Source organism: Sturnira hondurensis, unplaced genomic scaffold, assembly GCF_014824575.4.
Source record: "Sturnira hondurensis isolate 20B ecotype Veracruz unplaced genomic scaffold, ASM1482457v3 Scaffold0021354, whole genome shotgun sequence".
NCBI classification, from domain to species: Eukaryota; Metazoa; Chordata; class Mammalia; order Chiroptera; family Phyllostomidae; genus Sturnira; species Sturnira hondurensis.
The window spans coordinates 19,653,518-19,797,696 of record NW_028093985.1 but is presented as its reverse complement, the minus strand read 5'-3'; the positions used below and the strand labels follow the sequence as shown (position 1 = coordinate 19,797,696).

The 144,179-nt window shown below is 37.8% G+C and overlaps 1 protein-coding gene across 1 annotated transcript; it reads left to right on the top strand.

The window, feature by feature from the left end:
- The first annotated feature begins 64,049 nt into the window (after window positions 1–64,049).
- ELL2 (elongation factor for RNA polymerase II 2) lies at window positions 64,050–140,570 on the top strand. Its single transcript, XM_037032307.1, has 12 exons — window positions 64,050–64,340; window positions 81,776–81,823; window positions 113,778–113,899; window positions 118,765–118,928; window positions 125,620–125,879; window positions 127,835–127,959; window positions 128,123–128,210; window positions 130,688–131,258; window positions 134,266–134,332; window positions 137,773–137,944; window positions 139,930–139,974; window positions 140,087–140,570. Exons 1-12 carry the CDS (start codon window positions 64,194–64,196, stop codon window positions 140,201–140,203), a joined length of 1,926 nt encoding a protein of 641 aa, XP_036888202.1. The 5' UTR covers window positions 64,050–64,193; the 3' UTR covers window positions 140,204–140,570.
- Window positions 140,571–144,179: the final 3,609 nt, after the last annotated feature.

The window sequence follows — 144,179 nt, the reverse complement described above, 5'->3', positions numbered from 1 at the left end:
AGCACCTTGTTCCAGTGAATTATCTTCGAAGTTGTGGGAAACACTCTGCAGGAAAGACTGGTTTCATAGTGAGCATGTGCATTACATCAATCTTAGGAATATTTCCACTGGCTTAGCAAAAATCTTAAGTGTGGTCACAGAGCATGGTCAAGTTTAGCAATAGGTGCATTTTCCCCCAAATATTTTTGAATACTGACTGACATGGGAAATAGCAAGTACATTTTCTAATAAGATCACATTTTTTGAAGTAGTTCAGAATTTTTCCTCAGCATTTAGTTTTACCCAGACACTAAGCAGCCAGGGAAACACGAACAAATATTTCCAGAAAGTTTCTTGATTTCTTTTCCTTGCAAGTTTTAACTCCCTTACCATGAAATAATTGTTTATTTTAGAATGACTTTCTTCGTGGTTCTGCTGAGAACTTGAAAAACTAGAAGGACCAACAAATGATGATAAAATGTCTCTACATTTTCCCAGTACTCCCAACATTTGGTGGACACAGACCAAACTTTAATTGGATTTCCCTCCTTCAGCTTTCCTATACACATTTCTAGCACATTTGATCCCTGCCCCTTTTCACAATTTTCCTTGTACTTTCAAGAAAAAGACAGCAACGTTGGCTGTAGTAATTGGACGTTGATATCACAGCCCACAAAAATAACTGTTGTTAAGTTGAATCAGCAGTGAAAGTTGTTCAGGAGATTTTTTTTTCTTATTTGAGTCTTCATCTATTTTAAGCAATGGCATAATTTAAATGGAAATGGCACCTCAAGTTGGAGACAAACAGGATACTTCCTTCTCCTGAGTTACTGAGTCTCCATGTGGCCTGGGGACATTGGCTAGCTTTGTCTCAAACAACTGAAGTTCTACCTAGTTTCCCCTTGGTAGAAAAGTATCTTATTAAACTCAGTCAGTTAGGGAAAATGTGGGAAAGCACCAGACTATTTACACCCAAATCCAAGCACCAGTTTATTGGCTCAATCAGAAGCTTTACTAAGTGAGACTCAGGAGCAGAAAATACTGTTAATGTGTTAAAACAGACATTTGCAAAAACATGGCCTAGAATATGACATTTAACCATGCCAGAAAGCCTGACCTTTATTTGAAATCAATGAGATTATCCTGGCAAAAAAAGTGTACCATCAAGTTCTAAGAAAGTAAGCACTGGGTACTGATTCTGTAGCCTTAGAAAAACAAAGGAGAAACATGTACCTTTTTCCCTACTCATAAGAAAACAAGGCCAAAATTGCTTGGAGGTCTTTACATCACACAAAATAGCATTAACTTGCTTTTATCAAGGTAATGTGTTACAGGTAGAGAGCCTAATTATTGTTTCTATCAGATAATACAATGAATGTAGAGGTCCTAATAACTGTCTTGTTAGCTTGCTTCTAGCTGTAAAAGACACACCTCAGTAGTTTTATTTGCTGTGAAACAGCAGATACTTCTGCTGAGATTCCGTGTAAATTCTCTTGCGAGCAAACAAAGCCCTTTTCTTTGTGATTGAGAGGAGCCCTTATCCCTAGGAACTCCAAATAGCACTGCTCCATTGCTTCCCACTTGGTTTCAATGGGAAGTGAAAGATTATTTAAATGTTTCAACCATTTGTAAATGCAGAAACGTGTTAACATTTTGCCTTTTCTAAAGCATCGAGTAAGTATGCTGCCCTGCCCCCCTTGGGTTATTTGTGTCTCTGTGGTTTTCATTTGTTTATTTGTTTTTAACCACAAGTAAATTAAAAAAACAACTGAAATGGCACAATATGAGTAAATTAAAATCCTTTCCTTTAACATAATTAACTTCGATGGCATTCTAGTGGTAGAGACTACTAAAAATTAACTTGGAGCAAAGACTGGACAATTTTTCTGCAGTATTTTCAGGTAGTGCCAATTTTGGGGATTATGGTTTTAGTTAATGCTTTGCCTACATTTGGATGATAATAACTCTTGCTTTTGTTAGCTATTTAATTTCTTGGCTAAACTTAGTAAGAAATAAAGGAAAGTCTGGGTTTATTTTGTAACTGTTTCATTAGTGGAGTATATGTTGCATTTTCTTAGTGGTTAAGTTTTATTAGGGGGAGACAGGAAAGTAATCTGTACAGGATCTTAATAACTACCCAATTTTCTAAAGGTAGTTGGACACAAAATTTCATCTCCTTATTAGGTTGCATAAGTCTTATATTTTAATTCCTACCCTTCATTATTTAATTGGCCTGCTACACAAAATAGGACTATAAGATTGTCTCAGAACATTGTTATGTCCTTAAAATTTTCCATGACCCATATTTTGGATTATATCTTCAAGACTTTTAAATAGTGAATAACTTTATACTCATCTGGGGCCCAATCTTTCCGTTACTGCTCCTGTTCTCTGTGTCCCAGTTCACAGGCTTTTAGCATAAACCAGCCATAGGAAGAAAATGCATTTCAGAGGTTCTGAAAGCAAGAGAGGTTTGGAAACCTCTGATCCCCCAGTAGTCTTGAGCCTAGCTTATTGTTAAGTATTGTAAGTTTGTGCCAGTGAGGGAAGGCACAAACGGCTTCCTTAAGAGGTATTCCAAAGTAAAACCTCATCATCAAAACTCACATCAGCGAAGTGAAACCAAGAGCATCACTTTCACTTAAAAAAAGTAAGTGAAAATGATGCTCTTCACCCTGACCCCCACAAGAGCTACTTGTTGAGAGCCATCCTAAAATCAGGATGTCCAACCTGTGGCTCATGGGCTGAAGATGACTATAAATACAGCCCAATGCAAAATGGTAAATTTACTTAAAACATTATGGGATTTTCTTTGTGATTACATGTCGCCATGTATTTAATACGTGGCCCAAGACAACTCTTCTTTCAGTGTGGCCCAGAGATGCCAAAAGATTACACTGATAGATCTTGACTTATTACATCCAAGTTTCCCAGGGATGATTAAACTGTCGTTTCCTAGTTTATCCAGAGCACAGCTTCCCCTCAGCCCAGTCACTGAGGAAGTAGTATGGAGGATATTGGAGGGGAAAAACAAGGCAAGAAGTGACACCTATTCTGTCTCCTTTCCCCAGCTTCTCTTAAGTAGTTGCGCTATGTCTGAAAAACTTGCAGAGACTTCTGTCCACCAGCACGGTTGCCGCCTAGAGACTTGGTGATATTGAGTTACTGCGTCAACGTGGTCGTGCTACAGTACCCAGCTACCAAATCAAACCCTCATCTCAGTGTTGCTGTGAAAGTATTTTTGTAGATGTGGTCAATATCCACAATCACTTGACTTTGAGTAGAGGAGACTACCCTCAATAATGTGAGTGGACTTCACCAACCAGTTGAAGGTCTTAAGAGCAAAAACTGAGGTTTCCTAAAGAAAGAATTCTGCATTATGGCTGAAACATCAACTTCGGCCTGTGCTGCCAGCCTATCTGCCTGGCTGCCCTCACATCTGGCACTCCCTACAATCTCACAAGCGAATTCTTTAAAACAAATTTCTTCACATGTGTATGAAGAGATTCATGTATAAAGTTAATTATAAGGCAAAGCATTAACTAAAGCCATATACATATATTATATATATGAAATTAGTTTTCTTTCTTTGCAGAACCCTGACTGATAGAGAGCCTTATTATTCCAATCCTGCTCCTTTCTCATGCATTTGTATATTGTGAATTAAGAGGAGCCAAGAACAGACAAACCTGTTCATGTTGGAGAGTGACAGTTCTAAGGACTGTGTTTAATACTTGGGAGGGTTTCTGGAGAACATCAGAACACAGCTTTCTTCTATGTTTGAGCTATGCATACATGGGGTACCATTGCCCTAGATGCCTTTTCTACACCTTTTCTTTTGCTTCATTTCAAATACGTAATTGTATATATGTTATTACAGAACAACAATTGGGATCCTGCTGCCCACCACCACCCTGTAGGCAAAATTCCAGAGGCCAGAGTTTGGTGATAAAGGAAAGGGGTCTTTATTCAAAAGCTTCACAGTTTTGGAATTACAGCCGTCCACGTGCATTAGTCACTTAAGCCTATCAATTAAGGCTAAACTCTTTAACTCTCTAGTTACAGCTTTAATCACTGAAACCCATCAATTAAGGCAGAACTTTTTAATACCTGAGTTCTTTTAGCATTCCTCTTGTTAGTTTTTAATTACCTTATTTCTATAGGGTTAGTTCACAAATTAAAACAACGTAAGATACAAAAGCTACACAATTTTGGAAGAATGGCAGGCTTCTGCCTCAGAGCTCATGCCCTCTAGAACACCCAAAGAAGAATAACCCTGTCACCGTCTGCCAGGTCCGACTGATCCTCAGCTGTGCCCAGAGTTCCTTGCAATTGAAAATGCCCTCCAGTGAGAAATACCTCCGCAGGCAGCTACAGCAAGATCACCCAAGCATCTTCAAGGAAGAAAGCCAAAGAACCAGCCAGTCTGAGAGCCCAAGAGCCTTCTTTTATTTCAAATCTTCTTGCCCATAATTCCATTCACTCTGGAGGCATTCAGCTTCTCAGCCAATCCCATTGGAGGCTGTTTTCCATTGCCTTGAGCAACCTCCTTCTACAGCTGCTTTCCTACTCCTCCCCAGTGATTGCACCAGGTCTTTCTGTATCATTACTACAGACAAGGTTTCACAATTCTGCATCAATTTTTTGCAAATATTTGTTGGAAATTATTTGTTATATAAAATCATAATCTTTATGACATGCATTTTGGTATTTATACTAGCTAGGTATAAATGTATTTTATATAACTATAATTAGATCATTCAAGTTGAAAACAGTAATTCTTTAAGATGAGGAAACCACTTTCTAGAAAAAAATTTATTTATTTATTTATTTATTTTCAGAGAGGGGGAAGGAAGGGAGAAGGAGAGGGAGAGAAATATCAGTGTGCAAGAGATATATCAATTGTTTGCCATATTCCTCCAACTGGGGATGGGGTCAGCAACGCAGGCATGTGCCCTGACAGGGAATTGAACCAGTGCCCTTGCAGTTCACAGGCTAGTGCTCAGTCTACTGAGCCACACCAGCCAGGGCCTAGAAGTGTTGCATAAACTTTAAAACCTAACTGAATTGTAAATATGGAAACTGCTGATCAATAAGGATCTTGTAAATAATAATAGCTCAGCCCTGGTTGGTGTAGCTCAGTGGATTGAACACAGGCTTGCGAACCAAAGGATCCTGGTTCGATTCCCAGTCAGGGCTCATGCCTGAATTGCAGGCCAGTTTCCAGCAGGGGACGCACAAGAAACAACCATACACTGATATTTCTCTCCTTCTCTCCTCCCCTTCCCTTCTAAAGATAAATAAAAAAAAATTTTTTTAAATAGCTCAAAACAATTGAACAATGGGGCTCTCTGGGCACAAAGCTGATTTCTTGTGGTATGCTTTTAGAACTGTAAGTACCGGAAGGCATCTATAATTTTTTTAAATTATTCTTTTGTGTGAAAAAGTTCCATCATGTCAGCTAATTTTCCACCATAAAATGTTTAGGAATTTCAGAAAAGCACAGTTATACTGTATATCAGTGTACTGTGTAACTCTATAACTGTGAAGTTATAACTGTGAAGTTATACAGGTATACTGATAATGCTGTCTCCATTTATTCCATGATACTGGAATTACTGAATCTTAGTTGAACAATCTCACTGGCTTCCCTGCTCTGTATTTGGCTAGGTACATTCTAGACTTACCATAATTTATGTAAAGAAACAGGAAAGAAACTATCAGATCTTAACAAAATAGAAGATTATATTCTAATTCAATTAAATTTTAATGACAGATTTTTTAATATTAACTTCTGACTAAACTTAGAATTATCTAGGGTAACTGAATTAAATCTTTGTTTTGAAAACAGAATGTGAAACAAATGTTGTAATGGTACAGGACTAAAGGACAGATATTGACCAGCATTTAACTTTAGAGATGTGTTATAAATCTGCTGCTTATTTTTATTAGCAGTTAATCTACTTTGCAATCAGAGCCCTAGTAAAAAGAATATACCTACTTTTCAAGCAGGTGTTGGCTTATAATTGAGTGAAAAAAAGTAACATTTTCTGATATGGGAGTGTGGACAAAAAAAAAGGATTTTATGGTAAGTAACCTCACAGGGTAATCTGATCATAAATTCTTAACTGGACTGGTCATGGTGAGTAGTCACGCTCCAGGTACATAGCTTTTTGGAAGAGGTTTATCTTTGCGTTAAGCAAGCCCTGTCTATTGTTTCTGTGTACCCGGGTTAACACAGTTTTGAAACACCTCTTTTAGACCCCTCCTTCTAAGACTTAATCCTTTAAAAGAGCAAATTATTTTAGCTATGCCATATTCCAGTCCAGTTTTGCTTTCTCTCACTCTCATGTAATTTTCCTTATGTTCCCTCTTAATTTCAAATGCATTAACAGAAACTGCAAAACTTACTCTCTAGAGCCTTTGAGATATTGCATCCCAGCACATGTCATCAGTTTTGGCTCAAGTAATTGCTTATTAAAATTCTTTACAGATTTTGACGTTTCTTATGTTGATAGGAGGCAACATATTATGGTGGTTCCGTCCAACAGTCTGGGTAGGAATCCTAGCACCTCCACTTCCCAGCTCTGTGACTTTGCCAAATTGACCACCCTACAATTCAGTTTCTTCATATGCAAAATGAGATAGTGGTCTTACTTGATGAGACAATGTAATGACAAATATATATATATTTACTACAGGTTACTGTACACACACATACCCACCTACACGCATATACATTTAGCATGATAGTTGGTAAGTAGCACATGTTCAACAAACGGTAGTTAACCTCCTGTTTTAGAAATTGTCTTTACTCAAAATCATTAAATCTTTGTTCTAAGACAATGTATCTTTTTGTTCAATACATTTTAAAACATGTAAAATGTCTATGTTAATTCTCACTGTGAAAAACAAAAAACAAAAATTTATTGTGTAAGAATTGTTTATAAGCGATAGAAATGGACTAAAATAGAAAATGAATTTCTGGAAGGGTGTGAGATAACCCCAGAAGCCACAGAGATAATCAGTAATCAGGCAGTTCCAGGGGTCTCGATAGCAAAAGCTAATGACGTTTATTCTCCCTTTGGGGTTTTGTTGCTGCAATTATCTATTCTAAATCTGTAAGTCATTTTTGTCACTCAAGATTCCCAAACACTTCTTTTTTATTGATTTTATTATTTTTCCACAATCATTTAGTCCCCTTATACTCCCCTCCCCCTACAATCACCACACTGTTTTCCATGCCCACGAGTCCTTTCTCCTTTTTGCTCAATCTCTCCACCCACTAACCTCCTCTCCACTAGCCATCATCCTGCTCTCCATCTATGAGTCTGTCCCTATTTTTCTTATTCAGTTTGTTCTTTAGATTCCACATATGAGTGAAATCATATGGTATTTGTCTTTCTCTGACTGGCTTATTTCACTTAGCATAATGTTCTCCAGGTCCATCCATACTGTCACAGAGGGTAAAATTTTCTTCTGTTTTATGGCCGAGTAGTATTCCATTGCATAAATGTCCCATAGTTGTTTTATCCACTCACCTACTGGTGGACACCTGGACTGCTTCCATATCTTGGTGATTGTAAATAACACTGCAATGAACATAGGGGTGCTTATGTTCTTTTGAATTAGTGTTTTGAGTTCCTTCGGATATATTGCCAGAAGTGGGACAGATGGGTCAAAAGGCAGATCCATGTTTAATTTTTTCAGGTATTTCCATACTGCTTTCCACAGTGGCTGCACCAATCTGCATTCCCACCAACAGTGCATGAGGGATCGATCCCCTTTCTCCACACTGTTGCCAGCACTTGTCAATTTATTGATGATGGCTATTCTGACAGATGTAAGATGATATCTTGTTGTGGTTTGAATTTGAATTTCTTTGATGATTAGTGACATTGAGCATCTTTTCATATGTCTGTTGACCAACTGTATGTCCTCTTTGGAGAAATGTCTACTCCGATCCTTTGCCCATTTTTAAATTGGGTTGTTTGTGTTTTTGGTGTTTAGTTTTGTAAGTTCTTTATAAATTTTTTATATTATCCCCTTGTCAGATAAGTTGGTGAATATGTTTTCCGATTCTGTGGGTTGTCTTTTTATCTTGTTGGGGATTCAAATTCTGAGAGATAATATCCAAGTAGTCTAGATTGGTTGAGGGAAATAGATCTCTTTCCAAAATCTCACCTTTGCTTTGTACCTTGAAAGCAAAGTCCAAGGGCTGTATAGAGAAAGAAGAAATAAATGTCAATGAGAAAATAAATGCCCTATATGTGCAGAAGTATTGCTCTTATTGTTTTCAGAATTCATATGATAATTCACAATCACACGTATAAGACAAATAAGGTCAAAAACTATATTATTTCATTTACTGTCTAGTACTCCTGAAGAAGCTGATATCACCTGAAAGTGGTAATGACTTATTTCCACTTTCACTTGTATATTAGGAGGGCATTGGGAAAAATTTGCTCTCTTTCCCACTCTCTTTTCCCACCTCTACTGGTCCTGGCCTCCATGGTTTCTCAAAGTGACAGGAATAGTGGCAATATTTTCCAGTCCCAAATTTCAGTTTGGATGAGCTTGTGAGGCAGGAAATAATAGCAGGCCCTTGAACCTCCACAAGCATCCACGCTCATTTACTTATACTGGAAGTGATGCTAATCTACTTATACATGTGATGGATGGCAAAGTGATGGAACACAAACATTATCCAATTTAGACTCTATTTAGCCTCTCAATTACAGTGAAGTGAAAATTTTTCAATAGTAACAGAGGATTAGATGAAATTCTTTATAGTGATGTATGCTTACCAGGTGGTCACTTAATTCAGGCTAATTTCTTTTAAGTTACATATAATTCTAAAAATAGCACTGGTTAACATCTTCCAAAATTTGTAGCAGACTGGAACCAGTACAACATGAGGCAATGAAATTTGAAAGAAAATGTTGTCAAAGGCACACTGAGAACACTGACAAAAAAACAACTGTTATAAAAATATACAAAACCCCAAATATCACAGCAGATGCCCTAAACACCTCAATGTGTCCTGAACTATATTACATTACAGTATAATAACTGACATATACAATGATGGCCTTAAGTCCTCAAGAATTCTATTTAAAGTGGAAAGGATGTGATATATTTTAGAAAAATGTGCAAAGAAAAATAATTCTTTAAAAAGGCTCCATATAAAGGGGGTAAAAATTGGGGACTTTAAAATATTTTAGCCCCCTAGACTCTGGATAATGATAAAGATAGTAACAGTAGCAGCCAACACTGACTGAGGATGTCTCCTGTGCCAGACATCAGACAAGGCCAAGTGCTTTAACTGGATAATCTTATTTAGTACTCACACCAACCCCAACTGTGGTGATACTATTATCCCTATATTACAGATAAGAAGTAGCAAAGGTGAAGAAGCACTTATTCAAGGACATTATGTTAGTAAGGGTAGGTGAGATTACAATAACAAATAACCCCCAAATCTCGGTGATTTAAAACAACAGCTTTATTTTTATTTTTCATTCATGCTACTTGTCCACTGTGGTTTGACTAGGGCTCTGCCCTTGGTCGAATGATGGAACATACGCTGTCTGAAATGAAGCTAGTTGCCACTAGGAGAAAAAACGACAGTTACTTTGCTCCCTCAAAGTCATGTGCCCACAACCTCTTTCAGGAAGGAGGAGAAATGCAAACCTATGCTGAACCCAAAGGAGTAGACCAGAATATTGGTGAACAGCCCTAATGACATGATCAGCCCCATTAGGCATGATCACAAAACTAGAGGGCGTAGAGCAGGATTCAAACTCAGGCACCCTAAAATCAATGGTTTTAGAGTAAGGACTAGAGAGATTTCTAAGGTTTGTGTAGCGACCAAGGAGAGTGACTACAGGAAGACAGGAGTGGGCCACATCCTTTAGAGAGTTCCATTCCCTCCTGGCAAAAGTGTTCTTTAATGGATCTTGCTTAAATGCTGTCACTTTGGGGAAATTATAAAGTTACAAGTCAAGCTTGTCTTTTGTACGAGTCACAGGGTTAGCAGATATGTTTAATGCTGATAAGAACAATGTAGGGTAATTATTCTTATTTACTTTCTAGGGGTCAAATGTCCCATTTGCATTACCTGGGGATAACACAAATACAAACCTTTTAAGAATAGAATTTATCCCTGTATGGTGTGGTTCAGTGGATTGAGCGCTGGCCCGCCAATTTTAAGGTCAGTGGTTCGATTCCCAGTCAGGGCATGTGCCTGGGTTTTGGGCCAGTTCCCAGGTTGGGGGTATGCAAGAGGTAACTGATTAATATTTCTCTTCTGCTTTTTTCTCCCTCCCTTCCTCGCTCTCTAAAAATAAATAAATAAAACCTTTAAATTTTTTTTATTTATCTATAGATACGAAGGGAAGGAGAGAGGGAGAGAAATGTCAGCCTATGGTTGGTTGCCTCTTGTGCATCCCCTGCTGGGAACTGGCCTGTAACCCAGACATGTGTCCTGACTGGGAATCGAACCAGAGTCCTTTGGTTCGCAGGCCCGCACTCAATCCACTGAGCTATGCCAGCCAGGGCTAAATAAAATCTTTAAAAAAAAAGAATAAAATTTGCCGTTAGTATTAATAAAGTGTTTTATAATCTTGATGCTTAACAGTAGTATTCATGGACATTCTTGACACCATATCTATGCTCACTTAATTAAACAAGGCTCCTTATCAAGTAAATTGTGCTTGCAAGTAAATGAATGAAGTTTGATTCTTTTTTTCTTTCTTTTGATAGCTTGCAGAGGGCCTTAACAGGTTTAGATTTCAAAAAAGCTATTTGCACCTTTTCTTTGGTAGCCAATATTGAGAAAAGTTGAATTTGCTCAACTTTTTACTTTACAGATTTGTAAAAGTATGTTAGATGTTTACATATCTTCTGCATTACTCCAATGTAGGGAAATATTCCTTGCAAAATTCTTGCAGAGAAAAAGGATTGACAAGGGGATTATGTACATAAATACCTACATTTTCCACAGGGCAGAGTAAGCAGTGCAACACAGTATCAGCAGTTAAATTACCCAGAGTAAATTTAAATAACCATCTCAGTTTTCATGTTGGTTGCAAAATTTTTCCAAACAAGATGTATATGATTTTACCTTCTATATAAAATAAATGTATTCTATATAAACTTTAATGTAAATTTTATAACCTTAGGAAAGTGAGACAGATCCCATATTTTGTGGCCCAGTTCATGTAATCTATGATCCATCTAAACAAATAAAATTAATTTCTCAATTTTTAAATAGAGTCAAAAAATCTAAGCTCTAGTCTTAATTTTGATTATAATTGAAGTGAAGGCTAACAGAGGACCTACTATTCTTTACATTGTGTTTTCTTACACTTTACAATAGCAACAGACATACAGATCTTTTTCTGGTGCCTCAACCCAAAGATTTACTGATTCATGACAGTAATACCAATTGTTATATAAATGCTAATTGTTACTATTTTTCATATGAGCCATATCTCCAAGTACTTTGAAAGAAATGTGACCATAGAATGTAAAAGTTAAACTGAAATTTATTACTATTGAAAATGGGCCTGCTAGGTTATAAAAAGGTCTGAGGGAAGACATCTTATTCTCTTAGGAAAGGATTTACTTTGAGCCTAATTGATAGGAGATAGAACATGTTTAAAAAATCTTACTTAAATATAATACAAATAGAGAGGCAGAAAGCCAAAAAAGTGTCTTTTTGGACCTATCTCTTAATCAAGTCTTAGGATTTGCTCTTTGATAACATTTTGACCTTGGAATCAGGGCTAACATATAGCAGGAAACATTTTTCTCCCTGTACTCATTAGAGAATTTACATTTTGAACTTTACTTATTAATATTTGTCAGAAGTGCAGCCTTGGAAGGACTGTAGCACATATTAAAATAGCTGAACTAAATCACTACCCAACATCTGAAAGAATATCACCTTTCTTCCATTAAGGTTTTACATTATCCAGGGCAATTCCTAATAATTAGTGAGGTGGGACATAACATTGACTGAAGTTCTCAGCTTCTACAAACTTGCAAGTTAAGAACTAAAACAAAATAGAGAACAGGCTGACAGGGACCACAGGGGAGAGGGGAGAGAATTTCAGGGGAAAAGGGGAAGAATTCACAGGAACAAGTATAAAGGACACAGGAATAAGTATAAAGGTCACAGGAACAACTAAGGGGGGAAATGGAGGGAGGTGGGGAGCACTGGGGGAGGTGGACTGGGATGGGAGTAAAAGACAGAAAACTGTACTTGAACAATAATTAAATAAAAAAAGAATTAAAACAGAAAAGTGAAAGAAAAGTTGGAAAAGGAAAAATAATGATGGTTTCAAAATTTGAGAGAGTACAGAAGCAAGAAGGCAAATGACCTAGAGCTCTGTGCAAGTGTGACCGAAGTCATTCTGACAAGAGCTGTGGGTCCTGTGTGCATCACCTACCTCATAGGGGAAAAGGAGATAAGCAAAATCTGGTGTCTGTCTTCAAAATGCTTATCAAAGTACAGAATACAAAATATAAAAGCTAACTGTATGGTCGCTTTTGATAAGTGTGATGTGAGGTTCAGATGCATGTGCAGGACAGAGGGCTAGACTTGGATTTGAATTCCTAATTTGCCACATACAGTTGCTCCTCGACTTATCATGAGGGCTATGTTCTGATACACCTATCAAAAATTGAAAATATCATGAGTGGAAAATGCATTTAATATGCCTACCTACCAAACCTCATAGCTCACTTAGTCTAGCCTGTCTTAAACACACTCAGAACACCTGCACCAGCCTGCAGTTAGGCAGAATCATCTAACACAATGATTATACTTTAAAGTATCTGTTTACCCTCTGGCCGTGTGGCTGACTCAGGGCTGCTGCTCCCCCCTGCCCCAGCATCACAGTGGAGTATCATGCTTCATATTGTTCACCCCAGAAAATACCAAAATTCAAAATTTGAGGTACAATTTCTACTGATTGCATATTGCTTTCACACCATTATAAAGTCAAAAAAAACCTGTAAGCTGAACTGCCCTAAGTCAAGGACCATTTACATATGAGAATGAGTATAGCATTCAGATTAGTGCTTGAGCTTTGAGTTTAGACAAATGTATCAGTCAGAGTTCAACCAAAGAAAGATAACCAGAAGGAGATTTATATTAAGAGCCTGTGTCATTGTAGAGAATTGGCGTACATGATCTCGAAGGCTGGCTAGGCAAGTCTGAAATTCACGGGGTAGGCCATCAGGAAGGGCAGGCTGTGAGGGGCTGATGCTGTAGTCTGCAGGCAGAATTTCTTCTTTAGGGAAGCTTCAGCTCTGCTCTTATGACCTTTTAACTCTTCAAATCAGGCCCATGCAGATTATCTAGGATAATATCCATTACTGAAAGTCATCTGATTATGAACTTTAAAATACCTTCACAGCAATACCTGGACTAGTGTTTGACGAACATTGCAGTGGGGACCATAGCAGCAGTTGACCCATTAAACAGACCATCATTAAAAAAACAGGATTAAATGCCCCAAACTGCTACCTCCTTACTATGTGGCGTTCTAAAAGTTTCTCAATTTGACTCTTATTTTATCACCTGTAAAATAAGGACAGTATGAATATAGATAAGATGAACCTCCCTTTAAAACCACATAGACTGAGGAGTGATAATGGGAAAAGGTGATTTTCCAAGGAAAACAAGGCATTGCAACCAGGTTATTGGGGAATGGATACCAGAGAAAGGAGAAATAAGACATTTACACTACAGCGCTCCTCTAGGTTGTTGACAAAAAGTGCTGGGCATGCCCAAAAGAAAGGATAAATAAGACTCTTAAAAACATAAAGAAGTCATCTCCAAAAATAATATATATTTATATTTGGTTTTAGAGTGTGGTACCAGGAAAAAATGAATGGGTGTTAGGTCCAAAGGATGTAGAAGAGTATCACCTTCATGTGCTCAATATGGATTAAGGTTTAATTGCCCGGTTCTATTCTTACTGGACATAAGTAGAAGTTAGAAAAGGCTCTTATTTCAGATAACCAGGCTGCCTTAAAAAAATCATAAACTAATTTGTGGCTTAAACAACAGACATTCATTTCTAACAGTTCTGTAGGCAGGGAGGGCCAAGACCGACGTGACAACAGATTGGGTGCTTGGGGAGGGCCCTCTTCCTGGCCTGTAGATAGCTGCCCTCTCATCGTACACCCACGAGGCCTTTCCTCAGTGGGCGCTTATAGACAGAGAGAATTCTCACTCTTTTCCTCTTCTTATAAGGGCATTAATTCCCTCATGGGGGCACCGCCCTTATGACCTCATCTAAGCCTATCTGTTTCCCAATGCGCATCTTCAGATACTATCACATTGGGGGAAGGTCTTCACCATAGGAATTTTGAAAGGACACGAACACTCAGTTTATAAGTCTTTGGAAGAACTGTAACCAGCTTCAAAAGTCCAGGGAATGGTCAAAGTAAGAATGCAGTTTAGTTAGCCATCATTCACACAATGAAAATCAACAGACCCAAAGATGATCAATCCAACCTTGAACCCAGGAAAAGCATTACTCTATGGGCAGTTTTTCTACATGTACAATGAGGAGAAAGAACATCATCTGTACCATCTCCAAGATTACTTGCTTGAGCCAGGAACCAGTGTTAAAGTGAACAAATCAGGAAAAAAGCCTCAAAGGGCACTATTGAACTAAACTATGACCCTTAGTCAGGAAGTGCAAGCACAAGAGATTATACTTAATGGAAGCAAACCGGTCAATTAATTGAAGAACATGTCTTCAAAACCACTTTTAAAATCCACAAGAATATCTCATAATTATGTGATTGAGGGAAACTGGAAGTACAAGATATAAAATGAGAGATGCCAAAAAGGATAAGAAAATTACAGGTTATTATGCCAATTATGGCTTGTAAAATATGTTGTGAGAGCTTAAATATTTAGCTGTTGCAGAACCATCATTTTCATGTGCTAAAACCTGCAGACAGAAAACGAGGCATGAGAGGAGGTTCCTACAATGTCTAGTTCTTAAGATATAGAAAGGGATTTTAAAAGTGTAGAACATAATAAGGAAATAAGTAAACCTGCCTTAAAACTTGCTTGACAGCTCAATCCAAGCACTGTGTGCTCATCATAGTTTCACTTGAAGGTCAGCCTCACTGTCCTGGAGTTTATGCTTTCAAGTTCAGTGCCTATTACAATGACATCAATAGCAGACACTACATAGCTTTGGTGTACCTGGACAAATTTACACTTTTACCCTTGGTACCAGAGGGTTTGGTTTCTAAGCCCCTTTCTATCACTAGAACAGCAGATCAATCACTAACTTCTATAGACTTGGACTTGCATTTAGCCAAACTGAGAGGAACAAAGAAGCAATAATGCCCAACAACAGACAGTGCAACATTTTGAAGATATGGCCTAGCTGGATGGGCTCATGGACCACCTCACCCCCAGCTCGTCCTGCACAACTTCTAGTGTGGTCTGTTCTAAGTGATTTTGGATGCTTAAATGGCAGTGAAGAGGAGATTTGAGTAATCATAGTCCAAAACTATATTAATCCACTGATGGAAAAGTACATGTCAACCACTTAAACAAGAGTATTCATCATTATTTTAAAATAATGCTTTTCTATGATGAAGAATAAATTGGTAATATTGAATAATTCAAAATATAAGACAGGTATAGATAATATTTATTAACAATAGTGCAATAGTTTATTTTTATAATTTATTTTATTTTAAAAATCAATAATGAAATTGATTTAATTTTCTGTATATTTTGATATCCATTAATTTTATTGTGTTATGTTTAATATGTGAGATGTATGCATTATGTTGTGCCCTACTGTTTTCTTGTTTCATCTTTCCTGTTTCTTCAAATTAAGTTTTAAGAGACTCTACTTCTCAGAACAGTTTTAGATTAATAGAAAAACTGTGAAGAGTTCTTATACACCCTGCACACAGTTTCCCCTATTATTAACATCTTTGAAAGGTTTATTTTAGTTTGAACTGCTTTTATTTTCTTTTGATTTTTAGATTATGTCATATAACTGGTATGATTGATAATATAATCAAATAGTACTAAAAAGATGCTAAAACAAATTCATTGGACTCTGCTGCCTTCTTCCCCAGGAGTAATCACTTTTTTAAAATTGTCGTTCAATTACAATTGTCTCCATTTTCCTGCCACCACTTACCCCCACCCCACCCTCACTCCTCTCCCCCATTGGCTTTGTCCATGGGTCCTTGATACATGTTCATTGATGATTTTTCCCCGTCTTTCCCCCATTATCCTCCTCCCCTCTTCCCTCTGGTCACTGTCAGTTTGTTCTTTAAGTGTCTCTAGTTATATTTTGCTTGCTTGTTTGTTTTGTTCATTAGGTTCCACTTTCATCTGTATAGGTGTTTCTTCTAGTTATTTAACTTCTGTGATTCTAAATAACATATTTATATTGAAATTCCTTAATTTGTCAATATTAGAGGTTTGACCTCAGGGAGGTGTTGGGGCATCCCCACCCCTCAAAGGGCCCTGGGGGCCAAGCCCAAGGGCCAGCAAGAAGAGGAGCTTCCCTATCCCTGGTCTGTCCCCACCGCTTTCCCATCCACTCCTCGGTATAAATCACGTTTGTAAGTTATGAAAGAACTGGGATATTTTACAGAAAACACCACCACCATCAACAACAAATATACATGAAAAAACACTAGAGGTTTGATCATCTTTCCCTATGCTCCATCGGATTTATCACAGACTTATCAATTTTAATTTCTGAGCAGTCTAGTGTTATCAGATAATCCAACCATTGCATTCCTTCCCTCTATTTCCATTATGGAACTCTCATCGCCTTGCCCCAGTCTGCAACTGGCGGCTCTCTAGGCTTGCTGCAAAGCTGAGATTTCCTTCACCAGGCTTCTGTGCTAGATTCCTTGTTTCCTGGGCCCCAGGATTTTGTCTATCTTGGGTTGCACCCTCTTTTTGCTGGGAGAGATCTTCTGGTTGTTTCCTACAAAAAGACTCAGAGGAGGGGATTTTTTAAAACTTTGCTTATCTAAAACTGTCCACACTCAAAACTGATTATTTGGCTGAGTATAGAATTCTCAGTTGAAAATCATTTATTCTCAGAATCTAGCGGCATTGTTTCATTGTCTCTCTTCCAATATTTCTACTGAGATGTACTATGCTATTTTATTACCTATTGTACATGAGCTGGTCTTCCAGCATCTTATCTTTAATCCTAGGGTGATGACATTTCATAAAAACTTGTTTTAGAAGGGTCTCTTCTTATCCATTGTGCTAAGCACACAGTGGACCCTTTTAAACTGGAGACTCGTGTTCTAGCATCTTGTTTTGTGTTTTCTATCTTCTAAAATAGTGTTGAAATCTCTCATCTATTAATGACTCTACTCCCTCATTTTACCAGAAGTCCTTTGAGGTAATATTTAAAGTGTACAGTCAACTCAATTATTAACTCTAATGGCATGTATATCGACTTTGGAACATGGTCCAAAATTGTGTATTGTATAGCATTCCAAGCCAACTAATAAAGCTACTTAAGAAAAACTGAATCACCTGAGTTGAAGTTATACAGTTTTCTCATCTGCCTCCACATATAATTACCCACATAGGACTGACTGAATAAATTATGAAACATTTATATAAAAGAGTATCATGTTATTATTGCTGTTGTTCTAAATGATTTGAGAATAAGTCGGAGACATCATGCCCTTTACCACTAAATATTTCAGTGTGTATTTCCTAGGAACAAGTCATTCTTCCACATAATGCTTCTCATTTTCTGATCATTAGATTGAAGGAACAAGATATGCTCTTGCTAAAATTAACTGTATACATAGAAACTTTGTATAAAATATATCTACACTGACATAGTCCAAAGAGATTTAATGATAACAATTCAACAGGACCTGTTAGTAATGATTTTGCCTCTTCTTTCAATGACGGAAGGCTCCTAAAGCTAGAGCACAGTAACAGAGCATGATGAGCCATAATCAACCTACATTTTATGACTCATCTTTGATATGCAAAGAATTCTAATGTGCTATATTTAAGTGTTGGTGTATTCTATATGCATGACACCTCTTCTTACCCTATTTTAAAAGCTGAACCTGTCCTAATTTATGAGTACTTTAAAAATATATTATATCTGGACTTGCTATTTAATATGCCTGAATATGCCCTGGCTGGTGTGGCTCAGTGGACTGAGTGCCAGCCTGTGAACCAAAAGGTCACTGGTCTGATTCCCAGTCAGGGCACATGCCTGGGTTGTGGGGTCAGAACCCCAGTGAGGGAATGTGAAAGGCAACTGATTGATATATCTGTTGCACATTGATCTTTCTCTCCCTCTGACTCTCCCTCCCTTCCCCTCTCTGTAAAAAGGTAAATAAATAAAATCTTTTTAAAAACCTAGCTTTAAAAAACAAATAAATATGCCCTGGCTGGTGTAGCTCAGCGAATTGAGCGTGGGCCTGTGAACCAGGGGGTCACTGGTTCGGTTCCCAGTCAGGGTACATGCCAGGATTGCAGGCCAGGTCCCCAGTGTGGGGTGTGCAAGAGGCAACCACACACTGATGTTTCTCTCCTTCTCTCCCTCCTTTCCCCTCTCTCTAAAAATAAATAAATAAACTGCCTGAATATAATTCTCTTCTTCATATGTATTTTTGGAATATTCCTCTATCAGAAGGCTTATCAGGGGCAACATGTGAGAACTGAAAATGTTCTATATGAGGCAGATGTGGTTTACCTGAAGCTTATGACTATGGTCACTTAAAAACTCTTTCCTAGTCTTTTGAAAGCTTTAAGACAAATTCCACTAAATTATTTTTTTAAATTCTAGATAACCAAACACTGTCAACACTTCTAACTTATCAAAGAAGAACTACTTTTTAAAATTATATCTCTCAACTAGGATACCTGTGATGTTTATTGTGAAATAAACATAGTTCAAGCAAGAAATCATTATGGTAATATTTACAAAAACTCATTAATGTTAAGAATTGACACAATGTCAATATTACACAAGATCAAAAGAGAATGAGTTTAAAAATCCCTAGAGTATTCGAGATCATTTCAAAGACAAATGAATGTTATAATATTATTAATAGTAGGTTTGCATTTTTGTGGCAAATGAGAGTTATGCTCCTTTCACTTTAAAGAGTTTAACACTTTAGCAAATGTAGCTGCTCTGTTGTTCTTTGTGTTTGCCCAGCATCCACTAGGGACCAGCTTCTCTTTCACCCATGTCAGTCCGAGGTATTTGTCAATCAAAGTGCCTTACTCTGCCCTGGCTTCATGAACTGGGACAATTCTTTGGCAAGTCAATCTTTATACCTTCTTCTGCTATTCACAAAGATTGGTGCAAGGAGTGAGCATATGACCCAAGAAGAACCAATCAGAATTTCCCAATGAGATCTAGTATATGGACCCTACAGAGTCTCCCTTTCTCTGATCTTGACTAAAGACTGGGTAAGTCTGGAGGTACCAAGAGTCACCTTTGACTACCACAGCACATAGAATCTGCCTGAGAATGATGCCATTACCCACAGGTATGCTGAACTGAGTGGAAGAGAGTGAGAAAGCCAAGAATCCTGTTGAACCCTAGGATTCAGCTGTGCTAAAGCCAGATCCACACTTGGACTTTCTAGTTAAAAGAGCAAACAAGTTTCTTTTTGCTTGAGTTAATTTAAGCTAGATTTCTGTCACTGGCAACCATGCATCCTGATTAAGAGACCAAGGCAAGGCCTTTTCAAAACCTAATGTGTAATTAAGGCCTAACTAAGTACACTTGAACAATGGTTCTTCCGAAATGGTACAACTGCCAAGTAAAGATCATAAAGTTATATAACTGTAATGTAATGTTAGGTGAATTACTTATAACTTTACAAACAGTTCTACTAGTGACATGCAAGCAGTCCTAGATTGTCTACTGCCAAGAAGAGCAAATGTACATGTGTACATGGCGATCAACAAAGAAGAGTTGGAGGGAAAACTCAAGTCAGAGGAGCACAGACACCCCTGGTCTCAAAAGCTTTCAAGAGTCAGTTGCTCAGTATCTATACTTGAAAGACTACTAGTTTATTTAGGTTCAAGTCTGAGATGAGGTAGTTTTAGAAGGAAATTCAGAAAATGCACGGAAAAGAATGTGACTCAAATCTAAAATACAAATCTTGGGAATGGGGGCACAAAGTCAATTTATATCGGATTCATGTTCTTGTAATACATAAAAAACATACTTCTTAACAAACTGTCTTATACTGAAGGTTTGCTCTTTGGGAAAATCTAAAACAAAATATCTATTCTAATTTTCAATACAATAAAGAGAGCTGGATACCCAATATCTGCTAAGTTCTTTATACAGTCCCTTTTACTTCTCTTAGGGAAATAAATAAACTTTTTTACTGCAATGTGAGGAAATTTCGTTGTCCCACGGTTGGCTGCAGCCTGGAGCTCCTCTGTCACATGTCTGCCACGTGGACTCCCTCCTGCCGTGTCCGTTCTGTGAGCTAATCCTGGGGGTCACTTTCCTTCTTGCTGCATCCTTCTTAGTTAAGTCCTCAGTCAGAGAAAAATATATAATTCTAGACCAAAGGAGTCACAGAACTAGCCTAAAATGCACAACATTTCCTTTTAATGATTTGTTTTCACATAAAATCATCTGTCTCTATATAATCATCTGGCATCTTTGTCTTACCTTTGCTTAATAGTACCTCACACAGCTTGGCACAAAATGAGTATGCAAATGTTGACCAAATGAACATTGGCAACTAACTGCCACTTTATACTGGGAGCAAACTGAGAGTCTCCAAAGTTGTGTGATGTTTCCGGAACACAAAGTCATTAGTGGTAGTCCAAGGGCTAAGTCTCTTGATTACTAATCTAATGTTCATCCACTAAACCAGATTTTTTAGCATGTTTTAATAATGCCAACCTGAGAGACATGTTTTCAGGGTGTAACCTGGTATCTGATCAATTCTAAATCATCACTATAGCCCCTATCCTAAGCATATCAAATGTTTTTTTCTTAAAAATATAATCATTAGCAAATATCTCTATTTGAACTGTTTATTGATTATACATTTTTGAGCTATATCTTAGAACAGATGGTAACACACTAGTATGTTAAGAGATCAAAGAAGCTGAAACCATTATACTGCAATAGGCAAATATGTACAGATATTTTGTCTGAGGACACCAAAGCCATTCTCTTCAATTTATCTTAGAGTCATCGTTCTTGAAGTCACCAGACCTTGAGCTGGTGTGTCCCTCTATTCTATGTTCACTGGTTATGAACATATACTTCCCAACAACTATCCGTGAAGTTGAAAATGCTATAGCTCACCTTCATATCACCAGTGCCTACCTACCTCAAGCTGACACTCAATAGATGTCAGTTTATATAGAACAAGTGAGGACAACTGGCTATCCATATGCAAAATGATTGGCTTAGATCCTCACTTCATGCTGTATAAAAAATAATCAAGTGTATCACAGGCTTAAATGAAAGAGTTAAATAGAAAAAAATATAGGAGAAAAATTTTGAGAACTTACAAAAGGCAAAGATTTTTTGAAATAAAATACTAAAAACACATTCCATAAAAGAAAAATTGATAAGCTGGACCTCATCAAACTTTAAAACTCTTGTACTACAAAAGACACTGCTAAGAAAATAAAAAGACAGACAACATATTGTGAGAACATATTTGGAAAGCACGCATCTGGTAGAGAATTTATATCCAGAATATTTGAAGAACTCCTACAGCTCAATAATAAAAAGGCAAATGATCCAATAAAAGAATGGGCAAAATATATGCTCTGATATTTCACTAAAGAAGATATGCAAATGACTAATGGCTAATTAGGATGTGAAAAGATGCAAATTAAAACAAGAATGAGATACTATTTCATATCCACTAGAATAATTATAATAAATAAGGCAGACAATAGCAAATATTGGTGAGGATATAAAGAAATGGGATCCCCTCATATGTTGCTAGTGGGAATATAAAATGATATGGCCACTTTGAAAAAGTTTGGTTGTTTGTTGAAAGGCTAAATGTATAACTACCAAATGATGAAGCAATTCCATGCCTAGAGATCTACACAAGAAAAATTTTAAAAACATATGTCTACACAAAGACTGGCAATGTTTATAGCAGAACTATTCATAATAGTCCCAAATTATAAAACAACCTAAATGCCAATCTTCTGGTGAATGAATACTAAATGTGATTTATTCATATAATGGAAGACTACTTGGTAAGAAAAAGAAACCACCAATATGCTACATCACAGATGAATCTCAAAAACACAATGTAAAGTGAAAGTAGATAGACATAAGAGACCACATATTGTATGGTTCCATTCACACAGTGTGTCCAGAAAAGGCAAATTTATAGACACAAAGTAGATTCCCAGTTGCCTGGGCCTGGGCTTGGGCCTGGGAGTGGGAATGGGGGTAACTGTAAATGGGCATAGGGATCTTGTTGGGAGGGTGACAATGTTCTAAAACTGATTTAGGATGATGGTTGAACCACTCAGTAAAGTTACCAATAATCATTGAATTGTACACTTGAAATGAGTGAATTTTTTGATACATAAAATATACCTCACTAAGTTGTTTTTTAATTTTCTTTTTTACTTATTGATTTGAGAGAGGGAGATATCAATTTGTTGTTCCACTTATTGATGCATTCATTGGTTGATTCTTTTATGTGCCCTGACCAGAGATTGAACCCACAACTTTGATGTATTAGGATGATGCCCTAACCAACTGAGCTACCCAGCCAGGGCTAAGTTGTTTTTTAAAAAGACAAGTGAATGAATCATTGTCCCACTTACAAACACTAAAAACATCCTTCTCCTCATTGTCATTTAGTGTTCAATTATACGGATATACTGCCGATTTCTAGAAACTCTCTACTCTTTGTTTCTTTAAGATTCTTACCCTTGCCCTGGTTGGGTGGCTCAGTTGATTGCAGTGTCATCCCATACACCAAAATGTTGGGAGTTCAATTCCCAGTCAGGGCACATACCTGGGTTGTGAGTTTAATCCCTGACCAGGGCACATATGGGAGGCAACCAATAGATGTTTCTCTCTCACATTGACGTTGTGCCCTCTCTCTCTCTCTCTCTCTCTCTCCCTCTCTCTGAAATCAACAAACATATCCTCAGATTAAGATTAAAAATAATAATAATAATAATAATAAAATTCTTACCCTTTTCCCCACCTTACACAAAAATTCTATCAAAAGTCCTTAAGTACAGCCCTGGATGGTGTAGCTCAGTGGATTGAGTGCAGGCCTGTGAAGCAAAGGATCGTGGTTCGATTCCCAGTCAGGGCACATGCCTAGGTTGCAGGACATATGAGAGGCAACCACACATTAATATTTCTCTCCCTCGCTCCTTCCCTCCCCCTCTTTCTGAAAATAAATAAATAAAATATTTTTTAAAAGTCCTTAAGTACAGTTTAGCATGTTTGTCCCAGTACTTTCATTCACAGCAGAGAAGCATGAGCCCTTGGACAATGGCTCATTCACATTTATGAAATCATTATCCAAGCAGGTACCTTAGCCTGAGAATGCTAGCAGTTTGACAAAAAGATAGAGACTTCATATAAATAACTATGAAATAGAGATTCTGAGGATGGCAAGATCCAAATGGATGGAGGAAAGAAACAAGAAAGTCTTTCTGTAAGAAGGTTATCTGAACAAGACACTGAATAACAATCAGAATTCCCACAGGTGGAAATGAGTTGTATAAGACATCCTTGATCAGGGCCAGTGGGTGAGTCCATCTATTCCTAGTGCTTCGAGCTACAGTCCTGTTCCTGGTCTTTCTATTTTCTTGCCAAACCATGTTCACCTGCTGTTGGCTCTGTTATCATGCCTAACTGCTCTAACAAACCATGGCAGATCAAAAGAGGAGAAGTTGGAGAAATAATTGAGCTTTTATCTGAGCCCTGTAATTATCTTCCCATCTTCAGTACATACTCATATCTTAAAAGGTACCCTTTCAAATTTAAGCTCTTGACAGCCAGACACGGTGTCACAGAGTGGATTCTAGAAGAGCAGTAGGAGGGGACGTCCTGCCAGAATACAAGTCAGAAAGCTCTGGGAAAACATACCTTACCAAGTGATACACATGTTAGACATACGGGTACAATTTTCCCTAATAAATATGTGAATCAAAAATCACTATGTAGTATCTTACGTTTGACTATGTGTGGAAAATTAATTAATCTTGGCTTTAGTTGGAAACTCACCAAACTGAAGTTTGGCCCTCAGAGAAACTTTTAAATTGCCATATGAAAAATATTACTCAACTTGCTTCTTTGGTTTCAAAGCATTTTAGATTTTGAGGAACATGGATACATAAAGTATTCCTACTTCCAATATTTCTTTTTTTAAAAAATATTTATTTATTTATTTATTTTTAGAGGGGAAGGGAAGGAGAGAGGAAGAGAAACATCAATGTATGGTTGCTTCTCGTGCATCCCCTGCTGGGAAATGGCCCCTGCCGGGAACTGGCCTACAACCCAGGAATGTGCCCTGACTGGGAATCAAACCATGATCGTCTGGTTCGCAGGCCCGTGCTCAATCCACTGAGCTATACCAGCCAGAGCTCCTACTTTCAATATTTCTGTTATTTATCATTTGCCATTCGATGAACAGACTCAGCCATTAAGCAAATACTTACAGAGTACCTACCATATGCCAGGCACTGGGCTAACATTGATGAATGAGAATAAGTAAGGATGAAAGATTTGTAAGGAGTTCAAGTATAGTCCAATGTTTAAAGTATGGTCAGTGGACCATCTTAACCCCTCTGCTTATACTGTTTCTAACTGTGGCCAGGGATAAGTGGTATTCTCATGGCCCAGATCTGGGTCATACATAGAATGTACAGGAGGTTCTCCCCATCTCTTTGGGCTGCTATAACAAAAACACCACAAACTGGGTGGTTTATATAACAACAAAAATTTTATTTCTCATAGTTCTGAAAGCTGAGAATTTTAAGATCAAGGCATCAGCAGATTCAGTGTCTAGGAAGAACCTGCTTCCTGGTTCATAGACTGTCTTTTTGCTGTGTCTTCACATTGCTACAGGATCTCTCTGTGGTCTTTTAGAGAGCACTAACCTCATTTATGAGGACTCTTGCCTCACGATCCAATCAACCTCCAAAAGGCCCCACTTCCTCACACTATTGCCTTGGGGTTATGTCTCCCCCAAATTCCCATGTTAAATTTGGGGGCAACATAAACATTCAGTCCATCGCAGGGGTGTCTGGAGTAGGAAGGGATGAGTGCTTTACGGAATGTATTCTAACCCCAAATGGATTGAATACAATTGTTTCCGATACCTAAACAGCCTGAACTAGATCCTAGCACAATAGATGAAAATGCAAAAATATTTCCCTCTGTTAGTGAACTGAGACCACAAGAAGTAATTGAATCCATTGATCAATTGTTTCAGAAATTAAGAATCTAATATCAGCCCTGGCTGGTACAGTTCAGTGGATTGAGCATGGACCTGTGAAGCAAAGCGTTGCCTGTTTCATTCCCAGTCAGGGCACATGCCTGGGTTGCAGGCTAGATCCCCAGTAGGGGACACATGAGAGGCAACCACACATTGATGTTTCTCTCCCACTCTTTCTCCTTCCCATCCACTCTCTCTAAAAAAAAAATAATAATAATGAATATTTTTTATATTTTTATTTATTTATCTTTAGAGGGGAAGGGAAGGAGAGAAGGAGAGAAATATCAATGTATGGTTGCCTCTGGTGTGTCCCCTGCCGGGAACTGGCCTGCAACCCAGGCATGTGCCCTGACTGGGAATCGAACCGCGATCCTCTGGTTCTCAGGCCCATGCTCAATCCACTGAGCTACACCAGCCAGGGCAATAATGAATATTTTTTTTAAAAAGAATTCAATATCAAGTATATCAAGGTCCAAATCTTCATTTTCCACATACAAATTTCAGTAGCACTTAGATAGAAATACTAAATAACTCAATAGGTCAATAGGTCAATCTGAGGTTATATCTTTTTTTTTGCTCCTTATAAAAGTAGTACATACCATAACAACTGGAAAATATGGGAAAGTAGAATTTACTTTAATCACTCCAAATCCTACCACCTCAAATACAGTACATCAATTTTTTCCTTCAATTTTTTATTTGTACTATTTAAAATTTTATTACAATAGCTTTATTGAGCTATAATTCACATACCATACAATTCACCCATTTAAGGTGTACAGTTCAATGGTTTTAGTATATTTGCAGAATTGCAAACATCACAATTAATTTTACAACATTTTCATCAGCTCTCAAAGAAACCCTATATCCATTAGTACTCATTCCCTATTTTGCCCTAAACCAACAGCCCCCGGTAACCACTAATACATTTTTTGTTTCTATAGACTTGCCTGTTCTGGACATTTCAAGTAAATGTTATCATACAATATGTGTCATTTGTGGCTGGCTTCTTCCTTTCTGTTTTTTTAAATTTAAATACTTTTTATTTTTCAATTATAGTTGACATACAAAATTATACTAGTTTTAGGTGTACATCACAGTGTTATAACTTGGGATCATCTCAACAAACTTCATACCCCTCTGACATCATACAGTTATCAGAATATTATTAACCATATCCTCTATGCTGTCTTGTATATCCCCATGACTATTCTGTAACAATCAATGTGTGCTACTTAATCCTTTCATCTTTTTCATTCACCACCCAATCCCTCTCCCTTCTGGCAATTGTCTAAACATTCTCTGTATCTGAGTTGGTTTCTGTTCTGCTTGTTTATTTATTTTGTTATTTAGATTCAATTCTTTATATGTATGTATTTATTGTCATTTGTTCATATTTTTGCCTCTTTTATTCTTCTTAAAGATCTTATAACATTTCAAGTAACACTGATTTGATGGTGATGAACTACTTCAGCTTTTTCTTGTCTGGGAAGCTCTTTCTTTCTCCTTCAATTCTAAATGATGGCTTTGCTGGGTAGAGCAACCTTGGCTTTTCATCACTCTGAATACTTCTTGCCAATCCCTTCTAGCCTGTAAAGTTTCTGTTGAGAAGTCAGCTGAAAGTCTTATGGGAACTCCCTTGTAGCTAATTGCTTATCTCCTGCTGCTTGTAATAGTCTCTCTTTGTCTTTAACTTTCACTATTTTAATTATGATGTATCTTGGTGTGAGCCCCTTTGGGTTCATCTTTTTGGGGACACTTTGAACTTCCTGGACTTGTATGTCTATTTTCTTCATCAGGTTATGAAAGTTTTCTGTTATTATTTTTTCAAATAGGTTTTTAATTTCTTACTTTCTCTCTTCTCCTGACACCCCCATGATGTGAATGTTGGTACCCCTGAAGTTATCTCAGAGACTCCTTATCCCATCCTGATTTTTTAAAGTTCTTTTTCTTTTTGGTTTTGCTGATTGAGTGTTTTTTGCTTCCCCATCATCCCAATCTCTGATTTATCTACTCCACTGTTGATTCCATGTAATGTATTCTTCATTTCAGTTCATGTATTCTTCATTACTGACTGGTTTCTTTCTATGTTTTCTAGTTCTGCTTTTATGTTTCCTCTTTGTTGAAGTTATCATTAAGCCATCTACGCTTCTCTTAAGTTCACCGAGCATCCTAATAACCATTGTTTTAAAGTCTGCATCTAGTAGATTGCTTATCTCCACCTAGTTTAATTTTGGGGGGGTTGGGGGAGTTTTGTTCTCTTCTTTCATTTGGGACATGTTTCTTTTTCTCTTCATTTTGACAGCTTCCCTGTGTTTGTTTCTATGTATTAGGTAGACCTGTTACATCTTACTGACTTGATAGTGTGGCCTTATGTAGTGGGTGCTCTGTGGAGTCCAGTGGTACAGCCTTCCTGATTGCCTAAGCTGAGCTCTCAAGGTACTCCTTCCCTCTAGTATTGGTTGTGTACACCCTCCTCTTGTGGTTGAGTCTTGGTTGCTCTTGGCATGTAAATGGAAGGGATTTTCCCCCAGGCTCATCAGCTGCAAGAACTGGCTGTGACCACTGAATCACCAACCTCCAACCATTGTGGAGGATCAGCTGTGCAGGAGCCCACCTCACAGAGCAGGACTTACTTCAGTGGGGCTCTGGTGCCCACTGAGTCCACCCCTCAAGTGCGTTGCTTGTGGAGGTTGTAGGGTGGTGCTGCTTTGATGTGGTCTGAAGCCGTCCACTGGGTGCACTAGCTCTGGGGCCTTTAAGAAGGTATAGGCCAAGGCCAACTGCTGCCTTTGTTCTTCCTGAGGCCACCTGGCATGAGCAACAAAGTGGTCTGCAAATGGCTGCTACTTTTTCTGTCCTTGGAGGCCAAGCTGCAATCCCAGGCTGGCTGCTGCCGGTGCCAGGCCTAGATTCATTTAGAGAGAGGTATGGGGCATGTTGAGGCTAGATGCTATTTATTTTAGAGATTTTAGGAATGTCTGAAACAAGCCAAGACAGGTCATTTCTATGGAAAAGCCACTAGAAACAGGTTAGATGGGCTCACAAGTTGTGTGGGGTGGGAGCTCATGGAATCACTATAGTGGGGTAAGCATGTGTGAGCCAGGTTACATGCTGGTGCCAACCTGCTGGCTGAGGGGGTGTTCTAAGAAAAGGAACAATGCCTTCTGTCAGAACCTTAGTGTGGCAGAAAGCTGCCACTCCAGCTCTTGCCCTGAAGCCAGACAGTTCAGTTCTTCCCCGTATGTCCCTAGTACCCTTGCAGCTACTGCCCCAGAACTGGGGTTCAGAGCCAGTGAGCCTAAGTAAGTTGGTGCATGGATCCTTTAACAGAAACTGCCTGGGATTCCAGGAGCCCTCCGTTTTAGATACCAGTAATCTCATCTGTGCTGGTTTTTGCAGCCAGAGATTATGGGAACCTCTTCTCCTGACACTGGAACCCTGGGCTGGGGGACCCTGTTGTGGTACTGTGACCCCCCAACTCCTCAGGGACTTCTTCAGCTGAGATATCCTTTCCAATTTTTTAATATTTTATTATTGATTTGAGAGGGGAGAGAGAGAGAGAGAGAGAGAGNGTGCATGGATCCTTTAACAGAAACTGCCTGGGATTCCAGGAGCCCTCCGTTTTAGATACCAGTAATCTCATCTGTGCTGGTTTTTGCAGCCAGAGATTATGGGAACCTCTTCTCCTGACACTGGAACTCTGGGCTGGGGGACCCTGTTGTGGTACTGTGACCCCCCGACTCCTCAGGGACTTCTTCAGCTGAGATATCCTTTCCAATTTTTTAATATTTTATTATTGATTTGAGAGGGGAGAGAGAGAGAGAGAGAGAGAGACCTATTTGTTGTTCCACTTATTTATACATTCATTGGTTGATTTTTGTATGTGCCCTGACTAGAGATCAAACCTCGGCGTATGGAGATGATGCTCTCATCAACTAAGATACCCAGCCAGGGCCACTCCCAATTTTTATCTGTAACACATGGGTGTGGGACCAGGCCATTCTGCATCTCCACCTCTCCTACCAGTCTTTGATGCGACTTCTAAATTCCCTAGTTGTAAGACTTTCATCCAGCTAAATTTCAGGCCATTCTGAATAATGGTTGTTCTGTCATTTAGTTGAAATTTTAATGTGGTTGTGGGAGGATGCAAGTACAGCATTTAATATGCTTCCATCTTCACTGGAAGTCTCAGTTATATCTTGAAAATAACTTGGTAGGCTTATCAGGTTGCAAACCAACTAACATCAGAATATTGTACATTCATATTAAAGTTCTATGGAAGAAGCAGGTACTTTTTGATTCTTGCCAATGGAATTTGTCTTCTCTGCTGGTGATATAAAATTCAGGAATCCAACACATTTATCTAAACATTTAAGCAAATAAAAATCCATACAGGGTGGGATGAGTTCTATTGATGTCAAGGTTATTTGATTCTCATAAATATATCAACATCTACAAACTTCATTTTTAGATCATGTCTTAGAACAAGTCCTCTCCATGGACTTCAAACACATCTCCTTTGTTCTTGAGCTCACATCAATTGTCTTGGTCAGGTTACTGACATCTAAAAAGCTTCTCCAAGGGTAAGATAATAGGTAGCTATGTACTTTACTTTTGCCCCTAAAAAAATGGTTTATTTGTGGTCAGTATAAGAGTCAACCACACGAAAAATATTCCCAACTTTTTAAAGTCTTTTAGAAAATATTGCCCAGTTTGGTATTTAATGTTCTTATGTAAAGATGCTTATGGAAAAGTATTTTTCTCTGATTGCAAAAATGTGTAGTCTTCTGTCAGGCAAATACTCTTCCATTTATGATGTAATGAAAAGTACATAGCACATTCAGTTTTTACATTACCTACCAGGAACCATGAAGCTAAACTTAGTGTTCAATTGCAATAATTACCTTCAGTTATTTTTTAAGTATAATGAACTTTTTTCCTTTATTATTTGGTTCATTATCTTTTAATAGTGTGCTATCAATTTCAAAATTTCAAATTCATTTTTCAACTATATTTCAATTGGTTAAATTTAATATAAAATTCATTCACTTTAAATGTACAGTTTGATGAGTTTTTACAATTACATGTAATCAATTTTGGACCATCACCATAATCAAGTTATAAATTTCCCTTATGGAGTTGATCCCCTCCCTGGACAAACCACTGCCCCCATCACCACCTTGGCCCTAGGCAACCACTGATCTACTTTCTGTTACTCTAGTTTTACCTTTTCTAGAATTTCATATGAGTAGAATCATGCAGAACATAATTTTGTGACTTTTCACTTGATATAATGTTTTGAAACTTATCCAAGTTGTTGTGTATCAATATTTTATCCCAATTTTATTAATAAATAGAATTCCATAGTATGGTTATACCAAACCTTGTTTATTCATTAACTGGTTGATGGATAATTGGTTGTTTCATTTGAAGCTATTATGAATAACATGGCTACAAACATTCACATACAAGTTTTTGTTATAAACACGTTTCCATTTCTTTTGGATAATACTTCATTCAGGAGAAATGTTGGGTTCTGTGGCAAGTATATGCCTACTATATAAAACAATACCAAGTTATTTTCCAAAGTATCTGAAACATTTTGCAATACCACCAGCAATGCACAAAAGGTCTAGGTGCTCCACATCTTTGTCAACATCCGATGTTGCCAGACTTTTAATTTAGCCATTCCACTGAGTGTGTAGTGGTATCTCATTATGACTTTAATTTGCATTCCCCTGATGACTAGTGATGTTGAACATTTTTTCATGTCCTTATTGACCATATTTGCATGGTTTTTTTGAGGTGTCTGTTCAAATACTTTGCCAATTTTTAGTTAGTTTGCTTGTTTTCTTATTATTGGTCATAAAAGTTTTTTTGTATTCTGAATCCAATATATATGTTTTCAGACATATGTTTTAAAAATACTTCCTCCCATTCTCTGATGCCTTTTCATTTTAATTGTGTCTTTCACAAAGAAAAAGTTTTAAATTTTTATGAAATTCATCATGTCAATTTCTTTTATGATTCATGATTTTTGTGATCTATTTAAGAAATCTTGGATAACCTCTCTATTATTGAGGTTTTGGACAGGAAAGTTCTTTGTTATAGGGAACTATCCTATGCATTGTAGGATGTTTTTCAGCATATTGGGACTCTACTCATTAGATACAAATATAAATGCTCCCCACCCCAGTTATCACAATCACAGAAATGTCTCCAGACATTGCCAACTGACTCCTGAAGGACAAAATTGCCCCTGGACCATTGGCCTTCCCCAGTGCCACAAGAATTTTCTCCTATTTTTTAGAAGTTTTATAGCTCTAGCTCTTACAGTTAGGCCTAAATTCATGTCAAGTTAATTTCGTGTAAGGCTGAGGTAAGGCTCAAGGTTCATTTTTTTCCATACAGATATCCAACTATTATAACACCATTTGTTGTAAAGATTATCCTTTTCCCCATTAGATTACCTTGACACTTTATTCCAAAATAATTTGATCATATAAATGGAAACCTATTATGGAACTCTCTATTATATTCAATTTCTATATGTCTATCCTTATGCTAATACCACAGTCTTGATCATTGTAGCTTTAATAAGTCATGAAATTAGGTAATCTAAAAACCGCATTCTTGTTTTTCAAAATTGTTTTGGCTATTCTAGGTTCTTTGCCTTTCCATACATTTTGGAAGAAGCATGTCAATTTCTTTTTTCCTTAATAAACTTTTTATTTTGGAATAATTTTAAATTTGCAGAAAAGTAGCAAAGTTAGTATGATAGTTTCCATATACGTCTCACATAGTTTCTGTTCTTCCTAATACTTTTCTCTTATATTACTGTAGTATATCTGTCAAAACTAGGAAACTAACATTGTTACACTTCTGTTAACTAAACTTAAGACTTTATTTGGATTTTGCCAGTTTCTCCACGGATGTCCCCTTTCTGTTCCAGGATCCAATCTAGAATACTACATTTTATTTAGTCATTAGTCTATTCCTCTCTCCTCTGGTCTGTGACAGTTCTCAGACTTCCCTTGTTTTTCATGCATAACCTTAATGTTCTTGAAGAGTGCTGGTCAGGTATTCTGTAAAATGTGCCCCAATTTCTTTTATATGCTATTCGTCTCATGATTAGGCTGGGGTCATGGGTTTTCAGAAAGAATTACTCCAAGGTTCAGTGTCCTTCTCATCACGCCATACCAGGGACACCTGCTAGCCACATGCATCCCTAAGGATGTTAGCCTTGAAGCCAGTTTCCTTTTTAAAAGCCTGCTAGGTTATTGATTGAGACTGCAATGACTCTATATATCAATTTGGGGAGAATTGTCATCTTAACCACCTGGAGTTTTCCAACCTGTAAACATGGTTTATCTCTCCACTTATTTAGGTCTTCTTTAATTTCCCTCACCTCCTCTAAGCGTAGATTTCTCACCAGGATCTGCTTGTTTCTGTTCACGCTTCTGTACCTTCAAGTAGCTGATATTATTTTATTATTAATTAATTATTACTATGCACAAGTTCCAGAGTCTATAATTATTATCTAAAGAAGGTAAATTCAGTAAGATCTAACTTAGCTATTCCTGTAAAAAGAACCCAACATTGCCTCAAATACTTTTTGAAGGAGAACAGGGGAAAATAGGTAGACAACCTCATATTACTATCCTCAAAATATCCTTAGATTCACAATTACAATCAGTACTAAGGATACCGGCAATCTTAAAGTTCATCAACAATTAATAGACATACAGTCTGTGATCATGAAACAGAGCGCTTCTCTATGTCAAATGAATTTGACCATATGAAATTGATGGCATCATACTTGGTTAAAATTTAAAATCCTAAAAGATCAAATGTGGAAGAGTCATATTAAAATCTTGGTCAAATTATTCAATGCTACCCATGTTGTGGTAAAATTGGCATAATTCTATAAAGTTAATATATATGTTTAATTGTAATGCAATTTGGCTAACTCTTTTGGAAAGCAAATCCATAAGAGTTCTAAAATTATTCTTATCATTGACCTTGTAATTCCATTTACAAGACTACCCATTGAAATAATGCTAGAGTAAGAGGAAGAATAACACTTATGCACAAATATTTTCACTAAAACATTGTTTATATATAAAAAATTGATACTACTTGAAATCTAATAGAAAAAGAAGTGTTTATATTCACACACCCATTTAAAAATGGTATTTATGCAAAGCTTTTAATGTTACAATATTAAGCACATATATATACACATATATATGCTATATAAACTCCACTCTATTTTTTTTAATGTAGAAAAAAACTAGAAGTAAATATACCGAAAACTTAGTGGTGGCTAGTGGGATTATAGATTATTTTTCTTCTTCTGACTTGCTATTTTTCAATAGTGAGCCAAGAAATCAGTAAGATTGTTTTCCATTTTGTAAAATTGTACCTGATCATTGAATTTCTGAGCAGGAAAAAACTTGAGAAAGCTAGTTTGTCCCTGTATTTCATTGATAAGAAAATCTTCTTACCAATAGGAGGCACAGAGAGCTGAAAAAATTTTTGTAAGTCCACAGTGTGAGGTACTAATACTCTGAAACTGGTATCTTTGGACACAATACCACATTTCAGTTATTTTTGCTGCATTCCAGCCTCTATTTCAAGGGTTAAGGGAATGAGCATGGTTCACATGAATACTTAATTAAAACAATTAAAATTTTTAAATAATATATCTCAAACAAACTTAATTTTAATATAAATGCTCTACAGCCTGGACTACAGAAAAATTTTAGTTATGTTTCCAATGAATATTTTAAATGCTGAATAGAAGTGAATTTTTATTCTAGAAAGCTTTCTGGTTTTGAGATAATAAAGAGTCATGGTATATTTTACTTATTAAAAGCTCATTGTCCACTTGTTTGAGTTACTACTGTTTGTTTAAAGCAGCCCAAACAGAAATGACAGTATACAATGTGATCTTATAAATCAAGACTTTCTGACCCCAATAAATAAATTTTTTAAAAAAGACTTTTTGTTACGAACTTTACTGTTCAGCTCTCATGAGCTAATGATATAGTAGCAGCATTACTGATAATTAACTACTAAGTCATACATTGGATATAATGACCTTTAACTTGGTTTCAAATATCCCAACATTTTTTTCTAAAGTCTAAATAGAAAATTTTTTTTAGTTTAACATTTCATACCACCAGAGAATAACCCAAAGGGAATGTTTAAGGTTAGTAGAGTGTTTATCTTATCAAAAGTGGCTTGGTCTCTTTGGGTTACTATTTGGATTCTAGCTAATCATACCTATTTACTAGTTTAAAAACTTTCAGCAATTAACAGTGTTCAAACAGCACCAATCTGTTATGTTATTTCAGCTGGGAAACCAGCTATATGAATCAATACAGCCTGCTACTAAAAATAAATGAGAGCAGTTTCCACTCACTGGGGAGCTAGCTTTTAGGTATGTCACACTGAATAACAAAACAAAAGAGCGTGAAACGTCTAAATAATAAAAAACCCAAAAGACACACCATGTTTTGGATTAAAAAAAATAATAAAGCAATGTTGCCACTAAAAACACCATTGCAGAAAGACAAAACAAATATAAAGTGAATTTTAGAGGTAGGTTATGGTCCCTTTTCCATTAAGAACCTTCCTTGTTTTTAAGAGTGTTCGGTTATATTGCAATTTTTAACACATGGTAGCTCAAATCAACAATACATTTGCTCTTCAGACTTTGACACATGCCCAGCTGCTAGGCCTGTGCTTAACTAAACAGTACAGTAGTGCAAGTGGAACATTTATGTAACACAGAAACTATAAATCTTTTCTGAGAAACAAGGAGGCCTACTTATTCTAGTGCATATGACAAAGGGATGAGCATCACATTTTAAAACAGATTTAAAACTCCAGTAGGGGATGTGTTTACTAACAAAATGTCCTTCTTTTTCCTCTAAGTAATTTTAAAAAATGATCTGAGTGATTTTTAAAATGAGCATCGATCTGGTGTTAGACACTGCATGAAAGACTTTACATGTAGTCTTTCATTTAATCTGTGCAACAATCCTATGAGGTGTAAATACTAACATTTATCTTCATTTTGTAGGCAGAGGAACTGAGACTTAAAAAGGTCAATAACCTGCCCAGTGTTATGCAGCTAGTCAATACTGAAGCATGGTTTAAACTCGGAAGGCCTGACTTGAGAGCCTGTGCTCTTACCTACTGTTGGACACTGAATCAAAAAGACACTGAAAACTTTTTAGAATAGAAGAGATATCAAAAGGCCTAAAATAAACATTACTGATCATAAAATCATCAGACACATCTTATCTATGGCCTTTTTTTCCCATGGACAAATATTTAGTGACTTCCCTTACCAACGCTAGCTCTTTCTTCCCCTTTCTGCTCCTTCCTCTTGCACTTTCCAGCAAACACACACTCACATGCATGTACACACATACACATGAGCAGCTTCACTGATAATGCCTGTGGTACTAAAAACTAGGACAGAAGAAAGTTAATGTTCGACTTCAAAAAATGGACTAAATGGTAAGCATGACCTCAAAACCTGTGGGGTGAGAAGGGGGGGAGCGATCATTATTTGAACAATCGATTGGATGTTCCCACTTGTTTGTTTATTACGAAGTAAAGTCATTTATATAAGCCAGGTATATAAGAACAACAAAAAGTCTCCATAGAAGAGCCGGTTACTGAATTTCCCTCACTTCTCTGCTCAAGTCAAGAGGCCTGCTGTTTACCTGACAAATTGTAGTAAGTTTTTCAGAACAGAGGGAAAAATGAGTTTTCCCTTAATAAACTTAACTCTTAGTGAAGCAGATGCTATAGACTAGTGTTTTCCAATCTATGGAACTTTCTGTGATAAAAGAAATGTTTCATATCTCTACTATCCGATATGGTAGCCACTAGCCACCTGTGGTTACTGAGCACTTGAAATGTGGCTAGAGAGACTTGAAAAGAAACTTTTTTAATTTTATCTCCTTTTAATTTAAACAGTCACACATAGCTAATGGCTGTCATCTGGACAGAACAGCCATAGTCTCATTTCAGTAACTACTATTCACTTTGTATGCATTATGTGCTACATAACTATAGCTACCTTTGTGAAAGATACAATTTTCCCCCATTTTACAGATAAGGAACTGAAGCCCAGAGGGAGTTCTTTCTCTGCTCTTGACTTGCTCGTGGGTTTACATCTAATAAGTGGCAAATTCTGGATTTTATATCCACATCTATCTCTCTTAAGGCCTAATGTCTTCACTACAAGAGTTTCTCAACACTGGCTGCATATTAGGTGTTGTGTTTTAAAAAAACACTTGTGCCCCGGTCCCAGTCCTCAGAAATTTCTATTTAATTGGTCTGGGGCAGAGGGTCCAGGCACATACACATATCTCTGAAACCTCCACTGTGCAAAACCACCACTGTGACCCAGGCACCCTAGTAGTGGATGACCATTTCCAAAAGGCAGCTCTGATGAAGTTCTACCTCTGCTTATTTTTTAGGCATGGTTGACAGTTTAATGCTAAAAAGAGTCCCACTCCTTCCTTTTGCAGATCAGAGCAAATGACCGAACAGCAGCTACTTCAGTCTAGAGTGAGGTCACATAGCTGGCGTCTTGATAGAGTTAAGACCAGAGTTATATGTAAATGCTTCATTTTCTGGAGTTATGGGGACAGCAAAAGAGCAAAGAGCAGGAAAGCTCAGGGATTTAAACCATATGCAACAACTCAGAAGCCTGAGGGTAGAAAAAGGATGGGAATGTGTAGTATTTGACTATTTCTAGAGATGGGAATGCTGAGCTCTCTCAGGCTATGTTAGGTGCATACTCTCCATCCCTTCTTTCTCTCCCTCCACAGGTCCTTAGGAATGGTCCAAGGGCTTCTCTGCAGCATTTTCCACTCTGCCAAGGTCACTTCTTTTTTTAAATTGAGTTATAACTGTCATTTAACATTATATTAGTTTAACATTATATTAGCTTCAGGTATACAATCTGATTCAATATTTGCAAAATGATCACCAAAATAAGCATAGTTAACATCCATCACCATACATGCTTAAATTTTTTTTTCTTGTGATGAGCTGTCAATGTTACAGATGAAACCCTACCCTGGCACATAGTAGGTGCTTAATATTATGACTGTGAAATGAATGGAAGCAGATTTTGGATTTCAAGAGACTGAGCTTCTAGATAGGTTCAGAAATCTGAATATGTATTTGGTAAATAACATTTTTAAAAATATTTTATTTACTTATTTTCAGAGAGAGGGGAAGGGAAGAGGAGGGGAAAACATCAATGTCTGGTTGCCTCTCACATGCCCCCTACTAGGGACCTGGTCTGCAACCCAGGCATGTGCCCTGACTGGGAATCGAACCAGTGATCCTTTGGTTCACAGGCCAGCACTTGACCTACTGAGCCACACTAAACAGAACATGGTAAGTAACTTTTTAAAAAAATCAAATTAAAATTCCATTTAGAACCTTTGTTTGCACTTGGCTCACAAAAATAGAGAAGATGTTATTAGTCTCTCAGGATTATTTTTTGTTTCAGGGATTGAAAGGGCTTGAAAGTAATGAAATAAAAAGAGAAAATGAGAATACTGACAAAATTTAAACAGAAGAAATTATAACATACCCATACATACTCCAAGTGTCCTATTAAGCACAGGCCACCTGCATTTATTGTTGCCTTGGGTCTGGGGACCACTCAATCAATCGTGTTCTGGGGTTGAGAAAGAAAGTCAACAAGGCAAGGGCTTTAAAGAAACTGCCACAAAAATAGAAAATGCTACTGTAAACATTACCCATCTGACCAGCCAAGTATGTTTTTCTCTTCTACAATAAAGGAGTGAAAATAAAAATAAATTGTTTCGGATTATCCTCAGGAATGGTGTGTGGCTACAAAATGTACTGTGGAAGTCATCTCTCCATTCAGGAACTCAGCACAGCTGCTCCAATAAAGGAGGCTGTGTACATTCGGAAGCTAAATGAATTTGTGTTCTAAGAGTCTGTCTTCAGAAGTAACAGCTCTGAAAGTCATGAGCAAAATATTTCAAAGATGATTGTAGCAAACAGCTTCAAATAGAAACATCTAGTCTGTTTGCAAGTGCCCTTTAGAAGGCAGGATTGAATTCTCTTGAAACAAAATCACTGATCATTTTTATAGCCTGCTGCTTACAAAAGTAGGAAAAACATACAGGTTTTTCGAGCCACAGCTACAGATGCAAAAATTAGTTTGTACCAGATTTTGCATTAGTAATGTAAAAAGTGAAGCACCCCCAAAAGAGCAGAAAGAATTAACTAATAGAAATGTTAGAAATGTGTTTAGAAATGTGAAAGAAGATAATTAACGTTAGGAAAAGCTACTTCAAATATCTCCAGACTTGAATTTCAAGCCATGATTTCTTGTGAACCTTATCTGACTGCTTTTCATCCCCACCATACCCTAGGCATTTTTTTTCTTTCTTACTGTAATACTTGCCCAAGATTTAAAAATAACAGAGAGGTATGTAAAATAGAATGTTAAAGTCTTCTAACCTCTATCTACTCTCAATCCCATTCCAAACCCCTAGAAATTTTTTTTATCATTGTATGGCTCTTACAAGGTGAAAGAAACAGTGTCTGATGTGTAAGTGAATGAAGGAAATGTGTTTCTCTGGCCTGGAATTTTCCATTAGGGGCCAGGTATATAAGGTAGAAAAAAGGAGACAGAAAATCAAAAGATGGAAGCCACAGTCCCCACTTCTTCCCAGTCATGTTTGTGCCTTTGAGCAAAGTACTTTCCTCCCTGGAATTCTTTTCCCTGTTGGAGAGTAAGAAACATGAGAATGCAGATCCTCGGTTACATTCTAATTCAAACCTTCTATACCAGCACTGTCTGACAGAATCATAAGTGAGCTATAAATGTGAGTCAAATTGGTAATTTTAAATCTGCTTATAACCACATAAAACATTTTAGTAATAATTTTCATCCCAATATAATTCAAAGTATTATTTTAAAACGTAGTCAATATTAAACATTATTACTATTTTAACACATAATTATTATGAGTTCACATTCCATTTCTCAAACTAAGTCTTCGAAATCTAGTGTGTATTTGACACAAAACATCCCAATTCAGACCAGCCACATTTTAAGTGCTCAGTGGCCTCACATGGATAACTGCTATTGTTTTCAGCAAAACAGTTCTATATACCCGTGCTGGACTTTATTCCTAAAGACTCTATTTCTGTGAGCAGATCCCTTCTTCATCTCTATATTGGATTGTCTCTGTTTTTATAACAAACATTTTATATTATTATTTGTTGACAATATCTAATTACTAGCAATAAAATGTTAGATCTACTTAGATTACTCATTGAGTTTCAGTATCAGAGCTTTGATGAAAACCAGTACCATTTCCCCATAACACATTTAGATTTCAAGTGAATTTTTCTTTTCTGCTCAGTCATTTCTATTGAACTTTAGATAACTTACTCTAACCTTCACAATTAGGATACAGTATCGTTCTTAATTAACAACTTGAAAAGTATCCTATGCTTTAAAAAAGCTGGCTAAATTACCCACTTGCATCGTATCAATCATGTTTGCAGCTCTCACCCCCTAATAAAACCCCTAACACATCACAAAACATGAAGCATCACCGAGCAGTGAAAGCTTAGTAAGTGAAAAATCACTTAAACACTGTACTGTTTTCAGTAAATTCAACAATAACTCACAGGCCAGACCCTGTGCTTTATTTTAAGGGTTCCTGCCTCGGCGGTTTAATTTCGAAAGTTCCGGCAGAGGCTCAGGCAGCGCCTTGGGGCCGGGCCATGGGGTTATGTTCCAATGCGTGTTTTCCGACAGACGAGCCTTTCCCCTCAACTTAGACTGTTTTAAGTAAACCCCTCTCTCTCCCTCCAAGTTTATTCTTCTTATAAAACAAACCATGCTGAAATACGCTGAACGCCGCTTTTGGTGTGTGCTATAAATTTAAAAGCACTGCATGCTCACATAAAGGGGAAAAATATATAAAGCAATATATAAAGTAAAAAGTGAAAGTTCTCCCCTCTCTTAATGCATTATGCCCCCAGCGAACTCCTCGAGGTGACCACTATTAAAAGGGTGAAAATAAAAGGAAACCTTTACAGAGGGGTTGGGGAAGCTAGATGAGAGAACTTCGTGCCACTCAATCCACCGACCCCAACAGGAAGAGAAGTACCTTCCACCTCCGATAGGAAGTGACGCTACTTCACTATCTCAGCGGGTGGAAGAAAAGATCCCTCCTGGCCCAGTAACAGCTCAGCCAATGGGAGACTGACATAACTCAGCCAATGAAAAGTCAGTATACTTTGAACTTTCGGTTTCCGCCAATGGACTCTATGTTTACAAGAGCCCTTCCCAAGTCTATAAAAGAGCTTTTTCTGCCTTAGTTTCCCTAGATTGCACGTGGTTTGCCATTATATTGGATGCTTTGAGTTGCAACTCTTTGTTCCCAAATAAACCCATTTTTTTCTGGAGAAATATCTCCAGATTTTTACATTTGTCTAAGGTCGTCAAAAGTTTTACGAGTATCATTCCAGAATTCCCCAAGCACATGTAATTATGTATACACAATAATCACATATGTATACGCATGTATTCACGTGCAAATTTTGAGAAAGTATTTTTAAGATAATACATGATTATGAAGAAAATTCAAATAATACAAAAGCACATAAAAATGGAATGGTCTATATTTACAATCTCTTATCATAGACAGAAGAGGAGCAGAGTAGCTTTCCCCCATTGGCCATGATAGCAGCAGGGGGAGGGTCTTACACTGAACTAGGGAAAGCTAGAAAGATGAATGGATAGGGCCTTGAGTGCCCCAAAAGCTAGAAAGATAATTGGATAGGAGAAAAGCCCTCCACTTTTAAGAACCTCTGGCTCAAGCAAGAAAATTGAGATGGTCTTTGAGAAGGGAGTCCACCATTCTCCCAGGTGTGTGGCACCTAAGTAACCCTCTTTCCTTTTGCACCAGCACCTCCCTCAAGAGTTTGGCTTTGTTGCGGCAGACAACCAAAACTCCATTTTCGTTTCGTTACACTTTGAGGGAGTATTTGAAAATAAAGTTAACATATGATGATAGAGAAAATACAAATTTTGGTAAAATGTAAATTGTAAGATGTAAAGTGAAATCTTCCCTACCCCACATTCCCCAAAGGTGATAACAAATATCCATATATCTTGTTAGTTTGGGTATATCTTTTATAAAATACAATATGCACATACATAAAATAAAAATTAGAGATTATATATATATATATATGCTTAATGTAGTTGTAAAATATAGTTTTTACAAGAGAGAACCACTGCCCCAAAGTGGAATTATCTCCTGGAGGGTGGGCACCCCTTGTAGTACAGGCTTTCCCTGCCAGGTGAGTGTTCTAGGAGCCGTGTCCCAGCTTGCGTTGTTGTGAGAGGCCGTGTTTCGGCTTTAGTGAATTCTTTTCAAGACTCTTTCCTGTGTTTGCCCATTTCATGATGGGTGATTTAGGAGCACACCTGCCCACACTACACTGAATGTTCAGCAGTTTTTGACCAAAAATAGCATGAGCCCCAGCCCCACCCTCTCTACTCACCTGTTCTCTCCTCCACTGACTTTTTTTGTTTCCCCAGATGAAAAAAAAAGTCATCACAGGGAAATATTTTGCTGATGTGGAAGAAGCATAACATCAAACAACAGAAGCACTAAAAGGCATCAAAATCTCTGAGTTCCAAAACTCTTCTGAGCAGTGGAAAATAACGTCTCTACAGGTGAATTGCATCAAATGGAGAGTACTTTGAAGGTGACTAAAGTTTAAACATGTAAAAGTAAATACACAATTTTTATATATAAATTTTGGTTTTTCAGGGTCCTCCTTTGTATGTTAAAATGTAATATACACATAGATAAGTGTCCAAAACAACAAAGTGAACTCCCTTGTGACCACCAGCTTGAAAAGTAAAATATTTCCAGTCCTTTAGAAGACTTCCCTGTGATTCTTCCTAATCACTACCCCCACTTCCCTTCCTCTCAAAATTTTCTCCAGCCTGACTTTTAATCAATTCCTTGTTTTTTTAATTTTACTGCCTAAGCATACATCAGTAAGCACTATAACTTTTCAGGTTTCTTAGGTTTTCAATAAAGAGTCATACCAGATGTATTCTTTTGTGTCTGGTTTCTTTAATTTCAACTTGTTTATTTTTAGTTTAATACATTTTGGGCATCTTAGTCAATATATATGGAATTACCTCATCCTTTTGATTCCATCATATAAAATTGAACAAAAGGCCTGATAAATAACTAAATTATTTTCATTCCTTTTGGTCAGTATGAATAATGCTATAAAGAACATCTTAGGCATTCATCTTTACAAGTCAATTTTTTTAACTTAAAAAGTAACCCTACTGCTAAGGTAAAATGAATGGCATGTTAATTATTTCAGAAGTCTTGAAAAAGTTTCAGTTTCAATACAATAAAGTTTTAACAAGAATGTTCCTATTTCCTAAATTCTAGAACTTTTTCAAACTTTTATTTTGCTTAGAGACAAGGAGACAACTTCAGAGCACATTTAAGGACAGGGGAGTTTATGTACTGTTTTCGCAACTTCTGATGAGTCTGTAATTATTTCCAGATAAAAATGTTTTTTTATGGGGGAGGGAGATGTGGAAAGGTGATTCCCAGACCACCTTTTGCATCAGCTGGGTAGTTGATAGAAATGTAGAAGCTCAGACCCCACCCCAGATCTAAGTTAGAATCTGCATTTTAACAAAGAACGTCAGATAATTCATATGCACATTAAAGTTTGGAAGCATTACTATACAAGAAGCCGTAGTGATATTCAAGTTTTTCTTAGTCTTTCAAAAAACAGTTTCTTCATTCTAGCGTCAGAAAGGTTATTCCGGAGGCCCAGGGCATAATTCATTAGTATGCAACCACTTCAGTCACACTGGGTTCTGGCCCAAGACTCTCCTCCACTCCTGAGGTTTAATAGTCTGTCTTGAAATTCTTAATTTTATCTTTGCCTTTGTGTTTTGCAAGTGAAGTCCTATGAAATTCAGAGCATGCACAAGTAGCTAGGAGCCTCAGCTTACTTAATAGTCCACTTCTGGACCTCACTGGAATGGGTTCTCAGCTGCCCTGGCACTTTGGAACCCCTCAGCTCTTCTCTCCTGGTCCTCATCTGGTGATTGCTGCTGGCCTCCAGCTCCAGCAGGGGCCTGGGACAGACAGAAGGGTTGCTGTTGCTCCCTGAAACATCTCAGGGAAAGCTGTGACAACAGCCATCCTCGTCCCAGACTGGCAGACTATGGAGTGTTCACAGGTGACTGGTGGGTGGAAAAGAGCTTCTTACCCACCTCCAATCCAAGTACCTACCACATTCTGGTACAGAGCTTGCACTACCCTCGGAGGGTCCACTGTCCACTGTGGGTTCCCATGGGCACTGGGCCCAGGGAAAGGAGACACACCTGGTGTAATTTCTCCAATTCCTGCCAGAAAATGGGTCTGTCTAGGGTCTGTCTAGGGAGTCGGGGCAGGGGGAGGGTGGCATGTGTGCTGAGCACAGAATGGGGCCCTGTGATAATCTGCATTTGGCAGGAAAGTCTCCCCAAGCCTGAGGACACAAGATATTAAATAGCAAATAAAAACATCATTATAGACTGAGGGAAAGACTGTGGAAGAAAGGAAAACATTTTATATTTTAATTTTTTTGTTCTTTGAAATAAGGAGCTGCACATTTTCATTTTGTACTTGGCCTGCCAAATTAGGTAGTCAGTGTTGCAGAAGCCACTGGGAATCAAAAGATGAACTTCTAACACCTGCATGGCAAGTACATGGATGGGCCCAATGGTGAAATTTAATGCATACCTAAAGCAGCCTTCATTACAAGATGGCCCCAGGAATCCTTCAGCAACCTAAGGTTTGCATATCCTTCTCTTTAAAGGAGACTTTCTACTGTGGAACACAGAAGCCTGCACCACGCATTGTAAGCACAGATCCCCCAATTCTTTGTGTTTACACCTACTACCCACTTCCACTTCCATATTTTCTAAATTTTAAAAAAGATATAATCAGCAGTAATTTTTTTCACCGTTAAAAATTAAGAGTTCTGAGTGTCAGAATATAGAAAAAAAAGTAGGAGTTTGAAATACATCTGGGATGAAAGAGAAAGGATTTAAAATTTTGGGAATTGTATCTGTATTCCTACATATTTAGTTCTTCCTTAATCCAGTCATAAAATAATTCATTGAGCTACCCCCCCAAAAGATAAATAATTAAGCCCAATTTTCTCTGAAGCATTTTTGAGATTCTATACTTTTTCCATAAATAATTTTAAATCCCTGCCTTTTTCAACTCTCCCATACATAATTTATTACTGAATAAAAGGGTGATATTAATAAATAATACCCATTATTTATTCCTCAATTCCTGTTTTTCTTCCCTGTGTATAGTCAATCTTCCTTTTACTTACATTCTTTATCTTGCATGTCTCTGATTTTCATTATTTTTTACATTTTTTATATTTATTTATTCTAGAGGAAGGGAGAGAGAGAAAGAGAGAGAATCATTGATTTGTTGTTCCACTTATTTGCATTCATTGTTTGCTTCTTATATGTGCCCTGACCAAAGGTCAAACCCACAACCTTAGCATATGGGGACAACACTCTAATGACACTCATTATTCTTTAGTATGAACTACTTAGGTATTTTTTCAGAAGTGTAATCTGATCTTTTGGATACTGCCACCAGTTCACTGACAGAACTGATGAAGCTAAGTGTGAACTTTCCACATTTAAGGAGTGTTCATTCATTCAACAGCCCAATTAAGTCACCACCGGATAACCCAATTCATCACAACATATCAGACTACAAACACCCAATTAATTTCCTCTTCTGTCTAAATAAGCACACATATCCCATGTTTGTTAACTGAATTATGAAGTTTGCTTTTTTAAAACCATTTATTTTCCATATTATATTGAAGGACAGTGAGTTGAAACAGTCTAAAATTGCTTATGATATTTTACATTGAAAAAATTGCTTGATTTAGAATCATAAAGAACCTACCATAATAAAATATTGGGTTTGCCAAATTTTTATTTTATTTTTTCCATAAGATTGCTCTAGATCACTTAGTTGTCTTTAATTTCATTCAAAACAATTTTATTAGATTGTATTGTGACAGTTGTCATATCAGCACACATTTTTTAAAAAACAACAAAATTGGTACATTTTTGTGTAGCCATTTTAATACTGAAGATGGAAGAAAATAACATTCTCCACATATTATGTTTTATTTTTTTAAAAAAGGTAAAAATGCAACTGAAACACAAAAGAAAAGAAAAGATTTATGCAGTGTATGGAGAAGAGACTGTGACTGACTGATCAAATGTATCAAAAGTGGTTTGCAAAGTTTCGTGCTGGAGTTTTCTCACTGGATGAAGCTCCATGGTCAGGTAGAGCAGTTGAAGTTGGTGGCTATCAACTTGAGGCATTAAATGAGAACAGTCAACATTATACAACACAGAAGAGAGCCGACATACAAAATATCCAAATCAACAAAGTTATTGGTGAAAATGAAAAATGTGTCTTATTATATGAAAAAAATGAGTTTCTTGGCCAACCCAATATATCTACTATGTACATGCTAAATGATTGTAAATTATATTTTTCTACTTTTAACAGTTTTCAATGAACTTCTATCTTCATAGAGTATTTTCTAGACAGAGCTTAAACTAAAAAATGAAAGGACATAAAGCATAAACATGTAAACCCTATTAGGCTACATTTTGAAAATCACCTAATTTAGCAATTTTCAACCCTTTTCAACTCTTGGCACACATAAACTAATTACTAAAATTCTGCAACATGCATGCCAAAAATATATTTTTTGCTGATGTGACAAAAAATATGGGAACATTTTTGATTGATTTACACCAGATGGCTACTGTGTTCGCTGTTGTCATTTTTTATTTGACAATTTAAGGAAAAAGAGGTCAGTGCCCTGACTAAATAGCCAGGTTTTGCATGTTTTAAATTTTTTTGTGGCACACTGGTGTGCCTCTTGTGGGCACAATGAAATCTCTGATCTAACCTATGGTTCTCAATCCTTACTGCACATGAGAGTCACCTACAGAGTTTCTGGTACATGCAAAAAAATGAAACTAGGCCACCAACTTACACCATACACAAAAATTAACTTGAAATGGATAAAAGACTTAAATGTAAGTCACAAAATCATAAAAATCCTAGAAGAAAACATAGGGAGTGAAATCTCAGGTATTCAATGTAGAAGTATTTTTGACGATATATATCCTAAGGCAATGGAAACAAAGCAGAAAACAAACAAATGGGACTACATCAAATTAAAAAGCTTCTGTACAGGTAAGGAAACCATCAGCAAGATGAATAGGGAACCCACTATATGGGAGAGCATTTTTGCTAATGATGCATCTGTCAAGGGTTTAATCTCTGAAATATATGAAGAACTAATACAAGCCAATGCCAGGAAGACAAACAAACCAATTAAGAAATGGGCAAAAGACTTGAAGAAACACTTCTCTAAAGAGGAAATACAGAGTGCCCGTAGACATGTGAAAAAATGCTCAATATCACTAATCATCAGAGAAATGCAAATTAAAACCTCAATGAGATATCATCTTACACCTGTCAGAGTCCATAGATATATGAAAAAATGTTCAACATCACTAATCATCAGAGAAATGCAAATTAAAATCTCAATGAGAGATTATCTTACACCTGTCAGAATGGCATCAATAAATCAACAAACAACAAGTATTAGCGAGGTTGTGGAGAAAAGGGGACCCCCTAGTGTACTGTTGGTGCAGACACTATAGAAAAAAATATGGAGTATCCTCAAAAAACTAAAAATAGAACTCTCTTTTTACCCAGTGATTCTATTTCTAGGAATATACCCCAAGGATCCCAAAACACCAAAAAAAATGTATATGCATCTCTATGTTTATAGCAGAACTATTTACAATAGCCAAATGCAGGTAACAGTCTAAGTGCCCAACAGTAGATAAGTGGATAAAAAAGTGTGATACATTTACACAATAGAATATTACACAGCAATAAAAAGGAAGAAACCCTTAACATTTTGCAACAGTATGGGTGGACTGGGAGAAAATTATGCTAAGTAAATTAAGCCTGTTAGTGAAAGAAAAATACCACGTGATCTCATATATAGCATCTAATGAGCACAGTAAACCAATGAACTAAATAGTAACAAAAGCTTAGATACATAAAACAGACTGACAGCTGCCAAAAAGGAGGGTGGGGGGGATGGGATAAAAGATGGTGAAGGGGTTAACCAACGAACATTTGTGTACAACCCATGGACAACAATGTGGGGATGGGCTTGGGGTAGGGAGAGGACAGGGCTGGGTGGAGGTGGGGAAAAGGAGAAAAATCAGGAATAACTTTAACAGCATGAACAATAAAAACAAAACAAAAAAATTACAAGAGAAAGTTACAAAGGTAGTAGCTGTCAGCTAGCTGAACTGTGTAGGCTCAGGAAACAAGTCAGAGAAGCAGAAGTAGGGTCCTTGGATCTTAGGAGAGAGAAAGGCAAAGATAACATGCCTGGGGGAAAGAAGAGAGGGAAGGGAAAGGCATGGGAGTACTGTGAGGAGTATATACAGTACATGGGAGTACTATATACATTTTAAACATATATACAGTATGTTTAAATATATCCTGAGCCACACCCCAGATCATTTAATCAAAATCTTAGGGTAGGGCTTGGGCATGGTATCTATTTCATGTACTAGTCACCATTCTGAGTGCTTTTACATATGTTAAACCATTTAATACTACATCTCTTATGACATAGGTACTATTATCTCTATTTTATCCATAAGGAATTGAGGCTTACTGAGGTAAATCGAAGTACATGGCAGATTTAGGGTCTTACCAGTCTGCATCATAGCCTACATTAGGCTACACAATGTTACAACCCTTCAAACCATCATTCCAAAGCCTGGAGCACTGCCATATAAGTCTTGGTACTGCAGAATTCTGCTGGACAAGATATAGCCAGAAATTAATAAATACAGAAATTGCAGACTGATGTTAGGGAGAGCTAAAGGCATCAATGCAAATAGGAGAGATGACAGAAATCTTGTCAAAGACACCCTGAAATGAAATAAACTTAAGGTGGTCAGGCTGGTGATGATCAGGACCAGGCTATCATCTGACGAGTGCCATTTTATAGCACAGAAAGCTAAGGCACAGAGTGGTTAAGTAAGTTACCCAGCACCACACAACTGGTAAGTGACTGGGCAAAGATCCAAACTGAGGAATTGTGACGGCCAAACCCATGTACCTGGAAAATGCAGTATGAGAAAAGACATCTGCCGATTTTATGACCAAATTCACCAGTCTTTATGTAGGCCGTGATATAAGAAATGTCCAAACCTGTAGAGAATTTATATGAGTTCAAGCCAAACTGATGATACATGCTGGGGAGAAAGATATCAAGTGCTCCAGAGAATAACAGTTTTCTAGCTTCCTTTATGTGTTTTAAATCAGGAGGGAGTGTAAGGAAGATTATAGGAGGCTAGGAGAAATCGAGGTGGGGATCCGATTACAGGGTAGTTTAAGGTTATGTGCTCTATCGAGGGTAATCATGCTTTAGAAGGAGGGATCGGAGAGAATGGCCACATACTAAAAGGAGGGGCCTGAAAGGGGGCATAGCAACAGTGTGTTAACCTCAATGCTCATAAACAATGGACAGGGCTTGCTTAAGGCAAAGATAAGCCTTTTATAAAGAAGCTATGTGCTTGGGCCTGACTGCCCACCCACACCTGTCCAGTTAGGAATATTTGACCAAATCATAGAACCCCTTTTGCTGTCCACAGCCAATTGTGTAAAACGAAGCCTTTTCCCTAAAGAAGCTGAATTTGATTACTAGTATATGAAAAATACATATTAGTAAAATAGAAATGTTTTCTTAAGGAGCTGACAATTAAGTAAAACAGTTAAAGTAGAAGCAACATGAGATTTTAAAATTAGGTATATGATGGGATTGGATGTTCTTTAAAGTACCTTCCAACTCTGGAAGATTCTACAAATGTCATTGCCTTATCAAAGCTTTGCTTTGAAAAATTTCAAGAGATACATAAAAGAACCATAAGCACAAGGCTTCCAAGGAAGGAAAAAGTAACCTCTGCCTAAGGTGTTCTAATTCTGCAAGCTACAGAATTTTGTCTAAATTGGAACACCAGGTCGGTTAACCTTATTTGCTTTTTTACATACAGGGAAACCAATTTACATCTTATCATATTCATTTGTGCAGCTGCTTAGAGTCTAGAAACCAGAAACGCTCTCTCTCAAATGAGCATCAACTAAAGAGAGGGGAAAAGTCTGTTCAAAATATATTTAAACTATTGGTGTAGGCAGATGGAAATATGCAATGTTAGGTTTACAGAATACCGGGTGGAGAATCTAGATTTGATTACTTGTATTTGATGAGACTTTCAAATTACTTTTAAAAGTGGGTCATAAGTGCCTGCCTGAATAGAGAAGAACTCTCTAGGGACTCCTGTTGTGTTTTAAGAAATCTTCTTTGGAGCACAGGTGTCTTGTCCTCAGAAAGGATAGTGCTTTTTGAAGATTACAGGCAACAATTTCTATCTTGTCACTCACATGATCAGAATGGGGTGGAGCCGCAGGGTTAGACACCCCCTGGATATTGTCAAGGGACCAATTACTACATGCACAACTAACTTAATGGGATCCTGAGTAACATCATTAAGGGCACAGCAGGCTATAAAATGATTATAAAGAACCTTGTGAAATTCCCCAGATATTTATGTCTGGTCTACCTGCCTGATCTAATACCACCTGTGGATGCATAGATGACCTGGAAATGGAAATTGTGTAACTAATAACTTCTAATTGAAAGAAATCTAACTTAAGTCTCTGTATGCTGCTTATTGCCTGTGTATCTTGGTTCACACCTAGGGAATCTAAACTATTTATTGCTAACCTCTCTGGAACTCTGGAGCTCAGTCATTATTAGGTTTCACAGCACCTACTTGTTGTAAATGAAATAGTCTCCTGAACATGCAGTTAAGAGAGAGCAGTTTCTGCTTGAAGAATTCTGAGACTTAAAAGATGACTCAGGGTGCCAAACAAGTGAGGTTCTTGTAAAAATGCACATTCTTGGCTGCTCTGTAGACCTACAAAATCCCAACTTTGAGGGCTGAAGCCCAGGGACCTAAATTTTAACAAGCTCCCCAGGGGATTTGTCTGTATGTCAAAGTTTGAGAACTTCTGCCCTAGGGTATTACACACAGAAATCTAAGAATTACTTGTTACTACCAAATGTTATAAAATGTTGAACTTCTAACACAACTTTAATTGTCTATAGGAAACCAGCACTTCTTAGTATTAGAAAAATTCCAGCCACAATTTGACTTTCTCATCTTCAGGGGTGTGATTCAGCATGTAGCAAAAAATGCTATAGAAGATCATTTGAGAAAATAGATCCATCCTGTACAGGCTGCTGGTAACAGGCTCCCTTTTTCCCCACAGTGCACACAACTAGTACCATGACTGGTACATCCTGAACTTAATACTGTCTTTCTCCTTCATCATCATGCTTTTTTGTCTTCTCTAAAGTAAGGACAAAATTAATTTTGGGGTAATTCATGAAAACTAGTACACTTTTCCTTTACTAATATTTTAAAATTAATTTCTCTTATATTGTTCTTTTCAGTGTACTGTTTATTAACTGATTGGCACAAAAAAGGTGTCCCGATGGTTGCAAATTTCTTTGACCTCCTACCAAATATTCTGCTTTGAAATAATATTTGTAAGTCTATCTGAACTAGAAAAATTACAGTAAGTATGTGTGTGTGTTGGGGGGGGTGAAATTGGCTTCCACAGCCCAAGAGGAAGGCCATGTCCTTAAGGTATGTGAGGTGAGGCTATCTTCATGAGTGCTTGAGATTGCTTCACCAAATCTAAAACAGAACAAGTCATATCTTGGACAGAGACTGTTTCAGGCTTCTCATATTCTCTAGAATGGAGAATATGAGAAGCCTGAAAGCTTGTAAACTATTTAAGAATTGGTAATGCAAGAACCTTTTTTAGGACTTGCCACATTTGTTTGTTTCTCAGAAAAAAAAAAACACCTGCCAACCAGAGGGGAGAGGGGAGGGAATTTCAGGGGAAATAGGGGAGGGATTTAAAGGAACATATATAAAGGATACATGGACAACAACTGAGAAGGGTGGAAATGGGAGGGAGGGGGGAGCACGGGGGGTGGGATGGGATGGGAGTAATAGACAGAAAACTATACTTGAAAAATAATTAAATAAAAAAAATTGGAAAAAAACCTGCCAGTACAAACACTTGATGAAAACATTTATCTATCAACCGAGCTCACATAGAAACTGGGATTTGGAACATACCTATCAGAAATTAAAAGTCCAATTGCTGAAACACTAGAACTCTTTCGTAAAGGAAATTCTTCCCAATCAGACACCATTCAGCCTAATGAGCACCACTTTTCAAATGGCAGAAATATTAAGTGGGATGAATTATAACAGTTGGTCTCCACCAACCGCCATTCCACCATACAGGAAGCTGGTTGTCAATGGGTGGTAGGGTGTCACAACTGTGCAGGCAGCTCAGGCTGAGAGGTGGTGAGGCCAGTAAGAGAAGGGGAAAGCCCCGCAAGGGAACTTCTACAGATAGTAGCTTAATATGTGGTTCTTTTGCAAATTTTTGACTGTGATACAGAGAAAGCTCCAGTTAGAAGCCATAGTTCACAAGGATCATTTTCTCCTCAGGGAAGTGATATAAGAAATAGGGCTATGGCCCATTCTGAGTTTATAATAAATACAGAATGTGACTAAAGATACAAGAAATTAAAATTATTGAGAAATAATACATTTGCTTGGATAAGATTGAAAAGGAAATGGACTAAACTGCTATAGAGGACTTGCTTCTTTCTGCCAGAGATGTTTAAAGTTAATTCTACTATAAAGCTACAATAATCATGAAAATGTGTACTACTGATGAAAGGACAGACACACAGATCAAGTAAAGAACAGAGAGCTCAGAAATAGACCCACATAAATGTTATGGTCAATTGATTTTTGATATAGGTGCAAAGGCGCTTCAATGGAGGAAAAAAAACATCTTTTAAAAAATGGTGAAAATCTATATGCAAAGCAATGCATATAGATTTTGCTAGACATATATCTTGCACTTTACATAAAAATTAACTCAAAATGGGCCAGACATAATGTAAATGTAAATTTCATAATATTTAGACAAAATATAAGGGGAAATTGTTGTTACTAGGTAAAGAGTTTTTAGGCGTAATACCAAAAGCACTATCCATTTAAAAATTGATAAATTAGACTTCATCAAAATGAAAAACTTATTTTTCTCTATAAAATATTTTGCTCTGCAAAAGAAACTTTAGGAGAATTAAAAAACAAGCCACAGACTGGGGAAGATATTTGTAAATCATGTATTTGACAAAGAACTTATATCCAGATTATATAAAGAATTTTCAAACCTTAACAATATGAAAACAAATAACACAACTTTAAAACATGAAAAAGAAATGTGAAAGACACTTCAATGAAGAAGATATAAGAATGGCAAATAAATACATAAAAAGATACTCTAGCCCTGGCCAGTGTGGCTCACTTGATCAGAGCATCGTTCTGTAGACTGAAAGGTCATGGGCTCGATTTCCGGTCAGGGTACATGCCTGGGATGCAAGTTTGGTTCCCAGTTGCAGCGTGTATGAGGGTTCCTCCTGGTTAGACATGTATGAAAGGCAACCAGTCCATGTTTCTCTACCACAGCCATGTATGAAAGGCAACCAATCCATGTTTCTCTACCACATCAATTTTTCTCTCCCTCTCTCTTTCTCCCTTCACCTTTAAAATAAATAAGCATGTCCTTGGGTGAGGATTTAAAAAAAAGAAGATACTCTACATCATTAGTTATTGGGGAACCCTAATGAGATATTAACATGTTATTAGGCTAATCTTATGAAATACTAATATAAATCACAATGAGATACTAATATGCACCCTCTAGAATGACTAAAACTAAAAACAAAAACCAAAACAATTGACAATACAAAATGCTGGTAAATATGCAAAGAAACCTGAACTCTCAAATGCAAAATGGTACAACCACTTTGGAAAATAGTTTGGCAATTTATTATAATACTAACTGTACACTTACTACATGCTGTTACTTCTACTCTTAGGTAATTGCCCAAGAGAGATAACACTTACGTTTCCATAAAAATAATTTGTGAATGTTTATAGCAGATTTTTTCAGACTCACAAAAAACTTAGATAAATTGAAACATCTTTCAACTGTGACTAAACAAACTGTGGAACAGCCATACCATAAAATACTATTCAGCAATAAAAAAGGAACAAATTGCAGAGATAGGCAACAACATGAATGAATCTCAGATCAATATACTAAGGGGAAGAAATCAGACTGAAAAGGCTACAGACTGTTTAATTTCATTTATATGATATTCTGCAATAAGCTGTAAGGACAGAGAACAGATTCAGTGTTTGCCAAGGATGAAGAGGAGGGTGAAGAGTGGAGGAAGGGACAGTCTGCCAAATGAACCGCATGAGGGATTTTTGTTTGGCGGGCTGCTAGAACTCTTGTTTCTCAGATGTGTACAATAAAAAGTACATTTTACTGTATATGAATTAACTTAATTCATATACAGTAAAATATAAAAATTAAGATAATTTTTGAAGAGTTTATTCTGGGCTAACCCTTAGATATTTTACAGTATGCTTTCTAGAATAATTGCCATTTCAAATGAAAAAATAGCTTCAAATTTTCTGCTTTTTAAAAAATTATTTTATTTATTTAATTTTAGAGAGAGGAGAAGGGAAGGAGAAAGTGGGAGAGAAACATCAATGTGTGGTTGCCTCTCATGTATCCCTTACTGGGGACCTGGCCTGCAACCCAGGCATGTGCCCTGACTGGGAACTGAACCAGAGACCCTTTGCTTCACAGGCCTGTGCCCAATCTACTGAGCTACACCAGCCAGGGCCAAATTTTCTACTTTTTAAAACAAAATTTTAATGCCATGTTTCTATTTTGGAAAATATTCAAAAATAACATTCAGCCAATCTATTTAAACATATATACTGAGAGTGACTGTGTAAAAATAGGTTAACTTTGAAATGGCAAGATAATTTTTTTTTAATTTCAGGAAACTAAAAATGAAGCAAAGATACTAATCAATTCAAGATATACATAGGATGGACCTCTTCCTCCATGCAAAATAGAAGACTTGTCAACATTTGGCAAAGCTAAATCATGTTGCACAGCTTTCTATACCACTGAAGTTTAATACGATCTGCTGACTCCGGTATCATTTCTTCCAGATGGGTCAGAGGCATAATAGATCGTTAACACCGTGGAATGCTGCTGTTTTTGAAAACTGTGAATACCCTTGTTAGAGGCCAATACTACATTAAAAAATTGAGATGTAATTGACATATAACCTGTTATTTTAAGGTGCACAATATACTGATTTGACAGCAATTTGAGGCTAATTTATACAGCAATATGAAGCTAATACTCTATGGCAGGTAAATCAAATCATAACATTATTTTTAAAATAAATTTTATGTTGAGGAATTTTGAAAAGAACTATCACAATTCAAATAACTAGAGTATTAAATCACCTAAAATCACATTACACATAAGAGAAGTGATTTATTCAAAGCAAGGATTAGAAGAATGGAATCAGAAACTAAGAGCAGTTCTCTTTATTCTCAGTTAGTGGCCCTGCTTTCAAGATCAGATTACAATCAAACACATTCTGTCAACTAGTCACTGTTAGAATTAATCTTCCATAACAATTGGGAGAGGGGGTATTACCACTTGGAGTACTATTCAATAACATCAGTCCTTGGAGATAAATGTATTCCTTTCCTTTTTCAGTTATATAGTATTCCCCGGGATTGAGCTAAAATTTTAATTTATTTAGGATGGAAAATATTCAATGTACACCCAGCAAACTTTATTCAGTATGTAACTACTATTAATAGCAATGATCTCTTACCCTTAAAATGCTTTTTGCAAGTAATTACTTAAGTATCACATTGTTCATGATGTCCACTGACACTATCCTATTTCAAACTCCCAAATGATATAAAGACTTCTTTGATTATTGTTCTCCTTGCTTACCATCCCCCTAGTAATCTTTCATTACCTGTACATTTGAAATCAAAGTATCTTCAGGCTCCCCCTCTACTATGTATGATACCTACTTTATGGCATAACAAAATGAATGAGGCGTGCAAATCAACACATCTCCATGGGTATGCACTGAGGGTAAGTGCAATGTCTAAGGAGCAGTTGTTTATTCACCCCTTTTCTTCAGATTCCAAAACACAGGTTTTAATGCAAGTGACTGAGCTTAATGTTCCTATCAGGAACATCTTGGAAATATATACAGGGTCACACACACACCCCTCAGACATAAGATACCGTGTCAAGTAGTACGGCCCACAAGAATTCCAAATAAGCAGGGATACAGCCCTTACGGTGAGCATGGTTTGGGAATACAGCCAAGTTTTTTCCCTTCTCTTCCTTCTTCTTCATAACCTCCCTAAGAAAACTTATCCAACTCCATGACTCCCTCTATTATCTTAATAAAATTGACCCTAAGACCTAAGGTCCACATTTCCAAATGCCTGCTAAACATTTTAACTCACACATTCTACCACTATCTTTAACCTAAACCAGCTCCTTCTCCTTATTTCCTTATTTCTTTTCATATTAGTACTATGATAGAAGACTCTCCAAAAAACAGAATTATCTTCTGGAGGACAGGACCCTTGTAGTACAGGCTTCCCCTGCTAGGTGAGCGTTCTAGGAACCCATCTGTATCAACTGGTGTTGTTGTGAGAGGCTGCATTTGGCTTCAGCAAATTTTCCTGAAAACTCTTTCAGTGTATTTGCCCATTTTATGATGGGTGATTTACGAGCGCACCTGCCCATACAGCACTGAGTGTTCAGCAGTTTTTGATCAAAAACAACATGATCTCCAGGACTCACCCTCCCTATTCACCCAAACTGGCCCCCAGAGACTTTTTTTTGTTTCCATGGATGAAAAAATGTCCTCAAGATATGGAAGAGGCAGAAAAAAAATGGCAGAAACACTGAAAGGCATCTAAATTGATGAGTTCAAAAACTGTTTTGAGCAGTGAAAAAATGTCTTAATAGGTGCATTGCATCAAATGGAGAGTACTCTGAAGGTTACTTGAAGTTTAAACATGTAAGAATAAATACACAATTTTTTTACAAATAAATTCCAGAGGGTTTTTTTTGGCTCCCCCTCATATGTTCTAGTAAACCTAACTTTACTAGCTAGTAATTTGGGATTCCTCATGCTCACTCACTTATCATGCCCAAATAAAGCTGCCAAATCAGTCAACTCTACCTTCATAGAGCCTTTCATATCCTCCTCCTCTTCTGCATCCTATTACCAATACCCCAGCACAGACCTTATTGCCTTTGTCTCCTAATTCAGCTTCCTTTTTCCAGTATCTCCCACTCCAACCCAATTCCTCATACTGCTATCACTTGGATAGTCCTGATTTATGGATTGGAATATGCCACTTCCTGGTCAGAAGCCTCCAACAGTTCCCTACTGCTCACAAATAAAAGTTCATACCCCATAACCCCATATGGAAAACTCTCTTAGCAGTCTGTCCCCAACCATTTCTCCATCTCCATCAGTTACAACCACCTTCATGTGCCCCAAATGCTTTTTAAAATAGATTACTGTCTTTCCCCAAAAACATCTTGTGATAGATGGCAAACCACTACTTATAAGATCCCTAAACATAGAATGCTTTAATACTCCCATTATTACAGCGACAGACCTTCGATGCTCCAATGCAGACTCTCCGTGGAACCTTCCCAATGCCCTGACTGGACGTGGTCCAGCGCTCCGGAACTGCTACAAGTCTGTTAAGTGCCTGGATGCTACTGCTCATCCAACACCCCTTATCCTCATATCCTACTCTCCTTATTAGACTATACTTTCATGTTGCAAATTATGTAAATAGTCTAACCTACAAAGGTCATATTGGTACTTAAATTTCCAAAATCCAAAGTAACAGCAAAGGCTTCCAAATAGGCTATAACAGATCAAATCATCCAAGATATGATACTTGAATAAATGGCTGACTGTAAACAAAATGGAATCAGGGTGACTACAATTCTACTTCTCTAAGTAGAAGCAGAAAAGTCTTCTGTGTTCATCTGTGTGATACAATTATTTTCTACTTTTTGCCACAATATGTTCTAGAAACCATATTATAAAGTGAGTGGTATTTTCCCACGGGAACAAGTGATATTATTGGGGATTGTGCTATTGACCAAAACTCATTATCAAATAAATCATAAACAACATGCAGTAAAAGCAAAGATACAACTGTACACCCTTATGATTTAAAATTATATGAGCATTTTCCAATGGGCAGCTATGTGTACATTTGCTATATCAAGGGTTCTAACTTATCATAAATTATCTGTGCCACACATAAAGGAAAGTTAGCTTTCATTAATCTCACTAAAGTCAATATGCTACCTATAATAAATCAATGCTGAATGGATCATTTTATTTGCCTTATTATTTGACTGTATATCTGGTATTTGTGTAGAGGGAGTGATTCAAATGACTTTAGTTTTGCTTTTAACACCAGCAACAAAACCGACTCTCAAACTGCCCCCAAACATAGAACCAACCATGGCCTCTTAATTAATTTTACTGTGACAATCTGACAGATTCAGTATAACTCCTCAGAATTTAGAGCCATGCTCAAAGACACAAGTGCTATATGACAAAAAGGAAATCTTAGGATCCAGCTAGACTCCTACCAATTGGGTGATACACAGCCCCCCTGAGCTTCATTTACCTCAATGATAAAATGAGTATGAAATAAAGAGATAATGTAACTTAACTGCTTTTAATCTGCAAAGCCCCATCAAAAATAAGCTGTTATTAAATATCGATTTTGTTCTTGATGCTGACAGTGTTTGGCCCACTATTAGCATGTTTACAAGTGAAAAACTGCAAAAAGCTGACATTTTGCCCTCTCCAGGCTTCTTACCTTCCCAGTTTATTTAGAAACACATGTACTCCTTTTTAGCACATCATGGACACAGTAAAAATTGTGAGATCACTCTTTACCGCCCTTCTCATTCTCAATGTTTATCACTTTTCAGGGCACTTTGTGCTGTGCTGAAAATCCATAAAAACAATGATCATATGGGAGAAAGGGACACTTTGATCTGATTGCGCAATTCTGTGGATAGGACATTTTTTCAATCAGTACAAGAGTGAGTTTCCTTGGTGTGCAGGAGGATTGAGTCTGAGCCTCTTGCTTTCAAAGGATATGAACTTCCTAAAGATTGCTCTTCAAGTGAAGAAAGGCAAGGAATAAAAAGGGAAACACACTGAAAAAGGTGTTAGTGAAGTCTGAGTATCTCTGTCTTGGGAGCCAGAGTTGTGTTTTCTAAATATCTGAGAGTGAGAGAGAACCCCGCCCACGTAGTCTTTTCCTCAGCCTAACAAAGAGTAAAGAGGGGATTTGATCTATGAATTTGTTTGTTTGTTCATTTATTTTAAGATCCCACACATAAGTGAAATCACATGGCATTTGTTTTTCTTTTTTAAAATTGTTTAATTAAAAAAATTTACTATATTTTTTCCATTACCTTTTAGCCTTCTTATACCCCTCTAACTTTTTTTAAATTGATTTGAGAGAGAGGAAGGGAGAGAGAGAGAAACACTAATTGCTCCAACCATTTATGCATCCATTGGTTGACTCCTGTTATGTGCCCTGACTGGGATTGAACCAGCAACTCTGGTGCACTGGGATGACACTCCAACCAACTGAACTACCCGGCCAGGGCTGTCTGACTTATTTCAATTAGCATACTATCCTCTAGGTCCACCTGTGCTGTTGCACATGGTAGAATTTTATTCTTTTTAATGGCTGACTATTATTCCATTGTATATATATTGCATTTTCTTTATCTACTTTTCTATTGATGGGCACTTAAGTTGCTTCCATATCTTAGCTATTGTACATAATACTGCAATGAGCATAGGGGTGCATATGCCTTTTTGAATTATTGTGTTGTACTCACAGATACAGGGAATAAATTGAGGATCACTAGATGGTAGGGTGGTTGGGGGGATGGGTGAAAAAAGTGAAAAGGATTACGTAAAAATTATCAATTACAAAATTAGTCTTGGGGATATAAAATACAGCATAAGGGATATAGTCAATAATATTGTAATAACCATTTATAGTGTCAGATGGGTACCAGACTTACTAGGGTGATCAATTCCTAAGGCATGTAAATGTCTAACCATTATGTTATACACCTGAAACTTATAATAAATACTTCATGTCAACTGTAATTGAAAAATAAATTATTTTTAAAAAAGAAGGGGTCTGAGGTGGAAGTGGGGGGAATGACAACAGAATGGAGGGTCCTTTACCTACTCCCAGATTATAATTTTTGAAATGAACCAGACTGTTTCAGGAGAAGAAAAGAGCTCTGGAGACTAAGAGAGTATAGAGTTAGAAGTCTAGGGGTGGGGTAGCTTCCCCCAAGGTTGGGTTGCCAATCCCAGGAAAGATAAGAAGGTCAGACCACACAGGACCCCCGCATCTTCACCCAGAAACAAGCAGCTGCACCTGCAAACCACCGAGGCCTTCAACACTTCCACATCACTGCAGCCCAGCACCTTCAGTTCTTGTGGCATTGTGTCTGGTCTGCTTCACTCATTTTGAGGAGCTAATGGCCCTTAAGACATATGAATTGGTGGCTTCAGCTCCAAAGGATAAGTGATAAGTGGTTAGTAAGTATGTAGTAACCAGGAATGAGGGACATCCTGGCATTTGAAGGGCAGCAAAGGCCTTGATGTTCACATGTTTTCCTGCCTACATTGTATGCTAGACATCAGAGATGGAACGGGATCTGCCTCAGATTACTTTATTTTTGCCTTTTCCTTGTAGGGAAATTACCATGTAAGACATATTTTTCTCAGTTGGTAAATTCAAATAATAGCTACTCAGTGTATATAGTGACTAGGACACTTAAACAGCTGATTTCGGACCTGTCTCTCCTGCTTGTAATAAGTTAGGCAGTGTGAAAATGAATGAAGGAAACAATCACATTGAAGTCAGGAGGCTACGAAGGGAGAGCTCTCCCGCACTACAATGCACGGAAGCTTATAGAGCCAGCAAAAAGGAAGGTTTCTTCCCTGCTTGACTCAGCATGAGCAACTTCTCTCTACTTGTTTCCAATAAGACACCATCACAACCTCAAACTCTCATTGTCCACCAATTGGTTCCTGTTCAAAATAACATTCCCAAGTTCTTTTCTGAAACCCAATAAAAGCTGATCTATCTTGTCTCTTTGAACTTGTCTATGCTTCACTATAGTTTTGTATGTCCTAAATTGCAATTCCTCTGCTATGCTCAAATAAACTCATTCGCTGCTTGAATAACCTTTGCTATTTTAATTTTAAGGTTGAGCCCTAGCTGGTGTGGCTCAGTAGATTGAGCCTGTGAACCAAAGCATTGCTGGTTCCATTCCCAGTCAGGGCACATGCCTGGGCTGTGGGCCAGGTCCCCAGTAGGGGACACATGAGAGGCAACCATACATTGATATTTCTTTCTCTTTTGCCCTCCTTTCCGCTTTCTCTAAAAGTAAATAAATAAATAAAATCTTTAAAAATTTTTAAGTTTGACAGTCAGTTGCTTTTGAAATAATGGTGTCTCAATTTCTTCATTCATAAAATAAATAGGTTCACTTACAATGCTCATTAAGATAATTTTTAGTTGGCCTCTCCCCATCTATGCCATCTCCACTTATCTAGAATCTACTCAGCCCTTGAGAGCTGTTTATGTCTCACCACCTCCACAAAATCTCTCCAAATTTCTCCTTTTTTTGAATTTTTGAGCTTATCACCATTATCACCTAAGTGGGCATTTATTCTCTGTTTTTGCTTTGAGTATGTTAGTTCATTCATCATATTAAAGAGAAGATTCCTTCAAATAAAAGACTATCCCATTTATTTTTAACTCCCCCATAGCATTTTACACTGAATTGGCATTTGATAATTTTTTGTTAATTATTTAAACTGAATAATAATACAGAAAAGATTTATAAAATAGTGAATTTTACAAGGAGCAATTTCCCTCAGCCCTCTCAAAAAGACTTACCCATATTAGCACCACAACTTGCCCATCTGATGCCGGCAGGTATAATTCATCTTATGCAATACTACTAGATTACCATATTACTTTGTATATGGTCATTGCTTCCTTCCATAGTTAAAAAAAAAAAGCTTGAAAGAGGAAAAATACAAACAATAACTCACTACAATAATTTCCTACCCAATGAAAGATTTTCACCCACTAAAACAGGGTATGAGGACATTTTTTCTACAACAATTAAGAAAAGAAAATCAATTACTAGAAAGTGACTGCAGGTCAGACATTTGAAAGCTGCAGTGAAAACCACCCTTGCTCCTCCCCCACCCCGGATGTCATCAGAAGTTCTGAGTAAGAGAAGGCCATGTTAAGATGCCATGTGGGAGGGGATTTACCCAACTTCACAGGAAAAGCAGTGGGATACAGGTTTTACTTGTCCTGGTGAAACTCCTCCCCCTGACAAATAATTAAGGCTTTAGATATGTCAAAGGAAATACTTTCCTATTAAAGTAAAGTAAACACACACAAATAATTCAAGTTTAAAATTATTTTTTGGCAATTGCCTTATATCTCTATACAATGAATTTTAATATTGTTAACACTGTAGTAAACTAAATTAACAAGTGTGAATCATGTCTTAACAGCTAGCCAATTCTGGTGGTTTAAAATTCAGTCAATTTAAAATACGCTTTTCAGTGATGCAACCAACACTTAGTACAGATGTTTCCACTTAACCCATCTCTAGGGAAGAAGAATTAGTTCTGTAATTCATATCGTACACATACCATACTTGAGAGCCTGAATCAAGAGGCAGTGTACCTGTGGGCTGAAGAAGCTAAGAAAGGGATTTATTGGGGGGAGGGGCAGTGTAAATAATGAAAAACTCCCAAAATTCCCACTGGCACCTTTTGAGAAAATCTAGCCCTACCCATTTTAAAAGGATGGGAAATACTACCTATAAATTTTTCTGGGGAATCCCTGTACAACGCAACAAAGTTTTACAATCTGAGGAAAACAAGTGTCTCAATATCCTTTGAAGTCATTTTTAAAAACTACCTTTTAAGAGCTTCAAGATTTTCAATGGTTTGTTTTCATCTGGTGGTTCTGACCACCCAGTTAATTCATCCTCCCTAACGGGAAACCTGTCAGTCTATCCACACACAACCTCAAGAGGACTCAGATTAGATTCCTGCTTTAGCCACGCCTACGTACGAAGCTTCATGAAGAATGGAAAATATGCCCAGCCTCCGCACACCCTCGCACGCCCATCTCCCTACTTCACATCAATAGCTTAAATCTCTGCTAGGTTTTCCCACATCCCTGTTAAATAAAATGGACAGAACTCAAAAACCAGAACTCAGAACCAGAAAATGGGAGGTGTCGATGTTTAATTTAATTTAGGTGGAGGTTAGTTCTACTCTTCCGCGGCCCTTTAAAAGTAGATACCACCCCCAACGAGGACGCCACTCCATAACTAGGCTCACACAACCCTGCCCTTGGCAAACTCACGAGGAAAGAAATATATGCCTACAGGATTGCAAGAGGTCCTGGCCGGGAAAGACCTTGAAATTCAATTTCTATAATACCATGCCCACCACACCACAGGCATTTAAGCCCTAGGCATAGTTTTGTACTATAGATGTACTATAGACATAGATGTTCCACACAGTCCAACGCAAACTAAAGTCTAGGGTCGACTCGGGAATTTCAAGTTTAGGGTGAAAATTCCACCTGCTCAACAGTTGTACTAAACTGACTTTTGAGAAGCTCACCAGTGACACCCCCTACTGTGTCTCCCTTCACGCGCACACACCAACCTCCAAAAGCTCCCTGTGGCCGTTGGGGGACGAAGTCCTTACTCGGACACACATTTGGGGTAAGGGTCCTCCTCTCCAGACCGCCAGCTCAGTAAGGGACTCCCCTGTACCCGCCACTAGTATCCCCCAAGGGGCAGGGTTCCAACTCCAGATAACCAGATCAGGAAACTTGAACACCCAAATAGCACGGGATCCCACCAAACCAGGCTGGCCAGTCGCGTCCGGTGAGTTGAGACGACCAGACGTGACGTAAAATGTGATTAAGTTAGCGCGTCACCTGGACGTCAGCCTCTCACCTCTCGGACGTCCCGTCCGGAGAGCAAAACTCCGGCGACTTTGGGCTCCTCCCCCGTGAGGATGGCGGCCAGTGAGAGCGGTTCTGAGGAGAACGGAGCCAATGAGACAAACTAGGGGCGGAGCGAGGGGCAGGAGGGCGGGGCGGGTGGCGGCGGTGGCTGCTCTAGGTCTGACTGAGCGCAGTATATGACAGTACGTCAGCAGCGGGATGGCCGTAGCTGTGGCGGCGGCTGCAGAAGCGCGAGCAGCCGCGGCCGCAGTGGAGACTAGAGCCGGAGCGGCGTCGGCAGCGGCACCCCGGGGAGTTTAAGATGGCGGCAGGGGGGGCGGCGGGTCTGCGGGAAGAGCAGCGCTATGGACTGTCTTGCGGACGGTTGGGGCAGGACAACATCACTGTGCTGCATGTGAAGCTCACCGAGACGGCGATCCGGGCGCTCGAGACCTACCAGAGCCACAAGGTGAGTTGGCCAGTGGACAGACCCGCCCGGCTCGCGGAGGGGGAGCACCGTCCATTGCCGCCTGACCGCGCCTCTCCCGAACCCCGCACCTGGCGTGGGGGTGGCGGGCAGTGGCTCGCCGGCGCTGCTGTCAGCGCCCGCGAAGGCAGGGCTAGGAAGGGCCGGGCAGGGTCGCTGACGACGGCGTCCTGGGCCAGCCTGGTGCTGGGGCGTTGAGAGGCGGGCGGGCGGGCGGGCGAGCGGCCCCTGGCGGCGGGGTCGAGGCAGCCGTTGCTCTATCTTGGTACTGTCGCCTCTGCGGGACTTTCCGACGGCGCCCGTGGGTTTACTGGCTTTTTCTCTCTCATTGAGGTAGAGAGGTACTAGGGAGACAAGTGAGATAACCACGCTGCTCACAGCCGGGGGGTAGGGTGGGATGAGGACTTGGCGGGGGGGTGGGGGCTGGTTGCAGCGGGCTGGTAATAAACCCCGGAGGACCTGCGGGCACAAGCAGTTAGCGTTTCGGGGGTACTATTTATGGACTGTAGACTGCAGAGACCGGGACACGAGCGGTCCGCGTATAAAGGTGGGGCGCACCTTTTACTCTCAGACTTAGTGACATAGGCGCTTTCTGTATGGCGGGGCACAGTGTGTACTCACAGAGATGGGGACACAGGCACTTCGCATAGGGGGTGGCGGCAGCACACCGTGCATTAGCAAAGGCTGGGACACAGGCGCTCCGAGTACGAGTGAGGAGGGAGACACACTCTTCCACCGCACTCCCAGGACTCGGGGACACAGGCGCTTTGCGTTGGCAGAGAAGCAGCAACACCACGATCCAGGGAGCTAGCTACACACACCCAGCCCTCTCCTAGGAGCGAGACATCGGTTACTGGGGAGATAGATCTGTGGAGGCTCCTCGTACCCGAAAGAAGCTCCTCATCTCGGGAGATTTACGGATATAGAGACGTTGAAAGAGGGTGAGGGTTAGGGGAGGATACACTGCATCCTGTGATGTTACCCTGCACCGCGTTCCGGAGAGAGACCCATGGACACACAACTCAAGTACAGTGAAGGCTCATATGGACGCACATGCACCGCAATTGGAGTACAAGTCCAGGAACGCATTCTCACCTTGAAAAAAAGAGAAAAAGTGAGAGACAGAGAAAGAGCCACAGAAAAGAGGCACCACAACCAGGGTTCCCGCATGGGAAAGCCGTTTCTGGCCATGCACTACTGTGCATGAATGAGGGAGACCAGAGAAGACACATTGCACACTGGAGGTATATTCCATATAAGGACAGGTAACATTTACTCGAAAAGGAGAGACAGCTGGAGGGAGATATAACCCACAGAGTACCCTGACAAATAGCCCAGTCTATACCAAGGAAACATGCTCTGATGAACTGATCTCAGGAAACCGGCACAGAAGGATACTCAGATGCAGACTCAGTTATTCAGATAAAAGTGGAGATTTAACATCTGTTGAGCTCCCACTAGTGCCAGGCACTTTAAATGCATAGAAGGAAGACTGAGTTGGAGGCAGAGCCACAGGAGAGGTGTGAACCCTGTTTCACGGGGAGCATGTGAACCTGGGCCAAGGAAGACTCACCTTCAGAGAGGCCAGCTACATAACATCCACACAGGGGGAGGCATTCATTTGTGCATAGCTTGGGAAATACATGAACTCACATGATCGTGTACATGTAAAAACATCAGGAGAGGTAGAAGTGAGTATGCTGTCAGGAGGGCACTCACAGAATTGAGTGGTCACATGGATGTACACTTTAGGGCACATATGTTACCCACCAGAGAGGCATGTAAATGAAAAACACTCAGATTTGGGAGAGGGGGGAGGAGTGCATGCAGAGGGAGAGACATACTTTCCTACACCCCATGAAATCCTAGGGAAAATGTCTCATGTATGACTGGCAGGTCAGTGTACACCAGCAATAGGAATGCAATGAGATACAAGAAATACAATACTGCATGTGTACTCCCAGACAGGTGCACCTGCAGGAAAGAGACCAGCACCAGCATGGAGAGAGAGGGGAGGGCCATCTGGGAGAAGCCAGATAGGCAGGCTGAGAGACAGGCAGACACTAGAGAGAAACTCAGCCCTGAAAGATGGAGAGATAAGCTTGCCTGTTCCAAGGGGTGTAAGTGGGAAAGAATGACAGTGGGAGAAAGGTAGGTCAGGGGATGTAAAGAGAAAAACAATCTGGAAAGGAAGAAGCCAGCAGGAAAAAACCAGCCTCTAGTCAGAAACAGACCTCAGGAGCAAAGGCAAGACTGACACACAGGGCAGAGAGGCATTTTGGGGACAGCAGATCAACCTTGGGAAAACAACCGGCAAGCTGTACAGCTGATGGCAGCAAAATTGACAGACGCTGTGCACTTGGCAGATAGGAGGTGCATGAAGAGGCCCACAGGAGGAAAGGATTGTACCCAGGGAGAATGAGGTGACAGAGAGGCCCCTGGTGCTCACTGATCTATCTGTTCAACCAGTGGGGCCCAGGAAAGGGGCGAGGATGTTAACTTCAGGTGGTTGAAAAGTCAGAAGAGAGTGGAGAAAAATAAACGAGGGACCCTTCAGGTGACTGTACATCTTTTTGGTACTATTGCAGGATCCTCTGGCGCATTCAGAAAAGCCTCCCATGAATGTGTCCTCACTGCCACTCCTGGCTCTGGCCAGACCAGGGCTTCCCCACTGGCATAGTTAACAGTTGCCACCAGTAGCCATCAGGCTGAGCTTTTATCCTTCAGTGGAAGGATGCTTACTTGGCATTTTACACCTTCCATTTTTATCAGAAGTAGGGCTCATGACTTTAAATTACAGCTGCTGTTTGGAAATATGTTGGCATGTGTAGGTAATTGGGAAGAAGTTTCTGGTGCTCAAGCCTGTTCTGACATAAAACTGCTCCCACCATTCCTGTGCTCAGATAGGAAGGTGCATAACACTTGACAGGGGTCTCCAAGTGGCATGGGCCTGTGCAAGGTTATGACTATCACTCCTCCTCTTCTAATGGCTTTCTGAGGGCTAGAAATTTCCACAGGTTAATTTCCTAAATTAAGCATCAGAGAGTTATTTTTATCCATTAGTTTACCCATTGTATTTTGTCTTTTAAATTTATCCACTCGAACTAAAGGCTTCAGGGAAGTACATTTAGGAATTTTAGGAAACTATGATTTAGTCAACATACATAAGTTCTTTAGATGTAATTGAGCAGGTATATGAAATTATTAGGGTTGATGAAAGCAATGTTTAATTGGAAACAAGACAAACCTAATTGACTTTCATTATTCAAGTTTTCTATTTTTAAATAAGAAATGAAGAATGCTAACTTGGGAACCTTTTTAAATAGGGACTAGGGTGGGGGAGAGAGATACTCACCCACTAGGGTGGGTGAGTGCGGGAATGGTATAGTTTGAGTAAATGTCTTCTAAAAGTTGTTTTCCCACTTAGTTTGAATACAGAAGTAGTTTCAAATTGATTTTATATAAAAATGTTAACTGGAACGTTATTTTCATAGTTTGCAGAATAAGTTTAGATAAAATGATATTGATATCTAGGATATAGTGCAAAGCTATTTTTTTCTACAGATAGATTATATTGGATGAGGGATCAAGTTGCTAAATAGGTAAAGTCACAAGTTACAACTTTATAGTCATCCTAAATTCATGTCTGCGATTGTGTGGTCTGTATGTGCTCTACATATTTTAAATGACCAGGTATTACTATAATTACATAATTCTCCCAAATGTATCCTAAAACTGTATTTAAAATTAAAGCCTGAAATTCTAAAGTATATCTTAGCTAAATTTCTCAGTAATATAGCTGGCTTTGTTTTGATATTTGAGTAACTTGCTGGTATTAACAAAAACCCTATCAAGATATTAACAAAAACCCTATCAAGATATTCTGAGAAGACTGTCGGTGCTGCACCTGTCAATTTATTTTTTTAATATTTGCCCAAAGCGTCAGATGTGGTGGCTCAGATAATATCATCATGTTTATCCAACAATTATATAAAAAGTCTTTCATAGATGCATTTGAGGGCAAGGGCTTGGCTGTTCATTCTCCATCTGAAGATCAGAAAGCAGATACTTTGAAGGATTCTGTTAACACATTCTCTTGACAGCTCTACTGGTTTGCTTTTCCTGCCTTGATTAATGTCTTCTAGGAAAATAATAGTGTTTTTGAAAGTTTGTACAAATATACTTACATTTAATTTTGCATGAGGACTCAATCTCTCTCTGTATTGCCAATCAAAGCATAAAGGTTTTTATTTATTTATTTATTTTTAGAGAGAGAGGAAGGGAAGGAGAAACAGAAGGAGAGCAACATCATTGTGTTGTTGCTTCTCATGCCCCCCTCACTGTGGACATGGCCTGCAACCCAGGCATGTGCCCTGACTGGGAATCAAACCAGCAACCCTTTAGTTCTCAGGGCAGCACTCAGTCCACTGAGCTACACCAACCAGGGCCTCAAAGCATAGAGTTTTATTTAAACCTCCAAAGTAATATCCTTCATGGCAGCCCCCTTTAATGTGTTGACCTTTTGAAATCACTGATCTCACAGGTCAAGGGGTAGGTGATTTCCTCTCCTTAGCCTTTTATTCTACCAGCAGAGCTTTTCAGCATTTGATTAATTGTGGTTTAAGGCAGAGTACCTTACTTTTTTCTTATCTCTTTCTTTTTCTGTTTGACCTCAATTTTGTATGAATGTGTGCACTCAATAATCTACCTTATAAATACTACAGAAGACCTTATTCTCCTGAAGGTACCACTCTAGCATCCAGACTTGCCAGCACAAAGCTGCCAGTCAGCTGACATGTTATTAAGTAAAGCAATGAGTTTGCATTAGCATATTCCTTTTGTTGCACTTTTTAAATGCCGCAAGGTTTAATTTAAATAGGTTTATCTTACTGACTTTTAACTTAGACCTATGTTCAGACTGAACTTGATCTTAAAATGCAAAAGTAAAGTTTGTGCCCCTTGAAAAGTTTATGATTGAAAAGTTTATTCAAATGATCAGGTACTCAGTGCAAAGGAGGGTGCTCCTCCCAGTGAAAAGCAGTAGCCAGATTGCCTACAAAGATAGACAGGAAATTTTGGCACCAGAATTGAGAGCAGAAAGAAAGAACATATGTGAAGGATTGGAACATGTTCAAGAAAAAGAATTTAAAAGGAAAGGGGCGTAGAATTCTTGGAATGATTTACAGAAAAGCTTACCAGAGGACAATGACTGTATCCAAGCCTTTCCATTTGCTCCGTTTGCATCATGGAAGCCATGCTCATCACACTTATTGTGGATGTTTGTGATCAAGCCAGCAGAGGGAGATGAATGAGAATTTCAGATAAAGCAGTGTCAGGTCATTTTAACAATTCACCAAAGTGGCTCAGTCCTGGTACCAGAGTTCATCACACTTGTTTGCCAGTTTGGGCCAAGTGTATTTGGAGTATTTGAGAAGATGTCCCTGAAATGTGATATTTTGGGCAATTCTGCATTTAAGATGAGCTAAGTTTTAGAATAAAGAAAATGTGTGTAATACTACATTTGACTTTCCTGCATACCTCTAGTTCCATATGACATTTCCCATGACTTAAGGAACAATCTGGAAAAGCAGGTCTGGAATAGAATACAGTAATTTAATGGCCATGTCTGCACAGCTAAACTAAAGCTGAAAAACATGGTATAACTCAGGTCAGATTTACCAGGAAGAATTGCTCTTTCTTTCCCTCCCTCCCAGTTTATTTACCTATCTGTAATTTCTGTTGTGGGATTATGTCTCTTCACAGCCAATGTTAAATCTTTAGGAAGAACTGGTTTAAGTTCCACCAGTAATACTTGCCAGTGAAGGCCAAACCTAGCATTTCCATGGCTAGCAGTGTAATATAGGATATAGGAAGAGAGAATCTCATTAATTAGATTATATGCCCCTTAAAGATTCATTAATCAAATCAGCACCTTGAAATGGACTCTACGGTCTGAGCTTTTGGCTACTAGTTTCATAGAGCTAGATTATTAGACAAATGCCATGCTTCTTTTCTTATTGCAGATCCATTATGTTATTGGTCTAAAAAACATGCTGGGGTCTTTAATGATTTTAGCAAGATTTTTGCAGGCAGAGACTAGATGGCGGACCACATTTCCAACAGAGAGAATGTCATAGGCAAGGAAAGGACAGCCGTAGAAAAGCTAGAGCAGGCTCTGAGAGTTGTAAGGAAGACCCTGTTCCAGTCATTTGCAGTGCAGGAGAAAAAAAATGTAGTTAGAGTGAGAGAGGGAAGGCAGATACAAGCAGATTGGATTTTATTTCATTAACATTGGGGAGACACAGAGTAGAAATTTAAGGTGATTAGAGTTATGCTTTTGAATTATTCTGGCCTTGTGCATGATGAATATAAGGTACCAATAAATCTAGATCATAGACAAGTTATGAAAATGTACATGGTTCAGGCCAGAGATGATGTTGGCCTAAAGTAGGTGCTTGTGGGAGGCATTTTAGATGAATAGAATCTATAGAATTGAACAACAGGTTTTAAAGAAATAGGGTTGTATTGAGATTTCTAACCATTAGCATTAGGAGGGGGTACCCTTAGTATAGTAAAAGGGAAATCAGAAGCAGTTGGAAGAGTAGGGTGGGTTTGAGGGAGGTTAAAGATGATGTTTTAATGAACGTTAACACTGTGTTTTGTTTGATGATTAAGGGACTTAGGTTTGATTACATATTTTATATTTGAGAAATATATCTGGGGGTTTGGGGCTAGACTAGAACAATACTATATTGTTTACATGTCTCCTATAAGCTTATGTTTGGATGGAAATTTGGGGAGAAGTTGGAATTTTAGGTGGAAGTAATTTTGGTTTTTAGCAGGGCTTTTAAAATTTTGTTTGTATTTTTATGTACTTCCTTTATTCAATAACCTTCTCTATAAATTGCACTTAAGACTATCACAGAATACAAATAATATGAAAAGCAAATTTGATTTTAACATGAAGATGAGATCTGTGGTTTCTGTCCAAGATGATTATTGAAACATTAAGTAATTGTCTATAATGTACCTGGATGTACATTTCAAGCATCATTTTGAAGTGATTTCTGAAGGCTTTGAAAGTATAATGTTTTCACTTCTATACTTCCTCCATATCTGTTTTATTATTTTGATTCTCTCCTTTCTTTTTTGTTTGACAGTTTCATTGTGAAAAAGAAAACAAAAGATCGTCATGAGTATATAATGCTTTTGTCATACATATCATTGTCATTGAGTAGTTATTGGTGCTGGGTTCATGGTCTATGAGGCAACCTTGGTAGAAGACTTTTTCAGTGAATAGTGAGCTTGTTCAAGGGTGGAACCAGGCTTGAACTTTACAATAAGATTCACCAACATACCTTAGAATCTAAATAGGCTTACCTGGAAGCTTAAGTGTTAGCATATTTTAAAATAACATTTATTAGTATCATTGCTCTTGGTGTTGATTATTGGAAACCCTGATGTTTCAGAGAACCACAAATTGTATTTATGTGATAAAAACAAAAACAGAGCTGAGTATCTTAAGATGTTCTTTCTTTAATAAAAGGTTAAGAGATAGCAGTCCTAATTGTAACTATGAAAGATTCATTTAGCAAACATTTATTAATCTTTTGACATATGCCAGGCATAGAACTAGGCACTGGAGATACAAAGATCAATAAGTTATGGACAGTCCCTGCTGTCAAAAAAGTGCAGACATATGGGAAAAAAGGGCAATGATGTCTTTATTCAAGGGGACATCAAAAAAGAAAGTGATTGTGTTTGAGGATGTGCCTAACAAGCAGTGTCTGCTTCTTCACTTCCCATCCTCTCTCAGCCCACTCCTGTTGTCTCCACTATTACCCTGAGATTGCAACTGACTGGGCATCCCTGGTTACCAAGTCCAGGTGTCATTTTTCTGTACCTGTCTTACCTGATATCAGCAGCATTTCATCCTGTTGACCACTCCCTCCTGTTAGAAACGCTATCTTGCTTTTCTTCCTGCCTCCCTGTCCATTCTTGCACAGTGTCTTCTGCTGACCAGCCTCTGCCTGTCTAGACTCTGAATGCTAGAGGTCCCAGCTCCCTTCCTTTTTTCTCTTCACTCCTTAGGTGAGCTCTTTAGTCATATGGATTTAAATACCATCTATATGTTAATGATTTCCAAATATTATCTCCACTCTGACCTTCTGACCTTACTCCAACTCCAAGCATTTACTTTCAACACCTCATCTCCTTAGCATAGTCTAGTAGGTATCTCAGACTTAACAGATCCAAATGCAATTCTTTTTTTAAAAGTTGATTTTAGGTGGGGTGGAGAGAGAGAGAAAGAGAGAAAGAAAAAGAAACATTGATCTGTTGTTCTACACATTTATACATTCATTGGTTGATTCTTGCATGTGCCCTGACTGGGCCTCAAACCCACAGCCTCGTCATATTGAGCAATACTGTAACCAACTGAGCTATCCCTCCAGGGCCCAAATAAAATTCTTGATTTCACTCCTCAATCATACGTTTTCCTGAGTATTTCTCGTTTTAATTGGCGGGATCAATTAGTAGTCCTTGATTTGTCTCCTCTTTTTCTCACTTCTTTGATCTATCCTTCAGTCCTGTTGGTCTTCAGTCATCTAAAATCTAACTCTGTCGGCCATCATCACTCCAGTCCCAGCCATCATCTCTCTTGAGGACCACTGCCACTGACTTCCAGCTTGTCCCTCAAGCTTCCATTCTTCCCCCCATAACTGATTTTCCACACAACCAGAGTAATCCTTTTAAAATGTTAAGTAGGATCATGTAGTTTCCTGATTTCAGGCCTTCTAATAGTCCCTTGTAAAAGCGTTTTTGATGCTTTATTTTAGGAATTTTTAGTACTTTTAAAAATCTTCATCTTTCGATCCAAGAGTATTTGTATAGCTCACCTTATCCTTCTGTTCTAGAGATTATGATTCCAGGGAATAAGTCTTCATTTACGTTTACTGTCAGATTTAACATGCGAGCTTGTTATAGAATTATAAAGCCCACATGAAGCTCTCTCTTGGAAAAAAATGGTAGTATATTATGCTTCAAGTATTGTTAGTTTAAAGGCTGGTTCACAGTAACTAACTGTTTAGCTGGTTTAGATTTCAGTTTAGATTTTTGCCTTCCATGTTCCTTTAAGAACTATTTGAAATAGATTTAAAACAACAATAATGTTTTTTTTAAATTTGGCCTGCAGCACTACAGTTTTCCAGAAGCTATCTTTCGAAATGAGGATTGTGTTAAATAAATTAGGTTTTCCGCTTCTCCCTGCTGTTTTGGTAATCCCTTTTACATTTCACTCTTTTCTATGCTATAATGGCCAGAAAGAAATTATTCTTTATTCCATATGCTTTTTAACCTGCTTCTTCTAAATCTGCAGAGGAATTTCTCCTATGAGTTAGGTTGGATTGGATGACAAAACAAAATACTAGATGTTCTGAAGCTTAATGATTCCTTTTTTTTTTTTTTGGTGTCTAATAAAAGATTGGGGACAAAGAAGGAGACGCCCTTTATCAAGGCAGCTTTGGATTATCTCTAAATTTTACATTCATGCTGTCATTCTAATCATTACCAGTTTATGACCAGAGCTGAGTATATTTGATTTCTTCAGGATCAACAGTCTGATTTCCTGTGCTGTTTCCTGCTTTAGCTCTAATTTTCTTTCTTTCTTGTCTTTCCCTGCCTAGATTTTTTTTCCCTTACAGTGGTTAAAATATAATGATTAAATACTCTTTGGTTTCTCTATCAGGATAGGTTTTAAAGAACAGAATGAAATGACTTTTTAAATTAAAAAATCATAACCACAAGTTATTAAAATAGCATAGTACCTGTTTTAGAAAGAAATATGGTCTATCTTATACAAATTTTATCCCATGCAAATAAATACTTTCTACTATTTACTTGCACAGGTGAAAACAAATTCAAGTGCCTCGTATTTTCCTTAAGGTTAAAGTGCAATAAAAATCAAAAAAAGCAATTCCCTGATATAGAATGTTTCACATTCTATATAACTGTTTTAAGAAGGGTCAGGAGAGGCTCGCTGTATAAGGTGTGGGTAAGAGCATAGTTCTTAAAGTGAGACCAGCCAGGGTTTGAGTCCCAGGTAGTTTATTAACTATGTAACATTAGGTAATTCATAGGATTTACCCAAGGAGTGGAAATAATGGTATCTGTCCCACAAGGGTGTTCTGAGAATTCCCAGAGGTGACAGTAAAAGTGATAGTACCTGACACATTTTAAGCACTAAATAAATAGTGACTGGGTAGATATAATGTTTCTTAAAATAATCCCACTTAAAGCAATCACCATTATAGAATTTTTTGGTTTGGGCAAAGTTCCAAAATTTTATTTGACTTTGGAATTTATTTCAGCACCGTATTATAATTTTAACAGCTTAGGTATTCAGATAAATACCAAGTGTTTAATAAATGCTTGATGGTTGATTTTAAATAATTCAAGAATTCTTAAATTAAGTAATTCAAGAATAATTCAAGAATTAATTTTGAGTTAAGTCAGCCTTCCATAATGGGTTCAGAAGGGAAGTAGAAGGTATTCCAAGTACATCTCTAACCTTAGGAAATAAGTCAGAAATATTTCTATAATGTGTTTGTTAGAGAAATCACTCTTTTAGGCCAAGAATGCTATTATGTTTGTATATTCACAAAAACATGGTGGCTGATGGAGTGCAAGTAATCATAGATTTAATTTGTCTATGTGTGTAAATAATATGTAAACAGTCAAGAGATGGTTAACAACTTTTATAGGGTAACTTTCTTCAAGTCCAAAGAACCATGGGCTTTGCTCCTTCTCTCTCACCCGTAAAGGGTTATGTCAGAAATAAAGATTACTCATATAATTAACATTATTTAGTAAATTACATACTACTTTCATAGTTCTGATATATCACAAGGAATAGTCCCTGAAAATAAGTGGACATAGAACAGTTTTTGTTGTGGAAGAATTGGCTTGTAACGGCAGGTGTCAAGAGTGTGATCAAACTTCTGAGCATGTTAGTATTGCCTACACTCTTGTTCTAGCCTTAAGAATACCCTACATGGATTGAGCACAGGCCTGCGAACCAGAGGATCTTGGTTCGATTCCCAGTCAGGGCACATGCCTGGGTTGCAGGGCGGTTCCCTGCAGGCCAACTCCCAGCAGGGGATGCATGAAAGACAACCATACATTGATGTTTCTCTTCCTCTGTCCTTCCCCTCTAAAGATAAATAAATAAATAAAATCTTTAAAAAAAGAATATCCTACATTGTCTAAGAGATATAGAAAGTTACTTCAAGGAGCTCTGAAAACAGTGAAAGGACTGAGAACTTAACAGAGACTTTTGACTGCAAAACATCACCTCTATCAGGTTGTTGAAGCATTTGTCAAAAGGAGTTTCCCTACCTAGTTCCAGTCTGCATTGTTTCTTGGTTGGATGAAGATACCAGATCACAATCTTACTTAGATTATAGCTCAGCTGCTATTCATTTAAATGCTAGAGTTACTTGATTTTTAAAAGAGCTACTTGGTGTAAATATTTAATGAAAGTTGAAAATCGAAAGCTGAAGCCCTATTGAAATTCATTTGTAATGGGAATGTATTTAGTGAGTTAAACATTACTTTAAAACATGCCACATCATATTTGGCCACCTATACATGATTTTTAAAACTGCATTTAAAAATACACAATAGGTTCAGGCCATGTTTGTGCTGTTGAATTTAGGCTTAAAAACATTTAGATAAAAAAATAACAATGCTTGAATCATTTGCTTGTAATAGCATTGACTTTTAGAACTTTTTCCTGGTAGATATCCCATTAATACAGTGGTCAGATGCATAATAAATGCTATAGAGTTCTAGCTGCCTTTTGCATTTTTAGAAAACATTCAAGAACTATAGCCTAGTCACATCTTATCTAAAATTGAAAATAAAATCAGTAAGGCATTTAAGGTTTTCTTATGTATTTTTCTCTTCTAGGTTGTTAGATATCTTATAGGAGTTTCTTAGTAACTGTGATCTTAGTTTATCTAATTTGGATAAGCACCCGCAACTATTCCATAGATGAGGGTATTATTATTTTTATTAATTAAAATGCTAGCACAATATTTATATATGTTCCTTTATAATACATCATCCTTATAGCAAAAAAAGGAAAAAAAGTATCATTTTTTTCATGAGAAACTGAACTTTGAAAATTATAATGATTTTATGAAATTTATTTTCTTTGGAAACAAAATGCCAGAAGAACTGAATGAGCATTTAAGGGCTTTTAAAAGTTCAGCACTACGAGGTAACCTGCTTTAGAGGCAAGAACAAGAAAGGGTTCTATTTGGGACTCAGATGGCTGGATTTGAGGTCCAGCTCTACTGATCACTAACTTGATGATCCTGAGCAACATACCTTACCTACTGGAGACTCATATATCTCCCCCTTTGAAATAGGAAATAATGATGCCTTCTTACCACCCAGGGCTGGTTTTAGGAGGCTCACTTGAGACAATGGGTATAAAAATGCTCTGTGCATTACAAAACTATATAAAGCAATAGACATAAGCATATGAGGATGTTAGGTTTTAAACTCAAGTGATGAGGCAAAAAACTGGATAAAGTCAAAATTACTTTTGAAGGTTTCTAAATTGATATAAAGCATAGTTGTACTGTTTTTTTCTGTATAAACCCAAATAGTAACCTGTAAGGTACCATGTTTTTCAAACCATAAAATGCACCTAGGTTTTAGAGGAGGAAAATAGGAAAAAAATTTTTGAAGCAAAAACATGTGGTAAAATATTTAATAATATAAATAACATAATATTTCACCAATGTAAATGTAAACAGAACTCAACCGCATCATTAACAACCATTATTTATCCCAAATTGGTGGGGGGGTGAGGATGTTTCTTATAGTCCAAAAAATACTTTATATAATGTGTAAAGTGTATACTGCATATATAAAGAGAACATGGCCAAATAATTTTGTAATGCTTTTTTTAGCTGAGCATAATGTTGATAAATACTCGTTAAATATGTGTTAGAATCCTCTATATCCTAACAACCAGGAGTAAGACAACCTATGAAAAAATACAACCCCATTGTAGCTGAATTGTAGACTCAGGCATCTGGAAAAACAACAGCTGACAGGCGTTAACTCAAAAGTGAGCAACGAGCATAGGTCAGAATTAGCAAAATGGTGGCAGCAGTGTTTTTGTTTGGCCTGAAAAAGATTTAACTTTAAAAATTTGAATCCCTTCTAGGTCTGGCATTCATTCTCTAGGTGTTTGCCACCCTTTGTTTGTTGCTTTACACCCTGTCTCTCACACTTTACCTGCCTCGTGTCATTTAGTACATTGAGTCTTTCATTCCTAATATATCCAAAGGAAGGCCTAGCCGAGGAAATGAGTCTTAAACTTGAATGTTAAGTGAGTGATTATCATGGATTGCCAAAATATGTTTGGGAAGGCCTGCCAGTTTGGAGGAAGAGGAAGATGAAATTAGTTAGTCCTGTAGATGGTGGGTCTGTTTTCTCTGTGGAGGAGTTTGCTTTGCTTTGAGGAAACCACTGCAGGCTGTGTAACTTGCTCAGAGTGTTGTCTGAGAGCTTCTGCTAGCGATTTGAAAGATGAGCAACATTGCAACATTTGGAAGGAACTGAAGGAAGGGAGGAAGGCCTTTATTTAGGTTCTTGGCAGTAGGGGCCTGAAGTTGGCCAAGGTTTTCAAAGTAGAGACTAAGAGCTTAATTTGAGAAAGTTTGGGGCTGGCCGGCCTGAGATGGAGCCACCTTTGCTTCTTTTTTTTTGCTACCTGGTATTCACGCCTTCAGCACATTTTATCATTCTTCCTGGGGGAATATCTGCTCATTCCACCAACTCTGGTTTGCTCCAGATGAAGTCATAGTAATCCAGGCCCTTATCACCAGAGTACTCCTAAATAAAGCATCCCCTGGAGCTGACCTCTAATCCCTTCCCCTAGGAAAGGATCCCCCAACTCCATCTTTCTTACACGTGACTGAAAGAGCTACTTTCCCTGGAATACTTCTTTTGGCAACTCACTTTCTTATTCCCCAAATTAGAAGAGCCTCCAGTTGTTTATCATGACAAAGACCCTGCCTGAGAGGGTAATGGAGGAAATTAGAGCAGGATTATTTCACTGGGTGATAAACCTTTTCAAATCCCAGAAGTCCGAAATTTAAATTACTGTCCTATTTATTCTCTAGTGGATGCAAGCTAAAGTTGAAGACAAATTTTGAGCCCAAGGAAAGACTAGACAGGGATTTCCAGGTCCAATTCTGATTCTTTGTGTAGTGTTTCAAGTTTGAAAGCACTCCACACAGAGACACTTGCCCTCTGCCCACATAGTACCCATTTCTGTCTCCTTTCTTTTTTGCTCAGGTAGGGCACTTTCTCTCCCTGGAGTCTGTCTTTTCTAAATTGCTACCCAAATCCACCTTTTCCACAACACCTTTGGCTTTTCTGGTATCTCTTCTAACCCATACAATTCTCTCTTGAGAGTCCTTACTATATCTAATAAGTAGTAATAATGCTACTTATGAATACTAATTTAATAAGTAGTATTAAAACAGCCTAGTATTTATTTAATCATTCTCCAGTGTTTCCCAACTAAAATGTGAACTCTCTCGCATGAAGTAATAGGCTCCCGCGCTCTTGAATCTCCCATACAGATGTGTGTGGAGCACTAGGTAAACGGGTAGAAGAAAAGCATAACAAAGGGGCAGGTGCTGGTGAGCATTAAGTACATTATCTCTGGATTCCGAATTGTGTGATTCTGGTGGCCTGCAGTTGACTAATAGAATACAGTGGGAGTTGGGGGAGAGAAGACTATAAATTAAATTCAAGGTTATAAGTCTGGAGAACCAAAAGAAAAAGAAGTACCCTTGACAGAAATGTAGGAAAGAGGTGCCAGTTTGGAGGGTGAGGTGGGGTGGTTTAATGTTCACCAGTTTTGCTGTCATTGAGAGTTTCTAATGCGTAATATTTTAGGCGTTGACTTGTAAGTAGCAAGTTGTGGACAGATGCTAGTTGAGAAATAGAAAAGAGATGCAGAGTCATCACCAAACAGACTAGGTGAGCCTCCAAGCAGGAGTGGATCTACAACAGAAAGAGGTAAGAGAATGGTATTAGCTTTTGAAACGAAAAACACGATCTAAGAGCTAGCAGGGCTGGTGTCTGTAAGTGTAAGGGAAGCAGCGATATCCGGTAGACAAATGAGCAATTTAAAACTTGAGAAAAGTTAGCATTTGTTTGACTAGGAAGAACAGATGGACTTAATAGAGAATTTCAGATTCCAGTGGTGTGCTTGAAGACAACTTCTGAGTTGTAAGTAGTAAGGGAGGAAAGGATGACCAGCCTCAGAGATGTTGTTCACTGTGGTTTGAAGGGGGAGTCAGAAAGTGGGAGTGATGGAATATTGGGAAAACTGGAGCCTGGACCTGTGCTACCCCAATTGTAGGGCCCCCTTAAGAGGAGAGGCCCCCCTGGGCTTCTGGAGGCACGTTGCCATTACTTTAAGAAGTGTAGGTATGGAAGGTAGGTTTGGGTAGGTTTTTTTCATGTAAGGAAATCCTAGCACTAACCTATATTCATTAACCTATATTCATGGTCTTAAAAGACCATGAATAAGAATGAATCATTACTGAAAATTATTTTAAAATTTCAGTCATTACCTTTTTGTCTTCACATTTTTAAAAACCCACTTCTCACACACCAAAGAATTAATTCATTAAGTCTAAAGTTAAATGATCATATTAGTGTGGTAAAACAAGATAATAGTTTCTATTATAATGTTTTTTCCAAGATGTTTATTTCTTTATATAAATAATAATAGAGTAGTTAAAGCTACCAAGTGATTTTATATTCAGATGACCTATCTTTTAAGACTTCATCCTTTTCTTCTTTCTCTCTAGTTTATTTTAATCCTGGTTAATAAATTTTTTAATATGCAGAGAAGTTTTGGAAAGTAACTGAAAGTAGGAGGTAATGTGCATGCAGTGGCTGAAGGTGGGGCACGTGGGTGCCTGCTCTGTATTTAATTAGAGATCCAGATGAGACCTTTGTTTTGTGCATTGAGTTTGGATATAAGGGTGTAAAGAATAGTTTATAGGCTGATGTGTTATTATTAGATGTTACCCAAATTTGATTTTCCTGTGAATTTCTGTTCACAATTTGGAAAACCATACCCATGGAAAAACATACTGGTGACTTTAGATACAGGAAATCATTCCTGAGACTATGGTTGACATTTATAATAACAGCTTTTAAAAAAAATATTAAAGCTATGAGAGCTCATAATATAATAAAGTATTGTTCTAAAATTATAGTATTTTCCTAGCAAGAATCTTGTAAGAAAATTGGTAACCTGTTTCACCCTTAACTAAAAAACCAATTTCTGGTGAAATGTGAGAAAATGGAAACCATAGTTAAGCCTCAAATACTTAAATTTTATATTTCTTTAATTGTAAGTCTTTAATTTTATATTTATGCTGTCCTGTTAGGGTTTTGCAAATTTCCTACAATGATCTTTCCTTCTCCCCACCTTTTTTTTCTCAGTTATAATCTTATTGAGTATATAGTGATTTGAAATTAGGTATTCAAGGAGATTTTTAACCTCAAGGATTTTGAGGGTTTTTTGCAGGGAGGGGGATTGCTTTGGGTTTTGTTTTTTTGTTTTTTTCCTTTCACCATGATAAAATTCAGGTACAGTATAACTTTGTATTATCTTATTTTAAATTTTTTTCTTAAATTTATCATAAGTTTATGTAGGTTTCAAGTGTATATTTCTATGATACAAGATCTGTATATTGCACTGTGAGCCCACCACCCAGGGTCAAACCATCTTCTGGATTTTATTTTTTTTTAATTTATTTATTTATCTTTAGAGGGGAAGGAGAGAGGGAGAGAAACATCAATGTATGGTTGCCTTTGGTGCGTCCCCTGCTGGTAACTGGCCTGCAGGGAACCGGCCTGCAACCCAGGAATGTGCCCTGTGCCCTGACTGGGAATCAAACCGCGATCTTTTGCTTCGCAGGCCTGTGCTCAATCCACTGAGCTACACCAGCCAGGGCATCTTCTGTCTTTTAAAAGCATGTGAAGAAACTAAGTAAGAGTATTTTTTTCAATGTAAAATTGAATTAGTATACTAATCATATTTTTGCCAAATTATTGGTCATTTTCAAACACCCAATTAGCCACACAGCTGAACAATGTCTTTGGTTGTATGATTCAGAGAAATGTCAACAGTCCAATACTATTCATCGAGGCATTTCAATATAATAACATGTGAACCTAAGTATATAATGAAAAGGTATTTTTACAGTATAGCACTGATCAAATGTACAGACTTAAAGTTTAAACATTTAATTCTGTGTCACAGTAATCGAGTCTAACCTGTTTGTTTCTTATGTTTCGGTTAACAGAATTTAATTCGTTTTCGACCTTCGATTCAGTTCCAAGGGCTCCAAGGGGTGAGTACTCACTGATTTAACAAGAAAATCTATTATTCTCATGCACTATTATATTTAATTTTTAAAATTTGTTTTTGCCCGTGCCCCTTAATATAATCACTTATATATTATGAACTTTCTGACCAAATATAAATTTCTGATAACTTTAAGACCCTCGAATTATCTTCTTTTCTTGATTTATTTTAAAAAAATAATATAGGTATATTTAATGACAGTAGTTTGTTCCAAATTATGGGTAATTTTATTTTTTAATCATTTTATTGAAGTGTAGCATGCAACAAAGTATTATAAGAATGTTTTGTTTACCATAGTTAAGTCATAAGGAATTATTAATTTCAGGCAGGTTCTGATTATATGATTAATTTTTTTATTGTACATACTAGGAAATGAAATATATAAATAGAAAACTGAGTTTTTCCAATATACACAATAAACAAAGGGTTCTATTTTATTGCTGCATTTAAAAACATAAGAAACTCCTAATTGAATGTACCTATGAATTTTGTGTTTATAATACATGACAAACTTCATAGTAGTGTCAGTATTATTTAATTATTATTAATATTTAATATTAATAAATAGACTTCGTGATTCTTTCACCTAAATTAATAATGCATTTCTGAATTTGTCTCTATATACTGGCTGTAGTATGGAGAGTTAGAATATCTGTAAATAGATTTTAGAGCTGTAGAGAAAAGGCAAGTTGAGGGCAGATTATATTTCTGCCTACTATAAATCTACATACTTGTGACTTTTTATTATGTTACAAAACGCAAAAATTCAATGAAAGTAAATAAAATGTTTCTAAAATTTGTAACTTGAAAATATTTCAAGAGTCAAGAGATTAATTATGTCATTCAACACCAACTAGGAGTACTTTTAAATCTGTGCCGTGCTAAATTGAAGATGTTTGTGTGTGGATGTCAGAGCTTTCTACATGGTAGCTTTACAGGGAAGTCCTTTTCTTCCTCCTCCACTTACTGAGTATTCACAAAGGGGATCCTAACTGGAACAAGGTCTCCTGAATTTTATTTTACAGCTTTTTAGGTAGTCTTTACTGCATGCTGATTCTACTTTGGAGGTGCTAGGTTCGGTTGTTTACTTAAGGCTTCTTGAGTTTTCTGGAAAAGTTTAATGGCATTAGTAATATCTGAAGGAATGTTCCAGAGGCAGGCTTGAGTCCATGTGCCCGGAGGGCTCCATGGATTCAGTAAAGGGTTATGTCGACGTGAGAAACGTCCAAATCTGTTAGAACTTTTATGAGTTTATTTGAGCCAAAAGATTGAGAAAATGCTCCAGGAAATGACTGTTTTAACACTTATTTATACATCAGAATCAAAGGGGAAGATTTAGAAATGGGTCACATGAAATCCGCTGGTGATAGATTTAGGGAGGCAGGAGAAAGCAAAGGCAGGAAATCTCTATGACTGGATAAAAAGTAAAACAAATGGACATTTCTTTTACATAAGTGTGTCTGAGACAGTTACCTGTTAACAATTAGCATGATAACAGTAACAATGAGAGGCTCTGTGGTCTGCTGCTCAGGTGGGAGATTGTGCCCAGAGGGGTCTGGAAAGTGGAAATTATTGGCAGATGCAAAAAGACAATAGACAGGCTCAGTTAAGGTAAAGATTGACCTTTGTCAAGAAAGATGCTGGCTTAGGACATGACTACACACCATAATGTGCTTTTAGGTAGAACGTTTTTATTCGCACCATCCTATGTGGTTACTTTAGGTCTCAGTTTTTAAGGTCCACATGCAGGCCCCCTCTGTGTTTGTCAGGTTTAGAATGTGGCCCATTTTTCATCTAGAGTTATCAGGGAGGAGAGGGCACGACCTAGGAGAGAAGAGTGAGGCTTGAGCTGCTTTCCCCTCACTAGCAGCTGTCACTTGGGGGTCTGCTTCTTCCCTGATTCTCTCTCCCAGTTGGGATGTGGAGGCCAGGAAAACGCAAGTGAAGAACGTTTTCTTAGGGCCATCAGGTTAAACTGAATAATGAGGAACCGACATGTACGGGCTTCCAAACTCTTGATTTCTGCAGAATGCAGCTTTTATCAGTGTTAAGGAATATGGTTTTCTCTGGCATACCTGTTGCCCCTAGGCACCATTTCAAAGCAGGCAGTTTATATTTAAAACCTTGGACACCCTTTTCTGAATTCTCCTACCTACTTCCCCCAGCTTTTCTGTCTCCTGTGTCCCAGCTTCCCTGGTTTATCTCTGCGAGCTCCGTTGTCCTTTCCTACTCCATCCTCTCCTGAATATAGTTCGCTGATAAAGGTAACATGGATATAAATGACTGATAGGTTTAAATCTTAATGGGTGTTTGAATTTAATGAATAAGCCTTTTCACTCAAAATGAATGGTTATTGAATAGGTAGAGTAGAAGGTGGAGAGGCGGGTGGGGAGGAAGTTGCAGACCGACAATTGTGGGATACCTGGCCCTACCTTGTTTATTCTGGGTTCTGTCTCCTTGACCCCCTCCACCCCGACTGCCATCCCCTTTTTATTATTCAACTGGGAACAAAATATGTGGACTCAGCATTGTTTCAGAGCTTGCAGCTGCATTCCATCCACCCCTCCCCCTCTCTTCACCCAGCTTTCACCAGCCCTTTGGGACTTAGTAAAAACAAAGAGTCATTACAGGGGAGAGAGTGGGTTGGCACAGCCCACAGGGAATACACAGGGCCACAAATGTGAGGGGCTTCTGTACACTACTCCTCTGTTTTTCTAGAGAGGCATGATAATTTAACGTTGCCTGTGCTGATTGCTTTAGAAACCCTTAAGTATACTTACAGTTTTCCCATGTGGAAATGTTTAGGACTTTAAAATGGAAGGTTTAAATTTAGATTTCCCACAAAATACACTTTTTCTTAATGAGAAATTTTAGTTGTCTTTTAATACTGTGTTTCAGAAACTTTGAAAGTTTTCCTAGAAAGGATTTAGCAAATCAACAAATTTACAGTTTTTTCATCTAATGTGATTGAAAATATACAACTATCATGATAATGTCATATGTTGGCATATTTGAAGCATAGAAGTATTGTTAAAATATCATTTAAAAGTGAACATTTAGTGTTAAAAATATATCCGGTTTCCCTGATGCTGAGTACTGCGTGGTTGTGCTGTTCCTTGTTACTAATTACAGAGTTTTCCCCCCTCAGTAATGTCTTTAAAAGGTCAGAATTTGGGTCTTGGCAGGTTAACTTTTAAGGATATTTACTTTTGTGCCTGAATATGTTCTTTTAGGTTGAAATTTTCTTCTGAATAAATGTGGGCTATAAAATTAAACAAATTATACCAGTATGCTGTTAGAGAGTAAAAATTCTGAGAATCATTGATAACTTGGATTTTTATCATTATGGTTGGGCAAGAGTTTTATAGCATGAAAACTGTAAATTGTGTCTTTGAAAATTCATCTCACTTCTTCCTTTAAGGAAGGGGTGCTCAGGAAATTGGAATGTCACTGAAGGCATTTATTGATTCAGAAAGAGGAAGGAAGAAATGTCTGTAGGAGTCGTTGATTGTGATTTCTGAACTCATGAATATCAGGTGCTACATAAATCAGCCAAAAATGGCTTATTGATTTCTCTGAAGAGTATGGATCAACTAATTATCCATACCTATGATGCTCATTAACTAAAGGTTTGGCTAGGATTATCCATTTCTGTAGACCATTTAAATTGAACAGAAGGGGTATCTGGTAAGATTCACATGAGCTACATATTGAAGTGTTCAAGTTACAACATTCAGAGGTGCGTGTGGGTGCAATGCACCCAGTTTCAAAAAAGCACATCTTTATTGTCAGGTAAACTTCATATAAATCAGAATACTTGGCACTTATATTCTAACTGAAATATACTGAGAATGTGGCAAGTGAAATATATCCCGAAAAGTGTGTTACAGTGCAGTTTAAAAATGAAACCCTGTATTTTTATGTTCATTGAAAGTTCATTGTCTAAAGACACAGATGGTGCAGGCAGACCTGTAACTACACTGTGGATCTCCATACTGCCAGGGTCAAGTTCTCCCCCTATGGCTGCACGGATTCAAAAGGAGAGGTGCTGGAAGCAAGTTAGCTCACTATTTTAACGTAATGGCAGTTGTAACTGATGCAAAACTACTAGCATAATTATTTTTCATAATAAATTATAACTAATGGATGTGCTAATAGTTTTATTGTTCTGCTTGTTCCTTATTTATTGCACTTTCTTTCAGTGCCTTACCAGTGCCATGTACTTTGCTCAGTGTTTGGTGTGCAAATATAGTGGGATGGGTGAGACACGGGCTCTACCCTCAGTGCACCTAGTGTGACAAACAGATGCACACTGACACTCAGAAAAGAGGTAATAATGTAAAGTTTTTCCAGAACCCTCCACTGGGAACTTCTGTAGCAGGGGTGTCAAACTCATTTTCACCAGGAGCCACATCAGCCTCGCAGTTGCCTTCAAAGGGCCAAAATAATTTTAGGACTGTATAATAAATGTGACTACTCTTTAACTGTTAAGGAGTTGAAATTACATTCAGCCCTTTGAAGGCAACCGTGAGGCTGATGTGGCTGACCCTAAGTGAAAATGAGTTTGACTCCCCTGTTCTATAGAAATAGGACTGTCAGGAACAAGGCTTATGTGTATATTTCCAATGGATAAGAATCAGCGTTTTAGACAAAGGTTTCAGTGGATGCAAAACATTATATCCTAGCAGTAGGTGTGTAAAATTACAAAAGGTCTATTAAAATCCATGTAAACACACATACACAAAAAGGCAGATCTATGGTATTTTTATAATTCATATAAAATCTGAAGTGGCAAGGGGGTTTTTTTTTTTACAGGAAATAAGGGCTAGGTCTGCAGAGTGGACTTGCCTGCCACCTCAGGGACTCCTCTTTAGGGAGCGATTGCTCCAGGGCAATGAGAAATAGTGTTAACTTTGTCACAGTAAATGGAATTCCAGACCCCTGTATTCACTTAATATTTGTTATGAGAATGTTGTTCCAAAATTCTTTCTAAGTTGATCGTTCACGTAAGACTCAGCAATCCCAGAAACTTCAGAAAATAGAAGTTAGTTTTGCATTCATAATTTAGAAATTATTTTTAAGAAAAGGACTGAAAATAGAAAATAATTCCTATAAGTACCACGTAGTGTACCTATAAAATAGTGAGCCATACACACTTTTTTAAGAATAAACAAGGAATAGCCAACCTAAGAAGTTTTAAATGTGTATCTTTCTGAAAGGCGCAGTCACCTAAAGATTTAATCAGCATTTAACCACTAACTTTAAAGGCTTGAATAGTGCTATAAAACTCCTGCAGTAGAGTCATTACCTCTAAAGAACAGAGGTTGGATTTTTCTTCTCTTTCTTTTTTTTTTTAACTTCCAAACTTAGCAACACATTTTCAAATTTTTTAATTGTTTATTTTCCTTTGGTGGGCCTGAAAAACTAAATTACACCGTATTTGAAATTAGTAGGCAGTTTCAGCCCACTGCAAATGCTTCCTGCAGCTCCCCTTTTCTAACCTACTCGATACCTGGGCAGCAAAGATAACTTCCCGCTTGAAACAGCAGCAGGGATAAAAATAAATCCCCAACACCGCCATTCCTTCTCGGCTATATGCCTGCACTCCGACTGCTTTCCCTGCTCTTTGGTTTGCCTAGTCCACTAGTTTTGCCAACAGTTGTGTTTAGTCAGTGTGATCAAAGGCTGCTGACTAACAGCTTCCTTCATACACCATGCTCTGAATGTAATTAATACTAGAAGGATGTTAAAATTATATCCTTTTGTAATGGCAGTTCTGTGTTAATATTTTAAATACATATTACAGTGGCCGCCATGTGTAAATAACATTTTAATATTTGCATTGAATTATAACTCTTTAATCACATGTTAATTTACTAAGGCATTAATATAATAGTAAATTGTCTAATTTGAAAGAAACAGTTAACCTCGATATATATCAAAGATTCTTTTATATATGTATCAAACATACTATGTTTATATTATGTATAAAACCTAATATATAACATGTACAATTATACATATATATGTAAAATCTCATATCTGTCCAGGGGAATAGGCTGACATTCTGGAAACTCATATTATCTCATACAGTAATTAAATCATAGTTTGAAGCTATTGTAAATTGGCCAACTTCTCTATTTTATGTTGCCACATTCCTCAGCCTTCCTTTATCTTTCTGGATAAGAACTAGCTGCAGGGTTTCCCAATAAGGAGAGCAGGGAGCTAAATTCACCATCCGTGTGTATTTTCACGTCTCAGCCAGGTACTACTATAAGCACCAGTGACATAAAGGTGACCCAGTCCACCCCTGCCTTGAAAGAGTGCAAGATGGTGGAGGGTAGGAGGGCGGCTGTTTGTGGGGTCTATGGAGACTATTTCAAAGTTCTCATTGACCACAGCCTCACACAGGCTCCAGTGTGGGCTGCAGCAGATGAAGCCTCTCAAAACATGATCAGAAACAGGAGTTGAAGGTGAAGCCATCCTGCTCTGCCCTTCACCAAATTGTGGTCACTTTGGAAAGCAGCAACTAGAACTGTTACTGAAATCTGCAGCTGCCGCAAATACCATAAATTGCATTCTTAGCAGTGAGTTAAGCTTGCTATCTTCATTCACTAAGCATTTATGAATGCTCACTGTGTACCAGGCACGCAGTTGACAATGTATAGACAAGAAGTAAATAGGACCTTGAAATACTAGCTCTTATTTCTAACTAACACCACCTGCTTACCAATAAAATCTGCTACTGATAGCTTTGATTTTTTGTTTCCCACCTGAAACTGAAACTTGTAAAGTTGAGTCATCTATGTCATAGACATTGTCACTTTAGTAGCACTAATTTAAGCTTGCAAAATAATAATCTTTTTATCATTCTAAACACCTGTGGTTTTTATAGTTCAACCAGCCCTAAATTTGAATTGTGAGCATTATTTAAATACCTTTTGACCTCTTAGTATGTGTAAGGCCCTATCCCAGGCACACAAGATGAGTGTAAGTTAAAATTTAAAGCAGGAAAAAGAATTTAGTAGAATAAATATATCCAAGCCAAGATCTTATTTCAAACAATATTTAACATATATCCTATGTGCTATTAATTTTAAGGTGTGTGTTTTTAAAAATATTTTATTTGTTTATTTTTAGAGAGATGGGAAAGAAAGGAGAAAGAGGAAGAGAAACATCAATGTGTGGTTGCCTCTCACGCACCCTCTACTAGGGGTACTTGAGTTGAAACCCATGCGTGTACCCGACTGGGAATCAAACCGGCAACCCTTTGGTTCCCAGGCCAGTGCTCAATCCACTGAGCCACACCAGCCAGGGCTTGTGTTTTATTTTTAACATTGAATATCTTTGGAATTGGAATACATATTATTAATGGCATCTTAGTATTGTGTCATAGCTTGTCAGCATTTTTATTATGCAGTGGTACATAAGTCATGAATAGTTTTACAATTGTTGGCATCTTAGACTCAATAAAATACAGCAATGAAGTGGAAGTAGAGAGATTCTATATTCTGCAATAAGGTTTTATCTAAATAGAATCTCTTCAAAAGTTTTATTTCCCAATCCCCCTCCTTTCCCTGCTTGACCAGCCTGCCCCTTGGCCTACTGTGTTAAATAACCTAGAGAATTTTATAGGGAAGGTTTGTTTTTATAACCATTCTTGAATTGTGATTTAAACTGTAAGGAGCAAGAATGTGGTATTAAAATGTTCTAAAATTTGTTTTTAGGCTAAAAACCTAAACTTATAAAAGTAAGTTTATAGAAGAAAGTGACCTACTTAAAAAAACTTGAAAAGCCCAGTCTTGCTTTGAGGCTAATGAATGTGCCTCTTATCAAGCTAAGAATTTCTGAATCTCTCTAATTAGTCTTATAATTAATACTGTATTTAGCATAAATGCATAATTATTTATTTTATTATTTTATATAGAGAGATTCCAATCATTTTTCACTAATTACAGCTAAAATTTAGTAAATATTATATAATAACAACCATTTACTAAGCACTTTAAATGTTATTCTCATTTAATCCTCACAGGAATGCTATAAAGCCTATACTCCCATTTTGCTGATTTGCAAACTATGGCTCTCAAGTTAAATCACTGTTGCAGCTCACACAATCAGTGAAGGAGCCTGCACTCAAATCTAAGCACCTGATTCTGGAGCCTGTTCTCATCACTGTGCTGACCCACCTGCCTATAGGAAATGTTCAATGAGCATTTTATTCATTTTTACATTCACACAAACATTTATTTAGCGCCTCCTCAACTAGCCAGGGGAAGAGGGAAGGTCAGGAAGGTCTTAGAGAAGAGGCACTGTCTGAGCTGAGGTTTGCTGGATTACCAGGGTTGGCAGATCAGAGGAGGAGGAAAATGCTTTTCAGGCTAATAGTTCAGCACTAGCAAAGTGGTAAACAGGTGCAGCAAATACTCCCACCTTCTTAAGGAATTTGAATTACACCTTAGAGATCAGTGCTTCTCATCTACAAAAGCTCCCTGAGGGTTTATGATGAGGTCTAGAAATCTGGTCTTCAAGATTTTTCCACTAGGTTTTCCCATAATAGCTGGTGTCACTACAATAAAGAAGATGGTAAGAATATATATATATAGGTGTGTGTACATTCTCTTCTCAGGAGAAGGTTTATAACTTGCATCATTTTCTGAAAGGGACCTCCGAATTCCCTAAAGGGAGAAAACTACTTGAAGGAGATACCTTGAAGCACATTAAGAAACAATTCACAATAAGAAAAAAAATTTTACACTGTGACTCTTCACACATCCAGGTGTGCGCATTCGCATAGGTGAAACAAGTTTCACGGCACAAAATTTATCCTTCATCGGTGTACTCTAGTATTTTCTATTCTGTTTTATTTTAAAAGAATCCTGGTCACAGTCCACTAAATTAATGTCATGGCCTTCCAGTGGGTCAGAGCTATAGTTTAAAAACACTGCAGGAGATTATCATCTATTTAAAAATATTTTTTATTCAGGAAGTCATGTGGTCAGATTTGCAATTTAACATGCTTAGCCAGTAGCTACCTTGACTTAGTTATTCTTTATATATGGGAAGGGAGGAAAGGGGAGGAGTCAGGAATGGCTCCATATATATGACAACGAGCATTTGATTGGATGGTGAAGCCATTATTCAAGATCTGAAGTAGATGAAAGAACAGATTGAGGCAGGAGACGTGGGGTGTGTTTGGTTTGGGAAATGCTCTACAGGTGTTCAAATAATACGCGTATGCCGCACCTCATTCTATTGAGATGGAGCTATCTAGAAGTCATGGGGATTTGGAACAAAACAGTTCAAAAAGCTACTCCAAAGGACATTTTTTAAACTTTTTTTTTTCATTTATTTTTGAGAGAGGGCAAAGGAGAAATAGAGGAAGAGAAACATCAATGTGTGGATGCCTCTCACATGCCCCCCACAGGGGACCTGGCCTGCAGCCCAGGCATGTTCCCTAACTGGGAATGGAACCAGCAACCCTTTGGTTTGCAGGCTTACACTCAATCCACTGAGCTACATCAGTCAGGGCAGGAAATTTAATAGAACCTAAGTATATTTGAAAGTCTACTAGTGAGAAGAAAAAGATACATATATTTGCAGATGGAATTCAGGTATATAGCTCATTTAATTTTTTTAACTGAAGAATACTGGTTTACCTGTAAACACTTTTGAGTGTTGATACTTTTATTTACTGATACTTAGGGAATTTGAAGCTCCTTTTGCCAGATTTTGTTCACACGAATTAATAACAAGGCAGGCTAATAGAGATAAACTGTGGCATATTGATGCCGTGGAAAAGTAGACAACAGTGGAAGTGATTTAGAGCTCTGTACGGCATGGCAGTGAACACTCTAAGGGGGAAGAAAACTGAGTTTTTATAAAGTTTAATAACAGGCAGAAATCAGACGTATGTTGTATAGGTATATACATATGTGATAAGATTATTAAAAACAAGGAATAATAATTGGCAAAAATTAGGAAAGTTGTTATGTTTGGTAGAGGGAATAGGAGAGGAGCAGATAAGTATTGCTAATGTTCTATTTCTTAAGTTGTGCAGTGAGTTCACAGGTGTTCATTGTGTCATCAAGCTTCACAACTATGAAGCTGTCTTTGTTTTATGAAACAAGCATCACATAAATTAAAGTCTGTTCTCATTATTATTAACTTTAAACATAATTTGTCATCTTCATGGATTAAGTGAAAAGAACCAGAAAATATTTTAATAGATGTCAAAAAGACCTTTGATAAAAATTCAGTATTAAATCTGTATTAAAACTTTAGGTAAGTAAGTAATAGAAAGAAGAATTCTTCCTTACTGTGATGAAAAATATCTGTCAAACTACTAGCCAGTTACAGCAGGGATGAAACAATAGAACTATTCTTGTTAATGTTAGCAATAGAATACACATGCCCACTGTCACCTCTATAGTTTAACATTGTTCTGAGAATGCTCAGGAATGTCATGGAAAGGACATGAAATAAAGGCTGTGGATAATAGATAAGTGGGAGCAAATTTGCCAGTATCTGCAGATAATCCAAGTACCCCAAGTTTAAAACTATAAAAACTTTTAAGATTTCTTCAGTAAGGTGGTCAGTTCAGAAATCACTGTTTAAAAAGAATTACTGGCAGCCTAATAGTGGGAGGGTAGAGTGAAGATTAATTTCTTTTAAAATGAGAGAGCCAGTGTGGCTCAGCTGATTGGGCATTGCGCTGTAAAACGAAAGATTGCCGGTTGGATTCCCAGCCAGAGCACATGCCTAGGTTGCAAGTTAGGTTGCGAGTTGGGTCCCGGGCACATATAAAAGGCAACCAATTGATGATTCTCTGTCACATCAATGTTTGTCTCCCTGCCTGTCTCCTTCCCCTCTCTCTAAAATCAATAAGCATGTCCTTGAATAAGGAATAAATAAATAAATAAATAAATATCGGGATATTTGTAAACTAATGGGAATTTTATTTATACATAAAAATACATAATTTTGCACATTTTGACAATATTCTTCCAATCTATAAGCATGGAATATCTTTTTATTTATTTGTGTCTTCTCCAATTTCTTTTCTTAATTTACTTTTCCTTACTGTCTTCTTTATCAAAAGACATATGGAGTGGCTAAATGGATTAAAAAACAAGACCCAGCCCTGGCTGGTGTAGCTCAGTGGATTGAGCACAGGCCTTGGAACCAAACAACTGCGGTTCGATTCCCAATCAGGCCACATGCCTGGGTTGCAGGCCATTTCCCAAGAGGGAATGCACAAGGGACAGCCATACATTGATATTTCTCTCCCTCTCTCCTTCCCTTCCCCTCTAAAGATAAATAAATAAAATCTTAAAAATAAATAAATGGAATAAAAAACAAGACCCAAATATATGCTGCCTACAGGAGACTCATGCAGATGTAAGAACACATGGAGACTGAAAGTGAATGGATGGAAAAAGATATTCCATGCAAATGGGAACCAAAAAAAACTATAGTAGCTATACTTAGCAAAATATAGACTTTAAAACAAAGACTGTAGTAAGAGAGAAAGAAGGGTATCATGTAATAACAGAGGTGTCAGTCCAACATGAAGATATAACATTTGTAAATATTTACCCAATTTAAAAGCACCTAAGTATATAAAGAAAATATTAATATACAGAAAGGAGAAATAGACAGCAATACAGTAATAGTAAGGAGACTTTAATACCCCACTTACATCAATGGATAGATTATCCAGAAAGAAAATTAATGAAGAAACAGCAGCTTTAAAGGACACATTAGACTAGGTGTACTTAACAGGTATTTACAGAACATTCCATTTCAAAGCAGCAGAATACACATTCTTTTCAAGTGCATTTGGAACATTTTCCAACACAGGTTATGTGTTAGGCCACAAACAAATCTGTAATAAATTTAAGAAGATTGAAATCATGCTTAGCATCCTTTCCAACCACAATGGTATGAAACTAGAAATTAATCATATGAATAAAAATGGAAAATTCACTAATATGTGGTGGTTAAACAACATGCTACTGAACAACCAATTGGTCAAAGAAGAAATCAAAAGAGAAGTAAACAAATACTTTGAGACTAATGAAAATGTAAATATAATTTACATACCCATACCAAAATTTATGGGATTCAGCAGTTATAAGAGAGAATTTAATAGCAATAAATGCCTACATGAAGAAATAGCAAAAAAAAAAAAAAGTATCTAATAAACAGCCTAACTTTGAACCTGTAGGAACTAAAAAACAAACAAAGCACCATATTGGTGGAAGGAAATAGCAAAGCTTAGTGCAGAAATCAGTGAAATAGAGACTAAAAAGGCAATAGAAAATATCAATGAAACCAAGAGCTGGTTATTTTAAATAATAAACAAAAGTGACAAATCATTAGCTAGACTCACCAAGAAAAAAAGAGAAGACACAAATCAAAAATAAAAGACATGTTACAACTGATATCAAAGAAATGCAGAGTATCCTAGACTACTGTGAACGATTGTATGCTAACATATTGGACAAGCTAGAAGAAATGGATAAATTTCTAGAAACATACAATCTACCAAGATTGAATCAGTAATCAAAACCTACTGACAAACAGAAAAGTCCACAGACAGATGGCTTCACTGGTGAATTGTACCAAACATCCAAAGATGAATTTATACCAGTCTTTCTCATACTCTTTCAAAAAATATAAGACAGGAACTCCTTCAAACTCGTTTTATGAGACCAACATTATCCTACTAAAACTAGACATGCGTGCCACAAGAGAAGAAAATTACAGGCCAATGTCCCTGATGAACATAGATGCAAAAAATCTTCAACAAAATATTAGCAAACCAAATTCAACAATACAGTAAAAGGATCATGCATCATAATCAAGTATTTATTCCAGGGATGCAAAATATTTTTAGCATCTGCAAATTAGTCAATATGATAAACTATATTAACAAAATAAGTGATGAAACTCATGTGATCATCTCAGCAGGTACAAAAAAGATATTTGACAAAATTCATCATTGATTTATAATAAAAACTCTCAACGGGGCATAGAGGGAACATTCCTTAACATTTAATATATGACATCTCACAGCCAACACTACACTCAACAGTGAAGAGCTGAAAGCCTTTTCTCTAAGATCAGGGACAAGACAAGGATACCCATTCTCACTACTTTCATTCAACATAGTTTGGAAGTCCTAGCCAGAGCAGTCAGTCAAGAAAAAGAAATAAAAGGCATCTAAAGTGAAAAGGAAGAATTAAAACTGTCAGTATTTGAAGATGACATGATATTATATATAGAAAACCCTAAAGATGCCATTAAAAAACTGTTAGTACTAATAAATGAATTTACTAAGGATACAAAGTCAATGTACAACATCTGTTGTATTTCTGTATACTAATAGTGATAAATTTTTAAAAATCCTATTTATAATTGTACCAAAAAGAATAAAATACCTAGGAAATAAATTTAACCAAAGAGGGTGAATACCTGCATATCAATTAAAAATAAGTAAGTAAATGAATGTGTACACAAATATTAAACACACAGAAAATATGACATGGTATATACAAAATGTTACAGATTGTGACTTACCTATATATGTTTACTATAATATATGTATATTTCTGTATTTACTCTATATCTACATATTTCCTCTTGTTATAATTACATAAAAGGAATTTTTTGAGAAGGATGTTTAAATATATGAAGAACTCAGAAGAAAGGCTGACTATTCAAGGTTAAAAAACAGGTTGACAAGAAAAATTAAGCAGGCAGGTTTTAAGAAGTTATCTAGAGCTAGACACTAGCTAAATATTTTGCTAGTCAACTACTTGATAGAGTTGCTTTGTCATCTATCAGTGGAGAAACAAAATGTTCTCCGCATCTGTGATCTTTCTCCCAAGTGGAAGGAAGGTACAGACAGGAGTGCCGGTGTTATCATGGCCTGGGAGAAGAGGCCACTTTCCTAACAGTTGACATTTTGGAGCCAGGGGTATTGTGAACTCCCCTAGGAATGAGTCAGGTCTAGAAAGGTCAGATTATGGAAAAGAAAAGTAGTAGTCAGTTGGATTTTAAAAAATAAGGTTTTAGGGAGCTTCAGATAATAAAACTCAGAATGTATTAGAGAACTGACTAAGGAGAACTGAGTTGGACCCACAGGATTAGTGGACTAATACTTAAGTAGGCACATAGTAAAAGGGCAGTCTTTTTTGATACTTAAAAACCTTGGAGTGTTTAATAATCACTCAGTTATGTTAGGGGTATCTTATTTTAGAGTGAGAATATAGGCATAGCCATATTGGTGAATATATTATAATCAATACTAAGAAATTCGTTTTTAATGACTAATCTGAATGCCTTTTAGTTTTCTCTTAATCTAATTTTGTTACTAATTCTTTAAAGTCAGTCCTCACACATTCGGAAGGAGGAAAGCTACTTGAGGGTGTTTCACTTCTACTAAGCAATAAAGATGATGCTGACATGTTTCCACAGCTGTTTGAGAGTTGGTTTTGTATTTGACCGTAAAGAAAAATCTTGTGCTAGGGATGTTTGGGGTTTGTTTTGTTTTTGTTTTTTAAGGAAGATAGTGTTCTGTTCCATCCTCAGAGAACTCGAATAAGGAATTATGAGTTAGGTTTAATTTTGAATAGTCTTACAGTGTTTCTAGTATCACAATTTTTAAGTCTGTAAAAAATATAATTAAATAAACACTTGTTTATTTAGTTAATTAAAGTTGATTAAGTCAAAGAGCAAATGTCATAATGAAAACTTAAATTCTAATTATTTTTAAAGCAGAATTTCCTAGTTTTCTGATGGAAAAACAAATGCATATTTGAGAATTGTAAAAGTACATTCAAAGATAAAGATGAATATTAAAAGCCCCTAACAGTGAAAACCAGTTAGTGTTGGATTTCTTCTAGTGTTTTTTTCATATTCACACATACCTCTAAAAAGTTGCATTCACATTGTATTTACTGCTCTTAATATCCTAATTTTTCTATTTAACATATATCATGAAAATTTTTCCAAGTCATTAAGTAATAAAAATAATTTTAAATACCTGCCTAACAATTCATTTTCCAGGTGCACTTGCATTCCTTTAGCCATTACATATGACTTATATAGTGTCTTTATTAACAGTGATGGTGTGATGAACATTCTTGTGTATAAATCTTTACTTCCATTTCTAATTATTTTTTTAGGCTAGGTTCCTAGATGTGACATTACTAGGAGAAAAGTAGGAATGTTTTTAAAGTTACTGATAACTGACTCCCGGTTGCCCCTTCCACTGCCCCCCACCCCCAGACAGCTGCTGCTGGTATTCCCACAGCTGTTTTTAAGTGCCTGTCAGGAGGTGTTTGCTCTGACCAATTTGAATACATGTTTAAATTTGAAAATTAATCATTTTATAATGTTTAAAAACTGACAGCATGTTTTGCTTGATAATATCTGGCATGGATAAAATATTACAATATGAAGTGTCACCAAATATTTTGCTGTTTTCATCTGAGAGTGCTAGGAGTGATTTTGAATTTTTAATTTCTTTATTTGCTTTTTCCAAAATAGTGGGGAGAAGTTTTTATTTTAGTAATGCATAGACTTTCTTTGAAATAATTACTCCATTTTTCTAAGTTTTTAAAATTAGAAAAGTTTTTTCTAATTAGAAAAAGGTCTATTAGAGATAGTTTTCCAATTTTAGAAATTTTAGAATTTCTAAAATTCTATTTCTCTAACTTTTTACACATCTTGCTGTTTTGTCATTCCATTTCTCTTTACCATTGTTTATGGTCTTAATTCAGTGCTTTCAAGTTTCCACCCTCATAGATGCCTGTATTTCTTAAAAGAACATTACAAACTTCTCATGAAGCCTAGTAGGGATGTTGTTTTTATGGGGCAATAAAGTGAGGTTATTGGCAAGAGGAAGAATGTTTTGCTGCTTCATATAGCTTCATTGTTCTAGAGGAACCTTGGTGCTTGTTAATCTGCCTTCTAGTAGAATTAAATAACCATCTAAAAGATAATCAAGCAAATGCTTTGTGATATGGATGATCCAAATGCAGTAACCTAGCCATCTAAATGCAAATCATTGCCCTTTCCTTGCCAACATATTTCTTTCTCTGTATAAAGACATGGCTTTACCAAAGCTGGATGGAGCATACTGTTCTTAAAAGTGAATCTCTTTAGTTCTGTATTTATTACAGTCATAGAGCAGTTGATTTAAGAGACTTGACAGGCCCTCTTATTTATATCAGATTGGCCAATTCTTTTAGAAATGAAAACTGCTGTATTTTTTAAAGTTACAGTTGACATTTAGTATCATTTTATATTTGTTTCAGGTATACAGCATAGTGGTTAGATAATTGTATAATTTATGAAGTGATTCCCCCTGATAAGTTTCATACCCACCTGGCACCATAAATAATTATTACAGCATTATTGACTATATTCCCTATGTTATACTTTATATCTCTCAATTATTTGTAATTACCAATTTATATTTCTTGATCTCCTCACCTTTTTCACACTGCCCCCCTCACCTCCCTCCCATTTGGCAACCCTCAGTTGGTTCTCTGTATCTAGGAGTCTGTTTCTGTCTTGTTTGTTAGTTTATTTTGTTCTTTAGATTCCACATATGAGTGAAATCATAGTATTTGTCTTTCTCTCTGACTTATTTAACGTAGCATAATACCTTCTTGGTACATCCATGTTGTTTCAAATGGTAAGATTTCATTCTTTTTTATGGCAGAGTAGTATTTCATTGTTTATATGTACCACAACTTTATTGTCCATTTGTCTATCAATGAGGACTTGGGCTGCATCCGTATCTTGGCTATTTTAAATAATACTGCAGTGAATGTAGGGATGCATATATCTCTTTGAATTAGTGTTTTGTATTTGTTTGGATATATTCCTAGGTGAAATTGCAGGGTCATAAAGTAATTCTATTTTTAAATTTTTGAGGAACCTCCACACTGTTTTCCACAGTGGCTGTATCAATTTGCAGTCTCATCAACAGTCCAGGAGGCTTCCCTTTTCTCCACATCCTTGCCAACAGTTGGTGTTTATTTATTTATGATAGACATTCTGACAGGTGTGAAGTGATATCTAATTTGGGTTTTAATTTGTGTTTCTCTGATGATTCCTGACGCTGAACATCTTTTCATATGTCTGTTGGTAATCTGTATGCCTTCTTTGGAGAAGTGTCCATTCAGGTCCTCTGCCCATTTTTAAATGGGTTGTTTGGGTCTTTGGGCTTTGTTGTTGCTGTTACTGGTGATGGTGGTGGTGATGTCGAGTTGTATGAGTTCTTTATAAATTTTGCATATTAACCCCTTATCAGATGTATGATTGGCAAATATGTTCTCCCATACAATAGGTTGTCTTTTTTTGTTTCGTTGATGGTTCCCTTTGCTGCGCAAAAACTTATTTAGCATAATATAGTGCTATTTGCTTACTTTTATTTGTCTGAAGAAATATATTTAAAAAAATACTACTAAGAGCAGTGTCAGAGTGTTTACTGCCTGTGTTTTCTCTTAGGAGTTTTATGGTTTGGGGTCTTGCGTTTAAGTTTTTAATCCATTTTGAGTTTAGTTTTCTATATAGTGTGAGAAAATGGTATTTTATTTATTTATTTAAAAATATTGTTATCTGTTGATTTGTCTATCTATCTGTAGAGAGACAGAGGAAGGCAGAGAAAATGAGAAAGAGAAAGAAACATCGATTTGTTGTTCTATTATTTATGCATTTATTGGTTGCTTCTTGTATGGGCCCTAACCAGGGATCAACCTTGGCATGTTGGGACAATGCTCTAACCAACTGAGCTACCAAGCCAGGACCCAGTTTTATTTTTCTGCATGTGTCTTTTCAATTTCCCTAGACTATTTATTGAATAGATTCTTTACCCTGTTGTATATTCTTATTTTCTTTGTCATATATTGACTATATAGGCACGGGTTTATTTCTGGGCTCTCTGTTCCATAGATCTACATGCCTATTCTTATGCTAGTACCATGCTGATTTGATTGCTGTAGATAGCCTTCTAGTATAGTTTCATATCAGGCAGCATAATACCTCCAACTTTGTTCTTTTTTCTCAAGATTGCTGTGATTGTTAAGAGTCTTTTGTGGTTCCATATGAATTTTAGAATTATTGGCTCTAGTTCTGTGAAAAATGGCATCAGTATTTTGATAAATATTGCAGTGAATCTATAGATTGCTTTGGGTAGTGTGGACATTTTAATGATGTTAATTCTTCCTATCCATGAACCTGGTATATGATTCCATTTATTTGTATTTTCTTCAGTATGTCATATTTTTTTAGCAGGTCTTTTACTTCCTTGGTTAAATTTATTTCTAAGTATTTTTATGCAATTTTAAATGGGATTGTTTTCTTAACTTTGCTTTCTGATAATTCATTATTGGTATGTAAAAATGCAACTAACTTCTGAATATTAATTTTGTATCCTGCAACTTCACTGAATTCATTTATCAGTTCTAGTAATTTTTTGGTGGACTCTTTAGGGTTCTCTCTATACAATGTCATGTCATTTGCAAATAATGACATTTCTACTTTTTCCTTTCCAATTTGGATGAATTTTATACCTTTCTCTTATCTGATTGCCATGACTAGGACTTCCAACATTATGTTGAATAAAAGTGGTGGAAGAGGACAACCTTGTCTTCTTCTTGATCATAAGGACACTTTTAGTTATTCCCCATCGAGCATGATGTTGGCTGTGGGTTTGTAATATATGTTCTTTATTATGTTGAGGTATGTTTCCTCTATTCCCACTTTGCTGGGAGTTTTCATCAGAAATGGGGATTGGGTTTATCAAATGCTTTTCTGCACCTATTGATATGATCATGTGATTTTTATCCATCATTTTGTTTATGCGGTATATCATGTTAATTGATTTAAGGGTATTGGGCCATACTTGTATCCCAGGAGTAAGTCCCAGTTGTGGTATATGTTCTTTTTAATGTATTGCTGAATTCAGTTTGCTAATATTTTATTGAGGATTTTTGCTTTTAGGTTCATCAAGGATGGCCTAAAATTATAGGATGGCCTATAATCTCCTTTTTTTGTAATGTCTTTGTCTGGTTTGGGAATCAGAGTAATGCTGGCATGTAAAATGAGCTTGGGAGCTTTTTCTCCTCTTGAATATTTTAGAATAGTTTGAGAAGGATTTTGTGTTAATTCTTCTTTGAATGTTTGGTGTAAAATTCACCTGTGAAGCCATCTGCTACAGGACTCTTATTTGTTGGAAGTTTTCTGATTACTAATTTGATTTTGTTGTAATCTGTCTGTATAGGCTCTCTTTTTCTTGATTCAGTTTTGGATTATTGTATGTTTCCAGGAATTTATCCATTATTTCCAGATACACCAATTTGTTGTCATATAATTGCTTGCAGTATTTTCTTATTATACTCTGTTTTTTCTAAGATGTCAGTTGTCACTTCTCCTCTTTCATTTCCGGTTTTATTTATTTTGTTCCTCTCTTTTTATTTCTTAATAAGTCTTGTTAAAGTTTTATCAATCTTGTGTATCTTTTCAAAGATACACGTGGTTTCATTGACCTTTTGTGTTTTTGTAGACTATTTCCACTCTGATACTTATTATTTTCTTCTTTCTACTCACTTTGGACTTTGTTTGTTGTCCTTTTTCTAGTTCCTTCAGGTGTAAGGTTAGATTATTTATTTGAGATTTTTCTTTTTTCTTGAGGTAGACCTGTATTGCTATGAATTTCCCTGTTATGGCTGCTTTTGTTGTGTTCCATAGACTTTGGGTCATTGTGTTTTCATTTTATTTTTTCTTAAGTTATCATGTAATTTCTTCCTTGATTTTATTGTTTAGGAGTATGTTTATAAGTTTTCTCCTTGTAATTGATTTTAGTTTTATACCATTGTGAGCAAAGAAGATGCTTAGTATAATTTCAGTCTTCTTAAAGTTTTTGATACTTGTTTTCTGGCCTAAAAGTGGCCTAAAGTTCCATGAGTACTTCAAAAGGATGTATATTTTGCTGCTTTGGGGTGGAATACTCTAACTATATCAATTAAATCAGTCTGGTCTAATGTGTCATTTAAGGCCATTCTTTCTTTATTGATTTTCTGTTTGGAAGATCTATCCATTGATGTTAATGGAGTATTAAATTCCCCTACTATGACTATTACTGTCCTTCCCCCCTTTATATCCATCAATATTTGCTCCTATGTTGGGTGCATAAGTGTTTACAAGGGTTACATCCTCTTGTTGTATTGATCGCTTTATTATTATGTAATGTCCCTTTTCTCTTATTATGGTTTGTTTTGAAGTCTGTTTTGACTTAAATAAGTATTGCTACCTCAGCTTTTGTTTTTTCAGTTTTATTCCTTTTATTTCAGTCTGCATGTCTTTTAATTTGATGTGGATCTTTTGTAGACAGCATATTAATTGGTCTTGTTTTCTTATTCATTCAGCTAACCTATGTCTTCTTACTGAAGTGTTTAACCTTTCAAAGTGTTTATTATTATATATGTAGTTACTGCCTTTTATTCATATTTATGTTACTTTATTTCTCTTCTTTTTCGTAAAGAAGTCCATTAACTTTCTTCTAATACTGGTTTGCTGGTGATGAACTCCTTTAGCTTTTTCTTGTTGGGAATCAGTTTCTAATTCAGCTCTTGGTGCACTGGGCCTGTCAATAGCGTTATACGTATAAAATCAGAAATAGTTTTACCTCCTTCATAGTCTTGAAGGAAATTAGCAAGTGAAAACTGAAAAGAAATAAGTTTTATGAAATGGACCTTATCTCAGGAATATATTTTCAGGATAGATGTTTGGAAAGAGATTTATAAAAATTAAAATACAATAGGCTTGACATGAGAAAAGAAACACCTTAAAATATTGTTTGCATTTGTGAATATGGAATGCTTTAGTCACAAAGTTGTGTTTCCCATGAGAACCTTTAATTCTATTTTCTTTGTTTCTTTGTTGTGCTGCTGCTAGTATCTGGGACTCTCTTGGGCACATTTCTGTTTATGGATAGGGCACATGGGAAGCAGTGTGTGCTACTCGGCTAGAGTAGCAGCGGGTATCTGTAATTTTTCAGCCTTTCATAAACACCTGTTGTGACTTTTTCATTCTCGTATCTTTTCTCTGTAAGTTTAGAACAATTAGAAATAGTGCTAGTCTTTTGGTTGTTTTCCCATGTAGCTTCTTTGTAAGTGTTGCCCTTGAAGGTTTCTAACCCCTTAATACCAAGGGCTCGGAATAAGCATTGTCAACTTTTGATTATCCAAGGGCGCTTTATTTACCAGTCCTTTTCCATTTGAAAATTACTTTAAAAATCAAGCACATTATTATGTTAAGGAAGGCATGTGTGTGCTTGAATCAAACAGGCCAAAATCATAGTGTGAGTGCCCCAATATTGTCTTTCCATCATCAGAGCAAACATTTTTGGACACATACTATGTGTCAGGTGTTTTGCCAAGTAACCTTAGATGGGTTATCTTTTTTAAAAAACTATTCTTTTATTATTGAGTTATAGTTGACATGTAACATTACCTTAGTTTCACGTATACAACATAATGATTTGATATTTGTATATATTGCAGATGATCAGTACAATAAGTCTAGTTAATAGTTAGCATCCATCTCCATACAAGAGTGGTGCTGAATCAGAGAATGACAGTGAGGTGAGTTACCTTTTAAACTTCACAACAACCAACGGGATGATATAATTAACCACATTGTACCCATGAGGAAATAGGATTAAAGAGGTTAAGTTACTTGGCAAGGTAACAGGGATAATAGGTTTGGGGCCAAACTTGGGAAACTGGGAGGCTGCTTCAGAGCCTGTGATCCAGCAGGCTAGATGCATCATCTCTTTGCGCTGCTCTCTTTTCGTCTATGTTTCTCAACACATTGAGAGGACCCAACTTTGAACCGGAAATACAGAGGGACCCAAAAATAAATATTTTAAAAAGCAAAGAGAATAAGGCAGCAGAACACTTTCTATCACAGCAGAACATTTCCTATCTTTGGTATCAGGTATTTGGTACTAGTTAGCATTAAAAAGGCACAAAAGAGTTCATATTTTGTAGACAGTCTTCCATGTTTTTCATTTAAGATGTGACTAAAATTTAATTAATAAAATTATATCCCGTGAATATTGTACATCTTGTTGCTATTTCTTTTTCCTTAGTGTAGAGCCTTGGTTTTGCATCTTTAGTCCCCTGAGCCTGGAGATTTTGTGATGTTACCATAGTGGCTGCCTTAGCAGTCCCAGTCACTCGCCCTCCCTTTCTTCAACCAGAGCAGCTCTGACTTTATTTGTCATATGTAGTAGGTTTTCCCATAAGATTTTTTTAAATATTATTTTGTAGGTTTAAAGAAAGTTTGAATATATTGGTGTTGAAAAACAGAGAATTGAGATTTAAATATACTTCCAAATCAGTATAGAAATAGGCTTCAGACTTAATATTACTATTTAAAAAAAAATTTTAAGCCTCACCTGAGAACATGCTTATAGATTTTAGAGAGAGGGGAAGAAATGGAAAGAGAGGGATAGAGAAATCCATGTGAGAAAGAAACATCAATTGGTTGCCTCTAGCATGCAGCCCCAATTGGGCACCAAACCAGCAATCCAGGCTTGTGCCCTGACCAGGAATCAAACCCACAACCTTTCAGTGTGTAGGAAAACACTCTGACCAACTGAGCCACACTGGCCTGGACAACTTCAAATAATTTATGTTTAGTTTTTCTTTTAAATTTATGTTACTGAATTTACACATTTTTGTGGTAATATTGATTAGTTGGGTTGGAACCATGTGTTTTGCAAAAGCTAGGGCCTGGTTCACTTTTAGCATCTTAATCTTGAAAATTCACATCGGTCAGGTACTAGCCTCTCCCCTGCACTTACACAGCTGTTGCTGACTGCCATGGGTCAGTTTTATTTCCACCCATGTTTCCCCAGCAGTTCCTTCTGGCATAATAGATGAGCTTTCCTCAAGACTCCAATAGAGCAAGAAAAAGATTGGCAATGAGTTTGAAAATTGACATACATATTTAATTTTTTTTGTAGAATTCAGGTTTGGGCTTGGTTTCCAAGAAACAAATCATTTTTAAAACAAAATTCTGCTTCCTTCTTAACCAGAAGAATTACTAAATTGAGAATTACTTAGTGTGGTCTCCCTAAATCCTTTAAAACACAAAGTGGTTTTAAAGACACTGGATCATGTTTTCGTATAGAATTTGGTAAGGCCAGAGTATTCTGTGAGTATTTAATAACGATACCTTAAAAAAAAACTTATAAATTTAAGTCCCGCAAACCCAGGGAGCCACTTGGCCTAGGTTTGGAGACTAAACATAGCACAAGGGAGGTCAGAGACTTTCTCATCCTGGTATTTGTACAACACAGCAGGCTACTGTGTGGGGTTTTTCCTCCTTTAATTTTGTTATTTATTTTTGCCTGCTCTGGTTTTCCAGACTCTTCAGTGATCTATTTCAGCTACATCTCTAATTTTTTAGTATCCTTAGCATAAGGCTTCTTCTGAGTTAACTTAATCTAGTTCCAAGTTTCTTCAGATGAATCCAATAAATATTTATTGAGTATTATTGTGGTCCAAATATATGTGAAAGTAAGGCCACAGTCCTTGTCCCCAAAGCACTCGCAGTGTGGTGGGGAGAATGACACATAAACAGGTACTTAGCACGCAATGTAGTGACGGTAGCAGTAGAGATGGACCTGTTTGTGGGGACCCTGACAAAGGACTTTTAAACCCAATTCACTGGGGAAGGAATGGCTTCCTGAGGGAAGGGCTTTTGAGATTCCTGGTCTTAAGTAAAGGGTAAGTTAGCACAAGCCAAGACAAGAAACGGGGACACCAAATGCAAGTGGAGAGGGAGGCCCAGGCCCTTCTATCGAGAAGGAACCTCATGTGTCCTATTAAGGAGCTAAGACTGTGTTATAGATGTGTGGTAGAGAGCCATGAAGTAATAAATTATTCTGGGGACTGACGTGGTCTGACTGGCATTTTTTGAGACTAGTTTTGTCAGCTGAATGATTGGAGGATGGGATCAAGAACAGGCAAATGTGCGGTTGAAAGACAAGTTGTCCAAGCAAAAGGTGTCGTTGAGCCAAAGCAGAGGAAGGAGATGGGAACATACATTTAAGGGATAATTTAGGAAGTAAAGGCAACAGGAATTGTGGCTGTCTGGACGTTCAGGGGTGTTCAGTGGTGTGAGAGAAGAATCAAGCTTGACTCCCCAGGATGCCAGTAACCTCAGTAATTAGATGAATGGCAGTTTAGTAACTGGGAGGCAGATGGTGGGGGAGGGGGGGAGGGTGAACAGATTTAGGGATGAGAACTTTTCCATGTAAGCATTTATTCTAAGGAATACACTTAAATTTTAGAAGGGACTGAAAAATAAAAAGCAGTTTTATGACATGAATATCAGAACTCAGTGGGAGGTCTTAGTTTTTGCCATTAAAGACTTGTGGATTAACTCAGCCATGAAGTTTGAACACATTTCTTAATTTCCCTCAGTGGCTCTCTCACTTGTCTTCTAAAAGCTACTTTGGCATTGAGACCAGTTTTGCAGTCATTTTCAAACACAGACTTTCCTATTCTCTCATAGTCCATATACCTTTTCCTTGGTATAGTATCTCTAGTATTTGCTATTTGCATCTTTCCCCTGGCAATAACTGCCACCACCACCACCTTTTTTTTTCCTGGAAATACCCAGCTACCAACCAAAAAACCCAGCCACCTGGTCTTTTCTAAATAATTTTTAGCCATGCTGCTACAAAATGAGTCATAGCAAAACTCACTTTGAAGCCCCTTTTAGATGGTGAAACGGGCATGGTTCATTTGTGTTTTAGTGCACTTAGCTAGTATGGATTCAGTTACATTAAGCTACTCATTATCATATTCAAGATACTGTTGCACATACATAGATACATATGTGTATCTATGTATACATATGTGCGCACATTCACACTTCAGTCTTTTAAGGGGAGATACCTTAGCGTCATCCTTGATTTCTCTTTCTTTCATTCGTCACATTCAGTATATCTAGGAATCTTGCTTCCTCTACCAGTAAAATGTATCCCAAGTCCCTCCACTTCTCCCCATTTCCTGGTCCAAGCCATCATTTCACTACTGGGTTTCTGTATATATGTGCCGGGATCTTTGTTCATTTTAGTTATTAATGTGTCACAGAAACTACAACAGTGCCTGACATAGTAGGTGCTCAGTTAATATTTATAATGAATTATATAATAAATGAATTTATAATGAGTATATAATAAATGAACTAAATGAACAAATCTATCAATCAATGTCATCTTGCTAGACACATTTAGAAGGCTGATTTCATATTAAGGGAACTAAAAATTACTTGGGGCAGTTTATTTTGTTACAGTTATATAGTAACTTGGGTATATTTGACTTTCATAGCAGCACAATTTACAATAGCCAAGAGTTGGAAGCAACCTAGATGCCCATCAGTCAATGACTGGATCAAAAAACTATGGTACATTTACACAATGGAATTCTATGCTGCAGAAAGGAAGAAGGAACTCCTACCCTTTGCAACATCATGGATGGAACTGGAAAGCATTATGCTGAGCGAAATAAGCTAGGCGGTGAAAGACAAATACCATATGATATCACCATTAACAGGGATCTAAACAACAAAACAAACAAGCAAGCAAAATATGACCAATGACACTCAAATACGGAACAGGCTGACAGGGTCCAGAGAGGAGAAGGGAGAGAATCATAGGGGAAAAGGGGATGGACTCACATGAACAAGTATAAAGGACACATGGACAATAACTAAGGTGGGGGGCAGAAATGGGAGGGAGGTGGGGAGCACTGGGGGGGAAGGGCTGGGAATATAAGACAGAAAACTGTACTTGAACAAGAATTAAATAAAAGTAAAAATAAAAAATGCAATTCTTAAATGGTTTTTCAAATACATCCGTGTCCTGCAGAAGTAACAGAAGCAAGAAAGCTCAGTATTGGCCTGCTCTATCCTTTGTCAAGAACTTTTTGACAAATTCTAATAATGGGATTTAAGGAAGTTATATGAAAAATAATAAGGAAAGATATTCTACTTTACTTTTTTCCTTAATATATATTTGCTAAAGAGGAAGGATGTCGGGAAATAAGTGGACTTACTTTCTCCTGAATTACAATTTTTAATTGCTACATGGCCTGAATTTTTTTGATAACTACCAATACTTCTCTTTGTGCTAGAAAATTTAGCATTTTGCACTACTTGCCTCAATAAAGTATCATGTGGCAGTTTCAGATGTTTTCAATATGTATGGGAGCCTCTATACCCTGCCATTCCCTGTCAGTGGACATACTGAGTTCTTATGATTTCTCTAATACTACTCAGCTTTTCCTGTTGCCAGTGAAAGATACCCCACCCCCCTTCCCTACTCTCCCACACCCACTCTGGCATTGGTTTCCACATCTGGGTTGATCTGAGAGTCCTTTTTTTCCTTTCCTAAACCCATAATGTTAGACCTTAAGTTATAACTGCAGCTCTAGTTTGAAAAATAGGACTTGTGGCTTTCAGGTTGAGGTTTCTATTTTCTGTTCTGATTCTAGATTTTTTATGCTGCCCCTAACCTCTGAAACCTGAACAGTACATGCAAATGCATTTCTCCAGCTAAACTGAATTTTCTAGATTGTTAGGAAATGATAGAATCATTAAGAGCCCAGAAAGGATTTGAGAACACAAAATTCTAATGTTATAGGGGTGTCTAACCTTTGGGCATCTCTGGGCCACACTGGAGGAAGGAGAGTTGACTTTGGCAACCCATTACATGCCTTGCAACATGTAATCACAAAACAAATTTATTTACTGTTTTAAATAAATTTGTGATTTTGTGCTGGGCCATATTCACAGCCATCCTGGGCTGCATGAGGCTCAAGGGCTGCAGGTCGGACACCCTTGGAAATATTTGTAGCAATCTTTATCTGTATCCAAGATAAGATACATAGTTTATATAGGTTAAAATAGTAGATATATTAGTCAAATAATATTAAGAGCTAAGCTGGCCTCCTAAAATACTGGAGTAGGTGGGTTCTGAGATCATACAAAAATTGGGAAACTATTTAATAACAAAGGACCTACAGCAAAGAAAGTTGTTTTGTTTAACCAGGCATTTATCACACTTACTTGAAAATAAAACTCCTTTTTCATGTAAAAAAAACTTTCCAACATGCTTTGAAAATATTGGTGGAAAGAAAATTGATACTTCAGTTCTAGTCCTGGATCAGGCATTAATCAACATTTTCATTCATTCAACAAACAAGTAAGGAGTGGCTACTTTCTGGTATACTTTTTGTGGTGTTGGTGTTGTATACAGGGAACAAACCAGCCAAAAGCCTCTGTCTTTCCAAGGATTATATTATAGTCAGGGGAGAAAGACAATAAACAAAATCTATGAATAGTCCAGGTACTGAGTGCTTTAGATGAACATGGACCAGGGCTAGGGGGTGGAGAGTATGGGAGTTGCAGATTTAAATAGAGTCAAACCTTCAGCAAGTCACCTGGACTCGCTCTGTTCCTTTTCTTAAAAAATGAAGAAATTCAACTAGATGATCTCAAAGACCCTGTCAGCAGTGGGTCTGCTTTAAAGACCAAGCATTATCATATCAAGCGTGGTACACGGGGTCACCAGTGCATCTCATTGAGTGTTTGTAGTCACCTTAGCAGAAAAGGTTGGATATTAAAACTCACAGAATTACTATCCAAGAAAAGCTTCTATAAATTTAAATTATTTGTAATACAAAAGAATAAAGCATTTATTTCAAATAAATGTAAAAAAAAGAAAAACCTTGATGGTCTTATATTTAATCTAGTGTGTTACCTCAGTCCAACAGAGTATAAAGTATTTAATTTAAGGTAAGGAACCGCTGCAGTAGAGGCACCAATGGCGTTTAAGCAGACGTTAGCACGCTTTTGTGAGAATTTGCAGCAGTGTGCACATTGCATTTCTGCCCCACATCCTTCTGTGAATAGGAGATCCTTGACTTGACGTTGAAGTGACCCTTTCAGACAGTATTCCATTGCCACACGCTTGAACTTGTATCTTAGAATAATTAGAAGCTTCGACTTTCAAATCTTGGTATACAGTGTTTATGTTAATTATAAATGTCTGAAAGTTTCCTGAAACTTTTTCTTCATAGCTTTTTATCATAGACAGACTGGTGTTTGGAAGGAAGGTTATATAGATTGTGGTCCTAAGTCTTTGATTTTCAATCTTTCAGTTTTAGAATAAAATTTAAAATCTGCTTTTCTAGTTACCCAGGACAGTATGGTATACTTTTACATTTGTCATCTTGAGCAAAAAGCTGTTTAGAATCATAGTCTTTGATACTTTTAAAATATTTCTTAAGGCATTTAGCTAAAAATTTCAAGTAGACCATGGGTCTCTAATCATAAAGATATTCTCACTAATCTGTAGAAAAAGCTTAAAATACTATAATTAAAATTGAGAAATCCCCATCACACAAAGGGATACTCTTCCAAGATTGCTTCTAAATGAGACCTCAGAATGTCTTTTCCCACAGTGGCCAGTCCAGTCCCCAGAAGCAGACCCTAGGTCCTCTAATAACAGTCTTTTCATCCTCACCTTCCTTTCCTGCTTCATAAATTCAGAGGCCAGCGTACAAGAAAATGCCTTGTAACCATTCTAGAAGAAAGGGCTGACTCCTGTTTCACTATCTAGACAAACTATGGAATAGGGTCCTATGTGTCAGAGAGATGAATAATGAGTATTTGCAAGTTTCATGTCTAGTCTCCGAAATGGCTCATTTATCACCCTTGATTAGACAAGGCCTCAGGCCCCACCTTATCTATAACCTTCAACTGCCCCACAGGCTCTGGTCCATTCTGAGGTCCCCTTGGTTTATTTCTGAATCCTTCTTTCCCCAAGTCCTCTTGCTGTACTGCCCATGGAGTCCAGCTGTTGTGCAAATTTACCAGCTATCAACTTAAGTGTTCCTTTGTACATACACTTCATTCGCAAGAGATGTTTAGATATAGATACAAATAAAATTTGTATCTAATTCGTACCATCTTTAGGAAATTCAGCCTACATCTATAGACCATGTAATTTAAGCTTTTGAAATTTTAAAGATATAAAGATCCCTTGGTGATATCTTTCTCTCAGATCTTTTCCAGGAAAAGCCTGAGATTAAGTCAGCCTATACCATCTGCATTGCTGCTGCTCTGAAAACCACTGTGGAAAGTGATGTGGAAACATGTTCCCTCATCATTCTTTCACCTCCAACATCCACCCCACTTCCACACCTGGAAAAAATACTGTGATACACGACAAGATTCACCCTTGGGTCCCAAAATGAGTATGGTTTGCCCTGATGCCTTCTCCAGGGCACTGCTCACACACTGCTCACACACACAACATGCACAAAGTGAGACAGTGGGTAGCAGAGAGTGTTGAGAAGTTCTGCTCTCATCCTCCATCATACTACTTTTCTTCCACGGAGCTGAGGATGAAGATTGCTTGTCACTGATAGTGAGCAGCCTGAGAACTTTATTAACATGTGTGGTACATATAAGAATAGGAGGACTGGTAGAAATTACAAGCATTCTCCAGATAAGTGCTGCCATTTTGTTTCATTTTAAATTAAAACTGTACTAGTTCTTTTAAAATTATTATTGCCAGTGAGGTTTTTGGAACTTACCAGGGGAACAGAATTTTTAGAGACTATAGCTACAAAGATTCGTTTTCTTTATCCTGAAGTGATCGTTTTTCCATTTTGAGAGTTCATTCATAGTAAATTAGTATCTTTTCTAGACTGTATATCTATATATGTATAGAAAGAGAGAGAGAAGACATTACAAAAGAAGTACTTTTTAATAGTTCCTTTTATGCCATTTGTTTATCGTTGGCTTGTAGTGTTTAAGAGAAGTTGCAGAAATTAATTTGCAACAGACACTCACTCTTCACATTCTCTTAGTGGCTAAATATACTGTAAATGTGGCTCATGTGCACTTATTTACTTTCAGTGTCTTGTTATTGGGAGTTAAAAATTGGAGAAAGTGTTTTAAATAAGTTAAAATGGCTCCTTTTTTGAAATAAAATTAGTACTTTTATTTCTTTAAATATACCATTTGCCCCTCCACTCCTTTATTAGTTTTCAGAAGTCAGTGAAGTCAGAAGTCCCTGACTTCTCTTTTAAGGGACTGGCTTGCTTCTGTTTCTAACCCATACTTCTCAACCTCAGCCCAATGGACATTGTAGACTGGGCAATTCTTTGTTGTGGGGCTCTCCTGATATATGTTTAGAGACAGAGTGAACTAAGACTTGGTCACAGAGTTCCAGCATTTTAGCACTAAGGGAATTAAGAGAAACTTTAAGGACCCAAAAAGATGCAATTTATAGAGTAAATAACAAACATAGAAGTTTGTTACTCTAGGAATGGGAACTAATTTGAAATAAAGTCAAAGATAGTTTAAATTCATGGCTGATGGAGGCTCTGTGGAGTATTATCTAATATTCAACATCTTTGGTGAAATTTGGGCTTTCAAGTTCTGTATGATTCTTCTGAATCTCCTTTGAGAAGATGTTTATCTTTGACTTCTTATTTTTTCTCCTTATGCACTTCTCTTAACAAATATTTATTTTTGTCTACTATGTGCCATACACTACAAATTGTCTTTTTTCTTACGTTTTTCTACTTTTTTAGTGGTGGGGTGTGAGTTGGAATTGGTGGCTCCAAATACTTTTCTCAAGGTCAAACATCGGGAGGCAGAGTTGCAGGATGCTCCATAGGGCCAAGCAGAGGTTGTACGGGCTTTTGTTTACTAGCACACGTGCGCATGCACACACATGCAGCAGCCAGCTAACACTGAGTATTAATCTTCCAATCATGGGAAGGACAGATCTGGGGGAGAAAAAAGAAAATTATAAAACACTTGACCCTCCCTACTTGTCTACTAACTTGCTAAGACTCTGTGTATTTGGGGGCTGGAAAGTAGGATATTTTACATTTGTGCCCATGAGTCCTTTTTGTAATTATCACTATGGTGGCCCCCGAAGACACAAGGGAAGAAAGATCTCAGGAGCTGTGAAGGGTGGAGCAGTTGAAAGACAGTGAGAAGGTTCCAGTTCATTTTTTCACAGATGTTTATTGAGCTTCTACAATCGGCCAGGAATATGTGCCCAGTGCAGGGGCTCAGACATCTAGAGAAACCTCGTCTCTTCATTCATGGGGTTTCCCATCTGGTAGAGAAGCCAGACTTTGCAGAAGAGCATAGAAAACATAGGCCCATTTCACAGAGTTCCCTGTGGCTCAGCCTTGGAGCACTCTGCAGAGTCATTTCTGTAGGCTGCTGACCCTGATCTGTAAACATAAGGATGAGTAAGGGGATCATTTTGGGGTGAGTGTAATTATGGAATTCACCTTATGCTGCTAGATATTCTTCAGAAATATTACTCAAAGTAGCAAGATTTAAATTAAATATGTACATAATAAGGGAACAAAAGATTGGGATATGGACTCTATCTTAGGTAGCATTTAAGTATCTAGAAGCTATTCATCAGGGGGTCATGTCAGCCAGACAGACCCTGCATAGCTCAAAAGAGGATGGACTTTGTGGCCAAGTCACTGGTAACTCTTTCCTGTGAACTGTCCTCATTCGCTCATTTGCAATGAAGAAGATTCCTCTCGTAAACTAATCACCGAGGAGAAGTGATGACTAGCACTTAAGGGTAAAAAGTGGACGTGAGAATGTGGTGAGTTACAGGCATGCTTGCTGGCTTTCCTGGATGATTTGGTCATTTAAATGCTATAAATTAAAATGCGTAATAGGGCTTGGGTATAAAATGAACACTACTTGGAAAACAATAAGTTAGCCATCAGGTCATTTAATGTAAAATTTATAATTTGAGGTTGTTTTTTCCTTTTCCCTCCTTTTAGCTTGTCAAAATTCCCAAAAATGATCCCATCAATGAAGTACAGACATTTAACTTCTATTTGTCAAATGTGGGTAAAGACAACCCACAGGGCAGCTTTGACTGCATCCAGCAGCGGTTCTCCAGGTAAGTACATTTCATGGTATACTAAAGGGAAAATAATTTTTCTCTGAGGGCTTTTAAAAATTAAACAATAAAATACATAGTAGTCATTTATAAATATTTACTGAATTGAATGGCAAAGCTTATTTACTTATTTGAGAAATATTAAGCACTACTCTGTGTTAGAAATTATATTTATCACTGTGGAATACAATCACAAAAATTTAACAATATTGCTCTCAAGGGATTTTTAAAGTACAGATTTTTTTAAACTACAAAACATGGTTTGTTTGCTTATTTTCATTTAAGACAAGTTTGGGGATTTTAAAAAAGCTTTTATTCACTGCATTTAAATGACAGTGCTTTATACAGTACACTCAAGGTTAGCATCCAAGGTAAAAGAAGAAAAAAATGTATATCTACATTGTATATTCCCTTTCTTCTTCCCTGTGGAAACCTTGTTTTAAAGAAGATTTTTTAAAAAATTATTCTGCAGCAAAATGGAAACAAATTAACCTCACTATAGCGGTCATTTCTGATTTTTTTTTTTTTTTTTTGAAGAGAAAGACAAGAATACACACCCACATCCTAGGGTGCCATGGTGCTCTTATCTACTTAGATTCTCTGTAAACAATAAGCTACTTGTTTGATTCTTCTTTGCTGTGGTTGTTTCTGATTAAAGAATGGGCCCCTTGAGTAGGGGGAGTTTGTTCTGCTCGTGGATAAAGACAAGGCCTTAGAACCCCCAACCTCCTGGGAGATACTGATATTGGCCCAAAGTGCCCTGGGCCATCCATCCCTATCTCTCATCCGTGTGGTACATCTTGAAACTGTGTAAGTGCTTGCTGTGCATGGGAGAAAGATGAAAGGGAACTCGTGTTTCAAATGAGCACAGTAGGCAGTGATACAAAGTAAGACATCACTGAAATAATTCTAAATTTCTCCTCTCATTTACAGTGGCTAACTTTGAATCTGCCTTTCCCCCTGAGTATGTTAATTTTGCTTGCTAAAAATTGCCTGCCTTCAAACTTATATTTTTGGTATAAATTGCATATGTTATAGGTTATATAGGCCTTTCTTCACTATTCACTATAATAGCTACTGGCCACATGTGGCTATTTATATCTCAATTGACAAAAATGAAATAAAATAAAAAATTCTGTCCTTCACCCACACTAGCCACACATTACAGGCTCCATGGCCACATGTCTAGCTGCTAACATAGTGGACAGCACAGATACTAGTTGTCACCGTTGCAGAAAGTTCTGTGGGACAGTATTGCAGTCAGTTATAGAATTACCAAGTGTAAGGGTCCTCGGTGGTTGTGTAGTTCAATCCTATCTTTTCACAGGTCACTTACCCACAGTTACTTAGCTGGTTAGTTAGTGACTGGGCTGAGTGAGAACTGAGTTCTAACTTTCAGCCCAGCGTTCATTACACACCACAGGGCACACCACTTTCTAATTGTGGCTCATTCACCTGGAATGCTTGTCTTTAGAGAATTATTTTATTATAGTGATATCATTTTGACATCAGAATTAACTATGTCCCATTAGGAATTTTATTAAGGGACTTAAGACTCTTCAAAACCAGTCATCATCATAGATAATATGTTTCTCCCTTACATCAAAAATAATAACCTATGTGTTTATTTCTACTTTGCCTTTTGGAGAAGGAGTTAAGGTCATTTTAAAAAAGAAAAAGTACACAATACAGCAAGATAAAAGAAATAATCATTGTGAGAAAACAGGCAGATGCAGTCCTATGACCCAAATGCGCTTTATAAAAAGTATGATCCAAGGCACTTTATAAACTAGTGCAGTATGGGGATAAATAGAAATTTTCCACTAAAAAACAAAAGCACTCAAACTTTCAGTGTTCAACCTGGCAAGCACTTTCTCATAACCTGTATCCACCCTTCCTGTTCAACTGAGTTTTTATTTTTCCCATGGATCCTGTCTTTCATGCAGTTCAGCAAAGCTCCTCAAAGCACAAAAGGCAGGGCTTTCTTATGCCCTTTTTCTTGCCTTTCAATGCTGGGGGAGCTCATATTACTTGCTCAATAAATAGATGTTCAAATATTACACATTAACTAGTCTCCTTTCTTATCTCTCTTTTTAAATCTTCTTAAGCTACACTTTTTTTAATGTAAAATGGAGGAAATCCCAAAGTCAAGATTACCTTTCAAAAATTCCTTAAATCTGCCCATTCACAGAACTAGTGAACATGTGTAGTTTAGGGCATACAGCCCTGTACAGTAATGCACGCTCAAGTGTGGGAAACAGTGAGCTAGGACAGAGAAGGACTATAGGAATGTGTATACGTGTAAGACAAAGTATTTAAACTTTTAAGGTAACTTGGTTGAAAAGGGATGAGTGGAGAAGTCTAGAGAGTACCTTCTTGCCTGCAGGGTTAACTGTTTCATTATCATGTAGAGATGTGTTTCTTGGTCTTGAATTGTGTAAAGTATAAGCTCATTGTGATTGGCAATAGGTAAGTCTTTTTCTTGCTATGTAAATTGCTTTGTAAGTAGGCACATGTTGAAATTTAAACTTCCTGCACCAGACCCTCCGTACTGCAGTCCTTTTTGTGCTCTATGCAGTCTTCTATTCCTGTTCTTTCTTCTCCATCCCAAATCACCTGAGGGTTAACCCTCTCCCTTCTTTCCTTCCTACTTCCCCTCCTTGTACTGGTTTTTCAGCATTCATGGATGCTCAGGTGAGTCTCATTTAAAAAAAATAAAAATAAAGACAAACGACTTCCTTTGCAGTAGCTTCTGGAGCCAAGGCCTGGCTTCAGTCCCCACCATTCCACTGAAACTGCTCCCCCATGGGGGCCTCAGCCTCCTTGCCCTGAGTCCGTTGAATGCTTATTAGTTTCTTCTTATTATAGACTTGTTGCCAGCATTTCACACTATTGACCACACTCTGACTCTTGAAGCATTCTGTTCCAGTGGCTCCTATGACATACTGCTTTTCTGATTCCCTGCTACCCCTCTGGCTGTGCCTGTTCAGTCTCTTGTGGTCTTCTTCTTACCTTCCTATTGCTTATTTTAAGTATTAGTGTTCTTCACAAGTGGTTCCCTCCTGACATGTCTCCTAATTTTTTCAATGTCACCCTGTCCAACAACGAACTCATTTTCTTTCTTCCAGTCCTACCCCGTTGTCTCAATAAATGGCAGCTTCACATACCTGGTAACCTGGGCATGATCTTTAACTTCTGTCCCCCACCCTTTCCCCCTGGGGTTAATGACTGACCAGATCCTATCAATTCTGCCTCCTCACCATCTCTGGAATCTGTTTTTTATTCTGCATTCACACAGCCCTACACTGGTTCAAGTGATCACTTCTTGCATGTAATTCTTCAGTAGCCTCCTAACTGCTCTCCTGCTTTCACTCTTGGGCCCCATTCCTCCCAATTTGTTCTTTCTCCAGATTGATCTTTCTACAATACTACGAATGAGATATTTTTCTCTCTCCTATTCTCAGCCCCTGCTATTCTTGAGATAAAGTCCAAAATCCATGCCATAATCTCCAAAGCCCTGTGTATTATACGTCTCCTGTGCTATTCAGCCTCATCTCTGATTGTCCTTTATAACTCTCTTTGGAAAAGTCTGGAAAAGTCTTCCTTGCTCCCCTCAGCCTGCACAGGTTGGTTATCCACCTAGGACACTCTGTTCTTCTTCCCCTTGGTCTGTTTAGTCATCCCCATCGATCATTCGGGCATCACTTCTTCTAGGAAAACTTAGCTTCTTCCACAAGTCAAGGTGAAGTGCTTCCCTAGGGCCTGGTTCCCTGCCCCTGGCATTTGTCACATTATATAGTAATTTCCAGTTTGTTCACCCTTGTCACCCTTTAGACAGAGAGCTCCTTAAAAGTGGGACCACATCTGTCTTAGTCCTTGTCCCGGCCTGTGTACCCCACACATTGCTGGGCATGCAGCCCCTGCTGAACAAATATTTATGAGATGAATAAACTGATTTTTTTTAAAAAGTATTTGTATAGTTATTAGCAATATGTAAAAATTTTATCAGCCCTTGTTTCTTAACATCATAACAAAGCCATTTCCACTTAGGTTTGAAAATAGAGCATCAGAGCTGTAGTGGCGTTTTCATTACGTTTATACTCCAATCTGTTTTAAGGCCATAGTAATTCTTTTTTAAAATACCAGTATAACTGTTATATGATCCCCTAACATTAGCATAATACTTTGAAACAGCCATCTTCTGGGCCAATGTTAACATGCATGATTATTTAAATAAAAGTTTTAAAAAATATTCCTGCCAGAATCTCTTGTCCAGTATTTTCTAGAATATTTGCTATATAAATAGGTCACCTTACATAAAGATTTAACAAAGTGGCAAATATAAATTATACAAATGTTTAGGATCTTTGGGCTAATAAAGTAAGCTTTAACATTTGGCAGTATTTTAACTTTAAAATGAATATCTTATTAAAAATAAGAATTGTAGTATGTCTGCTTCATCCAGTCATTTCTAAAACGTGCATATTACGGCTCCACCAAAAGTAAACTTTTCACACCCCTCATATCCGTGTAGCTAATTCTACGAAATAGTTGACTGTTAAACGAAAGAACTGTAGTGTCCATCAGGATTCTGGTACTTACTCCAAATGCTTTCTTTCAAAATTTCATGGATTTGGTCTCTGAAAGCTCTCTTCACCCATTCTCTTCACACTTGGCAGGGGAAAACGTGACATAAAGGAACTCAAATGTTTTAAATAATCTTTACATTTAGAAATTACTACTATTAGTTATTTTAGGATTTCAAAGTTATTTGGGTTGGTGATTTCGGGTTGTACAATTCTTGCTTGCACTTTTTTGTGCAAACGGAGGGATGTCTCCATTAAAGCCATTGTCTTACTCGACAGCTCTGGAGCCTCCCAGCTCAACTGCCTGGGATTTATACAAGATAAAATTACAGTGTGTGCCACCAATGACTCATATCAGATGACACGAGAAAGAATGACCCAGGCAGAGGAGGAATCCCGCAACCGAAGCACAAAAGTCATCAAGCCCGGCGGACCATACGTAGGTTTGTATTGGCATCTTTCTTCATCTCGCTGACTGATGGGAATAATTCAAGATCACTGTAGGTAAATGCTGGTAATTTTAAGTTCATGAAAACACAAAAATTAGTTTTCAGAACATTTTGGATAACATAGTCAAAAGTGATTTGTTCTCTTCAGACTGCTAGTTAGTTGAAGAACAGATTTAAAGCCTTTATTTTTTTCATGAGTCTGAATCCCATGTTGGGTGTTTGTTATTATTTTACAATATTGGGACCTGGTCCAGCTATTTTACTGTGTGGGGTTGTGAGAATAGTGCCTCTGTGTTTTCTTTGTCATTGGACGAGTAATTTCAGTGGTGGGCGGTGTGGGTTTTGTCTTGCACTTTGGTCAGGTTGATCTTACCCAAAAATCTGTCAGTAGGATTTATGAGTTGATAACCTTAGTGTTGCTGCCTTTACTCATATTTTCAGAGGATCTTTGCACAACAGTGAATTTTTATTACAAAAGTATAAGATGTGCTTATAGCAAGCATTAGGGTGATGCCTCCTTTGTACCTCAATTGGCATGTCATTTATGGACCCTCGTCCTCATCCATTAATTAAGAGCCTGCCCGACTTCCATTATGTTTATCATCAGCTCACTCAAATATCCCTCACATTGAAGGGAAGGAAGACTAGACCAGCAAGATGAGTCTCTCCTTTATGAGCCATGACCCCAACAATTTTAAAGAGTTCATCCACAGTGACTATTAACGGGAATAAAGGGAATTATCCAGAGTAAGAATGAGTTCTTTGAGTCCTTAGTCAGTTTACTAACACAAGCCACTGAATAGTAAATGATGAAAGGATGCTAGTTTGGAAATATGAATGCTCACAAAAACAGTTTCTTGACGAACCAAATCCCTTAATCAATATTTTCCCATGATTTGGTAAATTCTGCTTTTGTATTTTTCCTTGCTGACCCAGCTACAATACATTTGGCTTTGAGAAGCTCCACAAGTGTCTTTAATAAGTATTCCTTTGGAACACAGCCAGTGCTCCTGGGACCTGGTGCTTAGCTTAGATACATTTAGTTTGGTTTAACAACAATTCATGACTTCCCCAGGTATCTGTACCCACGGGGCCCAGTTCCCTGCCCAGTAAGTTATCAGCAATGAGATTTTTCACCATCCCTTTCCTGCTGAGGGAGGTAGCAACTTCCATCCTCCTTTCTCTCTCCTTTATCCTCACAACTAACTAACTTTTGTACTAGTAGGCTAAATCTCAAATTATTTTTAAATGCACCAGATCTGTTGCATTTCAGTTTAAATACAAACTATGTATTTGCTGTCCCTGTTGCTTTAAGAGTATTATTTTTACTCTGCCCAATACCACCATTTTAGAAATAGTGAGACAAATTGGTGCATTTGGCAAATGAAGATTCAAGAGACAAATTGGTGTATTTGACAAATGAAGACTCAAGCCATCAAAAATGATTTTTTCTTCCAATATAACTAGATGAAAACTCTTATGTTGATTTATTCCAAAGCTGGAAAATCAGCGATGGCTACTATACTTTTCCATTGAATGATCCTTGGGTGTCCCCTATGTTCGTGTGTTTTTGTTTATTTTGCTAGAGTCAGGCACAGTTCATTTGCAGCTTACACAACAGGCTTTCAACACCCAGAAGCCCATAGGTCATATACTTCCTAATGAATGGTACAGGAATTTTAGAATTCCCGTACCATTCAGGGTTTCTTATAGGCACTACAAATAATTTATGCACATTTTGGGGAGTGGACCACATAGAATTTGAGGTTATTGAGTCTGAATCTGGACTAATTACATCTATGCCATTTGGACGAACCCCCTGCAGTGACCTCTGCCAGCCTGAGCCCTCCCTTTAGTCTCCCCCTTGGTGCCGTGTCCTCAGCACCCCAGCCACTCACTGTCACAGCACAGTGTTTCTTTTCTGGTCTTCGGTCTCGTCATTAACCTCCTCAGCCTTTTATTCTCTAGGCCAAATAACCCAGCTCCTTTTAACTTTTCTTAATAGGGCCTGTATCCTAACCCTTTAATTATTTTTATTGCTCTCCTCTGTACTGCCTCCAATTCTTCACCTCAAAGTTCAAAACTGGACACACTATTCCTAAGGAAAGTCTCATCAATTCTGAATAGAGGGGAGAGAAAGACTAGTATCTAGACTGACCTTTTGGTTGTTTTTGACTTTTTACTACTCTTTATTATGGCATGTTTTGATTTTTTTCTTTTAACTTTCTCCATTGTCAGTCCTTTACCATATTTCTTTCCTTCTTGTAGCTCAGGTATATCTTCCCACTTTTTTCATTATCTCAAAACTATCTGACTCATCCAGGTCTTTAAAATGCACTAAGTCACCCTTCAATACTAACATCACGCAGTACTTATTGAGTGCTGGTGATGTACAAGGCACTGGTTAGCATTTTGCATCACAGTCACCTTACGAGGTGGGTGGGTTGTAATTACCTCTCCTTTTACATATTGAGTTGTTGGTATCAGCAAATAGCAAATAATATGAGTTTGGCCTCACTAACAAGTTGTCTTATTTTCTTACAACAATCGGAGATACTTCTGTAATTCATAATTGAGTATGTCATATAAAATGATGCCAAAAGCTCACCTATGCCAGCTTAAAGGTACCTACAGAATAAGGTTTATTTCAACAGCATCAGCCAAGATAGAGGACAAATAGGAATAATTCTGGTCCCATGCAGAGTTATGGTGGCATAATGCCAGCCCAGGCCAAGTTTAAGGGTTGAAAACTATGCTCCTAAGAGTCACCTGGCCTAGTCACCCAAGAATATGAGCTTCTGTGAAAGCTGCTTGTGGGCTGAAGACAACCAAAGCCTATTTTGCCTGGAAAAGAACAGGAGAGCCTTTTACCTAGAAAACATTATTTCTTCAGTAATATTTCCACTTCTAGTCATGGCATTTATATCAGTGGTAAGTTATAACCCTTCAGTTTGTTAAAAAAAGTCAAGAAAAAATCACTAATCACCATTGCCTCTGGTTTACTAGTATCTTTAAGTCTGCTCACTGACTCCTACCTAAATTCTGGAATTTTATTGAATTACAAATTTTTACATGCTAATATTTATTTAGGCCTATAAATCAACCCAACCAATCTAATTTCCTAGATTCTGTTCCTGGTTTTCCCTGCTTCTACCCCAATCTTCCTTATTTCTGATGAGATAGTACATGTTTGAGTCTTGGATAAATCATTTAACATATGTGGACCTTAATTTTCTCAAATATTAAATAAGAGATATTTGAACCTAGATAATATCTAAGGTTCTTTGTAGCTTTAACACTTTGTGTGTGTTGTGTGTGTATATTTTGATAGTAAACCTTTTGAAAAGTGAGCACATGTGCCAAGTGCTGGAGACAGACCCGGCCGCAGGGGGTGAGGTATCTGACCATCACAGCCACACCACCGGCAGTCCTGCCACGGTTTTTAAAGCTTTGGGTCAGTGTTGCCAGGGCTTCTGGTCCGTTTCCACAGAACAGAAAACCAGCTGCAGGAGGTGGCGACAATCCTGCTCTCTTTTTGACGTACTTTTTTGAGATTCATTTTTGGGTTTACTCGGAGCCATTCGATGAAGGCAGAGCTACTTCTACCATCTCATTAAATGGAGGAGCTCGAAGAGAACTTGTTGTGAAACAACAGTGCAGATGCAGTCCCAGATTACCCAACCCTGTCGGACCTGCTGCTGCTGTGTATACAGGGAGCCCTGGGAACTGATTAGCACTTGCCTGGGAAGAGAATTAGGTTCTCCCAGAGGCTTTATTAAAAGGGCTTTTCTGAGATGAATGTTAAAAATAAATAAATAAGGCCTTTCTTCTGCCCACTTTGAACCCGACATCTTCCTGCTTTGCTTTTTTCTTTTTCTCTAGCATCTAAACTACTTACATTGGTGTTTTCTTCATCTGTAGGCTCTCTAACCCTAACCTTCCTGGTTGAACAGGCACAGATTGCTGGGTAGTCAGTGAGCGAGTAATCTTTGCATAAAACTCAGTGGCCCAGTGGGTTGGACTGTCCTTTCAGTATTTGAAAGAAATGGATGACCCCACGGCTGCCTTTTTAAAAGAAAATCAAGGTAAAGGTAAAGTGAGTGTATTGGGGGTCCGAGATTCATGGACGGATAGATGACACTCTAGCAATAGGCCCCACCTGGCACTAAACTCTCATGCCCCTGGCCCGATTATACTTTTTTTGTCAGATGTCATACTTACACCCCTCTTAAGGGCAAGTGAGCCTCCCTTATTTGTCTGCCCTGTATGTGCTTCAGGGAGGGGTGGGGCTCTCCTAAGACCTGGGGGTTAGAGGTGGGTCAGACTTACAGAAGAGGCAGGGGAGCCCAGAGCACAGTGGCAGTACTGTCACTTTGTGTTTTTGCTTTTATTTGCTTTCCTTGCTGGCTTGAACTCATTCTAGATGACCAGTCCTAGTGTGCTGAGCTTAGCTAAACATTCCCTGCCCATCTTGCTCCGTAGAGGGCTGGAGTGCAGGCACCCACAGTAACCTTGTTTGGAGAGGAGCAAGTTAAGAGCGCGTTAAACAGGTTTCAAGGGGAAAGGAGTGAGGAATTTATAGCATTTCTTAAATTTTGTGATCCCAATTCTTTTTATTATTATTTTTCCCAAATCCCTATTAAAAATTCAAAAATAGTACTCTTTGTTAACATTATTGCACCTGAGAAGTGGAGGGTTGGAAAGTTTGCGGTGCCATTTTAGAAATTCCTGTCTTCTGCTTCTGGCAGGCTGGCGCTGTAGGAATACATGCTGCTTTGATTCTGGCACCTCTGCGCTCAATTGCTCTCTTGCTGTCATTCACTTGACACTTTGCTGGTTATTTCACTTTGCTAGTTATCAAATTCTGAGTCAAGGTCTACTGAGGGGCGAAGCAGCCACAGCCCTGCCTGTATGGATCGTGCAGGCTAACGTGAAGCAACAGCAGACGTTAGACATTTGCTCATAAAACCTTTTCCACAAAGAAGTACAAGTAGGAAAACGTGGGTATCAGCCATAGAACCCTCCAAATGCCGAGAGAGCACTTTACCATTTGAGCATATCCCATTGAAAGCAGTCTCTGTTTTCCCATCTGTGAAATGGGACCAACACCTACCTACCCTGTCAGGGTACTGTGAGACTTAACGTGTGTGAAGCTCTCAGCGTGGCGCCCTCCCCAATACCTCACTGGTGCGTGATAACTGATTTCCTGCCCATCTGACACTGATCTAGCTGTCTCTAAATTAAGAAAAATTCACAAACCAAATCTAAATTATCTGTAAAACTCGAATTGTATCTTATTTTATTACCTTTTCTTATCATTGGGCAATGTCTCTTTAATGTTGAATTCTTTTCTTATGCAGTATTTTGATCTGATATTTATAATTACTTATGTCCAGATAGAAAAGAACTTTAACTGCTGGTGAGATCACTCATCCTTTCCCATTATTTAGGTAGGGTGGTGTCAAATAAACAGCCCCTCTGGCCAGGCCTGGGGAACCTCGAAGGGGCATAATTATCATTCAGTAAATCTTCTGCCCCATTGAACCAGCCCGTTTTCATCCTAGACCACAGCTTTCCCTTATCCCTTGTTTCTGTTTGCTAGCCTTGGACCTAAGGCAGCTGACCCACGCTGCATGCCGTTTCCAATTCTTTCCTCTCTTTAACCAGAGTGCGTGGGGTTAGGAGCTTAAAGTGCAGTAAGTGAGTTACAAGTTTATACCTCAGAAGTTATAAAATGAAGGTTTTACACAGTTTCATTCTAATTCCTGTTTCTTCCACAAGGAATGGTTGAATACTAGGTGTTGTCAGTAACCTGCCTGATGGCTTGACACCTCCACATAGTATGCAGGTCACTTCAGTCCAGAGTGTTTTCTGGAAGTAGCCACTTGCCAAACACTTGAGTGTGTTAAGTCTAAGCAGAAAGTGAATTAATTAAGTGACTGGTATTGGCCTGTGCAGGAATGATGTGAAGTCTGCCTTTTTGCCATTTTCATTCCTCTAACTCCACTGCATCATCTCAGCACCACAGAGGAGAGAGCTTGCTTGTGTGGCCCTCAGAGATCGGTTGGTTGGTCGGTTGGTTTTGCTTGTTTTTACCTTTCGACTCCTAAAATTTGATACAGCCTGTGGAAAAGGAATATCACTCGTGGATGCCCCTTGAGGATGTTGACCCCATGTTGTACCTGATTTCCCTCTTTTAATCTGTGAAATTATTAAGGTAATGCCCCTGCTCAGCCAAGAGTGTGTTCTTAGTGAGGTACAAAAGATATTTCTCATATTCCAAGTGTTTGCCATATTTATATCTGTCAAAGAAATAATATGTAAAATGTTTGTTTAACTTCTGAAAATTTCCATTGAAAATCAAATAACTGCATTCTTAAAATTTCTAGTTTGTTGCTACGATGTGTATCACTGATCGTTATCTATATGCAGCCGAATGGCCACAATACTTCTATAATACATATTTATTTCACTAAACGATTCCATCAAAAGTTCGTAATTCATATTTTAGGCCATTATTCAAAAAGCTTTCCCTTTGCGTATCTCTTTAAAGTAAACTGTGAAGTAGTGGTCTTTATTCCCTCTAGAAATGAACAGATACCTAACTCAGAGTTGTGGACACTGAGATGCTCGTTATATTATTGCCCACAAATATGTAACAATTGTCATTTCCGCTGGACTTTAGGGAAAAGAGTGCAAATTCGGAAAGCACCTCAAGCTGCTTTAGATGCAGTGCCTGAGAGGAAAAGGTCAACCCCCATGAACCCGGCAAATACAATTCGGAAGACCCATGGCAGCAGCAGTGTTTCTCAGCGGCCATATAGGGACAGGGTGATTCACTTACTGGCCCTGAAAGCCTACAAGAAACCTGAGCTGCTGGCTCGGTTGCAAAAAGATGGTGTCAATCAAAAAGACAAGAACTCCCTTGGAGCCGTTCTGCAACAGGTGAGAACCACAGGAGAGAGTTCCTTCCACCTACCTTCTTGTTTAGAAGTCCATTTAAGAGGGCTTGTTCTTGTTGTAACCATTATTACTGAGGTAGAAAAATTTCAAGATCATTTTGATCAATGCTATATGAAATACAACTCCTGAATATTAAGTTAAATCATCTTGGTTTAAATACTTAATTAAAAACTAAATGAAATGTGGGCATTTATACTAGGTTTTATAAGTTAGAGCCTTCTGAATTGTTAATAAAAAATTAAAGTTTTGAGTCATCTTCATTTGGGTTAAGTAAATTTCGCCCTGAAATTCCACTTACAAAAATTAAGCAAGAAATTTCCATTGTCTGTTTTTGGTATTGAATCAACTAAACTATTGTCATAATTTTATTAGCTTATATAGATGAAGTTGTGCAGTGTATAACCACTCTTTGGTTGATAGAAACTAGAATATTTTCACCTACTGCGTAGTTTAGAATGTGTTTGGCCCTGCTTGCTGCCTGAATGACTGCACTTCTCTGCTGTTGGTATGTCACTCGGCACCATTAAAGGGTATGGATGTATAAAGTGTTACCTCTAATCAGTTACCTCATAATCACAGGTGTAAGTATAAAAGTCGGTCATTAATTTCCTTAAAGTCAATGGTTTGTAACTGCCTATATTTTTCATACTGACTTTGGGTCATAAATATTGTCAGCATTCAAATCCACTGTGAATGGTAATCCACCTTTTTTGTTTTTTTCTAAAGCCATAACATTTCCAAAGTGCTTAAATTTTATTATTTAAAAAAAAGAAAACCCCGCAGGTTTTCATTTGTTAATCAAAGAATAACACTTTAAGTATATTTTAATCTATTCTGTCTTACATTTGAGACATGATATTAAATGTTATGAAATAGTTAAACCACAGTCTCTAGTTCTGGGGGGTTGTTAGTATGTGTAGTGCCCCAGATAATAGGAAATCTAAGGATTGTTATATATATTTCACTTTGAAAAATCTTGTATGTCATGTTAATTTATTTCCATCTTTGAATCTTAAGATAACCTACCATTTTCTACTTTATAACAACATTAACTTGTTAGTGTTCAGCTAAGCTGTGAGAAAAGCATATGTTGTCTTGATAGTACTCACGCAGGAGGAGGTCGGGTTATTAAAAGACCTTTCCAGTAGGAACTGACAGGAGAAATACTTTTCTGTTGACCTTAAAAATGTCTTGGTTGGGCTCCTCAATCCATACCTTAGTGTTGGTAATAGAATTTAGGTCTGGACACCCCAGGAATTGTAGTTGGGAGACAAGAAAAGATGGCACTTGGAAATGGACTGGCTGGCCAGTAACAGTAATTGGAGGGTTATTTTAGTTTCTTTCTACTTACCGGTTTTAGGAATTCCAGGGGCTTTGAATAAGTAGTTCTTCAGGAGCACTGGCAGCTACAAGGGGTAAACTTACCTTCCCAAGAAAATGACACACACAGTTACCAGAATTGATACCACTTACGGAGATAATTTCTGTTGATTACTGACGGGAAAGTTTGTAACCTCACATTCAGGCACTGTTTGGTTTCTACTTAATACAACCGACTGAGGATTTTTCCTGAGAATCAAAAGTAGATAATAGTGATAACAATGATATTGATAACATAACTGTTTTTGGATTCCTTTGACCAGAATAATATTGATTTAAAAAATCTTCCTGTACTTTTTGCCTAATGTGGACTTATTACTGGATTAGAAATATGACAAATGCAGTGGCCATTCAGGGAAAAATATTTAGCTGTATATATAAAGTTTTATTTGCCAAATAAAGTTGAAGAGCATTTATCGAGATCTGTATGTGCAAAACTAGCAGTCCCCTTCTGGTCAACCGATACGGTTATTTCCATTATAAATCCAAAAAGTTTCCTGCTTCAGGTTAGGAAATAGCAAAAAGACCTAATGTTCCGTTTCCACCCCATGTACCAGGTAGCCAATCTGAACCCTAAGGACCTCTCGTACACCTTGAAGGGTTACGTGTTTAAGGAGCTGCAGAGGGATTGGCCGGGGTACAGTGAGGTGGACAGACAGCTGTTAGAGTCAGTGCTGGCAAGGTAAGTTCTGTTGTTAATTTTTTCCTTCAAAAGTGATGTGAACAAAATTATTTTAGTCACTGTTATTTTAGTGTTGAGCTGAGAAAAAAGAAGCAAGAATAAGCTTTCTGTCATGAAAATTTAAAAATCCTCTCCATAACTGGAGCCTGTGTGTCCTTTACAGAAAACTAAATCCGTCTCAGAATGCTGCGAGCACCAGACGTTCAGAATCTCCTGTATGTTCTAGTAGAGACACTGCATCTTCTCCTCAGGTATTTTATAAAGTTATATAAGTATAGTCCTAAACTGAACCTAGGGGCCATCTAGTTTAGTTCCTCTGATTCGTATGTGAGAGAAGTTAGACCCGCGGAGGATGCACAGCCTGTCTACCCAAAGTCACAAAGCTGGTTTGCAGCAGAACTTGGTCTAGAATTCACAGACCAGCTCCCAGCCCAGAACTCGTCTCCTCTGCCCTGCAGTGCTTGTCTAAGTACCTAATGTCTACCTTGCTTTTCTATTTTTCACTTCGATCCCAATCAGAATACTGCAATTAGACTTTCATCCAGTTTAGTTTCCCCAGTGATTCAATTTATCCTGGAAAATGGTGGGGAGACCTTGATGGTATTAGAGTTCAAGCCTGCTTAGTTCTCAGAAGACCCTGCCAGCTTTGAACTCTCAGTCTCCCAGGTCTTTAGGACTAACAGTAGCACAGACCTCTTTAACGCAGTTTGCTGACAAAGTGTTCCTCTCTCTGGACCCACCCTAATCTAGAGGATTAGGGAGACAGAGCAGATGTGTGGCAGACAGTAAGCATGCCCTGGGCAAAGCCTATTCACGTGTCAGAAAATGTTAGCAACCTACCATGAGGAACAGAGGAGGAACAAAATAAACGCAATCCTGTCCTTGCATGTACACTATCTATAGAAGCCTCAGTTTTATTGCCACTTACCATGAAGTTGCTTTTAGTTCTGATCTAATTATATACCAAGTGCCAGATCAATGGTGCTAAATTGGAAACATATTAAATGAATAGGATGATTGATTTACTTTCTCTCAAGCTGAAGTTTCAGCCCTGGTGTTTCATTGGATGTACGTTCTTACACTTTTCAGCGGTCTAAATGTTCTTTTCAATTTAAATACTGTTGTTGTTATTGCTGGATTGTGCTAATATTAGCATGATTTTAAAAATTTTTGAAACAGTAATTCCGTAACATTTTTTTAATCTTCACCCAAGGATATATTTATTGATTTTAGAGAGAGGAAGGGGAAGAAAGAGAGATGAGAGATTGATATGAGAGGCAAACATCAATCAGTTAGTTGCCTCCCACACTTAACCAATCAGGAATTGAACCCGAAGCCTTTTGGTGCACAGGATTAGACTCCAGCCAATTGAGTCAGCTGGCCAGGGCTCCATATCATTTTTATGGACCAATTATTAAGATTTGTTTTCTAATCCAGTGAAGGGGAGGGAAATGAGTAGGATTTCAACAATGATAGAGAGACTTAGGGAAATTATTATGTAGGTGCTGGCTGTTCCCATGTTCAGACAGGTGAAATAATAAATGATAGCCAAAATAGTTATAACAGGAGCATCTTAGCACATTAGAGGAGATGAAATAAGTGTAGGCTTACTGCCTTTTCCTTACCCCGATTAGTTCTGACAGAGTGAAATGGTGCCAGCTGCTGGCCACCTCTCTAATGCTCTCCTGAACGGCGTAGTCCCTCGGGGACTTAGGGTAGGGCTGCATAGTCAGAGGATGAGTATTCCAAGAAACATTTATGAGGAGGGATTGCCCCCCAAACTGGAATTTATTTATAAAAAATTATATTTATTTATAAAAATTGTGTATTTGTTCTTACATGTTTAAACTTTAGTCACCTTCAAAGTACTCTCCATTTGATGCAATACACCTATTCAGACAGTTTTCCACTGCTCAGAACAGTTTTTGAACCAGTCAATTTTGATGCCTTTTAGTTCTTTGGCCATTTTTTTTGTTTCACCTCTTCCACATCAGCAAAACATTTTCCTTCAAGAACTTTTTTTTTCATCTGGGGGAACAAAAAATAGCCTTTGGGGTGAGATCAGGTAAATAGGGAGGATGGGGCATGGTGGTCATGCTGTTTTTGGTCCAAAACTGCTGAACACTCGGCATGGTGTGGGCAGGTGCGCTCGGAAATCACCCATTGTGAAATGGACAAATGCGTTGAAAGAATCTTCAGAAAAAAATCGTTGAAGCCAAACGCAGCCTCTCACAACAATGCCAGCTGGTATACTGATATAGTTGGGTTCCTAGAACACTCACCTAGTGGGGGAAGCCTGTTGTATAAGAGACCCGCCCTCCAGGAGATAATTCTGGTTTTTGCTGGGGGGGTGGGGATTTGCTCTTATACAGAGGTGGACAAAAAGTGGGTTAACTGTTGTTCGTATAGAAAAAGACATGCTAGTTATGATTATTACGATGGTTTTATTAACTCAAAAGAATGTCACAGTGGCACAATAAACCTGCCTTTGTCCACTCTTATATTTGCCAGCCTGCTTTTTTACGTTAGACATGAGGATTTATTTCACTTTTTTTTTGGTGACTTGTTGATTGTTTTTACTTAAGCTTAGAGAAAGGTTTAACACAACACCAGTGATAAACTTAATTAAGTGTGAATACAATTACTCAGTTGTCTATTTGTGACCAGTGATACATATATTGAATTTTAATGAAAACTGGCTCATACTTTTTCCTGTTTTCTCCCCCAGAAACGACTTTTAGATTCAGATTTCATCGATCCTTTAATGAATAAAAAAGCTCGAATATCTCACCTGACACACAGAGTGCCGCCAACATTGAACGGACACATCAGTCCCACCAGTGAAAAATGTGCCGCGGGCCTCACGCCGCCTCCTGCAGCTGCCGCCATCCCCACCGCCCCACCGCTGCCTTCAACCCACCTGCCCGTCTCCAACCCCCCTCGGACTGTGCATTCTAACTCCAACTCCCCTAGCACTCCAGAAGGCCGGGGGACTCAAGACCTACCTGTTGACAGTTTTAGTCAGAACAGTGCTATCTGTGAGGACCAGCAAGACAAATATACCTCTAGGACTTCTCTGGAAACCTTACCCTCTGATTCAGTTCTACTAAAGTGTCCAAACCCTATAGAAGAAAACCATTCAATGTCTCACAAAAAGTCCAAAAAGAAGTCTAAAAAACACAAGGAAAAGGACCAGATAAAGAAACACGACATTGAGACAATTGAGGAAATTGAAGAGGACCTTAAAAGAGATGAGGAAATTGCCAAGCTGAACAACTCCAGTCCAGATTCCAATGAAGGTATTTTGTACTTGTAAATACCGACCACAGGTATAAATGAGTGGGGGGAAGGAACTCTTGTGAGTATGAGTGTGAGGTTTTGCTGTTCATAATTTGTAATGCTTTTTCATCAAATGAGCTTCCGTTTAGTTCTTAATTTTAGTACTGTGTTTTTGAGCAGTTTTTTTCTTAACATTTTCCTGCAGGCATTTTTGGTCTCTTTTTAGCCAACTACAAAATATATTTTTTTATATTTGTGAATAAGATGGTGAGTAACATTTGAAAATGACCCTGTGACCCTCTAGAGACCCCTTTTAAAGAAGGTGGGCTCTGCTGCCCTTTTCCGTAACAGCGATGGTTTTGTGCAACCTCCACGTGACCTATTTTATGCCATTCTTAAACGGATTTAACCAGACACACAGTTAGCAACAAAAATATTCATTTCCTTCTTTGCCAAAGAAACAGGGTCACCCTCACCTTAATTAATATTAACACAGGGGAAATGTCAAATTCTTTATAAAACAGACAAGGTACAATTACATTTACAGATCGCATGACATCATCTTCACTCACAGTGAAGCAGTTTGTCTTGTACAAGGCTGTTGACAGTTTGCTTCATAGATCTTAAGATTTTTTTCAGTTTTGAGAACACTGTTTTAGTAAACTAACATCAGTTGTTCTTAGTAAAATTAATCATTCCAAGCTTTTGGAAGTTTTAAAAGTCAAATATCTAGAGACCCAAAGAAGCTTAAGATAATGCTTTACCTCTGACGAGAAGCTAACCAGTAGAAGGACTGCTTGCCCCGGGGGTGTAGTGATTTTTAAAACCTAACAACAAAATTAGATTTCTCTAATTTTTAAAAAGAGTTGTCCTCTAAAACTTAATGTCGGACCTGGCAGCACACAGAAGACCCAAGCCTGTCATTTAGCATTGCCGTCCATTTAAACCCAGCCTAAATCAGGCACAATTCCTCAGGAAAAGACAACTTTAGAAAATTTCCTTAATGAATAGAGTTGAAGGAGCATTGCCTTTCTGAAATTGGCCCACAATACTGAAAATCTGTAGTCTTTAGATTTAACTATTTTTACCCTATGGGAGAAGCTTTGACTGTAGAAAAATATAACAGTGCCTTTATTGATCTGGATTGAGTATATTACGTGTCAAAGTTTATTTGATGAAATGTGGGATTATATGGTACTATTGATAGATAGTGGCCCAATAGATAGGTACAAGTTTTTTCCCTCAAACACTGTCACACCTGAATTTGCCAGGTCACGAGAAGGCAAGAGGTAACAAAACTTCATGTTCAGAATTGGAAAACCAGGTTCCTGGGGAGTCCCCCCCACTGCACACTGTGCACCCTCGGATGGTAGTCCTGAGTCAGAGACTAGTGCTGGGAAGACTGCATCCCAGTGGGTTGAATTCTCTGCTGAGGATGCAGTATTTTTCAAAGACAGTTGAGATTGTCACCGAGGGTAGATCCAGACCTATGTCCCCTGTATCTTTTGGAACTTACCTGGTGTCCGTGGCAAAGGAGACAGGTGACATGTACTTGATGTCTTTTCCTTTAAGACAGGCTGTTGTAAAAACAAATTCTTTAACCCAAGCCTCAATCAAACGTACAGTAGTCACCCCCTCATCTACAGTTTTGCTTTCTGTGGTTTCAGTTGCCCACAGTCAACCATGGTCCAAAAAAATTAAAAGCCAAATTAGAGAAGTAAACAATTTGTAAGTTTTAAAGTGAGTGCAGTTTTGAGTAGCCTGGCAGAGTCTCACACTGTTTTGCTCTGTACTGCCCAGGAGGTGAATCACCCCTTTGTCCAGTGTCTCCACCCTGTATGTGCTACGTGCCTGACAGTCACTTAGTAGCTGGCTGGGTTATCAGATTGTCTGTCTCGGTATTGCAGGGCTTGCGTTCAAGCAACCCTAATTTTACTTAATGGCCCCATAGTGCATAGTGACACTGATGATCCAAATGAGCCAAAGTGAATCCACAAAGTGTACGTATGGATAGGAAAGGACTTGGTGTTATCCACAGGTTCGGGCATCCACGGGGGGTCTTGGAACATATCACCTGTGGATAATGGGAGCAACGGTGTATATCTGTATATGTATAGGAACATTAAGTCCACAGAGTTTGCATGTTTTGTTTAGTATACTTTGTCCTTTAAAGTATTAAACCAAGAAATCCTCAAATATTCACTTGTGTTTTATATTGAACGTGTATGTTTCGCCAGCCCCTCAGGGTTAGGGTTTGAGTTACTATTTTAATTCTACTTTGAGTGATAAAAAAATTATCCTAGTAAGAAGTCAAAACATACCGTCTGGAAATGGCACATTCAAACAGATGAAATACTGAGGGATTTTATACACTTTCATAGTATAGTCCCAAACGACTGTATGTATGTATGTATGTATGTATTTGTCCTTTTAAAAGCAAATCTGTATTGTTATGAGTGTTAGAGATTAGAGGAGTATAAGTCAGTGTTCAGTAATAACTTATTTTAAATCAATTATTTTAAATTACTTTAAACCAATGGGAAAACTACCATTTCCAGTGTCTGCATACGAAAAGGGGAGCAGTAAAAATACAGGAACTGAAAGTCTGCTACCTGACTTCATTGTCTCATCCGCCTTGTTCAAATCCTATGAAAAGTAGATGTTAATGTAAAATTTGTATCTCCCATTGTCTGGCTGCATCTGCCACCACAGTCTTTGAATTGCTGGGCAGATGCCACAACTGTTGTTGGAAGAATAGAAGACTGACCCTGGGTTAAGATGGAATTCCTTTATTGTGCAGACACTGCAGTAGCCGGGTGCTTTCAATGCCTGGCGTCGGTTCTGCTGGCGCTGGTCATAGGGCCTCTATTGTTCGTGTTCAATTGTATTCCTTGCTCACTGTTGCTTATTGAGATGGAAGAAAAGAATTTGAGGAAAAGTGTTCCAGATGTTTCTGATCTATTTTAGAATTATAGGCATTTTATAACCGTACTGTTTGGTGAATGCTTGAATTTTTTTCCTTCATAGGAGATAAAGAGGGTTGCACTGCCTCCACGGAGCCTTCTTCAACCATTGAACTCCCAGATTATTTGATGTAAGTTCAGATGTCTGCCATTGGGAGAAAACGGTTTAATTTTAGAAAGTTTGCAAAATCTTTTCCCATAATTTGCAAATCAGAAAAGTAAGAAGTTCCAGAAATAGTGTCCTAGAGCCACCCCTGCAATTGAAAGACTGCCATTAAGCCTGCTCGTCAAAAATCCGCCCTGGTCAGCTTGAGCAGGTTGTCCCTCCCCCTGTGCTGTGCCCTGTTCAGTGGCGTTTAAGTGTAGAGAAGCCTGTCCTTTGTTCCTGGGCCAGGCCAAGCATTTGATTATGGAAGATTTTCAGGGATCGGACTCTTTAAGGCTGACAGTCTATTAATGCACAGTCATTCCTTGCCCATGTTACTGATAAAATGCTTAAACCTCTGCAGTTCATCCAAAGTAGAGGTACACTGATTTTTATCTAAATAAAGCTCTGCTATCAAATTAATTTTAAGAGGAGAGAATAGTAAGATTTGATCATCTCACTTTAGTACAGGTTATAATGTTTTTCTTGTTATGACAACAAGTTGCTAACTGCTGAGCTGGGGACATTTTTGTAACTGGCTATCACAGAAATTATAACTTGGACACATAATTCTAGCTTTTTTACAGACTCACAGGCTTCTAGAAGAAGTAAATAATTAAGTTGCAAGCGCCTAGAAAAATGGAGAGTGAAAGAGCAAACAGGTCTGACTGTTAGTAGCTTAAAAAATTAACAGATATGCAAAATAGCTTGACTGTAGAATGGAAAATGGAATCTGGGCTGTATGAACATCTTTTCTCTATTTAGTACCATCTCAGGGTGGACAAAGCTCAACTATGCTACTTAGTCTTCCGTGGCCAATGAAATGCTTGTCTTCAGAGCAGAGAACATTTTATACTTAAAATGTGTTACTTTTGCTTAGCAGTGTTGTGAGAGCTATACTTATTGGGGAATGATACAGCAGAAAACCATAATGTTGGTTATCATCTCTTAACTAAAAGGAATCCAAGAAACCATGCTGAGTACTCTTTCATCTGAGGCAGTGTATGGTTTTAGAGTCCCGTGGGGAGCTTTGAGAAGCTGCCGCCACTGCTTGGCCCCGGAAGGGCCGGCTGCGGGACAGCACCTGTCTCAACTGGTACTGGGGTTCACCGCTCCAACTGCGACCCGCTTCTCCTTGAAAGTGCTGTGAGAGTGGCCGCCCCTCAAACAAGAGCTGCGGTGCTGTGCTCCCATCCTCTGGCAGTTGATTTCGACTTCCTCTTTTCTGTCGTAGTGACATGTACTTGTTATATATGACGGATCATGTAGGGAGACTGAAAAATAGTTCAGACCTTTTCCCCGTGGATTCGGGTCATGTTTGGTCAACTTGACCAAAATGAACTTGCTGGTTAGGGATGGTCACTGCATCTGCATCAGTGTATTTTTGCACATTTGGCATGTTCCTAGCTCTTTACAAATGATGAAAATACATGACCTATATGATTGTTTGCTTCCTCTACTTAAGTAAAAGCAATTTTTTTTAACCAAAAAGGTTTCTCAAAATGTGAGAAAGCATACATTTTCAGAAATATCACCAAAAATATAAAACTTAAATTTAAGTTGCTTCGTACAAAACCAAGCGACCGCACTGTGAGACATTAATGGTGGACTTCCGAGTAACTCCTGCTGACTTAACATTCCTGATTTTTATTTAATAAGAATGCTGCTGCTACTTCTGGTTGTGAATTATCCAGACTGTTTAAAATTTTATTCCATTACTGAATTAAGAGACAACCATAGAACTCATAATATTCAGTAAACATTTTTTGTTAAAATGCCAGTATAATCAAATAATTTTCTATAATAGCAACACAACTGTTGGTCAGTTTATTTTTCCTAAGAACTTTATCAAATGAAGTGCTGAGGGTGTGGTTTTGACAAAGCAGGGGCAATATTTTGTATAACAAAGTGACCCTGCCCTCCCCAGTCAGGTTAGCCCTTGTCCTTCATGTGCATCTCCCGGAGCCCCCTCCCTGGCCCTCGGCCCCTCCCCTGTGCGGTGAGGACAGCCCTGTCTGCAGAGGACTCCGCCCCTGCCTGGGCTGGCAGTGTTCCTGATGCCGCAGAGACGCCAGCAGGGCAGCCTTAAATCAGCACACCACCACTGTCTCAGTTACACCTGGAAAATTAAACCTCTATGCTAACTCAGCATGAATAAAAATATTAATGAGGGCATTAAGGTTGCTCACTGCATGACTTTCCTCACATTTCCAACTAGGTGTCTGTGCCATCACATTTTGAATAAAACCAGTAAGATTATCTGAAACCATTCTGAAGAGGACTGAACCTCAGGGTTTTCCCACAGTGAGGAATATTATGTGCCCGTAGGGGCCATTCTGAATCTCCTGCCACCTGCTTGAAATTGCTTTGAAATCTCGATTTTTATCTCCAACAAGTCAAGGGAATCTTGCATTTCATAACAGAAGCACAGAGTGCGAAGACCCAGACCAGACCCATCCCTTAGATCCACAAACAAACATTAACTCTGTTTTAATAGTAAAATCATGGTTTAATTTACTTAGCACTGAACAAACTGATACTCTGGGAAAATGGCCTTCGATTTACCAGTTCTCTAGAAGTATTCATACACCAAAGTAAAGCAGGTTTATGTCATTTTTATTAAGAAAGTAAATCAGTCCTGACGGATGTGGTTCAGTGGGTTGGGCATCATCCTGCAAACCTAAAGGTCGCCAGTTCAATTCCCGGTCAGGGCGTGTGCCAGAGTTCCAGGCCAGGTCCCCGGTTGGGGCCGTGAAAGGGCCAACCAAGCAGCTTCTCGCACACGTCAATGTTTCTTTCTGTCTCTTTCTCCCTTCCTCCCCCTCTCTCTAAAAATAAATAAGTAAAATCTTTTTTTAAAAAGAAGAAAGTAAATCAGACTCGTCATACAACACTGCCTTTCTCTTACATATAGTATGACATGTTATATTATGTCATTTTAAAAAAATGATAAACACTTTTCCTTTTGTACTTTATCTATTTGCCTAAATAGAAATGGGAGGAACGGGGTAGAGGAAATAAGCCTGAGGCTGCTTGATGGCAGCAGGTGCGCAGGGCCTAAAGACAGACTCCCTCAGGGAGCAGCAGCCCTGGAGAGAGCTTTAACGGCAGCATCCAGTGACCCGGTGACTTTTTCCTGGCTTCACATTACCCATCTAGTCCCTCTGTCTCCACGTGACTCACAGTAGTTGTTCGCTTCTGCCTGCTAGTTTGTAGTAAATTATTTTGGATAGAAAAAAGTTCAGAGGCTACATCTATGTGTGTTGTTTTGTTTTTGCGTAGTCGCACTTTGATTCTATTGCCACCATAACTTTTTTATAGTTACTCTCCTTCATTGATGCTCTTAAGCTCTCCTTTGGGATAATTTCACCTAAAAGGTCTTCAAAGGAGTCACATGGCTGTCTTTTATTCTGTTTTTCTTACTAGAAAATACATTGCTATCGTCTCCTATGAGCAACGCCAGAATTACAAGGATGACTTCAACGCTGAGTATGATGAGTACAGGGCCTTGCATGCCAGAATGGAGACCGTAGCTAGAAAATTTATCAAACTGGATGCGCAACGAAAGCGCCTTTCTCCAGGCTCCAAAGAGTATCAGGTAAAGGCATTTGTTCACAGAAGGACTGACTTTCGGATCTCATTTCTCTGTGCGGCCCAACCTCCAGGTACCAATAGGCCTTCAGAGCGCATCTTCTCCCTGACCAGCTTCCCTGCAGCCTTTGGCTTTCATTTAAAATTATCAAGGAAATGAAATATTTGAGTGGCTCTTGAAAATAAGTAAAAACAATGAACCTGCATTTCCATCCGTGGAAAAATAACTTTTATTTAACATAATATGTATAAAATATGTAACATATGTTATACATTTAGTATAATATATTGTTTAGTGTACTGAGAAAAATACCAAACACAACTAAGTAGGGAAAAAAGTTAGACTGCAGATTCATCCAAATATTTGATTACATTGCCAACCAGTTCAGACTGCTGTCCTCGATCTGGTGCTATTACCCAAAACTGCTGTTTCAAGTAAAGAATTTAATGTTTAAAAATAACCTCAGCTGGGCATAGAATATGGAAGACACAGACATAGAATATAATGGGGGCTTCATACCACAGAGATTTTGGATTTAAGTAAAGAAAAGCTTGGTGCCCCCAGCTAGTTCAGAGACAGACCTCCGTTTACAGCTGTTAATCAGTTTTCACTTCCCTGCCTTCAGTGGTAATATTATTACAGCTAACAAAGAGCTGTAGAAGCCTGGTCTGACTCTTCTCATTGTCCTTAGCAAAAGGATTCATTTAAAGGAATGTTTCTTTCCTTTTGTCATCGAGGTAACTTTGTCATACTTCAGAGGCATGGGTGGTGCCCCTGTCCTGGCTCACTAGCATTGTTCTGACAAGAACCTGAGTGACAGAAGGGATTGGTTTTCCCACAATGGGGAGATCAGCCTGAGCACGCCTGTGCCCTAGAGGTCCGTTATGTCTTCTATTAATGGGCCTTGGTCTCTTAAACAAGCTGCCTAGAATTATGGAGCATTTTGCCAGAGGAGTTAGTGTTTGAGGGTGCGGGAGATCGGCGGTGTGGCAGTTTCAGGTTTCTTTTCCCTATGTAGCTATTTACCAGTGTGCCGTGACTATATTTAAAGGGCGATTCCAAGGATTGCTTAGTGGTTGGGAGCAGGCTCCAGAGCCACAGTGCCTGGGTTTGGTTCCCAGCCCCTACCATATATACTTGTGTGACCTTGGGCAAGTTATTTAACTTGCAGTAGAAGGTGAGGTGAATATTGACATGTGCAGGAATAAATGTAAGCATTTGGAAACTGCTCAGATCCATCATACATCAGGTTATACGGTATGTAGGGTTAGCCATTTTCCCCAGCCACCTGATTTCCCTCCCTAGAGGCAATCAGTAGTACTGTTCCCAGTGTCTTCTTTCAGAGGTGTGTGTATAAGATGTATATACACAAATTCACATATATATATACCATATGTAATTAAATCTAAGATGCCATCAATTATAAGTTGCACCATTATCTTATGTTCCCATAAGTTAAGCTATGATACATTATCGCTTACCTGATTGCATTAAAATGAGAAGACATGCATCTTGGAAGTAATGAAGTTCTTAGAATATGGTGTTACTCTACACCCCCCTTTTAAACAAGTGATAATCAAACAATATAAATTGCTCTGCACTTTGCTTTTTTCACTGAACAATATGACGCGTCTTAGAGAATTTTTCTATAAATATGTAAGCACTTCCCCCTTCAAATGGTCTCTTAGTATTCCTTTGCATGAACTGATGGACACTTAGATTTTGTTTACTGTCGCTTGCTTTACAAACAGTGCTGTAGTGAGTGACCTGCACAAGTCATTCCTCTCAGACACAAGTAAGTCTAAAAGTGTAAGTGCCACGTCAGGTTTGCATTTGCTATATTGACAGCAGTTGCCATATTGCCTTCCTTAAAAATTGTACCAATTTAAACTTCCATCATCAGTATTTCCCACACCCTTGCCAAATGTGTGTTAACTTTATACTGCAAACAAAAAAAGTTCTCTTCTGATTTCTAAATTTTAATTTTGTAGAATATTCATGAAGAAGTCTTACAAGAATATCAGAAGATCAAGCAGGTAGGCATCATCACTGTGGGTTTTCTGACATGAAGTTGGGAAGTAATTACAAATTCTGCAATCTGATCCCTTTGTTGTGTTGTTTTTTGTTGGTTTTTTTTTTTATCCACAGTCTAGTCCCAATTACCATGAAGAAAAATACAGATGCGAGTATCTTCATAACAAGCTGGCTCACATCAAAAGACTAATAGGTGAATTTGACCAACAGCAAGCAGAGTCATGGCACTAGATTCTGCTTGGACCGGAAGATGTGAATGAACTTAAGCTTATTTATTTAAAGTTCCAAATGAGTTGCTCTAAGATTCCAAAAAAAAAATGAAACTTTGCCAGTTGAAAGTTTCAGTGTTTGTGAACTTGAGTTACCTTTTTTTCCCCTCCTACTTTTCTTTGCTTCCCTGCATTTTTGAAGCTGCTTTTTCTGGTCTTTTTTCCCCCCTGTAGACTTGTGTTTGTCAATGGAAGCAACTATTTTTAGATATTGGGGGTCCAGTATCTATACTTATGAAATCAGTTTTTCTTAAAAACTTGTTTGTAATTAGAAATGATTTTTTTAGATATTGGGGATCCAGTGTCCACACTTCAGAGTTATGTGTGTTTAAAAAAAAAACAGTGATGTGCAAGTGAAATGCTTTTGGATAAACATAAGCCTATTTTCTGACCTTTCTTAATGCGAACTCTTTTGCCTTAAAGGGTAGGATATTTAGAAATTTGCACAAAATAAAAAAAATTAAAGCATTGTTTTGGGAGGGTTAAGAAATAGAAAGGTCTTGGAGTATGTACACACGTGTAGCTGCACGTACACGTATGTATATCCAGGCTGACTTGACATAGAGCAGTGAAACCGCCCTGCAAGTTAACCCCCATTGCAATGATTGCCTTAAGGTGTTTGCTAGTTGTGTACATAGTGCAGTTAATCGTTAGCTGCACCACTTCCCACCTGACTGGAGCACTGGGAAGCCACGTGGCCTACCGGCGTCTGCAAGCGAGTGTGCGACCTGCTGCCTGTGTGCGGAGGCGGTGTGGGTGTGAGCGTGCGTGAAGGGCAAAAAGCTGCTGCTCTCTGTAGGCCGAACGCTCAGGTCAAACAACTGACAAGTGTCACTGTAGGTTGTTTTTTTTTTTTTCTGTCAAATTGCTTCTTCTGTTGTAGAAGACAAAAGCATTTCCATTTCAACAGTTTGTCAGTGTCGTTGGGCAAAATTGATAAGTTATTAACATAAAACAAATCTATAGTTTTGGGGCAAAATTATAAAATTAAATATGTAGGTAACCTATTTATATACTGCTATAAAGTATTTTTTGAAGAGAGATATGCAAAGAAATTATTACCTACATGAAATGTATATTTAAAGATTTTTTTCTTCATCCTTTGTACCAGGAATATAAAAAACAGTGGATATATTTAACCATTGTGTACTGTGATTCATCAAACAGCACAAACTTTCATTTCATGGAGTTTATCTGTTGACTTCAATTTAAACTATCACTTGTTGTTTTATCATGTGGGAACATACGTTATGTCAAAAATGTAAGGTTTAAACTAATGTTAATTCAAGTTGTGTTGTCTTACCGTATTGTCTTTTCAAAGTGCTGCCAGTTAAAAAGGGAAGCATTATGTTTACAAGTGTGTTTTGAAATGTTTGCCAAATTTTTGGTAGTATCTTTAATAAAGCTGTTTGTCTCCAGCATTCAAAAAACAAATAAATAACTTTGTTGTGTATCACTACAAACTAGAAAAATGTTAGTGTCCAGAAAACCTGAGAGAGCATGTAGATGAACTTCTCTCTTTGAAGTTCTTCTAAAGATTAACTGGAAAGAATAGATAATATAGTAAAAGTGTACAAAAGCATACAAACTACACAAAGACTAAAACAAGACCCTGTGCACTATAGCTCTATAACATTACTGCTGAGATTTAATTTCTATGTAGCATGGACCTCCTAGGGAATTCGATTTCTTTTAGCATGGAGATCCCAGGTGCTTTTCCTTTTACCTCAGAATTGGTACAATCGTTATTAAATGTTCATGGTTTCCAACTTTCAGTTGAAAAAAGGTAGGAAAGGAAACTTAATTGGGGGTAAATTTGGTCCTCATCATTAAGGTGGAGTCTGCTGAGGAATGTGTCTGTAGGTAATGACCTCATTGGTGTCATTTCTTGGGCATCTTGGCCTTTTACTCAAAGACGATGTGCTGCTATTTGCTGTGAGTGGTGTTTCTCAAAAACAAGGTGCTGAGACCACTTCTATCACCCATATTAGAATCTCTGGGTGTAGGGCCCGGGCGTCCATCCACATCTTCATGAGTACCCTCTAGGAGACTTTTGCAAGCTAAAGTATGAGAATCATTCATTGGCTTGGATGTACTACTAATAGGTCTCTAAATCTCAAAGTCTTGAATGTTCAAGTTCAACTATTGGCATTTTCTAAGTCCATCCTTATCAGCAACTGCACATCACTTTTCTCTTTCCAGGATGTCAGGCATCCTCTCGAGTGTTTCACTGCCAACTCTTATTTCAGAATTTGTTTACAAACAAGTCCTCTAGCTGGTTAATTGTTAGCCCTCGAAGCTCCTACCCACCTATATCAGTACACCTTCTGGTTTACAAATTGGGTGATAATAGAAGCTGGAGATGCTTTACAAAAATCCAGCAGTGCACACCCATAGACTTGACCACCAACCAATAAAAGCCTTAATCTAGATGTTTGTTGTGCACCTTGGGAAAGATCCTTATAAAATGTATGTCTGTCTATCTGTGGTAAATCTCTGAATCTTCTGTAACTTGAGGCTGCATCTCTTTTGAAGATGGGCATAAGCCTATTAAAATATTTGTAATCATTATTCATCTCCTACTCCTAGATTTTTAAATACTGTCAAATAATTGCCGCAGAAATGGGTGGTCACTTAATATCAGTTACTCTGGTCAAAGAATTTATTTAGTTTTTTTTTAAGAAACAGCAAGTGTAAAACAGCATTGTCAAGATAAGATAGTTATGTTGTTACATTTTTATCACATTTCATCTAAAATAATTTGAAGCATTCTTGAAGATTTTTACCAACACTCATGAAGTCTAGATCGAATGAGTAGTTGATTTAATTCAAACCAAAAAGAACATGAACTAGATGTGGTTTTGTTTTTTATGTGGGGATTTCATTTCCTGTCTTGTTGGTTTCTATTTCCCATGGAATAATTTAGAGGGTTAACCTTCAACTCTGAGTAGTGATAGATGTTCAGTTCTGGCTCTCTCAGAAGTAATTGTTGTGGTCAGTTCATATCATTGCTCCATGCATTGATTATAAAAATTCAGTATTAATTTTCTTTCATCCCTGATTGATCTTTGAACTGGTAGAGCAGTTTTCACTTAAAGTGATTCACCTTATGTAAAACAAATGTATATTTGCATGTTAGAAGCAAAATGTTGAAATGAGATTTAGACACAAGTGGCCCGTTAGTTCCAACACTGCTTGGTTGCCTTACCCCTTGCATAACTTTATTTTTTGCCTCTGGAACTTGGCTGAAACTCTTTAGCCAGTTCATTGTCTTTCTGGCAGTATGAGTGTTGAGTCTCGTATTCTTGGTATAAACTACTTCTGAAGATCTTACAGTTGATTACCTGCCTAAGTGTTACTAAATCCTTTTGGTACATGTACTGGATGGGGGAGAATTTCTAGCCAGCACCTTGAGAGGAACATTTTGGGAAAGGATACCTAACTGACACTACTAAATGAAGGCAACAGAAGATGTTACCAATGTTCTTTGTAACCTGGAAACTGAACAAGGCTGTGAGGCTCATTTCAAAACATTCGAAGTGTTAAAGACTATACATATCTATGCTGTTTCTCAGTTGTTCCAACCAAACCATGTTAGGGCTCCTGAGGGTGAAATGTCACAGGGACTTTTCAGTTGTTACTGAGCTCAGCAGCCATGGCGGCCCCTGTTGTCCTGCACCAACTTCAGTTCAATAAAACTGTTAACATTGCAATGCTGGTACTTGTTGTTCCTTTGTCTCGTTTCAAGCCCTTAACTTTGTCTTAAAAAGCCAAACCCACAACAAAGTGCTTTCTGATGCCCTAATGTAAGTGATCTTCCTGGGACAGATACTGTGTATTGGTGACTCTAGAAAGCGGGAGTGGGAAATGTCCTCCAGGCCCCTGCCTGTTTTGTGGCTGTAGGATGTATATATACTCCACAGGCAACATCGACAAGG

Excerpts from the sequence above, each read along its gene's own strand:
- ELL2 (XM_037032307.1), top strand. The coding sequence starts at position 64,194 with ATGGCGGCAGGGGGGGCGGCGGGTCTGCGGGAAGAGCAGCGCTATGGA. Across the intron at positions 125,880-127,834 it reads TTGGAGCCGTTCTGCAACAG|GTAGCCAATCTGAACCCTAA; the intron begins GTGAGAACCACA and ends CCCATGTACCAG. Across the intron at positions 128,211-130,687 it reads ACACTGCATCTTCTCCTCAG|AAACGACTTTTAGATTCAGA; the intron begins GTATTTTATAAA and ends TTTCTCCCCCAG.